Here is a 141845-nt window from a genome sequence, read left to right as displayed (position 1 = left end):
TGCCTAAAAACACTTAAACTAGACTTAAGAACAATAGTGTCTTATCCTTTAGAGTAATAAGATATAGATAACCCCTAGGAGACACTAAAGATAATAGGTAACGCGGAAGGCAGAGAAGGAACTCCATAATACGTATTTTCTAAAGAATATTTCCAAAAAAAGGGCTGGATATTTTATGGTTGCTTTTACAGAGGTATAAAGGGACTATGTCTTTTTAGGAGAAAGAGTGGGGTATAATTAATTAATAAAGCTACTGTTAAAGGATAGTTCCCCTTATCTAAGGGTGGATTCGTATAAATCCAGATATCCTTTTTATGAAAGATGGAGCCCCTTCTTATACAGCAGCTGCTATAATAAATAAACTAATTAAATGGGGTATAATTACTATCATTTGGCCACCTTACTTACCGGATTTAAATCTAATTAAAACGGTATAAAACTAGATAAAGGACTATATTAAGAACAAGTATGGAGACGTTTAATACTCTTATAATAAACTTTAAGTTTATATAAAAGAGGCATGGGATCAAATTACAGAAGAGCAACTCAACTCCTTAATAGATAGTATAAGGGAGTGTTACCAGGCTGTAATTGATGCGCAGGGTGGGTTTATAAAGTTCTGAAATGTATTATAATACAAGCCACCTTACACCCCTGACTGCCCGTGCGCACCAGCCCACCCACAAAAGTTTTGCCTGCAACCGTAGTAGATAACTGCCCCCCCCGTAATGGCCGCCAAAACGCGAATACAATGCTGTCCCTGCAGTTGCCGATGAAATTTGGTAATATCGTACAATGATGTGCACGACCAGCTTCCCCCTTTAGTGAGCGCTGCGAAATTTTGAATTCGGTACGCGCATCCAGTCTCGCTTGTAATTAAAGCGAACGGTTATGGCTACGCGCAAGGACCTTTTTGGTTGCCCTGGAGAATCGCCTTGGTTGCCCTGGAGGTTCGCTTTAGTTGGCCAGGAGAACCAAATTAAAGACGTACGCTTCCTCTTCTCCCTCTTCTCCCCCGTAACTACGCCTCCCTTATGGCCGCCAAAACGCGAATACAACACTGTCTTTGCAGAGAAGTCGATGAAATTTGGCAATATCATACGGGTAGAAACCTCACGATATTTAATGGAGATCACGATACTGCGAAGGTTCTTGCAGCCAAGCATACGGCTTCGCTACAATTACTATGTACAGCTGGTGGCGAATTTAAAATTTCGCCGCGCTCGCTAAAGGGGGTACACATTCAACTTCAATGGTAGTGAACGCCTATGCTTGGCTACAAGAACTTCAGCTGTTCGCGATCGGTCTCGCGATCTTTGTCAAATATCGTGAGGCCACCCGTACGATATTGCCAAACTTCATCGGCCACTGTAGAGAGACAGTAGAGAGAGAGCGTTATCCCTTGACACGGCAATTTTGGTCCTTAGGTTATCGATAAGAGCCAATCGGAAAAGCTGGGTTAATGCAAATATCCAATTGAATCCAGTTACGAATATAAGCGACCTTGGCAAAGGACCCTACCGTGTCAAGGGATATTCGCGTTTTGGCGCAGGCGTGGGCAAAAGAGGGAGAAAGAGGAAGCGTACTTTAGGCAAGTTCTAAACTGCTTCGATTCGATTCCCCTGGCCAACTAGAATAATTCTCCAGGGCAACCAAAATAGCCCGTGCTTATAGCCATTGGCGTTCGCTACAATTACTATGTGCAGTTGGTAACGATTGAGCGAGCCCGCGTGCCGTAGTGAAGTAATTCTTTGCTAGAGGGGGGGTGGAAGCTATTCATGCACGTAGCTATAATATCTTAGATAATAATCGTCTAGTACACTGTTCGGAAATTTGTTAGTTCCGCGCGTTAAGACCGATCGTGCCAAGTAAAAGGGGTTAAGCTTATAAGATTTAGCGAAACCGGATATTAAATAAACTTTTTTTTAATAAGGCAAGGTAATGGGTTAACGTGTTCCACCACTCATCCGGCCACCCCAGTCATCCGGCTACCCCACCAGCACCAAGGCGTGTCCTCGTACCAAAACAATAATGTCATCAATTCAGAACTCTAAATCACCCCAGAAAGGGGTGAGACTACTTATTGGCGTGTAGTGGAATGGCTATACGAAGACGCGTCTTGGTGCTGGTAGGGTGGCCGGGTGGCCGGATGAATGGTGGAACACGTTAGTAATTCGCTCGTAGATTACGTTAGGGTACCTCCCTACTTCATGCACGGTCCCACTCAATGCACGGTTTTCCTCACCAAAATTTGCTCAAATATACCCTTTTACACCACCTATAACTTAATAACCCTTTAATAGAATTTTATAAAAATGTACATATAACTTATTAAATACTAAAACTATAATTTTATATAAAAATATTATAATATATTAATATATATATATACTTAAAATTAGGTTAAAAAGGTAGATTTTTAATAAAACTTAAAATTATTAAAATTATTATTAATCTAGCTATTATATAGCTATATTTTGTATATATTTATATTTATTATATAAATAAGTGTTTTTAATATTTATATAGTTTATTAATTATATATTAAATAAAATTATATTAAAATTTAGTGTAATTAAAATATTTATATTTATATTATAAATAATGTTTTTATATAATAAATAAATGCTATAAAATACTTTATTATAAGTAAAATTAAGTACAAAAATTATAATCAAGCTTATTATTATATTTAATATAATAATTGGTTTTTTTTAGTATATATAAAAAGTAAGCTTCTTTATTTTATATTATAACCAATATTATTTTTTATTTTTTATTTGATAAATACTTTTATTAGTTATGTGATAAGCTATATTAAAAATTCTATATTAATAGCTATTATGGTAATTAAGTTAGAAGCATTTGAAAATAATTTTTTAAAATAATTTTTAGTGCTATATATAAGCTAATTATATATATAAGCTAGTTACCTATATATTAAAAAAACTTACTTATATAATAAGTATAAATATAAATATAATATAGCTATATAATGGCTTTATTAATAATATTATTAATAATTCTAATTTTTATTAAGAAAGTACTTTTTTAACCTAATTTTAAGTATATATATATTATAATATATTATAATATTTTTATATAAAATTATAGTTTTAGTATTTAATAAGCTATATTTAAATTTTTATAAAATTCTATTAAAAGGTTATTAAGTTATAAGTAGTATAAAAAGGTGTATTTGAGCCAATTTTGGTAAGGAAAAACCGTGCATTGAGTGGGACCGTGCACGTAGTGGTGAGGTACCCTAGATTTGCGGAGGTTGTATAAGCAACCTTAGCTGCAGGCACGTCCGGTAGTTAGCGTCTTCCTAGCGCAGCCACTCGCTCAGAGGAGCAGCAAAAAGGGCCTATTTCCCCGTCTGGACAGCAAGCTTCTAAAGACCTCAATATTAAAATCAAATAAAGCTTTAAATTGTACGGTGACTCACCTATATATAAAAGGCTTGCGGTATTATTCCTTTGCTCTAATTGTCCTTACTACTTAGTAAGTCCTTTATTAGCATTAATTACTACCTAAATTTGTTTAGATATAGATAAAATTTAACGATTTAGATTCTTAGGTATAATACGGTCCTATTCCTTATAAATTACTTTAACTATTGCTTTCCTAGTTATTAGTTATAAGCGACGCTTTATAATGTGTTCTTTAATAAGATTTAAAAGGCTATAGTTAAATTAAGATTTTAGGCTATTAACTAATCTATAAGTATAATACCGTCCTTAGTAAATTGGGCTCTATTAGTTCAAGCTTTATATATTAGAGCGTTATTTATTATAATAATAGAGGGAGTGGCATATGCTCGTTATTAAGGAAATAGGCGTAGTATTTTTAATTATAAAATTTATAAAATTCCTTTAACTAGGAATAGATATATTTTAGGAAGCTATTAGTGCTAATATTACCCTATTAATTCATATCTTAAATAATCAAATCTCTCTCTTTAATACTAGTAAAATAGACCTAAATTATTATATAAAGGATCTTAGCGAATCGCGGTTAAATATAGGGTAGATAGAAGTGTTCGCTAGGCCTTTTAGTAATAAATTACTTGCTAGTGGCTGCTATGGCATATTGAGGCTTTATCCGTCTATATAACTCTAAACTAATCCTTTATAGTCTAGTATTGATAAGCTATAGTATTAAAAGCCTATCTAAGTAGTTGGCTAATTATGGAGTTTAATATAGTAATTTTATATATAAGCTAAGCTTTAGATAAATAGATATATGGGCTTAAGCATTTAATTTAAGGAAGTTAATAAGGTAGCGAGAGTTATATATAAGTATATTTTAATAGTTACTATAATATAAAGTCTTTAGCTCGTTAGTAATACTATATACTGTAGTATAAGACTTTTAAAAATAGTAGCAATTTAAGTAAACGGTATAGAGAGGTAGTAGTAGAAAGTTTTAATCGTGTATTAAATCTTATAAGTAATAGAGGCTTAAAGAATATTAGAAGACGTATTATTTCGTAGTTAAACTAGAGCCATATTACGAGAACTATACTAATCCAGATAATTACGATCGATTCGTGTACGGCTTTAAAAAAAAAAACCTCGTATCTCGGGCAGCATCGGCGAGGATGAGGTTATTCGGCAAGCTCCATTTGATATTCGCAGCCAAGACGGAGTATATATATATATGAGGTTAGCGGTGACTTAATCTAAAAACACAAACCACCGGACGTGCCTATATGCTGTAGGTAAGCCCCATACGCAGGAGTGGTGGCAGGGGTCAGATCCAGCACGGTCTATTCAAGACTTTAGGTAAGGGGAAACGGTTGTGGATGTGCCGAGATATCCACTGGGTTCGCAGGTTAAAAGGTCCCACGAGCCCACTTAGCAAGCCCCAAGCGACCTATCATTACTTCTGTGTCATCTGTCAGTTATTTGAGTGCATAGCTCCACTTATGTCCATGAGCCAAGACATGTTCTCTTCACTCCAGTCACTTCTCTGGACAGTCTCCATCTACGTGAAGACCATATGGTCAACATTCTTTGCAAAAATTGTATGGCCGGTCGTCACGGATGCGAAACCCGTAGGCACTGAGCAACGTAACGAGCCCAACTTTTCTTCACCGGAAGATGTTCTTGCTCAAATAAAAGCGATCCGCGACGACCATGAGACCGCTAGACTATTGCAACATTTGATTGAGACGGACGGCGCAGGCAATTGGCCCCCTCAAGCATCTCACGGCGACGCATGGCCTACAGCACTTCGTCCGTATCACAATATCTATCTCGAACTTGCGCCATCGTTTCCTGCTAAAGAAGTATCACTTGATAACGAGATCAACTCCAAGCGATGTCTCGAATATCGAACACACATGCGAAAACTTTTGCACGACCGTATCGACCTGTCAGCTGTGAAGGCTATTCTATTGGCTGTAGAAGCTGGAGACGAATCAGCATTCCCAGCAGATGCTTACAACGGTTTTTTTGCGTGCATCGCTCTCTCTCGGCATGCTTTCAGGTAAGATCCCCTATTGTCGTTCAGTTCGCACTCCACTCACCAAGCACCTTCAGATGGGGCACCATACCTATTGTTAAGTTCGCGCAGAAGGAAAAGTTCATTGATCTTCCTCTCGAGCTCGAACTACCCTGGCCCTTCCTCCACCGACGTTTTGGGATAACCTCCCAAGGAGGTAATCTCACTTCGAACATCATCTGCAATTTCGACAAAGAAGAGCAGATTGTATACGAGATCAATTGCGGCATGCCTGAGATCATTAAATCAGCAGAATATCACTTCGCGCATATGTTTCCCGCTATGGAAAAACTAGTATGTCCCTGAACCTCGCCTTGGGTTGTGCGCCGCTTACAGATTCAAAAGGCACTGCCGATATATTACAATATGATCCAGTCCATCATTTGTTTTGGGCGAGGTCAGAGAGACGCATGCCTTGACTTCCTCAAGACTATCAGCGCACATATTCGATACCCTTTGAAGGTTTACTATGACAGTCTAGTCGAATCTAAGATACCCCGCAGCGTATGGATGTCCTACGTGCAAGGCTTCCAGGCTTGGGGCGCTGGCGAGATCATAGATGGCGTCTATGTAGAGTTCGATGCCGTTTCTGGAAACCAACTCCCCTTCTTTCACATTGTTGATGCTTTCCTGGGACTGGACCCATACCTTAACGAGGAAAACAGGTTCCGGTACATTCCCTTGTCTCAGAGGGAGTTGAGTGCTTCCCTAAGGAAGCATAGTTTCCGAGACAAAGCAAAGCTGGCGGGCGATTTTGAGATCGAGACGGAGATGGAGAAGATCCTCAAACAGATACGGGTATTTCTGCTTCACTGCCCTACACGTATTGATACTGACGATATATTTTTCAGGTTTTTAGAGTGACTCACCGTAAGCGGGCACGTCCGTACTTAAGCGTCCCTGCTCCAGAGAGAATGATCATGACTGCAGGAAAATCTGCACTAGAGAGCATTACAATCCCAAACATCAAGGCTGCCATCGAGTTCTTAGATATCGGGCTGGTGAAAAGACTGAAGGAGACGGTCTGATTGATATAGCAAAACGTTTTCCCACAACTGTTGGATTGGCTTGCTCTTTGAACTCACTCACCTCTTCCACTTCAATTGTTATTGAGCGCTCAATGTATGCATGAGTAAAACGATGAAATTTTGCGTGCCAAGGGCCATTTGATGGAACGTCCACGTCAATAGCTTATTCAACCCTTTGTAATGTCGAGCAGTGTTGCAAATTGTCGGACGGACAAGTCACTCATAAGAACTCTGTCGATTGAAGCTGGCTCTAGAAGCTCTCTATATACATGAGGTCGGGGCAAAGGACTGACGACGACGCTGACGACGATTCTAGAGCTATTACTCAATCGCCACCAGGTCGGTATTGCCACTCAGTCGGTGGTAGGTAATGAATAGGTAATAAAAAATAGATGGTAAGACATACGATGGCAAGAAACAGGGTGTGAGTCATAAGGTGGTACTTGACAGTGACCTCAACGTTTAACACACCCCCCTAGCTGCTTAGTCTTGACTAAGCAGCTAAATAGAAAATAGAAAAAGTCATAATACCAATTTAGTGTTAAGTTAAAGAAATCCCCTATAGAGTTACCTTATTAAAATATTATCCAAATTAAATTAAATTAGATCCTTAATATGTAAGAGTACATATATTAGATCCCGCCGCGCTTGCGAACAAGTTCGCAAGCACTCCGTGTCTTTTTGGCCGAATGGCGACGTTGGGGCGGGAAACGTTACATAATATTAACGAGATTTAATTATTAAACAAACGCCTCGTGCTTCTAACGTGGTAGGGCCTTTATTAAGCCGTCTGCAATTATAGTAGCGGTAGGTATCTAATTAATTCTAATTTAACTATTACGTACTTCTTGGCGTAGCTAGTGGTAGTATATATTAACGTGTTAAAGCTTTATAGATAGCTCTTGTCCGTCCTTTATAAGCAGTTAAATCGTCTATAGATTGTTATAGTAGATCGCTTATTCCTTATCTAAGGACAATTTAATTTCCTTAAAGAAGCGACTCTACTAAATTAACTTAGTTCCTGCATGGGACAGAGCTGCCTCTGTGCTTAACTTTATTACAAGTATCTACTTAGTAGAGCGCTAATTAATCGGTCCTCCAAGTAGGGTGAACAAATATCCTTCCGTACTGCGTCTACTTATTAAATCGTCTCTAAACGCCACGTTGCTTAACCCTATAAAGGCTTAACTTCCTATATTTTGTCCTAAGTATTTAATCGCAAGAGTCCTTATCTAATAGAGGTACGCAATTACTTAACGAGCTATAGCGTTATATAGAGGTAAGGGTTTTTATAGGAACTTTAATGGCTTACTTAAAGCTCTAGTTATATCGGGCCTTATAATATAGGTAACGTATAGTAAAGATTTAACTATCCTTTAGTATATATAGGTGTCCTATTTTAAAACTTCTTTTAAATTAGGTAGGAGCTTATTAGTACCTATAGGTATACTAACTAAGTGTATATTAGTTAGGTAAAATTAATTAGCAATCTTCTTAATATAGGAGTCTTAATAGAGCTATAGCTTTCTTTAACTTTTATCTCTTATAATTTAAATCCCTAGGAACTAGAATAGGTCACCTAGATCTTTTATCTTATACTTCTTTATTAGTGCTTCCTTAAAGCTTTAGAGCTTTAATTAATTTTCTTTAATAAAGGCAATACAGATATCGTCCACGTAGAAGAAAACGATTAGTAATTTATTATAGTAGAGGTATAGCTCCCTACTAATGGGTCTTAGCCCTAATTTAATGAGTTTATTACTAAAGTTGTTATACTAAAGATGTAGCGATTGTTAAAGCCTATAGAGAGCTCTGCGTAGCAGTAAATATTTGCCCTTAATAGTAAATCCATCTAGATACTTAATATAGACTATCTTGTCAATTAGGCTATTTGTGAACGCGTTAATAGCGTCACTTTGCTAAACATCTAAATTAAATGCTGCGATAATTGCTGCGAGAGCTCTAAAGACTCTAGCTGCCAGGGTTGCTATATAAGTGTCCTTATAGATTAACTCTTATAGGTTACCTCTAATACAAAGTCGGGCTTTAAATTTTATTAGGTATCCGTCTATGTCCGTTTTATAGGTAAATACCCAGGTAATAGGTACCGTTTTAATTAATAGTGTCTTATCTACGACTTTAAACGTTCCACGATTATCTAGATTAGTATACTCCTTTATAGTAGCTGCCAGGAACTCTACCTTATATTAGTAAGTTAGCAGCTTCTTCTAATTCTTAGGTAGAGGTAGAAGCTCGTTATAATATATTTTCCTTTAATATTTAAGCCCTGTGTAAAAGGCTACTTAAAGCGGTTAAAAGGTATCCACTTCTTTAAGGTGAGTTAAATAAGCTCTATATCGCTTTGCTAGCTTCTTTAATCTTCTTCCTTCTATAATATTATCCTTAGAGACCTTAATTAAGTCCTTTTTCCTTAACTCCTCTAGGTTAATTTTAATATACTTAAAACTGGGGCGTTAACGGGTTAATGGAGCGGAGGATCTGGAGGTGCTTAAGGCGCTTAAGGATTCTACATTAATAGGAATTAATTAAGGCTCTAGCGTTAATTCTAGTGTAGGAAGGCTAAGTGGAGGATCGGTCTTAGAGGTGTCTACTATAATTACGTTATCGCCTTAAGTATCTAGCTTCTTACAGTCCTAATTTCCACGAAAATCCATATATCGATTTCTATTGTTTTTAACTTGAATTTTATCTAGAATCTTATTATTTTTACTTATATCTTCTACTAAGTCTTCCTAGAGCGTCCTATTGGGGTTAATTACGTTAATTATATTTGGTATTTAATCGGCCTTCTCCTAAAGCAAATTTGCTAAATCTAGCTAGCTATTGTTATAGATAAGTCGCTTATTAAACGTAACGTCTCTTATATAAATTACCTTCCCTTCGCTTAGTATATATATTTGAAAGATATTTATTAAATTATACCCTACTAAATACCCAATATAGGCTCTAGGAGTAAGCTTTTAGGTACGAGGAATGTTATACTTAAGTAGGTAGGCTCTATAGCTATAGGCATATAAGTAAGCTATATTTAGCTTAGTTAGTAAAAGACCTATTACTAACTAAAGCTTTTTAAAGGGCGTTTTCCAGTTAAGCCGTCGGCTTAGTATCCTATTTATTATATACGCTATTACTTTAAAGACTTTGGGCTAGAGTTCTTCTAGTAGTTATACTTTAATTCGCATATATTAAAACTTTATAATAATTAACCCTCCTAAAACATTTTGTAGGACCGTTCTATTCTAGTATATTTAAAGCTAAGTACTCTACTATAATATCTTAGTCGGTAACCTAGTTATTAAATTTACCTCTAAGGGATGTCTTGTTATTAATATAGATAATAATAACTTTAAAGCCGTAGTGACGCTCAACTATATTACAATATTTAATAATTACTTAAGTGGTTAATAACCCCTACGCGAACGTTTCAACCTTATTTATTTATGTTAAATTATTAAGAAAATATATTGTGTATTTATATTCATTATAGGCTTTAATTTCCTAAATTAAATCCATGTATATATAATAGAAAGGCCTTATCGCCTTATTTATAGGTGCCCTTCTTAATATTACCTTATAAGCCTTACTAACTATATAGGTTTCGCATTTAATTATTATAGGGCCTTATATAACTGCCCTAGTCACTTCCTTAAGTAGTTACTTAATTGTAGCACTTCCTATATATCTAAGTTAACTATACTAAAGCCGTCCATCTACCTTTTAATTTAGTAAAGGTTCCGTTAATTTGGCCATAAAGGACGCGTCCTCCGTTATTAGCTTTAATTTATTATATTTAAGGGTTATTTAACTATAGTAATATCCGCAATATGCGAACTTCTCACCACTGCGATGGTAAAGGTAGTTGCCCTTATTATGCCAAAAGACACCTTTTTTATTAAGTCTTTAATTATAGACCAAATTTATATAAAATCCTAGTACGTACACAGCCTTATTTAGATAAATCTTCTACTTTCCTAATAGGGTAATAATTATAACTTTAGCTGTTCTAAAGCCTTTAATAGTTTTTATACTGGATCCTATATATAACTAATTACTAGCCGGTTAAATATTACCTATAAACCTTACTTAGTTATTAATAATATATAGGGTTATTATAGGGTTAAGAATTACACTATTATAGAGAGCGTAATTAGATATAATATAAGCTCCAGCTTAATTAACTGCAAAGCTTCTATATAGTTTACTAGGTGAGCTCTTCTGCTCTACATTATTTAGCTTCTTATTAGATAAGGCTTTATTCCTTAACTAATTAATTATAGCCTTAAATTTGGGTAAAGCCTTAGTAAGCTTTTACTCTACTAACTATATTTTTAGGTTATTTAGTTTCTAACCCAATGGTTAAATTAACTTAATAAGGTAGAAGCATTTCCTCTACGGGTGTAGCAATCCGTATAAGTACGGCTTTGTCCATTCCTTTTCTAACCTTCTTAAAGATTTAGCTTCCGGTTTAGTTTCTAATTTAGGCTTATTAATTAGCTCTCTTTTAAAGCTTACTATATAGGAGCTCTACTAGCTCCTTACCTTCTAAACTAAGTCTAATTAACAATAATTTTAATAGACCTCGATAATAACTTAAAGGGTAGATGGTTTTTCTTTCTTCCTCTTAATGTTACGGCACTGGCAGAACTTGGCAGAACTTCGCACCGGCAAGTTGCCACAGATTGCCGCATATTGCGGTCACGTAACGCGAAGATCTTATAAAACATTAAACGGCGCTACTCTTCTTCTCCTTTCCTTTCCCTAGCTTTAGATTCTTGTTTATAGACAATCCAATCATACAGGCTTGCGCGTCCCCTTTGCCGTGCCTATACTTTGATTAACTAAGTCGCTAATATTATCTAAAGCTTACTCTACTCTTTCTTCCTAAGAAGGAACTTAAATATATCTACAAGACTATAAATAGGACAAGAACATAGAATAGGACCCTAAGAATATTATTAAGACCATAAGGATAGGACCTAAAAGAAAAGAATAGAACCCTAAGGAAAGGACCTATAAGATACACATAGACCAAAACCCCTAAAGAAATTACCTAGAATTACCTAATACCCCTACTACTATGCCACGAAACATAGTAGCAGGTAAAGCAGCTGCAGGACCCTTAAATACTTTAGACGAAGAAATAATTAACGTTTTAACCCCCTAGGCGGAGCTTACGGCTACTAATACCGAAATTAAACAACTGCGAGAGCTGCTTAAAGCTAGAGATACCCCTATATCTAATAATAAGTCATTATTAGACAACTAAAGACTTGCTATAGTCCTTTAAGCCCTATCTTAGCGCCTTAGTAAATCTACCAAGGCCTATACAGCACCGAAGTGGTCGGTAAAGGTTATAGACCCCCCACTACTTACAGACAGAACCGACCCTATATTTAACAATTAGAAGCTTTAATTACGGGATAAGCTTAAAGTTAATATAGACTATTTCCCTAACGCCCAAGCCAGAATGGCCTATATCTTTAGCCGTACTAGCGGAGACACCTAGACGCATTTATGCCCGTAATACACTAAAGACTTAACAGACCCCTTTATCTCTAAAGAAGAAATAATTAAATACTTGTCTTCTATTTATAAAGACCCTTTTAAAGTATAGAACGCCTGCCTTAACTATAAAAGCCTAAATATAAAAATAACGGAGACCTTTTCAGCCTTCTAAACCCGCTTTCTATACCTGGCCGGACAGGCCTAGATCCCCTAAGAAGAACTATTACCAGACCTCTTTAATAAGCTTACCCTAGACCTATAACGGGCTGTATTACCAGCTTATACTACGGTATAGACGTTAAAGGAACTTACGGACTATTGCCTAGCTATTAACTAAGGCCTCTGTTAAATTAAGGCACGCGCTAATTAGCTAAAAACTAGAAACCTTACAACCTAGGCCGCAAGTACTATAAGTACGGCCTATAGTACCCTAGTATAATCGGCAACTCCTATAGTTAACCCAGTAGCTAGCCGCGCAGCTACCCCTACTACGGGCCCGGTATACACCTGGCCTATATATAGCGACCCCTATATATAAGCCCTTAGCAATTAAGGAGCTTGCTTCTTATACGGTTAAATAGGCTACCCTATAAGGAACTGCCTAATAAAGGCAAAGATAAACGAGGTCTTATTAATTTAGGAGGATAGTACGGAGCCGGAAAAAGAGGAATCTTAGAGGAAGACTCCTCTCTAGGGTTAAAAGGGATTAATATATTACATATTAATCTAGGTCAGCTAGTTAGTAGAAGAAGCTACACTATCCCTTATACTTTATTTCGCAATAGATATTAAGTTTTAACCTCTACTTTAGCTAACTTAGGAGTAAATGCCTTTACCTTAATTAATATAAACTGCGCTATAAAACTGGCTGACTTTTTAAATATACCCCTTAAAGAACTGCCTAAACCGATCTTTATTTACGGTTATAATAGACAAATAAGGCCACCTATTATAACTATTTTACGGATCTACCTCCGCGTTAACAAACAAAGGTAATATAATATCCCCTTCCTTATTACGGACCTTAGAAGCTATAATATAATCTTAGGGAGAAAATAGCTAGCCTATTTAGGCTTATAGCTTAACATACGGAATAAGCAGCTTATCTAGCCCGAAACTATACCCCCAACACCTTCCTTTATAAAAGAAATTAGTATTATAATAGAAAACCTTATACGGCCATAAACAAACACCGTTTACTAGGCCGATGCGACGCGTAGGGACTAGGCTTTTAAAAAGGATATACAGCTTAATCCACAACGGATCCGTATACTACGCCGCCCCCAGACTGCCTATATTATACCACCCGCACCAAAGACTTAGGAAGTCAGTAGTGGCCTAGCTAAGTCCCTAATAGAGAACTTAGGCCCTACGCAGCCACAAAGGAAGGCTAGGGACATTAGACGATATACCAAATTAATAGACTAAAAGGATAACTTACGGAAAATGGAATGTGAGCTAAGGAAGACTATAAACCCTATACTATAAAATACGGCCTAATAAATATCCATAAAGAAACCCACGGACCTCCTACTAGTTAATATTTACTATATTAGCGCTATAGGATTCTACCGGAACCTAGTTTAGCCTAATACCATTACCTTTACAACTAGCTTATATAAAATTAATTAAATAATTAAAGAGAAAGAAGCCCTAGCCTAAGAGAAAGGCGAGCTTATAGATAAGGAGCTAGTAGAATAGAAACTGCCCCATTAATACTAGAAATTTAAAGACACCTTCTCTAAAGTAGCATCTAATATACTCCCGCCTTACCGACCGTACAACTATAAGATTAAAATTAAGCCGGATAAGGTGGTTACCCTTAGCTATAGCCCCCTCCGACAGTAATCTACTGCCAAATTATAGGCCATAAAGTAGTATCTTATTAATAACCTAGATAAGGGCTTTATTAAGCCTAGTTAAGCCCCTTTTAACTTACTTATTCTCTTTACCAAAAAGCTAAATAGAGGACTTTATTTCTGTATCGACTACCATAAGCTTAATAATTTAACCCTTAAAGACCGCTACCTACTGCCTTTACTTAATAAGACTTTAGCCTAAATAAGTAGAGCTAAGATCTTTACGAAGCTTAATATCCGCTAGGCTTTTTACCAAATTAGNATANACCCTAAATTANAANACCTTANTANNTTTTAGACCNNTTACGGAANNTATAAATATAAAGTACTGCCTTTTAGACTAACTAACGGACTAGCCACATACCAACGATATATAAATGATGTACTATTTAACTACCTTAATGACTTCTATATAGCATACCTAGATAATATTATAATCTACTCTAAAAATAAACTGGAATATAAAGAGTATATCTATAAAGTCCTATAACGGCTTTAGGAAGCTAGCCTCTAAGCCAATATTAAGAAGTTAGAATTTAGTGTTAAGTGTATAAAGTACCTAGAGTTTATTATTAGTATAAATAGGATTAAGACAGACCTAGAAAAGACAACTATAATTAACTAATAGGTACCCCCAAGGACTGTAAAGGGGGTATAGTTATTCTTAGGGTTCTATAACTTCTACTAACGCTTTATTAAGAACTATAGCAGGATTACCTAGCCACTAAGCCTACTTACCCATAAGGACTGGCCCTTTTACTTTAATACCGTATATAGGCAGGCCTTTAACAAGCTTAAGAAACAACTGGTCTCTGCTCCCTTACTCGCCCACTTTAACCTAGAACGGCCCTTAATGCTAGAAACCAATGCCTTAGATAGTGTTATAGCTGGCGTTTACTCCCAAAAGTAGACAGACGGAGAATAGCATCCTATTACTTACTATTTAAAGACTATACTAGATGCTGAGCTAAACTACCCAATTTACGATAAAGAAATGCTGGCTATTATCTCTAGCTTTTAGCACTGGCGAGCCCAACTAGAAGGCACCCCTAAGTCTATTTAGGTAGTTTCCGATTATAAGGCCTTAGAATATTTTATAATAATAAAGGCCCTTATAGCCCAATAGGCGCGGTAGGCGGACACCCTATCTTAGTTCAACTTCCTAATTATATATAGGCTAAGCGCTACTAACCGTGCGGACGCTCTTATAAGGCGTAAATAGGATATAAATAACTAGATAGCTGTAAAGATCTTATTATAGACCTAAGCGCTACTATAACTAGAGCACCTTAACTCCTAGATATAGGTAGAACTAAATACAGACTCTTTAGATGCTAAGATATGCCCTATTAACTCTATGGAACTAGACCTTATTAATAAACTACTATAGGCAAACTGTACGGCCCCTTCTCTATAGGAGTACCGCTAAAAGGCAAAGAACGTTTCTAGCCTATAGTCCCTTAAAAGTAGACTGCTTAAGCACTGCGAATAGCTAGTAGTAGTAGAGGAACAGAACTTACGGACTTGGCTTATTGCTAAAGCATATACCTAAGTCTCTACGGCCCACCCTAGAAAAAATAAAACCTATAGGATTATTGGCGACCGCTATTACTGGCCTAAAATAATTATAGATATTGACTACTATATACAGAACTACAATAACTGCTATAGGTCTATAATTCTATAAGACAAGACCCTAGGACTATTAAAACCCCTCCTAATACCCGACCGCCCCTAGCAATATATCTCTATAGACTTTTATAAGCTACCTCTAGACCGTGACGGATATAATATAGTTATAATCCTAGTTAACCGCTTCGGCAAGCGCCCGTTTTTAATTCCCTATTATAAGAATATTAATACTAAAGAGGCGGCCTAACTGTATATTTACTATATCTACTAAATTTACGGACTACCAGATACTATTATATCTAACCGCAGGCCGTAGTTTATATTAGCCTTTTAGAATAAGTTTACCCAGATCCTAGGCATTAAGCTAAAGCTTTTTATGGTATATTACCCCTAAATAGACGGTTAAATAGAGATTGTAAATTAATACTTAGACTAGAGACTCCGGCCTTTTATTAACTACTTCTAGGATAACTAGGCCAAACTATTACCCTTAATAGACTACGCCCAAACGACCCTACCCCACAACTCTACTAGATTTGCCCCTATTTAACTAAAAATAGGTTACCTCCCCTACACAAGCTTTAACTGGGAAAGACTAAAAGGGCCCTAAACTGTACGCGAAAATCTATTTTATAAGGAAGCCCAGCAGTACACTAAGCGCTTAAAAGAAGCCTAAAAAGTAGCCCATATAAACCTAAAAAAGGCCCAGAAATTAATGGAACAGTAGGCGAATAAGCATAGGCGCGAGCCTAACTTTACTATAGGCGATATAGTCTAGGTTATAATAAAGAACTAGAAGACAGAACGGCCTAGCCGTAAGCTAGACTATAAGATGGCAGGACTGTATAAGATTCTTAATAAAGTAGGTAACTTGTATAAGGTTAAGCTTCTAGACTTAATTAAAGTTTACCCTATTTTCTTACCGGATAAGCTACGGAAAGCTATAAATAACCTACTACCCAGACAAAAGAATAAACCTCCCCTGCTAATTTAAGTTAATAGCGATAATAAATGGGAAATTAAAGAAATACTAGCCTATAAACTTATAAAGGGAACGTTAAAGTATTAATAATAATAATAATAATAATAATTCATTGCTTAACGTCCGATTCGGATCCCTATTGGGCCCACGCGGACTACTCCTTATGTACATGTGGGGAGAAAACTCTATCGTTAAAGTATTATATTAGTTAGAAAGGATATAACCCAGACCCCACTTAGTACCCTATATAGAACTTTATAGGTAGTCCCTATAAGCTTTAGAAATTCTATAGCTATTACCCTAATAAACCCAGACTGCTAAAGTACCTAGACGAGTAGATAGAATACTAGCATAATAAAGATAATAAGCTACTAGAAGAACATAAGGACAAAAACACCCTAGAAATTTCTTAGTCACGTAAGGTCTTAAGATATCTAGGAACTTCGACCAGCGGTTAAAGTTATCTAATTGGTTAGATTCTCTTGCTAAGACTTTTAGCAATAAAGCCTAAGGGCAGGCTTTTTTAGAGGGGGGGGTAATGTTACGGCACTAGCAGAACTTGGCAGAACTTCACACCGGCAAGTTGCCATAGATTGCCGTATATTGTGGTTATATAACGCGAAGATCTTATAAAACATCGAACGGCGCTGCTCTTCTTCTCCTTTCCTTTCCCTAGCTTTAGATTCTTGTTTATAGACAATCCAATCGTATAGGCTTGCGCGTCCCCTTTGCCGTGCCTATGCCTCAATTAACTGAGTTGCTAACACTTAAGGTTCTGTAATTTGTTTTTCTAGTATTCTAACTATCCTAATAAGGTAGATTTAATAGTATATATAAAGTCCTTAACTAGTTAATCGCTATCTACCTTAGGTAGTTTAACCTTCTTATAATTATTATATACCTTCTCCTACTTACAAAGCCACTTCTTAATATTCTAACTCTTTAGAGCTTTCTTTATTTTTAAATATTAGGTAGCCAGATTAACCTTCTAAGCATTATTAGTTAGGGTAATAGCCTGCTTAAGTAATATAAGGATATTATAGACGGTATTTCCTTTAAAGGTATAGTTAATATAGTTATAGGAAATAGTGCTAATAATATAGGTGCGTAGAGACTTAAGGGCTGCTTCCTCTTTTTTATACCGCTTATAAGCACAATTGTACTGTTTTTATAAAGCTTAAAGCTCTTCCTTCTTACCTTTATTAAGGGCTAAGAATATAGTCTTCTAAGGATTAATAACTAATAGTAATGGCTCTAACGGTGCTCTGTGTCTAGGTAGATTACTTTTCTTAATATCTAGATTAATATACTCCCATACACTCTTACCGTCGGCTCTATACTTAATAACACCAATCCATTAGTCCCAATCGTTTAGGCCTACTAGGATTACAGTATGTGTCATAATAAGGGTTTTAGATTGTTAAAAGAACATTTTAAGGCCTCTACTATTTAGTTAATAATAGGGTAATCAGGGTTTCAAATTAAAGATAATGCAGTAGATGGCCCGGGCTTATAACTATCGGACGGACAAGTCACTCATAAGAACTCTGTCAATTAAAGCTGGCTCTAGAAGCTCTTTATATACATAAGGTCGGGGCAAAGGACTAACGATAAAGCTGACGACGATTCTGGAGCTATTACTCAATCGCCACCAGGTCGGTATTGCCACTCAGTCGGTGATAGGTAATGAATAGGTAATAGAAAATAGATGGTAAGACATACGATGGCAAGAAACAGGGTGTGAGTCATAAGGTGGTACTTGACAGTGACCTTAACGTTCGACACAAATCAATCAACATAATGGCAATATTGCGCAATAAATGTTTATCAACGTCAACGCAGTCAAAAGCAAGTGCGTCAATATATTGATGCATTGATGTGCGTTGCCGTGGTTGTGTATACAAGTTTCATTTAGTGTTGCACTCCGAGTGGCTGACCTTGGGATGCCAGGTAAGATCCTTGATATACGGCCTCTGATTAGCCAGATCACCTTGCTTCGGCCAACTTCCCCTCCATGCCAAATTGCACTAAGAGCATTATAGGCTAGAGGAGTAAAATGATAGTTATATATTTTAAGAGTTATCAGAGGTGCATCGGTGCTGCTTATGATTAGAAGGTTAAGATAAAGAAGGGGGCGCAGCATGCCATGGCGCAAAGAGTCGGGGGTGCAGCAAGGGTGGAGCGAGAGGAAAATTAGAATTAAAGGGAGAGAAAGGTAAGGGAGATGCGATGGCCCCGCTAAACTTAACCAGGTGGCGCATGTTGTACGCCTTGACAAAGATTAATACCCTAAATTAGATACAATCAGGGTTTTCTGCGCTATTTTTAAGCTTAAATTAAGGTATTAGTGAGTTATGCAGTCTTTTAATGGGGCCGGCAAAGTGTCGACTAAAATCGTATTTGCTTACCACCTGTTGCCTACCACCCTATTGCTTACTACCCCATTGCTTACCACCCTGTTTTTTCCTGCACCCACCTCATGTATACATAGTCTCTTTTTCTTCATAGATCAATCGACACGAGTTCCTGACCTGGTATTTCCGGTCAACACAAAGCTCGATACAGTATTTCTGAAAGTGAATATCAATTATGGGCTGTATATTAAACCCGTAGGCTAAATGTTAACCATGATGGACCGATATACGTTCTTGATGGTCATTCACTGATTAGAGTTGCCGAAGTCCTGTGCTGTATGCCCGAAGCTCTGTGTCGTGATGGTACTTGAATACTGTCGACCTGAATCGAATTCCCTTACCACCATCGTACTACTGTCTGAAGACCTAGATCGTCTATACGAACTATGTCTTAGTTGTCTCTCAACTTATGACTAAATGTCTCATCGAATGTCTTATTACCTATTTCTATTACCTATTTTGACTCAGTTGTCTAGACCTACCTGATGTATATAAAGAGCTTCTAGAGCCCTCTTTAAGAGAGGGAGTTCTCATTCCTGATCGTCCGTTCAACAAATACTGTGTGAAATAAGTACATGGGTTTGTAGAAAACACTGCAATTCCAGACAGTAAACTTTAAAGTGCCCTGGCAATAATATGAGATTCCAGATATAACTGACGAATATTCTAGCCGTCTCCCAGAAACAAGTGCCATCCTTATTGTGGGTTCGTTAATTTGTGGTCTTGTTCTTGACTTGGTGTCCACAGGAGCGTCTCTTTCAATCTGACTCTAAATGTTTTTAAACTTATTCATGTTTGGTATATTATTGCTTACAGAATAGCCAGCTATTGGGTGTTGGTAGGGGGGGTGTACTTGGGCAGTCTCTTTGAGCTCGGCGACGTGTCACGTGACAGCGCGCGGGCCATCGTGTAGATATCTTCTCGGGGCCTTCGAGCCCCTGAGATTCTTCCTTATAGAGTATCATATGTATCATTTTCCATCAGCCTGCTCAGCGTCTAACATTGGGTATATTCTAAGAAACATTGTTTTGGTAATGGGAATATTAATACGTTCAAGTGGCTTGCGTAGTATTCTGTTGCCAAGATGAAGTTATTCAGCGAATTCAGATACCTACTCTGCTCAATGCAAAAAACATATCCAGATTTCGGGTGAATTGATTGGAATAAGTTCTAGGATTAAGAGGAAACCAACTAGCTTCATGTTTCATTTCAGAAAGCCGCAAGAACCTCATAACCAAAGACGCGCAGCTCAGCCTAATTGTATGGTTGATCGCAGGGCTGCGGGTCACGAACCTCGTATTCCCCAAGAGATCCATATCTCCATGATTGATCAAAGAAAGCAGACCAGACATCTATTAATCCGGAGGGTTCGAACCATCGAAATGATCGAAGCCGAAAGGGTTGGACTGCAAGCTCTTTGCAGGACTGCCTTCGCCACTAAGTATTCTCGGGATATCGGGAGTGCTACAGGCAACATGAGGCCGCGGCGGTTACCCTCCAAGAGCTCGTTGAAAGTCCTGACGCAGCACTCTTGCCAACAGGTAATGTTGCGGAAATTAGGCGTATTGCAAGAATAGAATGGGACTTCACCTCGAGCGCAAAGAAGCTTTACTTCCATATCTAGAAGATGGCAGCGTGGAAGCTGATCTTATCACGGCGCCTACGCAGATCGGCGCTGAGCAAGACTTGCAGGAGAGATCGCAGTCATTAAGCTTTGTTAGAAATTATGCTTCAATTTTACCAGCGCAGTAGCTGATTATGCGAAAGGTACAGCAGCTGCTCTCGAGACAAGTCATTAATTAGCCACTCATTCATCCGCCGCTGTGCTCGGAGGCAGCCAAAATAATCTCTCGTACACAGGAACTCTAGATCCGGGTCTCCCTCCAGTCACTTACCGCCTCCATAGGACTCGGGAAGCGACAACATCAGGGGCCACCGGTACATTTACACAGCACGTGAAGTTACGGGTAGGTATGCGATGTACATGCCCGAAGCATTGGAAACGAGTAACGGACAGATAACCTCTACGGTCTCTTTCCGTATTTCAGAATACCCTGTTCCATGCATCCAAATACAGCTTTTTGAAGTGGAAAAGCAGGGTGGATTCACTGCTTACAAAAGCCGCCGTATTCATATTCGGGGGCTTTTTAATCATCCAATGATGGAATATCCGGANCATGCTGGCCGGCAGCCACGGCCTCCGCGCAGATTTACCTACGGTGCGTATAGGTTCGTGTAGAAGGAAGGCAACCTCAAGGACGCCGTGGTGCCTGAGACGTTTAGTTTGGGGTGATAAGCCAAAAATTAGGAAAGTGTTGAGTGCGCATACCATACGCTTTGCTGGTGGTATGGACTAGGTCCTGCTAGCAAGCCAGATGACAAGTCAGATTTGCTTATTTACAGCAATCGAATGATCGAGCGTTTGCTGAACCAGAATGTACTTGTTGGAGGATGTTTTGCGGAGAGCAATAAATATATGTCCAATTCTTGTCATACTCCATCCCCACGTCTGACCTCTTACTGTAGTAATCAATCTTCACCCACAGCAACCCACGCGCTCAAGGGATCTGCCCAGATCTCCCAATGGCCAATTCTTCCCTTGTCATCGAAGGCACTGAATCTATAGATGAACTCCTCGTGCCATTCCTTGCCGGTCTTTACGCTCTTGAATGCCGCCTGGCCAACTACGCTGACCACGCCTTTGCCTTTCTTCTTCGTTTTGTATTCCATCCATTCGACTTCCGCCTCGGTATCAACAACAAAACCATCAATGGATGGGAATGTATCTTTGCCCATATTCATCTCTAGAGTCTTGGACAGCTTTGTGAAATACTCTTCGCAGCCTCGGTAGCCGATGAAGGTCTTGCCAAGGAATGGCAACCGCGATGTCGCCCATGATGGGCCATGCTCGGTAATACGGGGATAGAAGGGAACGAAGTATTCGGAGATGAGGGCGGAGGGTGCAGGTGGCCTGAGGAGCGACTCGCAGAAAGAATAAGCGGTTTTGCGGAGGAGAGCTTCCTTCTCCGTCGGTGGGGGTCGACTTGCAGCGGAGGATATGGGTTTTGCAGAGGGCATAGACATTTCGAAGCTAGTATTCTGGCGTATGGTAACGAGTGTATTGAGTGTATGAGCGGTGCTAATTCACTTAGTATTTTGGAGTATTAGGGAGACCTTGCAGAGGAGAACGAGGCATTCTTATATAGTCCGTAGTCCGAACCTGAGGGGCCACAAAGCAACGGCCCAAGTTCAACTCTCGGTTCAGTTTTAATTACATAACCCCACCTTAATATCAACCTCCGGTTCTCCGTGGACGGACTTTCACACGTCCCATAAACTCCCTGTCATCCATCGAATTCTCGAGAACTTTATCAATAGCCTACGTGCTATTGCAAGCCGACTCTGGAAATCTATGAAATTGCTAAGGTACACTATTAGACTACCTTCGGATTGGATAGCAACACGAACCAACTGAACATACTCCGAGACTCATATCTAAAAGCATAAGGCTATTAGTTATATGGTGAGATATCTGCCTATCATCTTTCAGCTCGCTATTTTTGGCCCAAGGCTTATTGCCCGTTTATTCCACTTGTTAACATTCTGTTGTCTCCGTTTGTCCACGATACTGCGTCAAGGTCATTCGCTCGTATCCGTGTAAAGTGAGATACAGAACCTCCGTTGGGAAAAATCGAGTGAACTCAAAAACTTTCCTCTTGAGGAGTTTTTTCTGAACCAAGATACAATTCAAAACTACGTTTCCGGTTCTAATCGGGCGATTATAGATAGTTGATTGTGATCGAGGTACTTTAGTTGACGCTTAGTTTGCCATGGCCTTATCTGAATTCTCCGAGCGGACTTCCTATTACCTGCTATCGACTTTCTAGATGGATTATACAGCATTGAAAATTTTAAACTTTTTTCGTATTACTACTATAGCTTCGTTGGAGTATTCTGGGTAACTGTTACTCATTCTTTCTCCTGTTTGCCCTTTCGATCCCTTAAACACCCTGAATCTTCATTTTGAATCATGTGCCTGAAAATATTAGACTTCCCTTTCCTGTACAATTTTGAAATAATTCCCAGCCGGGACCCTTACAAGTCCAGTTCTTTAAGCACCCACTTAACCTCATCAACAATAACCTCCGGTTTCCTAATCGGAACATCATGACTATACTCTAGCGCAACTCTATACCTACTCTTCCCCGACAACCGCAATTGCGCAGCTCTTAGCTCATTATCGAAAAGCTCCCAGGTCTCAATGAACTGCCTAACCACCGCTCTCTCCTCCTCGGACCCGTTCCCAGCTTTCACACCCGCCTCATACATGATCCCACAGTCCTTCGCCATATCGCACCGGATAACGCTCAGCGGCTGCTGTCGTAGCCGGCGCGGTCGTAGAAGTAGACGCGGGCGAAAGCGCCTAGTAAGACTTTCAGCCGTATGTATACAACGGTGGGGGCCGCCGCCACCGGCGAAATGGATGATGACGGGAGAGCCGGAAGTTCGAGGCGGCCTGGAAGTGGAGAGGTAGAGCGAGAGTGTTCCGATGGAGACGAGCGAGGATCGAGTGGTTGTTTCCCATGGGTTTGAGGAGTGGATGGTCATGATGCTGCTTTTACCGTAGCTGGGATGTTCGAATTTGAGTTTGTAACAGGGTATTGCTCTGTATTCAAGCCGCCTCTTCTCGAGCTTAATCAGTTTGATCTCGGTTACGTAGTAAATGAAATCGGAGAAGCAAAATGCAAAATACTTATTTTGTATCCCGACGGATACCTTTTTTGCATTACATCAAGTGCCAAAAATACAAAGAGTAATCCAGTGAGTAAATATTGAATATCCGGTGCCAAGTTCATTCCTGGTCTATTTTCTCTTTCGCAATATGGTTCTCCGAACAGGGATCAAATTCTAAAGATGGTCTCGACCTGGAACTTGCGGACAGACGAATCCGTCTTGGCAACGGTAGCAGTGTGAGGATTGTTGCCGATCACTTAATTGGAGAGGCAAGTTTAGAAATTTAGGGCTAACGAAGCACAAAGTTTGGAAACTCTCCTCTGGCAGTCTAGATGGCCAATTAAATCGCATCGCTTTGGACGCGAGCTCGATGACGCAATTCCCTCTACCAGGGTCACAAAACTGCAGCATGCGTTCACCCCCAAACCCGGAAGGCGGAGCTGACTGAAAGCAATTTTACAGGGGCAAAAACGCTATCTAAAAAGGCGATGTCAAACCAACCAGGTATACAACTACTCCATGCTTCCTTCTGCCAGTACGCGAGTAGCATATACGTATTCACCTGCATCTCACCTAGGCGAATGATTTCGAATGCCGCTTCCCTGCCCCAATTGGCTGAATTACATCTATGGCAGGATCCTGACCATGCACATCCCGGGCAGAGCCGTATGCAATAGCATAGCCCCCAAGCCATCAATTCTAGCTTCATAATAAAAGCGTCACTTATCAATTGACACCTAGGTTTGAACGCATGATTGCTTGATTGATAGATAGAAATTAAACACTAAATACAAACCCATTTCGACTCTGTGCAAAAAATAAGCGTAAACACGTACATAGCGACTTATTGACAGAGGACAGCTATGTTACAAGGCACGGGCTACACAGGCTCTCGCTCGACAAATGATCGTACAAATAGTTTCACTGCAACTCTCCACCACCACCCTCTCCTTTCATCATCCCAGACCATCTTCTCTTATTCTCTAGACGAAAGCATCTAGAATATGCTAACGCAGCCCCAGCTCTGCTCGACGCCATAGGCGCCCGCGGCCTTCCACAGATCGTCCTGGTAGCTGAAGATGACGCTCTGCTTGCCGCACTTCTCGAGGATGCTGGTGATGGCCTCCTTCTGCTCCGACTTGCCGGGGACGGCAGCGCCGTTCGCGTTACCCGCACTCGGCCAGCCAGACTCCAAGTTGTAGCAGCCCTTCTTGGCGACCTCAGGGCAGACCTTGGCGAGGAGCTCGAGCTGGCCGAGGACGAAGTCACCGGCACCGGACGGAGAGACACCAGAGTTGAAGTAGGACTGGATGTTGGCACCCATGACGTCAAGTGCATAGCACATTTGTGAACCATACTCCTGGAGAGTAGACAGAGGCTCGGTGGTGGTGACGGGGATATCCTTGGAGCAGCCGGCGGCCTGGAAGGCCTCACGGGAGCTGGAGATGAAAGCGGCGAGATCGGACGCGCTGCAGTAGCCGTTGAAGACAGCCTCGTTACCGATGACGATCATGGAGACGAGCTCCCACTTGCCCCACGAGATGATGGCCTCGACCTGCGGCTTAGCACCGGAGATGCCGGTTTGGTCAATGAACACGCCGATGATCATGTATATGCCATGGGCCTCGCACGCAGTGCCAATGTTCTGGAGACCAGAGCAGTCGGTGCTGTAGACGCGGACGGTGGTGAAGCCCTTCTCGGAGATGGACTTGATGTCAGACATGACTTCGCCAGCGGACTTGCAGCTGCCAGTGCTGGTGTAGGGAGTGTAGGTCATGGCCCACTGGTTACCCTTGGTAATGATCTTGCCGGTTCCACCATAGGAAGAAGCCGAAGGAGTAGCTACAACGGAGGAGTAGACTGGGGAAGCGGAGTACGCTGGGGCAGAGTAGACTGGCTTAGCTGAGTATGCTGGGGCAGAGTAGACTGGTTTAGCGGAGTACGCTGGGGCAGAGTAAACTGGTTTAGCGGAGTAGGGAGCCGGGGTGGGGGTAGCTGAGATAGGGGCGACGTAAGATGAGGGAGCCTTGGAAGTCTCGTATGGGCAGACGAAGACTTCGGATGTCTTGACGATGGTCACAGTGGTCTCAGAGTGAGTATATGTGCCTGGAGCATAGGTCGTTGGGATCGGGTAGACGCAAGTTTCGGTCTCAGAGACGGAGGTGGTGGTCGCGCCGATGGTGTACTCGCCAGCCTCAGGGCAGACATAGGTGGTGGTCAAAATGACGCTGGTTGTGACACTACCACTGGTGGAGACGGTGGCGTATGGGCAGGTTACAGTTGTGGATGTAACAACCGATGTTGTGACACCACCATATGTGTGAGTTCCTGGGGTAAGGACCGTGGTTGTGGCCGCACAAACGGTTGTCGATTCAGTGACAGTGATTGTCTTCGCGGGGAATGTGTACGTTCCTGGCGTTGGGCAAGTTGTCACTTCAGGAGTGGGCACAGCGCAGGTGGAGGTGCTGGTGGGCAGTGGGGATAGCGTCACATAGTATGTGGAGTTAGCGACGGCTGGTGGTGGAGCGGGGACGACTGCAAATCGCCATTAGTTTTATTGCTCCGAACATCTCAATTGAGTGACAGTTCCACAATTGGTTTTCGTATAAACTAGCGCGCAGTATTAATGAAGGTTAGGAACTTACGGGTAGCCTCGCCGCACCAGGTGCTAGTGTATGTCGAGCACACCTCCTCGTACACCACACCGGTTCCCATAAGACCCCTACGGTTATGGAAACCGGCATGGGAAGCGGCCACAGAGCCAAGTAGAGCAGCCGAAGCTGCAATGAGAGTTGCCTTCATATTGACGATCAATGCGAGAATGCGGATGTTTTCGGAGAAGTAGAAGGGTAGTATAAGATGGAAAGAGAGCGCCCGCTGAACGAATGAAGCGGTAAGAGATGTAATTCAAACGAGTGACTGGGCAAAAAGCCGGCAAGGTGAGGCAGCAAAACGGTCGGTATGCCTTGCAGAAGAAAGACGACGTGAAGAGAGGAAGAGGTGAGGTTTTGGCAGAGACCGAACTGCTGCTTACCTTTGCCCGAACCGTTAGCATCAGGGGTTGAGATTAACATGGCTATGCTAGCCGATTGGGTGGCCGCTACGGAGCATAACGGCTAGAATTATGATTAATATGGCGATGATGCACCAGACGGAAGCCGGCTGGTACAAAGTGGAAATGAAAGAGTTGGGAAAGACGGCCACGAACACCAGAAGCAGACCACCGAAATGCCCGCGCGTTTCTCTTCTCGGTTAGAGCGTAATTTCCCCTAGCGACCGCTAACCACGCACTTCTCGGCATCATGAAAGGACAAGCACGGCCCCGAGTCACAAGGCCCACGAGAAGACAGCGTCGGCAATTCCAGAGACCCTTCAACTGCTGAAATGCTCTCCAAGAGCCCAGGTGACAATATCCGTTGTTGTGAGGAGTATGGTCCATCAGCAGCAATTTCCGCTGCCCAGTCCATGTGCTTAGCTGAGCTTAGCAGACCTGGTATTGGATGATAAGACGTGCCCTTTTACCGAGGACGATGTCCACCTCAGAAAGGGAGGTGCCAATTCCTCGTGGGGTCAGCCCGTTCTTGTGAATGTTCGGATGTTGTAGACACAGTCCCTGGGCGGTGAGCTCAAGCCAGCGTTTTTTTTTTTATGGCGCACGCACATATGTGGGGACGACAATGCTGGAAATAGTCCGCACCTAGGCTAGACTCCGCCTACTCCTTGACTTCCCAATAACAACAATCTTGGCACCGACCAGAGCTTTTGTAGTCGCCCAAGTGCTCAAAATGTGCATCTCATTCAACAGAATAATAGGAACTATGTGCTACATAACCTCCATCTAGTACGTAATGGCCAAGTCTTCGCCTAAAGAAGCGTTAACTCGTTCACTATAGACTAGCCGATGAATCTCCTGAGTTTCTGCCTACCACTTTCCTGTGATGCCAAGCATAATACAATTTTATTCTCTAGTTTGCACGAGTGCGGGAACCACCTAACTCCTATCTCAAGCACAGACCATATATGTGAACGGCGACAAAAAATATACGATACCCCCTGGACACCACACAGAAAACGCTATCATTGTATCACTTGGGAGTTATAGCTGCAAGTTTCTTCGCAGAGCCTTATATATGGCGGGAGAGCGCAAGAACTTCAAGTTAGAGAAGTCATACTGTCCAATTCACAGCGCTTCCTCAGTAGCCCGCTCCATAGTAGGTAAGGACATATCCAGTCCGTGAACTTTCCCCTAGAAACTTTTGCAATCATCAGATATCACAGTTCTTTTGAACATTTCAACATTGCCCTTATAGCCAATCGATTGTTCAATTGTCCCATAGTAGCTACTTCTCTGCAGATCACCACCTAGCCACGGCGAACGCTGTCATTGTGCTCAACTAGACGTTGCCGAAGATTCCGAGTTCCTTCATAGCTTCAATCCACAACCCACCATACCAATTAATAAACCATCCAAATTTCAAGCACTTTCACCTATTCGACCTCCTTCGAATCTTAGGACATGGTTTCAAGCTGGCCCATCTAAAGAGTTTAACTTACAAGAAATTCATAAGGTTTGACGGTTTGCGTCACCAGACAGAGCGCGAAGTATCCCTTTCGTCTCATTCGCTCATATAACGCTCTTATTCTTAATGACGGCCAAGTCTATCCAGAATACATTTAGGAGGCTTGCTCTCATGAACTTCCGTTTTTGTTTGCGTCCTTCGAGACGTGGGAAAGTCAATTACTTGTTCTGGTAGCTCTTCTTCCCTTAGAATATGAGCAAACTGGAACTCGTCAACTACCTTCCACCACAGCAGGTCCTTCCCCCAATTGCATACACAAGAGCCAGTAAACCGTTAGGAAGAAGTCTCTTTCCCCAGTGTCGATCAGAGTCAGATGCGTTCGTCTAGATCTGCTAATTTAGAGCGGGTGGTTCAGCAAGCGGTTGTCGGATCTTATCGGATTTTGTAATGAATACTTGACGGTTTCGGCATGGGAGCTCAAAGAAAATCCCGGGGCGCATGACATGTGCCTAAACAATAGGGAGCAGTGCGAGTCAGAACTTGTTCAAGTTTCAATATCGCTGAGGCTAACTTCGATTCCCAATCTGCCCGTTGGGCTCGCTGCGCGAGCTGATTTTTTGTCTCCTGGACAAGCAGAGTTGGAAAAAGTGTGCCGGAAACGTAATGCCTTAGAGGGACTATCATGGCCGAAACCCAATGAGAGTGCCGTTTAGATGCAGACATCGCTGCAAAGGAGGATATTGCTTTTTTGATTGGGTTCGTATCGATATGTCGCATGGTTTCTTAGTTGTAGACACTTAACAACACGATTTAGAAGGCCCAAACGAGTGGCAGAAAAGTCCGCTCGTTCACCCTCTATTCCACAGAATATTAGTCCACACCCCTTACCAGTAAGTTATCAAGGCTAACCCGTAAGCAGTTCTCTTTTAAGGCATTGTACTACTTACGATATATACTTCATTTTTTTAGCTTCAATCTATGCCAACCACTCAGGCTCTCTCCGCATGCATGCCTTATCAAACATGCAGGATATAGAGGAAACGCCGCTACCGCCGCGCGCTTAAGACCTTGCCCTACACAACCCAAATATCAATGCAATCAAACTCAACATTTCCATCTTTATGAACTTTAGGGGGGGCAGTGTTGCTAGTGGGTGCTACGGCATATAGAGAGGACGCTTGTACACTTTATGGGTGGGATTATTTGGTAAAACAATTGAAGTGTGTAACAGTAGTCTAGAGGAACCAATAACGAATAGAATAGATCCGATGAAGCTTCACTCCACATTTTACACTGGCGCTGGAAAATAACTCCGGACCTCAACAGGACTTAGCCCTTTTCTAAGCCACTGCATAACTGAGTCTTCAAAGCTATATTCTAAGGCGTTCTTGAGTAAACCCATACCCCAAGGTCCATCAGTGTAACTAAAAACATTGTCACTATAACGCTTCCACTCTATCTCCAACACTTTCAGGGCTTTCAACTTTCCAAGGCCAGTCAAAACTGGCACCAATATATGCCGTGATCCGGTAAAACGACCCAAAGTTTGCGTAGCCCCCAAATTTTCTATCCCGAACATTGCGCAGAGTTCGACGAGATTGAAGCCAATACGCAAAAACTCAAGCTCTATACACCTAGTTAAGAGCGCAGAGACAATGTTGAACCCTCTGTCTGTATATTCTTCCGCTTCTTCAGAAGGACCAGATCTAACTATCGCTGAGCAATGGGTAGGCATTTCAAGGTGTCGCAGATGTGCGCGTCCAAATGGACCAATAGCGGCGAGGAAAGCTCGTGCGACATAGCGAACGGATTTATTCATATCGAATACGTAGAATTTGTTTTGAGTAAAGAAAAACCTTCGAGTCTCTTGGCGTAATTGGTGGTTGGCAGCGATGGAGGTGAGGTTAGAAAGCGAATTGCTAGAATGGCTACCGTATGCTAGTAGTCGGCTACTGGACCCGAACTTTACTTTGAAGCATTCCTCGTCGCACAGGAGATGGTGGTAGATGAGATTGCGAAGCTCTCCCGGAAGCTTAAAAAATGGGGAAACCTCAGGTACGTTTGTTTGTATGGATTCCGTACTGGAGGTCGACATTCCAGCCATTATGATTCGTGAAAAGGGCGACGTATTCAATTGTTTAGTGACTTACGCCGAGCTTGAGGGGCAAATGTGCTAATAGCAGCACTTGAGAAAAGAAAAGAAAAGAAAATATAAATGGTTCGCTTGCCCTGAATCTAACAGCCAGTCCCGAGCGACCAATGTCCAAGAGTCAGGAGAAGAGTGATACAAGAGCATTTCAGTATCGTATCTTTAATTTTATAGATCGCACAATAGTAAAAGCAAGTTTCCTAAATGACGTATGACTAGATTGGCTAGTGATTAAATTTTTTTTAGCAAGTGTATATGACAAATCTTCACCTGACTTCGAATTTGAAAGGAAAGTTTTAATGACAATAAGCTTTCGCTACTGTTGATGAACACAATAGGTCAACCACAATAGTACACAAACTCTCAAATCTCCTGCCACCTCCCCTCTCTTCATCCGCTTTCTAATAAAAGCGCCCACCTGCCCGGCCAGATCAAGGTGGATTTTGTATCAACCCCTAATACGTTTGGAGAGTATCAGTCAGGAGAGATACCCCACATTTTCAGCCCAAATTGTTCGCGATTGTGGTCGTTTATACTTCAGAGGCCATGGAAGGGATGAAGTTTTGTGATATATTAGTGCAGGAATAAGAAAAATTACCTGTTTCTCTTATCGTAAGTAATCGCAACCATTCGAGTGCGACATTATCCCTCCCTCTTGATCGGATTGTGCTCAGCGACCGTTCCCCATATGTCTCGTGAGTTGTTCCCTCCTGGTTAGGTGCTGAAATCCTCCGGTCACCAAGTATCTAAGAAAACATTGACATAGACTTCCACCAAGTAGATTATACACAGATACGCCTTCTTTCCATCCCGAGCCCAACTCACTGGTTAATATTCCCAGCCCCCCTTCCCAATAGCAACAAACAATAGGGTGACCAAAACAGTAATGACGCTCCATACAATACCCCACGCCCACGCCTTCAATGCCGCGTCCACAACATCCTGATTCGATGCAAAAACCAACACGTACGACTCGACCCCTCTAGTAACAGCGCAACTGTTGCACTAGCATCCCCGGTCCTGTCTCTGGTCTCAGTGATTAACTCCCTTCTAGCCGCAAAACAATGCCGTGAAGCATTCTGCAAGGCGTCTCGGGTCGTAGAGTGCGATGTCTGCGAACCAATCCAGACCCATGCGAGACAAATTGGCATCATCCATGTCCAGAGACTGTTAACCATGACACCGATCGTACCGATATTATTATCATCATCAGAGGTATCGAGGAAGATGATAATAGCCAAGAGCTGCACGACGAGGGCCCCAAGAATTTAAAATCTCAAGGAATATGTCCTATTACTATGTAAGATTGCCCTTACGGAGCGCGGAAGATTTAATGACTACCATTCCCGCTTCGTTTTATCCATTTCTTCGATAAAATGCCGCCACCATTTCTTTTTCGTAGGGTCAATAATAAGTTGCACCAACTCCTTTTCTGGTCCCAGCACGAGCCGAAGTGGTACGCCCTGGCTGGCAACCAAAAACTAACTTGCATCGTTTAATACTCCAACCATTTGCCCGCCTAGCTCTTTATTCCACTTCTTCAAATTGCGAAACTCGTCATTAATCCAGCGTGTATTAAGCACTGTAATAGCAAGGCTGGGCGTAATCAGCATCGGACAGCCGATCGCAAGGAAGAACGCCATAAGGTCTTTGTTTCGAATGGCAATTAAAATGCTAGGACGAGCCAAGGTACCAGCCACGGACTGGTCGAGGTGGCAAATAATATGAAGTCAAAACGGGCCGACCCGGTGCCGCAGTTTTGACAGCACCATTTATATGTTATCCCCTTAGCCTCTGAGATATTAGAGGTAAGTGTACCGTTCATTGTGGTTAGAGAGGAGGATGGGGCGGAATCGGATAGAGCTGCTTGTGCTGCAAGCTCAGTACAATCTCCAGTTAAATTCCGAGCTGGCTACGATAGAGGCGAATAAAAATAGAGTTAGCAATCTAGACATGATGTTGATGTATCTCTTCTCTTCAGTGTCAAAGCTTCTGAGGATCTGGTGCACACTTTGACTTCGGAAGATACTTTGAACTGATTGAATTGCAAGAAGATTGTGAGCTATGTGACTGGTTCTTATACTGACCAGTTGCATGACTTAGAATTGCTATATGCACACGCATTTATTGACAATTTGCCTCGCAGGTCGCCTTGTTTAAGATACCGAGGCATGAATGTTTAGCCATACTCGTTGGGGTACAGTTTACGAATCAAGACGTTCTCGAGCATGCCATAAGATAAAATAGTATGAATTTCCTTTTCAGCTGAACGCCATGTGGGGGCGTCGGCATTAGCTGGATGCCCGTGCACTCCGTTCCTGGATTGAATTGAATGCTTCGGAAGTAGATAGTTAATTAGGGGGAGCTGATCAAAAGCTCGTTAAAGGGGAGGCGAAATAGGGACTTGATGTTCAAGATACTTGAAAAAAATAGGACATTACTGATAGCAAATGCTCGGCATGTTTAGTGGAAAGGATTTTTGTTAGAATATAAGACAAATAAAGCTTTTCCGGGGTAAACCAATGAACGATTAGGCTACAGACTCTTAAACTTGAGGAATACGTGGAAACATACTACGGTGTGAATATCCGATTATGCCGCATTGATACTTATGGGTATCTGTTGTGATGATAGATCATTGCGAACAAGCAATGAAACTAATGGAATGAAGCAAGGCGCTGCGCTGGAGGAAGGCTGAAGGCTGAAGGCTGAGGGCTGGAGCGGCTTGCTTGAAGTGGCGTTTTATCATGCAAGACTTGCGATGACGCACATAACTCTAACCTACCCGATAGGACACTTTTCAAGAACACTTGATATATTTGACATGGATTTGAGGGATTTCATTGAAGTGCTTGAATGCTTCCAGATGACATGCATATGAAGCACACCTTATTCCGGCGAAATGGACCGCTTCGCGACGTTGCCCAGCGATTTGTTACGATGACGAAATCTTGTCAACTTGGTCGTCTAAGCAAGCACCAGCGCCAGGGTCTCTGCCAAGCTGACAACCGGTGCCGATCACCAAAGCCCCGCCATGTCACCGGAGCGTCGCCAGGTGCGCATCATCCTCTGGTCGAAAATGTCGACCGTCTCCATGAAACCTTCGCGAGAGCGAATCGCTGAAATAGCCGCCAAGCAGGATGCGAAAGCGGCGGCGCGTAAGGTGGCGCAGCCAGAGCGCAAGAGCCACGAGGAAGAACAAGCGGCGCAAATGATCCAGCGCAACTACAGAGGCTATCGCGAACGTAGGCAGCTTGCCGGAATGGGTTTGGATTCTTCGACAAGATGGGTAGAGGTGTGTACTTATTTAATTCTTTGCGAATTTTTAATCTATTATTTATGTGCTTCCAGAGCTAACCCGATCATCCGTGCAGGCTATTAAAGAAGGTCAGCTTATCATCCTTCCGCCGTGGTAACATGAGCAGAATACTAAATCTGTTAAAGCACGATGGAGAAATGCCACAAAACCTATCGCACGATCCGAGCGTTCTCGAAGTGCAAGGGAGTCAGGTCCTGGGGTACGAGCACGGAGAGATTCTGACGTTGCCAGACAAACCTGGAAGCGTGTTGGTGAGATCGCGAGGAGGGCAGGTGGAGATGATCCGAGCGAGCCGTCGGAGGATGAGGATGATATGACTCAAGAGGAGAGGGAAGAATACCACCGGAAGAGGGCGGAGAATAAGCGGGAACGGGAAAGAACAGCCAAGATGATGGACCTGCAATACTTTCTGGAGATGGTAGATCAGAAGCATCGGTACGGTTCGAATCTTCGAGCGTATCATGAGGAGTGGAAAAAGGCAGATACAAACGAGAACTTCTTCTACTGGCTTGATAAGGGAGAGGGCAAGCATGTGGAGTTGCCTACAGTTTCTCGAGAGCGCCTCGAGAAGGAGCAGGTCCGATATCTATCAAGGGAAGAGCGGATGAAATACTTGGTCAAGATTGATGGAGATGGTCGGTTATGTTGGGCATGGGATGGGACGAGAATTAGCACAACTACGGATTATAAGGACAGCATAAACGGGATTGTTCCAGTGAATGATACGTCTCCAGCATATCGATCGGAGGATGGCACACTATATCGGAGTAGCATGTCCTCGATTTCGTCAAACTCGTCTGCGGACTCGGCGGCTGAGGAACACAGCCGTGAGGAAGGAGAACACTATGTCAATCATGATTTGGATAATGCGAAAGGCGTTAAGAAGATCCACCATGTCTCTGCGGCTACCGTTTTAAATCATCTTTTAAGGAGCTCTGTCAAACCAAACTCGTGGATATTTGTAAGAATGATACTCTCTCCGGAACTCTTATGCATTTCAAACCAATGAATCTAACTGAGAAGCTAGGTCGCAGATACCTCTTTCCGGCTATATGTTGGCATTAAACAATCCGGCACCTTTCAGCACAGCTCATTTCTCCACGGTGCCCGAATATCCGCTGCAGGTCTCATTAAAATCAAGGACGGTCAACTTCGCCGACTATCACCTTTAAGTGGTCACTATCGGCCTCCCACTAAGAATTTTCGTGCTTTTGTACATTCTTTGCGGGACGCAGGTGTGGACATGTCACGGGTATCGATATCACGTTCGTACGCGGTGCTAGTTGGACTGGAAGCTTACACAAAGACTCGAAAGAAAATCAAACATGGTCTCCATCATGCTAGCAAAAACAAGGACAAGGTCCTACACCCGGAGGAAGCAAAGAAAAGGGAAGAAGCTATGAAAGACAAAAGCAAGAGTGCCGAGAAAGAGCGACATATTCTAGCCGACGAAGCTAAAAAGGAAAAGGAATCTAAAAAGCAAAGCAATTTTAGGGAAAGGTTTAGGCGAAAATTACGGATTGGATCTATGTCTTCGAAGGACGGGTTAAGCAAGCAGGGACCAGAACCGGTAGTGAGCATGAATGGAGAGGATGTCGAGGGTCCATTCCCCGGCAAGGCGAACGGTGGAGTCGGTGACGGATCATGACTTGCTTATGAAGGAGTTTGGAGCGTTATGGATTTGGTCTATGATATCCAATTCGTCTGGTACTCTCCAAGGGAGAATAACTGTTATTAGAGCTTGGGACTTCACAGATAGTCCATGGTAGTGATTGCGGCATAAATAACTTTCAAGAAGTAATTATGTATCGAGCATTTACATCTGTTATGTCGCTACGAATAATGCATACACGTATCACTCTAAATTAAGGGGTTTGCGGAGATGGTTGAGCTAATGTCACAATCAGGAGCTTGTCTGGTCCGGTGTTTCGTGGGTCTATCATAGTGACACGGAAGCATAAAGCCTCCGAGAAAACTGGAAGACTTGCAGCATTGTGAGTGAAGCAGGCCCTGTCCCGCCTCCCCGAAGGGCTCTCTAGCTCGTGCATCCGCACGATCCGCCGTCTCAGGGCCTGCAAGTGCACGCGTTGGTGAAGTCGTGATGCTCAGGGCAGCAATCATAGATCGGGAGCTAGAATGGCTTGGCAAACAGGCTGCATTCAAGCGCGGCACGCCAGCGGACGTTGGGTTTTTCCGCGACTGCCAGGGATCATCCGGCGTCCCTCAGCCACAGCGCGTCATCGAGCATCGACTTCAGGACGACTTCCGACTTTTGCTTGGTGCATGTCACCATACGAGGGATCGAAGAGCAAGGTTTCACACCGACGATCATGACATAGCTTGCTGAGACACAACCCCACTCGAACTCCATTGCTGCCAGGCCACCCCTCTCTCCCGTCTGCGAATTCCCAGAACGCGCGAGAGGAGTTCCGTCGTGTGCAGATCGAGCTCAGAGCTCTACTCTGGCCAACCCAGATGCTCCATCATGCACCTCTTAAGCACATGTTTCTTGATTCAGGAGTATGCGCCACAGTGTCTTACTGGCATTGGCTAAGTTAGACTGAGCACTCGAGTAGACTTCCTCCATGCGGCGTGTTCGTCCAGAAACTCCGATCATCAGGATCACATCGATCTTCCACGGGTCTCCATCAGGCCATAGCTTCCCCATCGACGATTGGACTAAGCGGTCTTCCCTCTACCCCAGCCCAGCCACACCTGCTGCGAGACCCGCTATACGCCCATGTTGCACCAAGCAGCACGAAAACGAAGCTCAAGCCGCTCGAGGCTGGTGCTGTGACGTAATAGGCCTTCACAGCACTGCTGGAAGCCGCCCAGTATTAGGGTGAGAGGCGGCATCCGTGTTGCAGTGATGAACCTTCAGCAGCCGCAAAACAAGTTTCCCTTGCACCAACTAACCAAGGGCCCCAGGCATTTGAGGCGCGAGCTCTGCAAAAAGCTCCCCTGCCAAAATTGAGTAACTCCCGAATACCTACGTCATCGCGAACCTCCAGGCCATCTTTCCCTCTTCCCTCCCATTTATTATTGCTTCCCTGCGCCCATCCATTTCTTTCTCTCTACATATACGTCTTCTGCGACGTCAATTATATGACATCCAATTCCTCTTCCTACGCCTATTACTCTTTCCCCCCAACTCCAAACAGATCATCCCCCGTTGCCTCTAGATCACATCACTCTTCTCCAAGAACACAACGCACATCTAAAAGCATGGCTCCATCGCCAGCAGCCGGTAAGGGCAGTGAGGCCCCCCGAACACCCACAAAACTAGGTCGCAAGCCCCAATCAAGTGCCACATCAAAGCTCAGTCAAGCGACCAAATCTCCCCCAGTAGAAAAAGAAGAAGCTGAAAACCCCGAATTACCTCCCCGGCCAACTGAAAGTGATGTAACCGAGAGGGCCGAAGACGTGCCGAGTACAGCAGAAGATGCCAAGGAGTCAGCAACCGAAGAAGCTGGAGATGTCACGGGCAAGGTCTCCCAGGCTGGAGGCGATCTAGAAGAAGCTGAACCAAAGCCAATTGACAAGCCCGAAGACACCATTGGCGGCGTACAGGAAGCCGCTGAGGGTGCTGAAAGGGAAGCTGAAGACACAGGTGACGATGCCACCGAGAAGGCAGGCGATACCGCAGACGACGTAGAAGACACCGCAGACGATGTCACAGATATAACAGGCGAAGCTGCCGAGCGTGCACAGAGGACTGGAGGCGGTCTGCTGAGCGGCGCCCAAGGACTCGCTAGACGAGCGTCAAATTTGGCTGGAAAGGCCACCCAAGACCCAGCCGGAGCTGCGAAAGACACAGCCGACAATGTCACAGACACTGCCGGTGAAGCTGCTGAAGGTGCCGGAGACGTTGTCAATGGCGTCAAGGACACCGCTGAAGACGTGACTGGCCAAGAGCTTCCCGATGTTCCGGATCTTTCCATTCTCAAGGGCCTCGAAGTTAATGAGGATGGTATAATCAACGATAACGATGGCAAACCCGTCGGCAGGCTAGTGGAGGGTGATGCCGAAGACCTTGTAGGCTATATCGTTGGTGACGACGGCGAAATCCTCGACGAAGATGGCGACCTTGTTGGCCGATGCGAGATCCTTCCCGACAAAGCAAGAGAGCTTATAGAGCAAGCAAAGGGTGCTGCCGAGGGCGGCCCCAAGATGCCTGGAATCGAAATCCTGAAAGGTCTCACCGTCGACAAGACCGGCCAGATCCTCAACCAGGACGGCGATTTCGTCGGCCAGCTTGTTGAAGGCAACCCGGCTGAGCTCCAGGGTCTCGAGTTCAACGAAAACGGCGAGATCCTTGACGACGAAGGAAATGTCATCGGCAGAGCTAGGCTTCACCCAGACGCAGCTGACCTTGCCGACCAAGACGAGATTCCAGATGCCGAAGTTCCTGAGGGCGTCGATGGCGTTGCTGACGAAGCTGTCGGAGCTACTGATGGCGTCAAGGAAGGCGCAGAAGGTGCCGTTAACGGAGTTAAAGACGAGGCTGAAGGTATCGAGGCTGAAGGTATCGAGGCCGAGCTTCCTGGTGTCGAAGCCCTCGAAGGCAAGGAGATCAATGAGGCCGGCGAGGTCCTCAACGAGGATGGCGAGGTCATCGGTCAGCTCGCCGAAGGTAACATTGACGATGTCAAGGGCCTAACTGTCAACGATAAGGGCGAGGTGGTCGACGCTGACGGCAACGTGCTCGGAAAGGTTGAACTCGCTGATGGCGCTGCGGAGAAGTTGAAGGAGGCTGCCGCTGGTGCTCTGGATGTCCGCATCCTCGAAGACCTGAAGGTCAACAGGAAGGGCAAGGTCCTCGATGAGGAGGGCGAGGAGATCGGCGAGCTCAAGGAAGGTGACGTCAAGGTGTGTGCTGGAAAGACAATCAACGAGAAGGGTGAAGTTGTTGACAGGGAGGGCAATGTCCTCGGAAAAGTTGAAGTCGTATCTGGCGAAGCCGCCCTGGAGGCCATGAAGGCTCTCAGGGAGAAGCTTAGCGAGGTTGAGGAGGCTGCTCCAGAACCAGCCATCCCTGACATCGACATCCTTGAAGGACTCAAGGTCAACAAGAAGGGTCAAATCCTAAACGAAGACGGAGAACCAATCGGCGAGCTCGTTGAAGGTAACGTCGCTGCCTGCGCAGGCAAGAGGGTCAATGACAAGGGTGAAGTACTTGACAAGGATGGTAAGGTTATTGGAAAAGCCAAGGTCCTTCCTCAAGAACCCGCGGAGGCTGCTGAGGGTGCTGTTGAAGGAGAACAGGACGCCGCCGAAGGGGCACAAGATGCTGCTGAAGAGGCTCAAGAAGTCGTGGAGGAAGCCGGACCCGAACTACCACCTCTCTCTATTCTTGAAGGACTTACCGTCAACAAGGCTGGCAAGGTCGTTGACAGCAAGGGCAACATTGTTGGCGAGCTTGTTGAGGGCGATCCCAAGAAATTGTCCAAGATGGGTGTCGCCTGTGATGCTGAAGGCCAATTCTGGGACAACAAAGGCCATGTCATCGGCCGTGCCCAGACGGTAGTTGTTGAAGAACCAGACGAGGAACCACCATTTGCTGGTCTTGAAGGCCTGATTGTCGTCAAGGGCGGCATGGTTGAGGATGAGAACGGCAACACGGTAGGCCAAGTCGTCGAAGGCGACCCGAAGAAACTTGTTGGCCGAGCTGTTGATGAAGATGGTGATATTATTGACAGGAAAGGATCAGTCGTCGGTCATGCCGAACGCTGGGAGGAGCCTGAGGCCGAAGCCGAGCCCGAAGTTGAGCCTGAAGATTTGTCCATCCTTGCTGGAAGAGTTGTCAACAAGCAGGGTAACGTTATCGGCGACGATGGTGTACCCATTGGCCGCTTGGTCGAGGGTAATCTTAAGGAACTGGCTGGCAAGAAGTGCGACAAGAACGGTCAAATCTGGAACGACTGGGGCGACGTTATTGGCCGCTGCGAGCTTATTCCTATGAACGAACGCGAGGCTAAACCGGAAGGACCATTTGCCGGTCTCCAAGACCTCCGTGTCGTTGCTGACGGCAAGGTTGCTGACGAAGATGGCAACATCGTTGGCCAAATTGTCGATGGAAATCCCAAGCGCCTCGTTGGCCTTGCTGTTGATGAGGATGGCGATATTATTGACAAGCATGGAAACGTTAAGGGCCATGCTGAGCCTCTCGAAGAAGAGGAGGAAGCGCCCCCNGATTTGTCCATCCTCGATGGCTTGACTTTGAACAAACAAGGATTCCTCGTGGATAGCAATGGCATCCCTGTTGGAAAACTTGTTGAAGGCAACCTGGTGACACCGGAAAGGTTGTTGGCCGATGCGAACTCATTCCTGATAACGAACGTGTCTCCAAAGCCGAAGGGCCTTTCGCAGGCCTGAAGGTCTCAAGGTCGTTAAAGATGGAATGGTTGAAGATGCGGATGGCAACGTTGTCGGTGTAATTATCGAGGGTAACCCCAAGAAACTGATCGGCCACTCCGTCGACGAAGACGGTGACATTATCGACAAGCATGGTAATGTTAAAGGCCACGCTGAGCCTTGGGAGGAAGAGGAGGAAGCGCCCCCAGATTTGTCCATCCTCGATGGCTTGACTTTGAACAAACAAGGATTCCTCGTGGATAGCAATGGCATCCCTGTTGGAAAACTTGTTGAAGGCAACCTCAAGGAGCTTGCCGGCCGAAAGAGCGATGGTGAGGGTCTGATCCACGGTGACACCGGAAAGGTGTTGGCCGATGCGAACTCATTCCTGATAACGAACGTGTCTCCAAAGCCGAAGGGCCTTTCGCAGGCCTTGAAGGTCTCAAGGTCGTTAAAGATGGAATGGTTGAAGATGCGGATGGCAACGTTGTCGGTNTAATTATCGAGGGTAACCCCAAGAAACTGATCGGCCACTCCGTCGACGAAGACGGTGACATTATCGACAAGCATGGTAATGTTAAGGGCCACGCTGAGCCTTGGGAGGAAGAGGAAGCACCAGAAGCCGACCTCTCAGCTTTGGCTGGCTGCACCGTCAACAAGGCCGGTAACGTTGTCGATTCGTCTGGCACGATCCTTGGTCGTGTCGCCGAAGGCGACCCCTCCACTATGATCGGAAAGAAGGTCGACGGCGAGGGTCGGATTTGGGACAATGCTGGCAACGTCATTGGCCGCGCAGAGCTCGTCCAGGGTGCACCCTCTGGTCCAGAGGGACCTTTCGCTGGCTTCGAAAACAACACTGTCGCTAAAGATGGAACCGTCCAGACCCCAGATGGCACCATCATTGGACGTGTTATCGAAGGCGATATCAATAGGCTCGTTGGCCACAAGGTCGACGAGGATGGTGATATTACCGACAAGAATGGTAACACTATTGGCAAAGCCGAACGTTGGGAGCCAGAAGAGAAGGAGAGACGTGTCAACCCTATGGCCGGCCTGCACGTCAATAAAGAAGGTGAAGTCCGTGACCAGAACGGCGATCTCATCGGTAGACTCACGGCTGGTGACCTTGGCCACTGTGCTGGCCTCGAAATCGACGACAACGGTTATGTCGTCGATAATGATGGCAACAAGGTCGGCGAAGCTACTCTTCTAGAGAACATCGTTCCCGAGGAAGAACCCGAAGAGGAACCCAAAGAGGAGACAGAGGAAGAGAAGAAGAGGAAAGAGGATGCTGAGCTAGCCGACAAGATGGCAAACATTTGCCAGCAGACACTTGAGCGGATACAGCCAGTGTGCAAGCAGATCACTGAGGTAAGTTTTGAATTACAACTGATTCTAAGTTTACCAAAAGATATTAACAATATTTACAGTATATCGAGAAAGCCGACCGTACTCCTCGCGACGAGCTGGACGAGGAAGAGCTTGTCAACAACGTCAAGCCCCTCATTGAAGAAGGTGGCCGCATCCTCCAAGAATGCAACGGCGCCCTCCGCGGCCTTGACCCCGACGGCCGCATCGCTGCACAGGCCAAGGGCCGTGCCAGCACTCGGGAGGCCACACCCGAGGAGTACCGTCTCGCAGATTGCCTGAAGGAGCTGACCACCACGGTCGTCACGACCATCGACAACGCGAAGAAGCGCATCTCAGATATGCCGCACGCGAAGAAGAAGCTGAACCCACTCTGGGCCCTGCTCACCGAACCACTCTTCCAGATCATCGCGGCGGTTGGCTTGCTGCTCGCCGGTGTGCTGAATCTTGTCGGCAGACTACTCAACGGCCTTGGACTGGGCGGCCTTGTCACCGGCCTGCTTGGCGGTCTGGGCATCGACAAGCTGCTCAGTGGCTTGGGACTTGGTAGCATTACCGAATCGCTTGGTATGGGCGACAAGAAGAAGAAGAAGGGCGGTAACCCTGTTGCTGGCCTGCCGTTGATCGGTGGTCTTTTGGGTGGCAAGTAAGCTTGCTTTATGGCCACTGGGACTCACGAGAGGTGAAGCTTGAAGGAGAGATACGAGGACGAGGGCGGCGCGTGGGGATGCATGAGATGCCACGCGCCATGAGAGATATGATGACGAATTGAAGTTGGAGGACTCCTTCCCATAGGAGGCACATTGTGACACTAATTGCAAAAAAAGTAGCGCTGTTTCTTGTTCGGTTTGGTGTCCTTCATCTCTTGTATTCCTGTTTGTCTATTTGGTATGATACGATATGACTAGGCTTGCTAGTGTTATTTCATTTTGTGAGTGTTTTGTTAGGGTTGGCTTTTTGTCCCGTTGGGTATTTGGTAGGGTATTTGGATTGATTGTATAATAGCCACGGTAGTAGTGGTATGACTCTCTTCCTGCTTCATTCTTCCCCGACATAACAATACTAAAAAATCATTTTGCGTCTAGTTGTACCTGCGTTTGAGGAAAATTACTAGTAATAATCCTTGTGATTGCTTAGGTGTCCGGAAAACGCGAAAAGACTTGGAAACATACATGACGCTGAGCTTCACCAGTAAGCCGCACTCAAATACTGTACCAGAAGTAGCGAGAGATGATCGTTTCGAAGGAAATCTGCAGACGTCTTTTCCCTTGGTAGTATATTTGTCGGTCCAGGTCGGATTTTGCCGATTACCCTGTTCCTGTTCCAGTTGCATACTACCCTATGAATTACACTGTTTTTGTTGCCTGTACCCCCTCATCCCTTCCGCTTTCGTCCTACTATTATCGATAAGAGCTGGCCAATAGAATCAATAGGATCAAAGCTCCGTGTTCGCGCACGGTCCACATTTCGTAGGACGTCACCAGCGGAAGGGATACCCCGCCCTCGTATATATATAGTTTCTTTTCTTCATAGTTTGAATAGACAGAGTCTTCCTCACCTTCTCCTGTTTTAGAACTTCATGTCAAGCTAGCAAATTGTGAACCTCACACTTGGTTACCATTTATCAGATTGGAGACATGATTCTGAAGAGGTGAATGAGGGGTAAGGTTTTCCAGTCCCGAAAAAGGATAATGGAAAGAGAGGCACTATGTCGACCTGTTTTCGTTACCTATTACCGACTTAGTGGCAATGTAACGACGGAGTGGCAATGAAGAGACTATATATACATGGTGCCAAGAGGCTTCCTGACGATCGCAATGTAGAAGACGATTGCAATCTACATTTGACTGACACTAATTGGTAATGAAGGGAGTTGGGGAAAATGTTTTGGCTCTACATCTTGTACGGGTTCCAGTGTCCCCCTCTGTGCGCGCGCAACACACACAACAATTCGGTAATTCTTGCTTCATCCCTTTCTATCCGAGGCTTTGAAGCTCCCTCTTCCACAAGCGTTGTTGTAAGCTTTGCAGTGTGTGGGAATTGAACGAGCGACTTAATTGTAAATCTATGGAAATCAAGTGGTATAAATACATAAAAGTAGACCGAGTCGGTGAGCGAGTCAAGGGCTAGGCAACTGAAACAAGGTGGTACGCTAGTGAGACAAATGACGTTTTGACATGGTACCGGTAGTCGGTTACAGTTGTGATATCCCCGTCGTGATATATCTTGTCTCGGCCGTAGAGGGTCTAGTAGGCGGTGAGGAGAAGCCAAGGCTCCCTTTTGGCCCGACTACGAGTGCACGCGCTTTCCGCGGGGAAGTGCTCCCGCGGTAGGTAGGGTGGGGCGTGCCGTTTCTGCGAATGGTGAGTGACGCGCTGGGGCGTTTTAAACTCGACTCTACTCCGCTTTTCTCTCCTCTTCTCTTCTTCTCTACTCCAGTTTACCGATTTGCTTGTTCTCAATCGTGCAAAGTCCAGTTTCTCTTAAGGTTTCTACACACTTGAAGAGCAATGACGAAAGAATCTTCTTCCAGCAGCTCCGGCTCCGGCTCTGGCGCGGGGAGCGGCTCGAGCGGTTCGTCAGGCTACACTATCACGAGCACCGGGACGAATAGTCAGGTACGTGGGTCCCTGCATATTAGCCTCACAAGTTGCTCTTCAGGGCAGGGTTGTGTTGAAATATACTAACACAGGCGGGTAGGGCAACCACTACTGCAGCCGCGACTACGGCTCTGGAGCGCAGAATAGCAACTCGTACCACTATTCTAATAGGTGAGTAGCGCTTGGCTGGGCTTTCGTTACTACTGGAAGTTTAGTGCAAGGCTGATGGGACAATAGTAACGGGAGTTACTACTACTCGAACCCGAATGGGAGCACATATTACAATGACGGGAATGGGGGTTCGAGATATAATTCAGGCAGATAGGATCTGTCGGTACGAGATGCTGACATAACTAGCTAGGCGTGCTATTTGCGGTTTGGTGTCGGACTGCTTAAGCATCGACTAGAAGTTAACTGTGGTGGTGTAGTTCGCCCCCCCGGATACAATATCTAGATTGGGCATAGATTCAGAAAGCACAGGCCTTCGATAGTTACAAAGATTGGCCCGCAGCTCCAGAGTCTTCAACAACTCTGACAGACGGACAGACAGACAGCTTCTTCTTCAATACATCTTCTTTCCTTATTGACCGCTTTTCCACTGATTGATTCTGACCGAAAGTACCGTATCTTTCTATTAGCAGAGCCCGTACCCTTCCACACTTTTTAATTATTTCAAATATATTATTATTAAATATATATATAACATTTTAGTTTACTACTTGAAGCAAGTTTTAGGGACATCATTAGATCATGGCAACCTGTCGACCTGAATCAGGGAAAATTCCATAGAGCCGTCAATCCCTTCCTAGCAGCTCATATTACGGCATTCAAAATATACCTCTTCGTCCGTAAATATGATCCGGCGTCGAGAAAACAATGCTTCTTAATAGGTCCAAGCCCGCATCATCCATACCGATGCTCTAATCAACTGCCGTGGTCTTCGTTATCTTAAGGTATGCAGTATCTGTCGACCCAGATAAATCGAAGCCCAAGCACTATCGTGACTTTGATAGCGTCTTCAATAACAGCAGGTAGAGGCCCATAATCAAATGAATGGAGTCTGGCGGCCTTTGTCGCACTGTCTGGAGTCTATGATGTCGATGAATCCACAAGACCGGGAGCGATGCTTAAGGCAAATTTTTATCCACGATTCGAGCAAATCAATCGAGTTAGGATCTATAAATCGTGGACGAATCCTTTGGCTGCTTTCTTTCTGCTCCGATGGCAAGGACACGAACACAAAACGGTATCGGTAGTCATGATAGGTCAGGTTTGATAAGTGTAAACAAGGCCTAGATAAAATATCCGCTTAGCCCCAAAGTGGAGGGACGTCCGGGCCCAAGTCTGGGCACGCTAAGATCAGATCAGTCATCCAGATTGAAAGTATCTTCGCATATTTCCTATGTTCTAGTCGTGGTGTAGCAGCAGCTAATTAAAAGCCTACTTTCTACTTGGAAAAAGCGGCATATTAGACATGAGTCAATGTTTGCGAAAATCTCGAGTTTTTGAAGACGCCTAGCCGCCGCCTGTTCGATGTTCTCGATAGCTTCATCTTTTATATCCGTCTCGGATAATATGTCTCTTGGCGGCACCTCAATCTCCACTTCTCTTTCAATTATTGGCAACATCTCGCGGTACAAAACACACAAATCGCGCTCGGCAAGCAAATATTCTGGACTGTCTGAATTTATTTGCTGATAATATTGCTTGGTATCTGGGGAGCCTTCGAAATTAATAGGATCTGCCTAATTATATTCTGCGTTCCTGCCTGGTCTTTCGATGCTCTGATCTTCATTTTCATTAGGTGGTCGATATCCCTTCGCACGTTGGTTTGCGTCCTACGGTATCGATAAGGGCCTGGCCAATAAGAGGCGCCCGTTGGGCGCCCGTGTGTACGATGTTCCTAGGCTTGGCGCCAAGTGTAGGACTCCAACGTGCGAAGGGATATCGTCTTGAAGTTGCCTAAAAGAATATTGAGACGGATCAGAGGGGGGAGACCGTAAAGGTGGCGAAGATGAAGATGATATGTTAAATCGGATTTCTGACAATTCATCCATACTAGAAAAAACCATTTCAATTGGGCTGTGGTGGTGGGAAGAGTGACAGCGGCTAGTACTAGGTAAGCGATAAGCAATTTCCCTTCACGTGACTTTCATATTTTGAACATAGCGTTGAATTGGCAAACGTAAGGTTCTTAAGTGGAACTTCCGAAATTATTTGCTTAATCAGTCCTATTCATTTCCATGGTCTTGAGCACGGGCAATATATACTCAAATCGAAGTGCTCAGTGGAATAAACCTATTCGTAAGCCTGTACTTCCCTAAAAGCTCCATAAAACGCCGTCCGATGATAATAAGAGTGCGATGCAAGCATGCACACACGCAGCAACTGAACGACCTCATACCTAGATACCCTCCTTTCGTCCCAGCTCACCAAGCCCCCTACTACCTCAACCTTCTACTTCCCCCACTACCGCTTCCATTCGCGCTCTCGTCCTCATCACTTACGCTTCCCTCGCCTCTCAGCCCCCTCTTCTCATCATACGCTCCATCCCCCCCCTTAGGCTTCTCGTCTCTATACTCCTCATCGTCGCTGAACAGCTCTTCATCGCTCTCTCCCGCAAACGCATCATAAAGCTCGCCCGCCCGCCTCTTCCCCTTCCTCGCACCGGCCGCCGCGCCATTAAGTCCCTGCCGCGCCTCGTCATCATCCACATCATCCAGCATCTCAAACTCGTAGTCGTCGCGCGACGCATTCCGCAGCCGCTTGCGCCGGGCCAGGAACAGGTATATCGCGAGGCTGCCGCAGAAGATCAGGATTAGCGCCAAGCTGCCGTAGATCCATATCTGGGTGCGCTTGGACACGCCAAAGGTCGGGAAGGGGGAGGGGAGGAAGGACTCTGGGGTCCCTGTTGCAGAAGCGGACGCTTCGGGGGTTGCTGTGACGGGGGGCTCGAAGGGCATTGTGGCGGAGGGGAGGGCGGTGTCAGTGGGTTTCTGGTTTACCGGACGGTCAATGTGGTCGGTGGGGTTGCCGGTTACGGTGCCGGTGGGGCTGGGAACGCTGACGGTGGTGGTGTGGGCGGGGGCTGTTGTGATTACGTCGTGGTCATCGTCGTCGTGCTCCGAGGGTATGGGGCGCAAGCCTTGGATAGCAGGATCGATGCACTCGCCCCATAGGCGAAGTTTCCAGTCCGTGAAGGTGCCCTGATGTTCATTTACTTTGGTGTCTTTGACAATGACGGTCCATTTGCCAACCCCGCTTTCGCCCCAATGCGCCACGGTCATAAAGGTCCAGTCGACGTACCCAACACGCGCCCCGTCGTCTCGACGCGCGGTTGAGAGATAGCTGACTATGCCGCTAGGACTGCGTAGCTCAACGCTCAGGTCACCGCGGCGGGTATGCTGCACGTTCATAGTTACCGTAATATGCTCGAGTATTTCCAAGTTGGCGTCTTTGAGATCCTGCTCAGTCACATCGAACGTGCTTGCTAAGCCAGTGTCACCTTGAGGGATCTCTTGCTTAACGTGCATCCACGGAGAGTAGAACCAGGCTTGCGGTTTTACCAAATCCCATGTCTTTGCCGCTTCCACCATAGCGTAGGCGTCGAGCTTGCCGTAACCAAATTGGTGACTGTAGCTCTTGCCAATTTTTGTCGTTTGCCAACCGCTGGGTTGATTAAAGGGCACTGCAGTCATGACGGTGAGCCACTGGATGTCTCGCCATGTAACTTCAGGACGAACCTCCAGAACGAGGGCGTAAATGCCCGCGGCGAGCGGACCAGCCGCGGAGGTACCTCCATGAGAAGAGGTGCAGGTATTCGTTCCAACATCGGTCGTGTGAATAGAATCAGAGCTTCCACTGCTGTATGTTACGACTAGCTGCGCTGAGCATTGTTCCGAATAGTAAGGATGTAGATCCTTCCGGTCTATAGCTCCGACAGTGACGCTATAGATGCTGTTGGTGTATCCGTCGAAATTGCAGTTGTCGTCACTAGCGGCACCATTTCCTGCAGCAAAAACGTAGATCGAACCTTTCCCCCCGCGACCTTGCTGAACTGCTGTGATCATAGCCTTCTCAATCAGTATTCCTGGGCCTTGCATTGTCTTGCCATCATCCGGAGGTCCCCAGGAACAGGAATAAATATCGTTCTGCTGAAGCTCGTAGTTAATAGCAAGAGCTTCGTCAACATCCGAAATATCTCCAGAGAGAATCCTAACGCCAGAAATCCTAGAATTGTAGGCAACACCAACGCCGCATGCATTATTTCTTCCAGCTGCCACTTCTCCGGCACATCTCGTGCCATGCCTGTCGTCTGCTAGTCGTGGTTTTGGGGCATCAACGTGGTCATTAAAGTCGTAGGATCCTTGCGCAAAGTAATTATCCCTCAAATCATCACTGTCCATGTCCAAGCCGTCGTCAACTATGCATACAGTCGCATTTTTCCCAGTAATTCCTTGCAACCAAATGTCTGTGACATTAAGATCGTTTCCCTGCATCTTTGTGTTGAACAAATGCCATTGGTCGTTAAAAATAGGGTCCTTAATGTCAAGAGAACTCGCGATTTCGCGTTGTTGGGCTATCGCATCGCTTATAGGAGGGTCAGCCCTTTGGATAAGCGGCTCTATTGCACTTCTTTTCCACATTCGAGGTTTTAGCTTCTGCTTTTGGTTGAAGCGTACCGCATCGAGGGGGTGCGCTTCCAAGCCAACTTCTCTTTTTCGTCTTCGTCTCTTGAGGTCCTGTACGGCATCTTGAACCACGTCATTCTCTTGTTTGAGAGCCTTGAACAGATAATGATCTGCTATTTCGCCAATCCTTCCCTCGTATGTAACGCCCAGGTGCGCAGCTAGGTCCGACGGCGATGTCGAAGGAGATAGATGTAAGGCATAGTAGTCGTGAGTGTCGTAGTTCCGAGGCGGCAGGGAGTTCGCGGAAACTACACAGGTTGCCGCTAGCAATTTCCAGAATACTGACCCGCGCATAGCTAGAGGGATTTCACGAGGAAATCGAAGGAGTGAAGACGTTGGCCGAACCCATGTACTCGAATTCCGGGAAAGCAGATGGAGCGGAATGGAGTATGAATAATTTGGGTTGCGGAGAGCTGAGATATCAAGCTTCGTATTGATGGGTATATGAATGCGGGTGTACAGAGAATCGGAGAGTTGTAGGACTGTTCAAAGCTGAGATGCTGAGAAGGATTTGGGAAAGCGTAATCAGGGACACACGGTGTTCGGACGGCTCTAGCGCTTGGATGAGGCTTAATGCAGCGGGTTCTTGGCAACCGTATAATGAAAGACAGACATGCGCAGAAAAAAAAGCCGGGTATTAGTGGTTTTGAGGACGTATGGCGTCCGGTGTATGGCGGAGAAGTGAAACGATTGATGTCTTGGTGTTGAATGCCATTCTGTCCTTCGCCAGCCGAGCTAAGCCCCTTTGACAGGCGGTGTGGAGTGATACGGCGCAATGCCAGCCTCTCGCATTTACAGCTCATCAACATTCAGCCAGTCCGCCTGCCTTTTTTTCTCTTCTTCTTCCCCTGTACATACCTATTGCTTCATTGCTTCCTTGCTTTATTTCGTTTCGGAGTCGCTGCTTGTTCCTCTCTTTGCCAATTCCTCCTACGTCGTCGTATACAGCGGCGCGTACACTTTCCAAGTCTGCTAATGCTTTTTGTGTAATCGGGCTCTCATGCGCCATGGTCTATCGTTGATAGGTAGCCATTTCTATTATCTTATTTGTGCTCTTGACCAGTCCTTAATATGATTCTTGGTGTAGCGCAAGGCCCCATTGTCCGTGAACAGCTACGCAACATTACCAATTGCCTAACCACTCCAATTTACCTCCACCACCCCGATCCAGCCTCACACAACTTTCCACGTGTGAAATAACTGCAAATTTCCGTACAGCATGGATGATCATAGGAATAGCGCTTCCTACTCATCCCGCAAACCAGTACCATCCACCCAGACAATCCCCGATAATTACCAGCAAAAGCGGTCCTCCCACAGAAGGCCTTCAGAGCCAGCGCAGCCTACGAATCCTCCTCAGGATGAGTCTCCAGTAATACCAAGTTATCCTCCTAGTAATTCCTCCCGGCAATATGCCCCTGCGCCTCCTACAAATGGAATAGCCAAGTCTTCGTCGCACCGAAGGCGAGACAGCCAACACTATTCCACACCTACTGCTATTACTCAACCCCCTCCTATAGCTCCAGAGGCGCCTCGAGCTCCTCCACCTAGCTCCTACAAAGACCCTTATGCAGCTATGGGGAGTACATCTCGGCCCCAAGGCCCAGCCAGAGCTCACTCAACAAGGTCTCGTAATCAATCAAACGTCCCGGTTCCCTCTAATAGACCTCAGCCAAGCATACAGGTCACCCCCAGCCGACCGCAAGAAGTGCAAATTACTCCCAAATCTCCTATATCACCAATATCTCCCACATCCGGGGATACCTCGAGACGGAGCTCAGGAGCACGGAGGCCATCTGTTCCGGACCGGTCTCCACTGCAGAAACTCGAAGGCAAATTAGATGATATAAGTAAGGAAGAGAGGCGCGCAAGAATTCAGGAGGCCGAGCTGGCCCTGCAAGAAAAATTTGATGCGGAGAGAGCAGCGGCACAACGAGCACGTGGGATTGCAGGTAGCCAACAACGTAATATGTCGGGACCAGAACGAATGGGTGCGGCTCCTGCACGGACAGCTAATAACAGACGTCATGTATCAATGCCAACTCAAGCGGCCCATCAACAGCATGAGGAAGACCCAGTCGTAGATCTATCTCCGCCTTGGGACCCCTCGCAACCCGCAAGCACTGCACTAGCTCGAGAACAACGTTACAACTCCGGCGTTGTAACATCTAGTTCCCAGCGTCAGAAACATCGAGCATCTTACTTCGATGGTCCAGAAGACATAACTACACCTAGTAAAGGGAAAGATCCGGTCGGTGTATCCCGAGGTGGAAGTTTTCGGGATAGATTCGGCCCTCCAAACGCTAACCCTGACAACGCAACGCAGAGGCAACACCGACGTGGACACAGTGTTGCTGAAACTCCTGGTACGACTGCAACTGGATTAGGGCTTTCGGGGTTAAATGAAGCATCCCATGGTCATAGACATGCTTCTGGAGACACTATTAGCCGATATGACAGTAAGCAACTTTCGAAGGATCTCCCGCCTACGCCTAAGGAGCCCACAAGTAGAGATAGTAGAGGTATCATTGCGGCCCAAAGGCAAGTGGAACAGGAGCGTATGGGGCAGTCGCAGGGAAAGAGGGCCGCAAATGCTTATCAACAGTCCGACCCCCTGCCAGCCGAAGCGGTTCGTAATCCACAGGGTATGCCGAATTATGAAGTACCTCCCCAAACTGCAGCAGGGCAAGGAGCGGGAGATCGGGTTGGACCTGGCAGGACAGAACCCGAGAGTACAGCACATCAACCTCATGGATCGCAGCATCATCATCTTCATCTTTCAAACCCAATTCATCGCAGTCACGATCATGAAAGGCGATATCAGGCGCCAGAAGTTCTTGATGAATGGAAAAAGGCGACCGCAGCAGTTCTGCTTGCCGAAGACCTTGACTTGGAGGCTCCAGAAAATAGTACGGACGTTCAGAAAAAAGCCTGGTGGGAGCAAAGCACCACACAGCGTAGGAGAAGATCCAGTGCATACCAAGAAGCGGCCCATGACGGGTTATACGAGGAGCCAGCAGCCCAAACTATGTTCAACCCTCCACTTTACCTCGAGTGTGGTCCCCTCCTCCGATTTACTGGCATTCGGAAAGATAACAATCAAGCTGGACGAGACCGCGATATTTGGCGTGGCAGTGTCATGATCGTAACGGTTGATGAACATTCGTCGTATAAATCTCCACCAACCCTGCGTTTATTCAAGCAACCCATGGACATGCTCCCTCCTCCCCCAGCTCAACTAGATGCAGAAAGCGGGCAACAGCTGGATCCCGAGTATGTCGATCCACTTGCAGGACAGGTCAAGGTTTCAAGATCCGGAAAGACTCTTTACGTCAGGCCAGTTGAAGAGTTAGAAGTCGAAACAGATCTTTCTAGGATTGAGGATGATACGGGCCTGTTTGAGGAAAGCCGAAGCGCGTCCTATATCAATGGAGCAGGAGCTGCTCAGCCTAAGCAGAAGCGAATCTTGAAAAAAGATGGAGAGAAGTTGGGAAAGGTGCGGGAAGTGCCTGGAATTAGGCTGCATGCAGAAAGGGGTGTCACGTTCTGGAGATTCAATCTTGGAGTCGAACTTGGCCCGCAGCAAGCTAGAATCGCTTACAGGATCAATCGCGGTCCAGCCATCGGCTTCTGGGTTCCTGCCCGAGGTGAAACAATGAACATGATGTTCTACAGCTGCAATGGCTTCAGTCTGAGCGTTGACCCTCACCAATTCTGTGGCCCAGATCCAATGTGGCGGGACGTTTTGAACAACCACCAGACACGTCCTTTTCATGTCATGATTGGCGGAGGTGACCAAATATACAATGATAGACTAACGCTAGATGTTAACCTCTTCCGAGAATGGACAAGCAGGAATGCAGTACACAAGCATTCGGCAGGGTTCTCGCATGAGATGCAGGAAGAGCTTGAGCAATTTTACTTCGAAAGATACGCCATGTGGTTCTCACAAGGCTTGTTTGGTATGGCAAGCTCACAAATTCCGATGATCAATGTTTGGGACGACCACGATATCATTGATGTACGTTGACAATCGCCTCCCCTTTAATTTTAATATCCCTAACAGTGTAATCAGGGCTTCGGGTCATATCCGCATCATTTTATGAGTACTCCAGTCTTCACTGGTCTTGGCGCAGTTGCTTTTAAATACTACATGCTTTTCCAGCATCAAAGCGTAATGGAGGAGAACGAACAGACTGAGCCCTCCTGGCTCCTAGGTGCTAGTCCCGGGCCCTACATAAACCAGCGCAGCCGGAGTTTGTTCATGTTCCTAGGAAGAAAAGTGGCATTCTTAGGTCTAGATTGCCGCACTGAAAGACAGGTAGGTAACTATTCATGCTCCATATCGGAATACAGCTAATACATCAATAGAGAGATGAGATCCTTAGCGAACAAACTTATGACCTCATTCTGGATCGGTGCGGAGAGGAGATCATCAAAGGCGAAACAAAGCATTTGATTGTACTACTAGGTGTAGTATGTAGTCAGAAATCGCTTCGAGTGAATAATACTGACCGTATGCTAGCCTATTGCATACCCACGACTCAACTTCCTGGAAGCGATTCTAACTTCCCGAATCATGGATCCTATCAAAGCACTCGGCCGAACCGGTATGCTAGGCGGCTTCGTCAACAAGTTCGATGGCGGTGTGGAGATTCTCGATGATCTTGACGACCATTGGACGGCCAAGCACCACAAAGCCGAGCGCAATTGGTTCATAGAAGCGCTGCAGCATCTAGCAGCTGAAAAGTCAGTCCGTATCACCATCCTCGGTGGTGACGTTCACTTAGCTGCTGTCGGTCAATTCTACTCCAGTAAGAAACTCGGCATCCCCAAGGATCTTGACAACAGATATATGCTCAACATCACCTCGTCGGCCATCGTAAATACGCCGCCGCCGGACATGATGGCGGATATCCTGAACAAACGCAACAAAGTGCACCACTTGAACGCCAACACGGACGAAGATATGATCCCGATATTCACCCACGATGTCGACGGAAAAGCTCGAAATAACAAGCACCTTCTCCCCCGCCGCAACTGGTGCTCTCTCCGCGAGTACCACCCGGGCGCCACACCTCCCACAAGCCGCTCGTTATCTCCCTCGAATAGAGATGGCCTGAAGCTCACCCGCACGCTCTCAGACTACGCACCAGGCAAGCTCGTTCGCCGCATCTCCCGCTCCGGAGGCCCACCCCCAGCCTACTACAACAACCCGCACAACGCCTCTGCAGAAGAAAACGGCACAGGCCGCCGCCGCAACTCGCTCTCCCGGTGGCCCCGTGCCTCCACCGACAGCAACCGCCCGGGAAGCCGGCGCAGCTCGCTCTCCCGCTGGTCTAAAGCCGCCTCCGCCGACGCCATCCAACCACCCGGCTCGTCCTCTTCCGCCGCCTACGCCAACCCGCGCGCCAGCACCTCCGCCGACCCCTCTAACCCCCCGCGCCCCAACCCCTTCCACCGGCGCCCGACGGGCCTCTCGGAAAAAGCCGCCGCCCGCGCCACGGCAGCGGGCCACATCGACCTCGAGAACGGCCTCGACGTCGTGCTGAACGTCGAGGTCAGTCAGAAAGACCCCGCGGGCATTACGACGCCGTACCGGCTCCTGATCCCCGCGCTCGACTACCGCGCCCCCGCCGCGGCCCCGCCCGCGCACCGCCGCAAGAGCCGCGTCGGCGCGCTGCTCGGCCGCTTCGGCGTCAGCAGCGGCACCAGCGCGGGCGCGAGCAAGAGCAGCAGGGGCTCCGCGGCGTACGGGGACAGTCGCAGCGGCAGCGAGTCGGAGGGTGACGAGGACGACAATGGCACCGAGCATGAGTATGCGCCGCCGGGCGCGGGGCTGGGCCCGCCGGGGATGGCGTACGGCGGGAGTGCGAACGCGGCGATTACGCCGGTGCAGCCGGCGCAGGCGCAGCAGCAGCAGCCGCCACCGCAGCACCGCATCATGGGCGGGATTCTGGGGAAGGAGCGTGAGGAGCGGTTCGAGCGGGACGTGCATGTTAACGCGCATATGATGTCCGGTGCGAATGGGCGGGGCAGCGGGGGCGTGGCGCCGGCAGCCGCGGGCCCGGCGCAGCAGGGCAGGCCCGGGTATGCGGGTGCGGGAAGGTATGGGGATGAGGATTATGAGGATGAGGATGAGGATGAGGATGAGGAGACGGAGGGGTCGATCACGCCAACAGGGCCGGCGCCGAAGAAGAAGTGGATGATTTGGAAGTGAGAGGCGGAGGGTTGGGTTGGGTAATGGCAAGGGACAGGACGGGAAAAGGGGGACTTGGATGGTAAGAGGTCTGGAACGGCCTAATGACTGGGTTTTGGAGGTAAATACTTTTTGTTGCCGTATTATATCTTTGTATTCGCATGTTGGAATGGCCAGGGGAAAAAATATGGAGGTCCGCCTTTTTTGGTAGCGTTTGGGATGGCACGCGGGAAGCACGCCTGATTTTTTTTGGAGGTTTCATGATGACTCTTTCTGGATTTTCTCATTTTTATTGATACCTATGTGGTTTCGCATGATGCGTACGTCCTTTTCTATGCTTTCAATTTCTTGATTCAGCGTCTTGGTCCAACTCCATCATACGTAACATCATATGTATCATTTACAGCAAGTACTTTTCTACTTTTTATAAGGAAAAAGTCTTTGGATCATTTCCTGCCCCGACACCCAAAAGATAAGGGACATGCGGGTGCAAAAACTCCTCACATGACGAATCGCACAGGCGATTCGAAAACCAGTTGCGCCAATAATGATGCGTACGAAATTGGTATCATGATGATCATTTGGAATAAAATGCGGTAAAAGCACGAATTGTCGTAAAAGAACTTTTAATAAGAGTATGCAAAATGACAACATTCATTTTGCATGGTTGATAATCTGCTCGTAAATGTTTCCGGGTATTTTGGCGGCAAAAGATGTTGCCACTTGGATGACCTTGGCAGCCTGCAGGGGAGGGAAGGAGCGAAGGATGAGGTTGGGACTACATGTAAGGCGAACGTCAGCCGCGGAATATGTCTTTCTACAGAATATCTATTCCTTACAGCAGTAAGCTATACGCAGGATCTCGGACTTACCTCGGACTGTCAATAATCTTGTCCCTTATCAGGATCAATTGCGCCACAATGCATAAAATGTTCAAATGGGGGCCATATGCGAATAGGAAATCCCACAATTGCAGGACTTCTGGCAGAGGCGGTGTGCATGCGCACATGGTGAGGACAGATGCGAAGGCGTAGATCTCAGCGTGCATGCCTTTGCTCATCAGGTGTGCGAATAGCTTAGGATCTACAATCTCGAGCACGGTGTCGACAAGCTTGAGACCTTTGTGCACACCGTCCATTGAGCCTCGCACGTACCCCGGGCACTCCCGTGTAATTAGCCTTTCGAAAGCGACGAAAGCTTCGACCTCGCTACGCGCGGCGTATAGGAAGGGCGCGGCCAGAACGTTCATGCCCTGCACATAGCCCACTTGCTCGGCTTCCGAGGTTGAGGCATCAGTCCTCGCGCCAGCTGTGAACGAGCGTCGAGATCGATAAGCCGATTCGGGAGTATCGCCGAAGTCAGAGAGTGTAGGTGGAGACTGCCAGCCGTTGACGCGTGCCTCGTGCGCGTCATTCAATTTCCACGCAACGGCATTCAGGACGCGAGTTAGGCTGTTTTCGGTGACGCGGCGGCGGAAGAGTGGGTCTGTGGCCAGTGTGCGAAAAGTGTCGTTGCGGATTTTGGAGTAGGCAGGCGATGCGCCTTGGCGGACGAGGTCGAGATAGATGTCGGTGCGGATGGGAGGGGCGTTGAGTAGGATGAGCCAGATGTATATGCGCATTTCAGACTGCGGATAGCTGTCAGCAAAGCCATTGACAAAAACGACAGCTGCTCTACCACTTGGAATGGCAGTTGTTGGGGGTGAGTGGTGGGAGTGTGGAGTGTAGTTTACCATTCCATCGTTGTTCGCTGGCATGCCCTTAGTGAGGATAGTAAAGCGCAATTCATTCAAACCTCCTTCAAGGTCCCCAGAAGGAGGACCCTTGAGCAGGAGCAGGTCGAGATTCGCCATGGTGAGCGAATACGTCAATGTCGCGTTGTAGCGTGAGGATGGATTAGAGTTTATCGACGTCTTTTCGCGAAGCAAATCTGGGGACTGCATCGCTCGGCATCGTGGAGTCCTTGGCACAGAACACGTTCGTCTACTCCGTATCAGAAGGCCGCTCAACCCCATCAGCCTTCTGGCTCTCCAACTTTCATCATCAATCATCTCGGAGAGCTGGATGAGCAGCAATGCCACCGTCACAAAAGTGGACACCTTTCAAAAGGAAAGATATTGCAAAAGCTTTCTTTGATCTCGATCTCTCTGATGCAGGACCCTCAGACGCAAGCAAGAGGGCACCCAAGCCGACTGATCGCAATCGTCTAGCTACTACTCAGCCTCCTGCTACCAACAATGCCAAAGGAAACAACAAAGCCACCTTCTTAACCTTGCCCGTCGAAATTCGACTTCAAATCTACGACCTCCTTCTCGTGAGCCGATTCGACAGGATGCAAAACCCGTCATGGGCAGTCGGAAACACAGATCAAAAGCTCGTTGTGCTCTACATGATTCAAGCTCCTCAATATCGAACAATGGAACCAGGCATACTGCGAACGTGCAAGCAGATCTACCACGAAGCAAATCCAATACTCTACTCGCAGAACGTATTCAAGATCAGTGAGCCAGAAGAGATGTTTCGATTTATTGTGCAGGTAGGTCTTGTGAACTTTAAGTTGGTGAAGACACTACATATCTGGGTGCCATGGATGGCTAAACTCGCTCCGTGGCTACAACTTCTCTATATTTTGGCTGAGGAAGCAAGCGGGCTGCGATCTATTGAGCTTGGATGGGGTGCGTATTGTGACTTTCACTGGCACCTGGAGCGAGGGGCTAAGGAGAGGGGCTTGGGTGATAGCCTGGACTTTGTGCGTGCGCTTGGAAAGATCCAAGGGCTGGAGAAACTAGTTATTGAAGGGTACTATGCAAAGAATTGGCCAGTATATTTGGAGGGGATAATAGGTGTGCGGGTGCTAGCTATATGTGGCCACTATCGTGAGGAGCGTGAGTTGGGGGAGAGGGAGCTGAACGATGAGGAATTGGAGGATGAGAAGTTTATACGTGAAAAGGAGTTGCAGAAATTCGAGAAGTATCAGCAGGGAACAGAAGATTTGATTCCATAAAGCATGTAACATCCTAGGGCGGAGCTATTGCATGCAGCCGACGAGTATCTGCAGTATTTTATTACTCATTGCTGCAAAGCGCTGGCCAGACTCAGGACCAAAGATGTCGCTCACTCAAGCAGTCCAATTATTCAACGGTTGTGGCACTTTAGTAATCCCTAATGCCTCCTCCGCCATTGTTAGGACTAAATAACTGGCCTTCCGGGTTTTCCAAAGTGCCGCCTTGAGAACCATCACCGAGGTTGGGAGAATCAGGACAGGATTCTTCTGTTGGAGGGGACGAAGGTATTGAAGGAGATGACACGCTTTTAGTGACTACAGCACCCAGGCGCGTTCGGTGGTTAACGTGTTTTACTAACTTTCCCTTAAACAGCAAAAATACCAAAACTTCTACAAAAAGGCCGTGCAGACGTGGCTGCGCTAACCACCGGAGTTCACAGGAAGGAATGGCACTGGCATAGTGTAATGCCTTGCTCCCACAAGGCAGAGTAAAACATTGGCAGCCTAGTGTGGCGTTGCAACTCCAACAGCTCGTGAAGCGCTGCCCAAACCATTATTTCTGCCTTATAAAATCGCCTGGGAGCAAGGCTCGGCGTAAATTGGCAGTCAGGCACCAGGGCTATCCCTTAACTCGCCAACGTCCACAAAGCACCAGGATCAGAACATCGCAGAGGGGGGTGAGATATTCGAGTTATCCACGTGAATATTCGCGAATATCGACCGGGGATGCTACAAGCTCATGCTCCGGAGTTAGTGGTCCGTGCGGCAACACCAGAATCAAGGCTACGCGTGTACTTATATCCAAGGACTCGATATGGCGAGTATATGCGAGATACCGCTCTGCACAGAGGACGAGCGCTGGCTACCTCATATCGAACAACTTACCTCCAAGCATTTAGCTTATAATTATATCAAAATACTAAGAAATAAAAAGCTTTGTATTCCTGAGTACGGGCATCGAATTCAGCTAGTTTAATTGGCTGATTCTTATCGATAACCAAGGGTCCCAATTACCGTGCTAAGGGATAGGCACGTTCCAGCCTGGGAGGAGCTCTCCAGCGGACAGAACCAAGCATATGAAGTAGTGAACAGGTATTTGGTGCTGTTAAAAAGTCTGTCCGGTCGGCTCGCGCACGTGCACATCCCGTCAGAACGCCTACATTATCTATTTTTATATGCAAATCGCCGCCAAATACGATATATACAGTATCAAGTGATTTGAAGATGAGGAAGCCCGTGTGGAGGCCTCAGGTTGATTTTTGATGTAGACTTCTGCCTCAACGCCACCTACGTAACATTCGAATGTTAGGATCCAGTGGCTGCAGAACATTCGAATAAGCTCTACTACCTCTGTGAGTAGAGAAGTCAATATAGTCGTACTATGGCTATATTACAAGCCTTAAGGATCACAAAATAAACACATTGAAAGCTCTGCTTGTGTAAATTACTATGGAACGGTAAATTCGGAATTTACCGAGCCCCCACTTTTCAACGGCGCCAAATAAGCACGCGCCTTGTTTTCCAATCACCCGCATCTTCTGCCGATCAGAGCCGCCAAGGCTGGCCGAGCAGGGCGAGGATCAGATAAAAGCTCTGGAAAGTCTTATCTCTGTTGGTTGGCTTAAACCCACGTGCGACCCACCAAACGGTTTCCTTCGAAAAGTTGGACAGGCAGCCTGAATCCGGGGTCCCTGCATGACTTCGTCCCCAGGCCATGTATACTCTCTGCACAACTCCATCTATGAAAAGCCCGTCTCCAGCCATATCGGAGGATCCAGGGCTGAAAATGGTCGGGTCCGTTGCCAAAAAATGGACTTGCACCCCACAATACGTCATGCAGCACGCGTCCTCCCCCCAACTCAACTCCCACAAGTTACCTAAGTGTTAGACAACGAGATAGGCGTGAGAAGTTCTGAGTGCAGAGAAGATATGCTTTTGGAGCTTGGCTGTTTCCCAAATGAGATGTATGTAGATTGTGACGGTCGGCAAAAGCACGCGCTAACGTCACGTCCGCAACCGAAGCAATGGTGCTGGTACCGGAAACACCATCTTGCTGGACGAGCACGCCATTTCCCTTATGACAACAAAGCGCAATTGGTCCAGCCCGACCCGTGTCTTTCTCAAAACTACATAGTCAAACAAGCCATCTATCCTCTTATCCCTGATCCCTGTCGCCTCATCCATGATCTCTGTCGCCCCATCCATGATCCCTGTCGCCCCATCCATGATCCCTGTCGCCCCATCCATGATCCCTGTCGCCTCAGCCGAGCTGGCTTGCTCAACCTTCCATGCTTGTTACCCCAAGCTCCAAGGCCCAATTATGTGCTACACGATCTTCATTCTAGAGCACCAGCTGCTTCTCCGGAGCCAGTCTTATGTCACCTCGCAAACTCTTCTTTCTAGAATATTCTGCCACCTCCATTCTAGCCTTCACAACTGCGCATTTCTAGTCGTCCTTGTTTTGTCTCTCGTCTCCGTGCCAGCACCCTTTGCATTCCGGGCAGTGGCTGGCTTACGCTGTCACGCAATATCCTTGCCTCCTAGCACCTTCACCACCAACTCCATTTTCCCCCCTAGCCGCTGTGCATCCACCCTGCAGCTCAGCTCCAATACCTGTCCCCGCCCGTCTTCCATCTTTTTCCTGTGGCTTTATATCGATATCTCGTAATTCAGGATCACCGGACTCTAGGCTGCGCCCAAGCCTCTCTAATCGAACTGTTAGTCCACAAAATATCAAAAAAAAAAAACAAACTTGTTGCACGAGGGTGATGGCTCTGCTTGCATCCCTGCCTGTATAAATCCCGGGTCTTCGGGGCTCCTTTTGAGCCCGTGGCCAGTCGAGGGAGCACGCGAACACCCGTGCCCAACCCTTGGATTCGGAATTTTAATTGATAAGCCCGCCCCTGTTTCTTCTCCATCTTTCAAGATCTTGCGGCTCGATGGCTTCCACGAGAGCTAAGATCGGTCATGGCCTGGCCAAAGTCCTCGGTATCAAGTTGCATTACCGCAACGAGACCGGTTCCGACAGAGTCACACGGGGAGAGTCTGTCTTCTCTGTCTCCAGTGCTGACACTTACGTCGAGGACGAGCCAACCGCTGCTGAGTGGATATCGGAAATCACTCCTTCTCTAAAAGACATTGAGAATTACTTCCGCCGCCTGTTCCCCTTTCTGCAATGGATCACGCGATACAATTCTACCTGGTTCCTTGGAGACATGATCGCAGGTGAGTTTGAAGTGCTTTGCTATATCTGTCGACTCTATCTCTAATTGGTCATTAGGCATTACGGTCGGCGCCGTCGTCGTGCCGCAGAGTATGGCGTATGCAAAACTTGCGAATCTCCCCGTTGAGTTTGGGCTGTACTCTTCATTTATGGGTGTCTTGATCTACTGGTTTTTCGCAACCTCGAAAGACATCACAATTGGCGCAAGTAGCTTATCCTAAGCCGTTTGCTCGGTTATTAATAGTCTTCTAGCCTGTTGCTGTTCTGTCCACTGTCACTGGAAATGTTGTCACCAAAGCTTCGAAAAAGCTCCATGGCGTGCCGCCTGATATCATTGCCTCCTCCCTGGCAATTATCGCTGGCTCCATTGTGTGTTTCCTTGGTCTTGCACGGCTAGGCTGGCTCGTCGAGTTCATCTCGCTCGCTTCTATTTGCGCATTCATGACGGGTTCGGCCCTCAACATTGCAGTCGGCCAGGTGCCGACCATGATGGGAATCACCGGGTTTTCTACTCGAGATTCGACCTACAAAGTTGTCATTAACATACTGAAGCACCTTGGGAGGTCGACCACAGACGCCGCTATCGGGCTGACCGCTCTAACAATGCTTTACCTTATTCGATTTGCATGTAATACCATGGCCAAGAGATATCCAAGCCAAAGGAAGATGTATTTCTTCCTCTCAACTCTCAGAACTGCGTTTGTCATTCTGTTGTATGTCTTAATCAGTTGGTTGGTCAACAGGGACCACAAAAAGAAGCCAAAGTTCAACATATTAGGACATGTCCCTCGGGGTAAATACTATAGCCAGCTCTTTATGGAGCGTTACTAATGCGGTGATAGGTTTCCAAGACGCTCGCGTCCCTCACATTACTATCGACATTATCAAGGCATTTTCGTCCGATTTGCCCTCTGTTGTTATTGTTCTCCTGATCGAGCACATCTCTATCTCGAAATCTTTCGGCAGGATTAACAACTATACGATCGATCCTTCTCAGGAACTTGTCGCAATTGGCGTTACCAACCTCCTTGGGCCATTCCTTGGGGCTTACCCTGCGACTGGGTCGTTCTCGCGAACTGCCATCAAATCGAAAGCAGGCGTACGAACACCCTTTGCTGGTGTGATTACTGCAATCGTGGTCCTGTTAGCCATCTATGCCTTACCTGCAGTGTTCTTCTACATTCCAAACGCGGCCCTATCTGGAGTAATCATTCACGCTGTGGGTGACTTAATCACTCCGCCAAATACTGTTTACCAGTTCTGGAGGGTCTCGCCGCTGGAAGTCCCTATATTCTTTGCTGGTGTCATCGTCACTGTCTTTAGCAGCATCGAAAATGGCATTTACACAACTATTTGTATCTCAGCTGCTCTATTCCTTTTCAGGGCTTTCAAGGCACGTGGTCGATTTGTGGGAAGGGTCAAGGTCCACTCAGTCATCGGTGATCACTTATTGGATAGGGACGACGCCAAAGAAGGTGGGACTATTAAAACTCAAACTCCTCTACTAGAGTCTCCAGAAAATTCGGCAAGAAATATTTTCTTACCCATCGACCACAACGATGGGTCAAACCCACAGATCAAAGTTGAGGCACCCTATCCAGGCATTTTTATCTATCGCTTTTCCGAGGGATTTAATTATCCCAACTGCAACCACTACCTTGACAACTTGGTCGCCCATATTTTCGAAAACACTCGTCGCACAAACCCGGCTACTTATGGGAAATTGGGAGTATGTAAACTCATTCATAGCATGATAGTCGGTTGCTGACTTAACGTTTCTAGGATCGTCCTTGGAATAACCCTGGGCCGCGACGTGGTAAAGAGGTCGATCCAATGGACCATCGTCCCACCTTGAAAGCTATTATTCTGGACTTTTCCTCAGTCAACAACGTCGATATCACTTCGGTCCAGAATCTGATTGACGTCCGCAACCAGCTCGACCGATACGTCGCACCTGACACTGTCGATTGGCATTTCGCCTGCATCAATAACCGATGGACGAAGCGCGCTCTTGCTGCAGGCGGATTCGGGTACTATACCCCAGAGGCCGACCTTGACTCCGGGCTACATAGATGGAAACCCATCTTCAGCGTCGCCGAGATTGGAGGAAGCAGCAGTGCGGCGGCGGCAGCCGAGGCACAGGGAAACAGACGGGCACAACGAGCTGCAAGAGGGCTTGGAGGAACAGCCTCCGATGATATCGAAGAGAGGATCGCTGATACTGACGATAAGGACTCGCTTAGCAACAGCAAGGCTTATAGTCCCGGGCAACAGAAGCATCTGAAGATCGCGGTTGTGCAGGGACTCAATCGACCTTTGTTTCACATCGATATCACTGCTGCACTGGAGAGTGCACTTGCGAATGTTCAGATAAAATCACATTAGGATAGGGAGGAAGTTAGCCTGGGCTTTGTTGTTTTTGTTGATACACCCTATTTAAGTCGGAGCAAATTAATTTCATAATTCTTCGTTTAGTTGATCATCGAGCCCCTCTCTAAATTGATCCTGGCCTGTGACTCTTGTACGATGTCTATTTCTGTAGCACTCAACCATTAGCTTAGGTTATTCTATGTACATGTCCTTAAAGGGTACTATGAATAGTTGTTGGACAACAATCGCGGAAGCAGCGATCTAAAATACCGCACAAGCTCAGCTCCGGTTCTCAAGAGAATGCAGAATCCTGCACCGCAATTGTAATTCTAACAACATGCCTAATTCCCTAGCACCGACCTTCCGAGCGTTCCACCACGTGCCCAGTGACGGCAATAATCAATTATGTATGGGCCACCTCAAAATTTCAATGACGAAAACAATTGCAATAATCTTCTGCTCCGTATTTCTTAGTTACAGCAATCGTATAACTCCTAGATATACATAACCGGGCGTATAATCGCCTAAAACTGCACGGAAATGGCTATAACGTGATCCACAAGCCAGTGGCCCACACAAGCAAGTGGCCCACCCCACCAAACACGCGACGCGTTATTCAACAACCACCTGGCAGCACCACAACAGCAAGAGGCCCTCTCTCGAGAGGGTCGACCTAGGTGTTTAAGCCTACAAGCTGGGCCAAATTACATCCTTGCGAGGTGTTAAGAGGGCGTATAACGTGTCCAGAAGGGGGCAGTAGAGGGGGCAGCAGAGACAGCGGCTGAGCGACCGCAACGGTGCGCAAGTGTAGCATGTGCAAATTAATAAAACATATAGCACGGCAGGCAACTAGCTAGTAGATAGCTACACCAAATACAGTTATTTGTGGTTGACTAATTGCCCTGTTTTGCGATCGCGTGTTTGGTGGGTGGGCCACTTGCTTGTGTGGGCCACTGGCTTGTGGATCACGTTAATCGGATTGATTATAGTTATTGCCATCACGGCACGTGCCCGCCGAGGCCAAGGCTGCTGACATAATTCACGCGCTCGCTAACCAACTCTGCCCTAGCGCCAGGAACACAGCTCCGGGGTTTTGACGGAGCATCAGATAGCATAGCTGGCCTTTCGCTCAGCTCATCCGGCCGCCGCAACCACGCAACACCTCTCACCAATTTTTTCCCTCTCTCTCTTGCTTCCCCTTTTCTGTATGATAATACGAGCCCGCTTGCACAGCGCGTGCAGAACCATTCCTTTCCTTCCCAGCTTCTGGACCGCGTGAATTGGCCTCCAGAAAACCCAACGTTCCAAACCCAGCCTTGAAATTCCCTTGAAGGAGATAATCCACCCACGAGGCTCTCGCATACACGCCTGCAGCTGTAGTACCCCCCCTCCTCCTCTCCGAGCCGTACCTTTTTTTTTCCTTCTCTTTTCCTGGCCTCGAAGCCTCCTGCCCTTGGGTTACAGGAGAGCAGCAGCTTTTTTTTTTCTCGTCGCGATGCCGGCCAAATCGCGGTTTACTCGGCTGGACGCCTTCACGAAGACGGTCGAGGACGCGCGCGTGCGCACGACGTCGGGTGGGATCGTCACGATTACGAGTTTGCTGGTGATTTTCTGGCTCGTATGGGGCGAATGGGCGGAGTATCGGCAGGTGGTGGTTAGACCGGAGCTGGTGGTTGATAAGGGCCGAGGTGGGTTTTTTTTTCTACTCGAAGTTTTAAGGGGTGGAGTAGAGTGATGGAAAGGGCTGGGTGGATGCAGTGGGTGGGGATTGGGGGGGAGGGTGTGGGCGGTTTGAGGTTTTTGGGTAAACTCCTGAATGCGTTTGCTAACATTGGTTGCAGGAGAGAAGATGGAAATCCATATGAATATCACGTTCCCACTGATGCCGTGCGAACTGCTGACGTTGGATGTAATGGATGTGTCTGGAGAAATACAAACCGGGGTTATGCACGGGGTTAGTAAAGTACGGCTGGCGCCAGTGAATGAGGGAAGCCATGTTATTGAGACGAAAGCATTGGAATTGTAAGAGTCAAATTTTCCTTAAGGTTTTGTCCCAGCACTCAATTCCTCATGGGTTAGTTACGGCGGGGATCTTGCTCTATCGGGACCTAGCTAACCACGCACACATCTAGACACTCCGACGACGCTGTCCACCTTGACCCTGAATATTGTGGTGAATGCTATGGCGCACCGGCTCCTACAAATGGCCGTAAACCTAACTGCTGTAATACTTGCGATGAGGTCCGCGACGCCTACGCCAGCATATCATGGTCGTTTGGACGTGGCGAAGGCGTCGAACAATGTGAGCGCGAACACTATGCTGAGCACCTCGACGAACAGCGTAGGGAAGGCTGCCGCATTGAAGGCGGGATTCGCGTGAACAAAGTCATTGGTAATTTCCACTTTGCCCCGGGAAAGAGTTTCTCGAATGGTAACATGCACGTGCATGATCTCGAAAACTACTTTAAGGATGAAGCCGAGCATTCGTTCACGCATACCATCCACTCGCTCCGCTTCGGCCCTCAGCTCCCGGACAGCGTTATTGAGCGCATGGCGACCCGTGGCGCAGCATCAGGCGCTGGTGCGTGGACGAACCACCACATTAACCCACTCGACGGAACTGAGCAAAAGACGGATACGAAGGCATTTAATTTTATGTACTTCGTCAAAGTCGTGTCCACAACCTACTTGCCACTTGGGTGGGAGAAGCAGGCCCCGGTATCGTCCAAACGCGACGACGTCTTCAACGCGGGCTTTGATGCCGGCTACAAAGGCAGCATTGAAACGCACCAGTATAGTGTCACAAGCCACAAGCGCAGCCTGCTAGGCGGGCCGGATGACCAGGGAGGGCACAAGGAGAGGATACACGCTAGGGGAGGCATTCCCGGTGTGTTTTTCTCATACGTAAGTTTTTCCAAGCTAATGCCAAGCCTTTTCCCCCTTCCTCTCGCAACGGCACGCCCAACTTCCAGCCGCAACAATTGGTGCCATCCCGGTACCACATAACGTGCTTTTACTAACTCCGATGCAGGATATTTCGCCAATGAAGGTCATCAACCGCGAAGCGCGCAGCAAGTCGTTCTCCGGCTTCCTCGTCGGCGTCTGCGCCGTCGTCGGTGGCACCCTCACTGTCGCCGCCGCCATCGACCGTGCGCTGTACGAGGGCGCGCAGCGCGTAAAGAAGCTTCATCAGGGTTAAGCCCTACGGGCCTTGAGTTGACGCGCTGCCTGAGCAGCTTTGAGATCGGGCTTTTTTTGGGCAGCAGGGGAAAATGGCGCGGAGCTTGGGCGTTTTTTTATTCGTTTTCTTCAGGCCATTGTTTTAGGTTTCTGGGATTTGGAACTGTGCGTGTATATTGTGCCCTTTTTTTTCCCGTGGAGAAATTGGATGGAAAGGGCTGATCAAGGTGGCTGCTTGTCAGGTGGTCAGTTACTCTGTAGAAAGGAGCAGGGATTGGTAAGGGTGCTAGGATTGGGGGGGCGGCGATGGCTTGAAAAGGGGAGTGGAGGGGGCAATGGCGACATATATGAGCTTCGTGGTGCGAGGGCGATCTATATTGGCGGTATACAAAAAAACAAATCTAGCTTGCGCTGCATACTTGTTTTGGGAGAATATTTTCTGTTGAGGCGTGAGGTGGTACTACATCGTTGAACTTTTCTCTTCAATTGTGCGGATTTTTGTGAAAGAGGCTTGACACAGCTACCGGGACCGGGTTCTTCTCGTCTAATACTCCTGTTTTATGATCGGCGAGGGAGGAAGTGCAGAATGCGCGCATAGGGTGCTCAAAGTAAGTAAACCTGGCGTGTTTTTTCAGTCATAACTGACGATGTATGATACCACAAGCTACTCCCAACGGCCTGAACACGTTCCTCAATGCACGATTAGGACCCTTGAGCGCGATTAAATCAAGATACCACAATTCCTCACACCTTCTACCCCTGCACTCGGATCCTCTTACAATTCTTTACATCAGTCTTACCACACCACCACTGTGAAGGTGAAGTGGGATCTGAAATACCGGCAACGGAACACAAGTACTCGCTCGTTGCCTCGGTAACATTTTTATTCCGCGGTAGAGAGCGCTTGGTCATTAGTGGAAGCGGTCCCGTTTACAATCCAAACGACAGCACCGGCCTAATCATGAAGAGCGATGGGAGTTCAACATACGCCCTGTCTTTCATGTCGAAAATCTGGGAATCATAGTCAGATGCTCACTTTTGATTTTCTGTTAGCTGTCCAGTAGCTACGCCGTGCGTCCCATCTAGCGCAGACTGTTACTTAATTAACTAGTGGACTCCATGAAGGGCGACACCAACCTACTCCGATATACGAACTTGCCGTACTCGCCGCGTCGACAAGAAAAATGCTAGGACTGCAATGCAAAATGTGTTACTTATGCCTCCACGTATTCCAACACCAGAAGGATCAATGATGATCTGAATCTTGGGAACCAGAAAATCGGTCAACCAACTTCGCTAGACAGCATTGAGTTAAACAGTTAGAGAGTTAAAACACCACCACCACCAGTACTACTGCCTTTTGATCTCTACCGCCTCCTGCTATTTAGTACACCACCTGCGAACGGATCCCCCAAAGACGCCGTGAATCGAGAAATCAGAGAACCGGTAATCAAAACGCTCTTATATTCGGGATGAACGGTCCATGGAACTCGGAATTTCCGCAGGCTGTGGATGTGGTCCTCGAGAACTCAGTGAGTGACAACCTTCTTTAACACGCTTTTGATTGCATGAGTGTAGGTGTGCTGACTACCCACATAGGTTATCTCAATCCTTAGTCATGCCTATAACACAACGGCCTCACGCGCGATAAATCACCTCAAGTAAGCCCAAAATTTTATACTCGGAAAAAACACACGGCGAGCTCTCAAAGAGCTTTGAGTTAAAGCACGTAGGAAAAATCTGCATGTGCGGGACACCATGGAGCTTAGTGTCAGCCAGATTTTATGAAAAGTCTAGAACACTTCAGTCCAGAATGGAAAATTTAGAAACTAGTATTACTAGTTTGCCCGCACACACTGCCATATATGATAGGTGGGACTGCGCTGAGCTGAAGCAAATGGTAGCCACTCTCCGTTGGTAGTGTAAAGGTAAGCATCGTACCTTCTTATTTATCTTGACCTGCTGCCCTGGGGAAAGCGAGGCGAGTCTCTACAGCTATGAAAGACATGCCTCGCGCCTGGTGGAAGGCTAGTCATACACATGTGCCTTAGGATGCCGGACAAGTGAAGCTAATCACCAATTACTCTAGATGGGGACGGCCATCCCTATGAGCCAGTAGAGAGTATTATAAAAAATTCGCAACAGCCAATAACGATCGCCAGTACCTTGGGTAATTGTATTAAGTATTGACATATATTTAATCCCCTTGGTAGCCACCTAAAAGGCCGACATCTTGTCCCTGCTTCTTTCGTTGTTGGGCATTTCCCCACCTTGGTACTGGTTGTGCAGCCACAAGCAAAATTATCGCTTGGGTTGTTTCCACAAACTGTGCGAATTGGTGGGTGATGTGAAGTTGTACAATGGGGTAATGGCTAAACTCGAATGTTCATCGGAAAATCTGCATTTCCTTCCACAACATATCTGTTAAGGACGTTTCGAAACTTTAATATTCGGTTCACTACGCCTGGACGTCCGAATTCTGAATATCAAGGTCTGGCCGCTGATCAGCTCAGCTGGGCATTCCGTTTCTGGTTGACCTTAGTTGATGGAGCCTCAAGCTTCCGCCCTTTGCAGAAGTCCTTGAGAGGGGTCGAGAGATAGAGATCGGCAAGGGAGAAATGGCCGTAGATGTCTCTTGATCTCCTTAACATACTTCCGTTTGACCGCTTCGACTGTTTCGACTCTGGACGACCAAAAATACAATCGATTCCTGGAAATGATGACCGCCTAGCTTCCACCAAGATCAAAGCAACACATGATAGCCTAATCAGAGCGTTCATCTATATGGGCTAGGTTGGATTGGACAAGAATGTCTGCAATAGATGCCTATCTCTATCAACACGAGCAGGATACCTGGCGGCTGACGCGACTAAGCATTGGATCTGGAACGAGAGTGGACAAATGTTAAAGACGAAGTTTTATCGTGCGCCTATATACACCAAAGTCTCATTCGGCTTCCAGAATCTATGGAAACTGAGAACATGGAAGAGATTCCTATGTCGAATATCCGTCTACTGCTAGGAAAGGTTTGAAGGCCTTCCGTTTTATAGGAGGTAACATTTTACCACGTTGATATAACCACATCGTTTCTGGAATGGCGAGAATTCAAAGGATGAGGCGATTGATGCCGAGTCCTATACACGCCACTCAGCACAAAAGCTAAGTCGGGTATAGCAAAGTATATTTTACTAGGTCAAATAGCAAGAATACCTCATCATGCAGAGAGTCAAAGAAGCCTTTTAAGGACGAGAAAATATACATAGGCCTAGCGACGATGCCGCACACTCGCTGCGGGAGAACATCGCGTCTTTGCGGCAGCTGCGCCGGGCTTGCGAAACAGCTCCTAAGTTCAAAAAGACTTCCTTGTTTGGAAATCGCGGGGAAATTCTGGACGAGGCCATATGCGCGCCAGTGAATCTCCGCTCCAATCCCAAGCTAAAACCTCGTCTCATTAACAACGCCAATTGCACGGGGTTTTACGTTTCCGGCTGCTTTAACCAAAATCTCATTAAAACCGGGATCTCTTCCGGAAACAGGGGTCACCGATACGAAGAATCGGATACTTCAAAATCAAACTCTCTTCAAAGCCAAGGTTATTTCTTCAAGCCAGCCCATCACTTTCAACGCGGCCGCTCTTCGTAATGACAGATCCAGTCACCCCCAAAAACAAGTCCATTCCGCGCGAGGTTCCGCCAACGCCATCTGTTGGGGAAGCAGTAGTCTCGGATTGGAAACGGGTAGAATTCTTCATATCTTACCTGGGGATGAGGGGATGCTAGAGCCACGAAGAGGTATGTGAAGAATATTTATAGAGGCCTCGAAGCGCTCGGCGGTGTTAGCGATGGGACAGTAAAGAGACACCATGAATGGACACAGTGAAGATTCGGGTCTAATACCCAAACCAAGAAGACAGTAAAGCGTCTATGCACACGCCATCCAGCGACTCCGCATCTCTGAATTTCAACCAGAAGAAGCACTCAAAGGATAAAGTCTATATGCATTCATCCCATCGTCTAATCATCGCATAATACCATGATCCGCGACTGGACACCTTATCATCTAGAAACGAAAAAAGCGCAGCAGCAGACAGCCGGACCGTTACACGCACGCCAATTCCAGAGGGGCACGGGGTATCCAAAAGACCACAGAACCTCCGAAACCAAGCCGCGTGGAAAAAACGCTAGACCGCCCTGTCCCATTCCCCGTCTTAACCCATCCCATCTTATCCAAATCCACCGGGGATTCAAGCAAAAGAACGCTAAAAGGAGGAAAGAAACGCTGGTGCTGGTGCTGGGAAACGCAGATATATTCACCCGAATTTTTTGCTCTTGAGACATTTACACCATTCGCTACCACGATATCCACACCGGTATTTTTTTGCCGATACGTCGGGCGGCAGTTTTTGGTTGGCGAAATCCCGCTCCGCTCTAAAGAAAAAAAAAATTCACCAACCGTGACGGAAATGCGGAAGGGAACAGCGAAAACGGAGTTAAAAAAGGCCGGAAGCGAAGGAAAAAAAGCGAAGCCTACGCAGCCGACTGCGGCGTATCGGACGACATAGCCTCGCTGCCAAACTGCTCAAACGGCTCGTTCGCAAACCCCTGAAACGCCGAGCCAGACGAATACCTCGCGAGCTCAGTCCCCATCCCCGTCATCTCAACATCGCGCCGATGATGGTGATGCGACGACGACCGCTGATGCGGGTGCTGGTGCTGCACAGCGCCATTGCCGTCACTACCCGCGCGGGCTACAGACGCGGGCGGCACGGGAGGCACACCGACGTTGCTGAGCTGGCTCTGGGCGAGGCTGGGCTTCTCGGCTAGGTTGTTCAGCATGGTGCGCGAGGTGTCGAGCATCTGGACGGCGTAGTCGAGGAACTCGGCGCGCTTGGACGACACCGACAGCGTCCAGCGGTACTCGCGCAGCCGCGTCTTGTAGAACTCGGCCTCCTCGTGCGCGGGCGCCGTCGCCCAGAGCAGGCTGCCGAAGGTGCCGATCAGCGTGAAGTTGATCTTGGATGCGAAGTACCAGAAGGCTTGGAGGTGCTCGGGCTTCAGTCGGTTGACGAAGTCCATGGCGGAGATGAGGCGTGTCTTGGCGGCGCTGCGGCAGATGTACAGCATGTAGGGGTCTGAGGTGGCGGGGTCGAGGGACTGCACGATACGTCGGTGGAGGGTGATTTCGGTTGCGAAGTAGGCGAGATGGAGGTGGCCTGGGAGGAAGGGTAAGTATGCACACGTGCACATGCTAACAGGTTCATTGGTCTTACCAGTCGGGGAGAGTCTGTTGCCGCTCGAGCTGTCCATGCGGGTTGAGGCGGGCAGCTTGGCGAACCAGTCCTTCAGCTTAATCTGCACAGGTTTAGCCCGCTCGAGGATGAGTCGAGTCGAGCTTTTTCCAGCGCTCGCAAAGTCCTGGATTGCTACTTGGGTATAGAACGTGTCCATGACCTCGGCCATGATGGCGGTTAGTGCAATCATCTGGGCAAAGAGGACCTGACCCCTCTCATTATCTGTCTTTTCATCTTCGCTTTCTTCTGGCTTGTTATCATAGCCATCTCCGTCTTCATTGAAGTCTTCATCAGTAATTTGTTTGACGGCCCAATTGGCGCCAAAAATATGGGATGGTCGGCCATGAATCAGCGAACTCCACTTATCCTGCATGTACAATGCCCATGCAATACGCTTTCTCAAGCCGCGCTCCCACAGCGGTATTGACCAAGTGGAGCAATCAAGATGTAGGCCCAGTTCTTGGCCAATAGCGACCAGCTGGGTCGTCAAACTCCACGAATCCGCTTCAGGACGCTGCAGCAACAACAATCCTGCTTGGATTGTCGATAGCTTAGGACGCTCCATGGCGGTCGCGAGAGATTTCGACGCAATGGCTTCGAGTCTACTAGCATCTGGCTTAGGGTAGGATGTCAATTTTGGATCAAATGACCACCAATTCAGGGCCAATATATACATCCCCGCCACAAGGAGTGGCGAGAAGGTACGGTCTCCGTGGCGATGTCGTTCAATAAATAGGTGCTTCTGGATAATCGGAAAACTCGGGTGTACAGTGCGAAAGTAAGTGTCAATCAAGGCAGGGCCATGAGGGTGAACAATCTGCTCAATAGCGGCAAGGGAGTCGGCTTCGTCCTCATAGTCTTGGGTGTTCTCGTCAGGCAACATGATGAAACATNCATGGTCATTGACTCTTCGAAGTGTGCCAAGATCGAACGTGCTTTCGTTGCGAGTATCAAACTGCGACAGCCCGATGAGGAGTGAATCAAAGGGAGTCGTAAGACCAATGTATCTGCTATGCTGACGTCTTTGTAACCCCAACGTCTCTCCAAGGACAGTTGTATCTCTTTTAGCGGCTTGCTGGGGTGTCGGGCTTGGCGCTGTGGCAGTTATCGTGGGTGTAGGAAGCGCTAACGGAGGAGGCTCTGCTTCGACTGATCTGCTTATGTCTAGTCAGCCACTGCTTGTTTGGGCTACCGCGATATCGGCTAAAGTGTTGGAATGCTTCTAGGTGACCTCAGCCCCCTCCATAGAGATGGTTCCATGTCCACACGTGGTGGTCAGGTGCCCAAGGTTTGGAACAGAAAGTCCTACTCGGTATAGCTTGTGGATTGGAGGCGTCCAACAGCCCTGAAGCATTCCAACGCTCTGGCAACCTACCCTGCAGCAGCAAGAATTGAATCGAGTAGCCACCACCACCACCAACGCTAAAAACTCACCTCTTCTTTTGACTATTGTCGTCCTTCCTCCCGTCACCGGTAATCTTCCTCTTCCTAGGCTGGGGACTCTGCACGAACGTACACTCCTGCTTGTGGAACTCACACAAGACACACAGCACCGCGCCTTCGTGTATGACACAGCGACTCTTACGCCTCCTACAAGCGTCACAGGGCCTCTCTCTTCTAGTACGAATGTTGGCAACAGGACCAACAGAGGAGACGGGCTTGACTTGAACCAAGTTTTCCTTCCCGGACAAGGAACGCTTTGTTCGGGGACGGGCGGCAGCGATGGGGACAGGAGTGGGACGTGNCATGGCAGGCTGTATAGCCACGACGGTCGTCATATCGATGATCCTCGGTGGGTATGGTTCGTAGGAGATAAGAGCAGTAGTCTTGGTGGGCTAGAGCCGTGACGGGGGTGGGCAGGGAGTCAGTCGTGGAGTCTGCGGGTAAGCCGCAGTTAGTGCCCGCACAAGAGGATGGAGATGTTGCAGGACGCACCAGTCACACGACTGTATTGTACGTGATAGCAGCCAGATCGGGACGACGACCGAGCTTATCGCGTGGGAGCTTGCGAGGGAAGGGTACAGGAATAGAATAAAATATAATTTTGGCTAAAAAGTAAAGAGGAGGTAGACAATGGGGTAATGGAGTCGTCGAGGTCGGGTATTAGGGACCGAGATTGCCAGTGATGGCCTGGAGGAGAATGAGGTGGTGAATAGTTCGCTCCGTCATTGAATGCGCGGGTTCCGGGAGCAGTTGAAGCAGCTTGGGACAAGGCTTCGAGCAACAGAGTCTGGCATGGCGGAGCTGTATGGCGTAGCTTTGGATGCAGAAGTTGAGCAGCGAAGCGTCTCCGGTGGTCTTTTTAGGACCCTGGCGGACGACATGGTGATGCACAGGTGCTGGAAACCCTTACGTGATGGGAAAGTCGAGCAGAGGCGTTTTGCGTTAGGGCGCGAGTGTCGTCTCGGTCGGGAGTATTGCTGGAGATAAGCTCACCCGCCAGCGAATCAGACAGTATAGCAGTGTAAGCTGTCCCCCCACAAAAACTGACAGAATCCTCCCTTGTCAGCCCATGTCTGCTGCCGTAAAAATATCTGTCAGGGCAATTGTCAACCCCGATAACTAGTGATCGTCCCCGGATGAGGGGACTGACACCTCATACAATCAATCACGACCCGTCACGACCCGTCACGACCCATCACAGTCCATTTACAATCCATACAATCCGCCTTCTGCACACTCTGCACCATATGCCACCCTATGCCACCCATTTGCCACCTCATGCACCTTATGCACCTCATACCACTGCAGGTTGGGCGCTCCTCCAGTGAACACCCGAGTATTTGCAGCAGCTGCGGATCATGCGTGCTGATGATTTTGAGCGTTGTTGCGGCGCACCTGCTGTCGTGCATATTTTAATAAGGCGGGTTGCTCGGCTCTCTGCCTTGTCAGGAAGGCCATGCTGCGAAAAGCCGTTTAACTTCCAGACTTTCCACCCCGGAATTCAGGTGAAGTCGGACAGCTTTTTTTGCACGCAAGGACCCATCCATGTGCCCGACTTCCTACGTGTCCCTAAGCTAGACGCCCAGATTGTCGACGATCCCTCAAGATACAGGCATGCAAATAGCGGCGCCTGCGGTAGACTGTCCACTTCCATGTCATTCTGCCTCTCTGCCTTTCTGCCTTTCTGCCACCCGTATTTTTTTCCTGCGCAATTTTCGGCTAGACCGCCCTCATTGAGTTTAAACGTAGCATAGTCCAGGCATGATGCATCAATTAAGAAGTAGAACTACTATAAGCACAAGGAACAAAGCTTTCCAGCAATCGCCTGTTGGTGGGTATTTCCAACCCATTTCCAGCGTTCAACAATTCCTCCCGCTCTCTCAATTAGGTAATCTGGACCCTGGTCACTAGGCAAGGCGATTAGAGCGCGGGGCGTTCGGAAAACCGCGGCACATCGCCATTTGATGAAGCTGTAGACATTCGGAGTCGACTCCACAAAACAGAGACAAGAACAACACACTTCGACGGGCGACATCTCCTAACTCTCCAGTCGAGCTGATGCGCTTACGTCAAAATTGAGTGAGGGCCAAGGCAGCCGTTCTGAAACACCTTAGCGGACGCACCGGAGACTATGGAGCTCGCATGCTGACCGCCTGTTCCCTCAGGCGTAGCTCGAATGATCGAGTCAGGTATGCCCTATTATTAAATCCCTAGGCATCCTACAGAGTTTTCTCCAATGATTCCAAATTCCTACGTCAACGTCTTCGCTGAGTCTTCGAGGCATCAAGCAGGATCTTTAATAACTGTATGACCGACCTCTGATGACGAGTTGGGCACGTGTTTCCGAGTAAGTTTTAGACGGCTTCACTGACTCATATCAAGCACAGGACCCCTCGGTTTATGCGGTGGAGCCCATTCTCACCTGCTTCTCTTGGCCTTGATATTGCGAAATGGTATTAAGATTAGGAAGTGGTGAGATTATCTATTAAGTCTACAGGAATATGTTTGAGCACGCTTGCCGCGACTCGCTGCGACTCGACCCGCACATTCCACGCCTATCGTAAATCATCCAACCGCCCTTCTATCATGCTAAACTCCACCCACATGCCGATTCAACGCCCGCGCCGTAAATAGTTAATGTACATAAACAGCTTTGTCTCTGAGAACCTCCTGATCTGGGATTATTAGCTCTCCTAAATCTGAGTCTCGCTCTTCTCCTCATCCTTCGTCTTCTCCTTCTCCTTAAAGCCCTGCTCGGTCTCCAGCGCGCGGTCGAGCGGGAACGCCTGCGTGAACAAGCTGGCCGCCAACGCAACAGCGCTCAGCGCGCACATGACGATCCAGATATATCTCAGGGCGTCGGTGTAGCTGACCAGCAGCTGGTGCTTCATGTCGCCGGCCGGCATGGCCTTGATGATCTGCACGAGGCCGCTGGCGTCCTTGGAGTACTCGGCCGCCTTGTCGGCGAGCAGCGGGAACCCGAGCAGCTTCTTCTTCATCTGGTTCTGGAAGATGACGCCGCCGATGGCGACGCCGAGCGTTTGGCCGAACGCGCGCATGAACGAGAACATGCTCACGGCGTACGCTTGGTTTTCGTTGGTCGAGGACGCCTGCACTGCCATCGCCATGCTGGGGAATAGGATGCCGGTTCCGAGCCCCGCGACTAGGTTCATGAAGATCCATTGCACGGTGGTCGTCTCGACCTTGAGGTAGATCAGAATGCCCATGCCGAACGTTGTTAGGACCCAGCCGGCCCAGATTGCCCAGCGGTAGCGCCCGGTTATGGCAATGGTAGCTCCGACAATTATGGCTGCTGGTGCAACGGTAAATGTCTGAGGGAAAAGGGCAACCCCAGCGAGGATCGGTGAGAAACCTTTGACTGCTTCGTAGTAGAGCGGCATGTAATATAGCAAGCTCCAGAGGACGATGCCATGGATGACCGTATCGAAATAGGTGGCTGCTGCCGTGCGGCTCTTGAATACGTCCGTTCGGATGAGGGGCTCAGCAGCGAAGTACTCTTGGTGAATGACGAACCCGACTAAGCCAGCGCCGCACAGAATAAGGGGAACGAGAGTTCGCCAGCTCGACCATGGATACATCACGCCGCCCCAGGTTATTGGAACCAGGAAGCCGGTGGTCGAAGCGAGGAAGAGAACGGTGCCAATCCAGTCAACTCGGCGCAGTTTCTCCAAGAAGGAGCTCGTCTTGTAGTTGAGTTGAAGGAAGAGGGCGATCATAACAACGCCAATGCCAACGAATGGCATGTTGATCCAGAAGATCCACCGCCAAGAGACGTTTTGAGAGAATCCGCCACCTACGTTACAGTCAGTAAAAGCTGTTTGAGGAGCTGGAATGACGATGAATCACCTAAAAGTGGACCGGCTACTGTTCCTACTGCCCACATGGAGCTGATGAAGCTGAACCATTTGCCACGTTCTCTGAGAGGGACCTGAGAGGATTTTAGCCATCGCAAAGTTGAAGAGTCGGATCAAAATACCATATCGGTGACAACGATCTCCGTGAGACAAATGATCCCGCCTCCACCGATACCCTGGATGCTCCTGCCGACAAGTATAACGGTGAAGTCATGTGCGAGACCAGCAATAATGGCACCAGCAGTGAAAAAAGCTAAGCTAAGGAAAATTAAAGGCTTGCGACCGAATATGTGACTGAAAGAACCCAATACGGGCTGAAAAACGGTGGATGTCAAGAGAAATGATGTTCCCGACCAGAAAGCTTCAATGGCTGTTCCTTTAAGGACTTTCGCCATGATCTATAAATGAAGATTAAAGTTAGCTTGGCTTCACGTAACCGGCGCCATTGGAAAGAAGACACCCACTGGAAGTGCTACTGATATAGAAGTGGCGTCCAATGCTGCCATCAAGGTAATGACAGACAAAGAGCTGAAGGCCAGGTAAAAGCGCCATCCTGGATTGAAGGCGGCCGAGCTAGATTCCGTTGTAGATGCTGATTTCTCGGAAGGAGCACGAGATTGTTCTTTGAGAGTAGGATCTTGGTTGGGTGTAGGAAGAGTGAGTTTGGACTCTGAGTCGGGTTTAGAGTCCAGAATGGAAGGAGAGGGAGAAGGAGAGGGTGCCGTGGACATGATGAGGAAAAGGGGTTGGCGCCCCGGTGAGAAAAAGTTTAATAGATTGAATGAAATAGGTGGATGATTGGAAGATCCCGTCAGCAAGGGGTATGGGGAAAGGTATCGTAGAAAGAATAGTATTCACTGAGTTCGTCGCTGTTGCACTTCTTGTCTTGTTGCCATTTTCGGTGGCATGAAGCAGCGCACTAGATATATACATTTCCTCTCAATACCGGTAGAATAATCGTCGAATGGTCCAGTTTACAGTCGGTGGAACAATTAAGCGCACCAAAACCCGCCAGCATCGCAAATTGATCGGAACGGCTGGCTTGCGTACGCTAGGACGCTATGTACGTATTGTCGCAAGACGTAGGGCTGAGAGCTGGCCCTTCTGCGCTTAGATCGGCCCAAGAAGGGCAGTCGAAGCGACACAAGGCTCGCATGCACACGCTAACGGCGTAGGCGGAAGAACACAGGCACTAGCCCTCAGTTCTGGGTTAGTCATCGCAAAAGGGCTCCAATGACTGTTACACCGACTCGGCGGAATTTTCGCCCGCCTCCTCTGAATATTTACGGCCGAACACTGTTCCGATTACCTGATTACGTGCCATTGCATCAACTTTTCTCCCCAAAGCTCGTTTTGCGGTGCAGAGACTGTCCGATACAGATGCCCAAATCTCAAAATCATGCTGTTGTTGTACATCCTTGTACACATGATTGTTGCCTGCTTGCCCGACTATCGTAGAGAGAACCGAATTGAAGCGTTTTCCTACCATATCAAGAGCACGAAGACGATTAGCAAGGCAGTGGGGACTCCTATCAACCAGCTCAACTACCCAGTATAATGCCATTTAACGTCAATTGCAATTGTCTCGCAAGGAGGCTATCAACTGGGCTGCAGGTTTGGCAGAATTCCACCAGCAACTCACCAACACAGATTCAGAAGTCATCCGACGACCGACGGATGTTGCTTTCCGGTTCAGAACTAGAATATTTTGCGGCAAGAATTGTTCGTATTCGATTAAAACAAGGGGTTGAAGTGACATTCCAACACCAATACCGGACCGTTGTTGTCTTTGCCTACTTTTCAGGTTTTCAACTCCCAAACCAGTCTTTTCCAACCCTTTCTTCCATGCCAGAACGAAGATGACTTCATATCTGCATCGGTGCTTGTTTAACCTGCCACTTAAATAAGTCCAACTGTCATACTCTCCTCAATTTACAAAAGTTCTCAACAGTTTCTTGTCATTGCGTTATTGAAAACTGACTCTAGAAACCATAACAGTAATGGCGTATGCCACACGCAGAACCTCCATGCTTTCCTGCAATGGAGACTCGAGTGAGTTGGTAGGTTTTGCTGAAAACGGAGAGTCTGGCTTTGTTCAGCCTTTGTCCACACTGACTCACAGTTCCCCCTGTGAGTGTCGAAGACTACAAGCACGTGCATTACTGTATTTCTTTGTCTTGCGAACCATTCTAGAAAGCTTCGCAATGACAATTGCCGAGTTCGCGCTGAAGCTGCTCATCGTACAGCATCTGCGTTACTATGAGGCATGCATCAGAGTCGGCAGCTGCAACTACGACCTCCATTTAAACATTCTAACATCTCTTCGTCATCGCTTGAAGGGATGGAGAAACCAGTCAGGTCGTTCAAATCTTTCATGAGATCTGTACCAGCCAACCCCACTGAGAGCAAACCTTTGCCGCCAGTGCCAGCCAAAGAGATCTCATCTCGGCCGGCTTCACGAAAGTGCTCCTCAAGCATCTATAGTCGAGCCATCAACGCTTGGGAGGCACCGGCATCTTGGCGTTCTAGCAGCAACGAACCATCACCCCAGTCAAAAACAATTTATCTCCAGCCTACCGCTTTCAGTTCGGGGGATTCCCAATCACCAGATGTAAATCACTCGTTGCCTCCAGTTTCAGAGCCACGAACATATTCACCAATTCTGCCAGACCCGCCTCCGGATCCAACGGAGCCCAACACTGAGTTAGGTGCAACACTGCCATTAAAGCCTAGTTCGGTGAACTAAAGTAAGCCAACTACAGTGCCTGAAGGCGTTCACTCCGATCTAAGTGCATCTCGTGCTCCTCCACAATCTTCATTACCTCCACCGCTGGCCAATATTGCACCAAAATCCCCGGCGAAGCCACTTCCACCAAGCCCACCGCAAGTGTTGCCAGTGGCAAACTTGAAAAAAATAGACAGCGAGACTCAAGCCGTGCAAGTGCATCCCATAACATCTCCCCAGCCAGTTCCTCCAACCTCATCCATTCCCTCTAAACCACCACTACTGCGCAGCTTTCCCCCATATAAAGCAGCCGTTTCGCTGGGGCTCGAAAAAGCCAACTCTCCACCAATACCAAAGCGTAACGTAACGAAATCTCGTCAGACACCGCCTCGAACCCGTGACTATACACACTACATCCAGACTGAACGACGATTCATGCTAGGCCAGGCGCAAGGCGCGAAGAATAAGGAAAATGTTACAGACAATGATAGCTGGGAAGATGAGGATATGAACTATCACAGCCTACTAGTGGAGCAATATCGGGGGCTTGCGGTGCACGACCACCATGCAGATAAAAAAGGCCGAGCTCGTGAAGGAAGGCACAATGATTTTGTGCGGGATCCTGGGCTCATACCTCGCCAACTCTCTTGGCAAAAGGCCTCTTCCGGAGAACAGCGCAGTAACGAAAACGGCAACGGCGTGATTGAGAAAACCAACGAGCGCACAGCATCGCGCCGAGAATCCCTCTTCAAGATGCCACTACCCCTCTCGCTCACAAACAAAGTCCAGAAGCAAGAAAGCCCGAGCGGAGGCTTCCGAATTCCACTTCCGCATCGTCAAGAAACCATCTCCAGTGCTAGTGTGAAGAGTGGTAAGAGCGGCATCGGAGTCCGAAAACCCTCAAGGCGTCAACCCGCCAACCCGGACCACCGCTTCTCAGAATTTTACCCTCGCGCAAAACCGCTTACGTCGGTGAAGAAGCAAAATAAAAAGGGCAAGCAGAAAGCGGCCTACGTCCCACCGCTACCTCTAGTCTTACCCACCGCTCTGGCCTCCTCACCGCGCACCACCGAACCAGCGCCACATCCACACTTTGCGCTGCAGGAACCTCGAATCAGCCTCACGAGCATCCTCCAAGCCTCCTCAAGCCCACAGCACTCGTCCTCCTACCCAGCAAGCATGGAGCGCGGCGCCCGGACTCCCCTCCCCAGCCCCACGCACAGCCACAGCCACAGCCACAGCCATAAAACGTCCCTTCCCTCGCTCACCCCCAAAGCCCTCGCAAACGCACACAACGCCTACGACAAGCTGCGCGCCTCGCTCGGTTCCCTCTCCGTCCCTTCCCACGTCCACTCCACCACCCCGCCCTCCCCGCAGCGCCCCCTCTTCGTCCACGAACGCCCCACCAACCCCGCTCGCGCGGACCCAACACTACCTCCGCTCCCGCCGCAGCTGCAGCCGCAGCTCTCGTCGTGGCGTATAGCGCACCCAGACGCGGACGCGGACGCTGAGGAGCGCAAGCCCGGGTTCCTGGCGAAGGCGCTCGAGGCGCGCAGGAGGCGGAGCCGTGAGGTCAGGCTGCTGAAGCTGAAGCGGAGTATTCGAGTCCTAGGACCTACGGATCCTAGGGAGGTGGAGGGGTTCGAGGGGAGGAGACCTGGGTATTTGGGAGAACGGTGATAGGGAAAAGATGGGTAGAGATTGGATTTTGTTATTGAAGGTTTTGGGTTGTGATGGTGAAGTGGGGTGTTTAGTTGGGGTGAGGTTTGCTGCTAGGGTAATATGCCTGTGTAAAGGAGCAAGGGGGGTTCGAATTATGGTTGGAATATCTACTCAATTCTTATATCGTGAAATGAAATTCACCCAGCATCATTACTTCTAGAATGATCTTTAGTCTCGGAAAAAGGTATAGTTGGTGATCATTTGTGAATGAGCGTCCAGTCGGGTTGATACATCATCCGGTACAGCCCTACGAAGCACAGTTTCACGGAGAACGGAGCCCCGAATCACTGTAATTTTAGCGTACACGAGAGGTTAGCAGGCGTCAGCTAGGGCTAAAGCAGTTAAGCGTATAAGTCGAGCACCGAAATTTTATCGTGAATCGGAGATAGAACAATTCCTTACTCTCACGCAAGCACTCCGTATGAGTATGAAACCATTAACAGCACTGCGATTTTACTATAGACTTGCGGGGTACCCAGTGGGGAACAGCTCGCCCTACACGAATTAGCCGTGCGAGTTCTTTAGCTCACGATGCAAAGGTAGGCTAGAAACACGAAGCACTGCAATTTTAGCATGAACGAGAGGTTGAAAATTGCTGGCCGGGAGGGAAAGTGTAGGCGACGTTCACAGGAGCTTCCTGCGGTGGCGTGATGGCGTTCTAGTATATAGACCCACCGTCCTCACATTGCATCGCGATAAAGATTGTGTGAGAGGTCCACGAAGACGAGACGAACTCGCTGCAATTTTAGCGTACACGAGAGGTTGAGCGGGCGTCGATTAGGCCGCAGCCCAGAGACTAGCCAACCATAACCCTTGATTCTCGGCGAGCCCCACACAATCAACATCAACGCTAGTGAAAACGTTTTTGACCGGACCTCAGCCCTACATTCACATGAAAACTTCACTATGCAATCTTAGCACAGACGAGAAGTTAAGCAAACTAAGCGAGACCCGAACATCCAACTTTCGAAAGACCCCCCATTACCGCTACATGCCTTATAGGCATAGAGTACTAACACGTCCGGAACCTTTAGTATAACCCAAACCCACACGCATAATGCGAATGATATCTTACTTAACAGGTGCGTTAGTTTCAAAGAATATCATTTCCTGCCCTGTGGCCACCAAACCCCAGAAGTAAGAAACCGTTGGATGAAGACATAGGAAAAAATTGTGAAGCAACTATCCAATAAATAATAGATATAATTAACTAAAGTTAAATTCCGAAAGTCAAATTGCAGGATTTATGTTTGAACAGTACCGCACTCGGACTCCGAAAACTCATACATGTGTGGCAGGGTTGACAGGGACGATAGGATTATACCCAGGAACTTGGACTCAGAGTGGGTAGCAAGCAAGCAACCCAAGTTGATGGATCGTGCGGGTTTCGCGTAAAGGTTGATATGAGCACCTTACAAGCTACCACAGACCAATGACCATATTAGTGGCCTCTCAGATAAGATTTCACTATTGAATACCTCTTGCACGGCTTTATGTACAGCCTTCAGGCCAGTTTACTTGCTCATTGCCATCCCTACTCTTTAATGCATTTATCGCAGAACTCATGATCATTGCAGTTGTACATTACACAACCAACGAATAGCTCCGGGTTATATGGTCCCAACCCGCACTCGCACTGCATCGAAAGCTTGAATTAGCGTGGCTCTAACCTTAGGTTAAGCGCTGGAGATAGAGGGAGCTACTTACACAATAGATTAGAGGATCTCTGTATAACATATTTGGGGGGCTCAATCCAGTATAGTCGCTGCAGTATGGTCTAGCGTCATGATCCGGCAACAATGTCTGGAGCCTTTGAACCTGGTTCGGAAATTCAGGGCAGAGCAGTCCACTGACTATTCGCATGAGATCCACATCGCCAGCACAATCGGTGACAGCCGATAGATCTGGCTTCGCGGATTCTTCGATGATGAATTCTCCCATAGCTCTGACAGCATCAGCCACTGTGACTTCAGCATCACCTTCAAAACCAACATCAAAATATGCGTCCCAGAGGTCAGCGAGGAGCTGTTTAAATTGGTGTTGTTGAGTATGTTGGGCGGAGCTTATTTTGGTGGGTTCAAGACCAGTTTCAGGGTTGGGGTTCGCAGTGCCGCTGCTCGAGGTGTGACGAACGAGTTGAGACTGTGGATCTGTGGAATCATGAGATAAACCACTAACTCAATTGACTCCTAGTGGGATCCGTCACGCCGTCAAAACGCACCTTCACCAAATAAACCTCTGAGATCTCCAGTATCTCCTATTGAATCTTCTGCAACCGCACGAACAGTATAACCCAGGGCACGCGTAGACGCCACACCAGGCTCGCTCTCCAGTTCTAGATCTCTCTCATCCTCTCCTGTCATTGCCTGTTGCACAATCTTTCTGCGCTTTTTCCGTGGAAGCATGCCTTTACTATACCACTCATTGAATTTTCTCTTGTATTGATTTTCGCTGCTACCCATCAGTCATCCGAGTGATCAGTTATCTCAGAAAAGACAGGGGGGCCTACGTGGCACGAAAACCGTATGACTTTTCCATTACGGTCCGTAGCTCGCTAAGAGTCATTCCACGCCAGAGCATAACGAGGATATCATACTTTTCGTCCCATTGCTCGCCCGAGGAAACGAACGGGGTCTTATTGACGGATAATGCCATATGTAACTATTAGGGTTATGCAATAGTGGGTGATTTAGAGAAAAATATGCTTTCAGTGTGACCTCGATTCCAGGAACTGCAACCCGGACAATCGTTCCAGATTCGATCGTGTCAGGATCCGATGCACTCTTTGTAGGGTTGTCTGGCTGGGTCAGGAAATCAGGTCCACCAATGGAATGCATGGCCGCCGTAGTTTTGTGGTCGCCCTACTATTCAGCTGATTGGCGACCTTGAAAGTGTTGTGCATGAAGCCTTTCCTCCTACGTCCTCGCCTAAGGATACCTACAATAAATGAGGTGCCATATTGAAAAACTACCAGTATAACTCTATGTCCAGGGACACTGACGTCCATTTTCAGATGGTTTGCTCGCTGTTTTAAGCAGTGCTTGTCCCAGGCGCTATTACCCGTGGCGTTTTGATTTTCGTAAACTCAACCAACACCACCTAGCTAGCTAGGTGGCTGCCAGCACGGTGCACAGCCCAGCAAGGAACCCAGAAATAACCTCGAACTTTGAACCGTAATAGTTACACCACAACCATGACTTCTGATCCTCTTGAAGATGACGCTAAGGTCCAAAAGGCCTTTGCTGCCTATACAGCCCATGAGTTTCCTTCTGCTGCGCGCCATTTCCATGCCAAATACAACCGCGTCAAGAATCGCGTCAATGGACTCCCTACACAGCCTGGACTACCAGCTTACAACCTACTACTTACTCCACACAAGGAAAAGGCCCTTCTAATATAGCTATATCGCCGTAACGCGCTTAGAACGCGTGCAACAGTTTAGGAGCTTAAGTGGGAGTATAATTGCATACTTAGATCGCGTTACACCGGCCTAGAAGAACCACCACTCTATAGTAGCTATTGGACTAATAGATTTCTTAAGCGCCACCCTAAATTTAGCCTACGTACCAAGAATCCTAAGGAGCTGGAAAGATAGGCGGTGTTACGGACCTTATATCGACAGCAGTACGACTACTAAGAGAAGACATGAACGGACTAGTGGTGGAAGCGCGGGAGGCGCTGGAACCAGTCGCATCATGGGACGAGGGGTAGCCAAGTCACATGACGAGTCACGTGTCACGATTCGGAACGTGGGAACGTGGTTATCTCAGGTGCCTCAGCCGCTTCTCCGGGGAATTTGTGGCGTTGCATGGTCCCACTCTCTTGCCTAATTACCCTTATATACTTCGTTATAAAAGGTGCCAGCGTTATATATAAGTAAAGATATATAGCTTAGGAGATTAGCTTAAATAGGAAGTTATTATATAATACTTCTTTTCCTTTCTCTATTTAGGTTAATTTAAGAAATTTAAATATATATCTTGTCTATAGTTGGTCTGTTAGATATTATATAGCAACTATATTATCTATCTCCTATTAGCTACCCCTTACCTTACCCCTTACCTTACCCTTTATTTTATCCTTTATCTTTACCTTACCTTACTCTTACCTTACCTATTACCTATTACTCTTTGCCCCCTTAGACAAATTATAAAATCCTAGTTATTATATCTATTCTACTAAATACTAGAATAGGATTAGATAATAACAGACTAAAATAAAATAAAAAGTAGTAAATAATAATAAGATAAGCGCGCAATAACTAAAAAAGAGTCCTATTTATACTAAGCGCATAGTTCTAGAGATGTATTTTATATTTAAGGGTTACTTTATAAACGTTATATTTAATTATACCTTACTATAAAAGTTTAGAGAAATACCTACTTTAGAAATATTTTATAAGAGCAGCTAGAGTATAGAACTTATATATATATGCTTACTAATTAGTAGCTTTTAGTTCCTAAGGCAGATAAAGTTTTTATTTATCTTTCTCCTTATATAAGGATGCCTTTGCCCTCTTTAGCGCTTTAGCCGCTTCTAAAATCTTAATATCTTCTATAATCTTAACTTAGCTAATATACTCTACCTTCCTTAACGTTGCAGTAATCTATAACCGCATTAATGACATTATTGCGTCTACTTATCTTATCTTATCTTCTAATAACGTACTAAGAAGCGTTATAAATACCTTAATAAGGCGTTTATATTCGTCTAATTTATTATCGCATAATTCTAAGGTTGTTTTAACATCCTCGCTAAATATAACCTTAAAAAGTTGCCGCTTAATATTAATTATAGCTTATTCATTATCCTAATTCTTCTTAATATTTTTAAATAGCGCATTTCTTTAACGTTGCCTTTTATTTATAATTTCCCGGCTAAGCTTTTAGTATTTTATACTTAAGGAACGAATACGTAGGTTCTCGTTAACTAATAAGAATTATTCTTTTATTAGGTGCTATAGCCGCTATAGGTTAATTAATCGGCTTATTTAGTATACTGCTTTTATTAACTTTTCTTAAGGCTTTAAGCCTTAAATAATTACCTATATATCTACGCCAATACGCTAGAAAAGGTAGTGCTTTAGGAATGTTTAAGTATTAGCATACTACACTATTAGGTTTTAAAGGGCATTACTTACATTACCTAGGTAGTATAGGCGTTAAAAAGGTCTTAGTAGAACTAGCTCTATATAATAGAACTTACTATTTTTATTAAATACTTTGCCTGCGTTATAACGGAGACTATATAGGCGCGTAACTTGCTAAAATCCTATAATTACGCTAAGGTCCTTAACATACGGCAAAAGAGTTAAGTATAGTAAAGTCTGGTTAGGCGAGACCTTATAGCCCTAGAAAGTTTTAATTGATTGCTAAAATATAGGGATATTATCTAGGTCTAAATAGAGTAGTAACGGCAGCTTATTGCGCTTAGGCTTAATATATAGCTTACTACGCTGCTTTATGGACGTTAGATTAGGGGCTATAAAAGCTTTATTAATAAAAAGAACGCCTAGAAGAAAGATATAAAGGCTAAAAATAAATAAAGGGTTGAAGATAATCTTAGGAATTGGGAAAGTATTACTAGTTCTCTATAAGCATAAGGAGAGAAATAGGGTAAAAAGGGAATATACGCTTTTTTTATGCTAAGATATTCCTTAATAAATTTAAATATAAACTTAGGCACGATCTTATAACGCCTACCTTCTAGGTTATAAATAAGTATAATTATTATATGTTGGTAGCATAGGTTAAGAAGAGCTTTAGGTTAGCTTATAGTGTAAAGGCCTAGCTATAATAAGAAATAGACTTATATCTAATATTGCCTAACTATATATATCTTTCTTATTACTTAAGCTATATTTCTTTACTAGTTTCTAAAGTATCTAGAAAAGATATCTTAGATTTACCTTACTTTGCTAGGCTAAAGGGTTAACTAAAAACGTAATTACCTTATATATTTAGCGGGTTAATTTACTAGTAATTTTTCTACTAGTTGCTCTCTTATATATAAGGCGATAGTACTTCTAGTATATACTAAACGAGCTAGAAAGCATTATCCCGCACTATTTTCTATCTCTCTTCCCTTATTTCTAATTCAAAAGCTAGTTAAAAAAAGCTATAAAGTAGCTAAAGTAAGAGGACTTAGTACGTTTTCTTACAATCTTTCCTTATATAAGTATAGTATCTAGAAATTATAAGCTCTAGGTTAAGCCTAAGAAAAAGCCGTAGAATAGGTTATTACTTACTAATACCATTAATCTTTAATACGGTTAAGGAGATTCGTACTACTATTAGGATAGTCCTACGTTATAAAATTGGATTCCTTAAAGAGGCGCTTTATAAGTATTATTAGATCTAATAATGCTATTAGCGTTACAGTTAATGCCACTATTAGCGTCGCAGTTAGCGTTACTATCGGCATTACTATTAGCATTATTGCCAAAGATAGTCGGTTTTGTTCTATAGCTATTACCATCGCTATCTATATATATAAACTTATTATTAGTAACGTTAGATAATAAGCTATAATTTAATAATTAAGTACGCTGCATTTTAGGGAGCTAGAAGAGAACTTAGGGCAGTAACAGCAGGAAGGACCTAGAGGGTAATAATAGTGGGAAGGATCTAAAGAGTAATATAGGGTTAAGGAGATAAGAGGGTAGAGAATTAAAAAAACGGGGCTTAGATTAAACGGATTAGAGGTAGAAGCTATAGAGTATATATAGCTTTAGTGCTAGGCGCATAGAAGGATTATAGTCTGTTTATTAAAAAGTAAAGGGTATAGGGCGGAAAGTAAGAGGCTTAGGGTAGTAGGGAGTTTTAATAACGCGATCTTTAAAAACGGCAATAGAACCCCCTAAAACTGGCAGTTAAATCTCTATTTTTAATAGAGTAAAAGAATAGTTATAATAAGCTAGTTATAATATTTAGAGAATAAGGATCTAATAAGAGGTATTAGGAATAATAAAGGTTACTAAATTAGAAATAGAAATGTTATACCTTTAATAAACAACTTAGAGATATAGGGTATCTTTAAGGATTAAGATAAAAAGGAGGGAGATAGTATTATAGACCTTATATTAGTAGTAGCTACGCTACTAAAAAGAGATATAAATAGGTTAGTTAAGATAGTATAAAAGGCGCTAAAACTAATTAAGCTATAGAATAAGGGGTAGCTAAGTTATATATAAGATTATATTATAAGTTTAGTATATAGAAATATAAAGAATATACTAACGTACTAATATACTAATATACTTAGTATATTTCTTAGGCGCAGTATTATATATTTAAAGGACTATAGTCCTTACCTAAATAGTTCTTTTCTTTGTAGTAAATTTTAGAATATAATTAAAGTTAATTTATTAAGTAACCTACTCTACTAGTTATATTTATATTACTAACTTTCCTATTTACCTATGTACCTAGCCTATTAGTAAGTCTACATTAAGCCTAAAAGGCCACTATAGTAGTAATATACGCCTAATACTTACCTAATAAAGAAACAACCATTCCTAAATAAATCTATAGTATATTATGCCCTAAAACCAATATACGCATTATAGCTAGAAAGCCTATATAATATAGAAGGGTTGTAGTAGACTTAAAGGTAGGTCAATATATAGAAAAACGCGATACTATAATAAACCTAATAGGGGGTAACCTAACTATAATAACTAAAGGATAATAACCAGAAATAGCAGAAACTTATAAATATCCTAAAAGATATTAAGGAAGATTTAAGGAAGGGAGAGGATAAATACCTACGAGTAGGAGTAACGCGTATGGCCTAATAGGCAGGACAAATTACTTAGGAACTTTAGATAAAATATAATAGAAACTAAAATACTATAGAAATTAGGCTCAGGCGTATTAAAGAGGCTATAAAGTTATAGGGAATACTAATAACGTATATAATAAAGCCCTTATAGGCCAATATTACTACTAATACCTAACTAGCGCCCCTTTAGTGCTTACCTAGTATAGCACCTGTAAGGTCTATAGTTAGGGTTTAAATATTAAAGGTAGTAGGAGCAGAGCTAGAATAGATCTTTATATTAATTAGAGTATATATATGTTATAGGACACTCCTATAATACCTTATATACATCTACCTGTTTTTCCCACTTAGTAACTAAAGGCCGACTATAAGACGGCAATCTATAGCAATCTATATTCTTCCGCTAAGTTCCACTAAGTCCTACTAAGTTCTACTAGGACTACTTCTTAAATCCTATTTTGCTCTATATATATATTAACTAAGCAACTAAGCTAATAATATATACCCTTTTTTCCTATTTTCCTACATTTTTCCTTATATAATATCTTAACTACCTTATATAGTTTATATATATAGCTTAATAATATCTACCTTGCTATATATTATTACCGCCTATACTTACTCCGTAATACTACGTTATATTAACTACCTATACTACTATTAATATGCAGAATAAACCTAAAGCTCCTATAACGGCCACTAGCATTATATCCGCACTCTAAGAATAATTAGTAAGGATATAGAAGTCTTTTATAGACGCCCTTATATAAAACTAAGCTATTTTAAATTAATAATAAGCTAAATAAGAAGTACGACACTGGTAATTAATTAAGGACCTCTAAGAAGAAGTCCGTACTCTTAAGATGCCTATACTAGGACCTTAAGACTAAACGCTATCTTTAGAGATAAATACGCGGAACGTAAGCCCCGAACCTATAGTAGTCTCTTACCCTAAGCTAACTACTATACTATAATAATCTAAATAACTACTAGATCCCCTAGTATTTACTACCTTAAACAATCAGACGGCGACTTGGCCGCCGTTTTTAGCGGTTTATAACGCCGTTTTCTGAGGCCGATTTGCCCGAAAACCCCCCAAAACCTACGGCTGGTGGCCCAAGCGCCAAGGCTGTCCGGATTGCCTATATTGGCCTAGCCTAGGCGCAAATAATGCCAGCAACAGAGCAAGGCACCCTTGGCCTTTTTTAACGCCAAAGTACGCCCAGGTACGCCGTATACTTGCATACCTTTAGACTCTAGCAAACTGTCTTCACTTCTATTACTATTAGGCGCTAAAATAGGCCCCTTTAAATTTAGCTGGCTAGCATATTTAAGATGGCTTCGCCCTTGCTTATTAACTATAAGTAGCTACCTATCTTCTCTTCTCCCGTTAGACCTGCCTGTTCTACTTACCATCCACCTTACTTATCTTTAAGCATTTATTAACAGCAGCATTACACTAACCCTCCTTTCTTTAATATATTCGCCGACAATAACGTAATATACGACGATACCTATTAGACAAATACTCTTCGTCTAAGGAGAGTAAATACGTAGATTTAAAAACTAATAAAGCTAGTTCCAGTATAGACTTAACCGACATTAATACCTATAGTAACGATAACAATGATAATTAGGCATGGCTCCTTGCTAATAAAAACTACCCGCCTAAGTACTACCTTAAACAGCTTAATATGTTTAACGAAGCAGAATATATAAAGGAGGATTATAAACCTAGTAGTACCCGTCTACTTAACCGCATTAAAGAGTAGTAGTGCTAGTAAGCAGCCCATCTCTTTCTATTTCCCTACCGCGTTACACTACCCTAATAGCGCTAACGTGTGGCATAGGTTCTAGGCGTACTTAAAAAAAGACCCTTAAAAGGCCTATATAACCGTCTCTTTTCGCATTCTCTATAGCTTTTTTAACTAGCTACTTAATTAACGCTAAGGGAAAGGAGGAAAGAGGTGCCGCGGGACTAAGGTATTAAGCTCCCTTAGAATATACTAGAAAGTCTACCACCTTATATATAAAAGAGCGACTAGTGCGAAGCTTAATGGTTAGCTAAATAGGAACATATATAAGGTAAGCATATTCTAACTGCTTTTAGATATTATATACCCCAGGCTTTAGATATAACTAATTTTAGAAGTTAGGTGCTTAGAAAGCTGGCTAAGAAGTATAGCTTAAAGAAGATAGGGTTAAAGAAGCCCTATATATATATAAAGGACCTTATAAAAGTGCTACGGATAAACCTAATAATAACTAAAAAGAGGTACTCCTATAGACGCCATAGGATACTACTCCAGCTATATCTATAACTAGGTAGTTTTACTATAAATTGGCCCTAAGCCCTCCTTAATCTCTACTATCGGCATATTAGGGTTACACTACTCTAGAACCTAGAGGGTAGGCCCCACCGTATTTTATTAGAATTTATATTTAAATTTATAAAGGAGTACCTTAGTGTAAAAGATATATAGGTTCTTAAAGTTCCATCCTTTTCTTTTAGTTACTACCATTTATAACGTTATAAAATAAGTACTAATGCTTACCTGCTAACTAGAAATACCTTCCCTATTCCTAAAATTATCTACAACCTATCCCTTAACTTTAGCCCCCATATCTTCCTTCTTAATCTCCTTTTTACTAATTAGGCGTTTACAGTATATAACCTTATATCTCCTAAAGAGCTAAATAGGCTCTATATTAAGCCAGGTTATAATAAGCTACTATTACAGCTAAATCAGAAACTAGACAATATTCCCATATTCCGCCGGTTAGTAAGGACTCTAAATAGCTAAACCATTTCTTATACTCTTTTATACTTTACCCTTACACTCTAGGCTAAAGGGCTTAGAGAGATTACTAGCTTTGCTTAGGTCTCTTACCTATATTTGCTTAGATATAGTGCCGGAAAGGCATTTAATAAAAATAGTAAGCTCCGTTACAACCGGCCTTTCTATTAAAAGCATTAAAGAGAAATATAGGCAATGTTAGCGAGGCCATATAAAACCTAATAATGCAGTATACCGATATACGAACGTTCTTAAAGTACTACCTATTATAATATATTATAGCAGATATATAGGCGATTATCTAAGGCCTTTAGCCCTAAGATGTATTAATGCGGGCCGCTTATACTATAAGCCGTTTAATTAATCCTTAATAACCGCGGCGGCTTATAATAGAATAATCTTTATTAGTTAACAATTATCCTACTATCTATTCTCTGCTTAAGCAAAAAGAGTAACTTAAATACCGTCTTAAAGGCAAAGCTACGAAATATCTAAAGTATAAGGCGTTTAATAGCAAAATTAATAAGGAAAGGCAACGCTAGCAGTATATACTTCTTAAAGATATTAAGGAGACCTAGGAATAGGAGTAATTAGTATATAATATTAAACTGCAGCTTACTGGCGTTTAAGTTAATATAGAGGCTAGGGTAATAACGGATCTTTATAAGGGCATATTATTAGAACAAAAGGAATTAGTTAATGCGGTTATTAGCCTACTAGGTACTACATTTAAAGAGGAGGTTTATTAACGCGATAGGGCCATTTATGCGGTTATGCAGTACTATAAAGTTAAGGAAGGTAGAATATACCCTACCACTTTTAAACTTTATAAACAATCTAGCGGTTATATAACACTAGTTAAGACGATAAATAAGGCCAAGATTAACTCTTAAGTTAAAGCCTTAGAAGTAGCTAAAGTGTTAGTATATAGTAAGAAGAGGCCAAAGATATATTTCCTTTATTTAGGTAATAAAAACCTATTAATTAAACAGCGTATATATTTATTTTATACCCTAGGTAATTTTAGTAAATACTTTAAGCAAAAGCACCTTGCGAATATTAGGGAAGGGGAAAAGATCCAATACAACCTCTATTAGGTTATTTTAGCGCATAAGATACACCTACAATAATATACCGACGATGTACACGGTACGGTCTTATAGAGCGCTATAACTATTTAGAATATAGATTTACTCTATAAATAGTACAATTTTAGTTTTAACACTAAGGATTAATTACAGTAAGTAGTCTTAGAAAATTTCTTTTGTATTTTGTAAGATAGGCTATTTTATACAAACGCTAAGAAACTTTAATAGTAATAATAGAGGTTAAACGCGTTTATATTTCTTTAAGGGGATCTTAGGCTTTAAGTATTTTATTTTAGGGATAAAGCAAAGCCAATAAAAACTATCTTAAGAAATGTTAAGTATAGTGTATATACGTGGATAATAAGATTAGGTTAAGAACAGAACAGTAGTTAACATAGTACCAAAAATTTTCGGTATTAATAGGGCTAGTATTCCACCCTAAGTAAACGGCCCCTATAGCTATATTAAGAAAATATATACTAGTAGTAGCTACTAATATATAGCCTAGACTAGTTTAATAAATAACTATATATCAACCTATAGTGTAATAGAAAAATCAATTTACTAAGCTACTGTTTTATTTTGCCTAACTAATAAACCTTACTTTCTAGTTCTTTAAGGATACATTAGGAAATTTTTTTTAGCCCCGTTGTTGCAAGCGAAAATCGGGGTCTGTAAAACCTGCGTAAGTTGCAATTTTGGCAATTTGCGGGTAATTTATAGCAATTTGCTACAAACACATAACCCTAATTTTTAGCCGTAATAACGTGGCTAAAATTTTTTCCTAATGCATAGGAAGTGTAACCGTAGGGGTAAGCCGGTAGACCTCTCTTATTAAATATAAAATTGCCGTATATTAATAGGCACACTCCTAGTTCTTTAAGTGGCAAGTTAGCAGACTTCTATTATTAAGCATAAAATTACCGTATATTACCTAGTACATTGCCTAGTTCCTTAAGCAGCAAGTTAATACACTCTAGTTATTAGGTATAAAACTGCCGTATATCGCCTAGTATATCGCCTAGTTCCTTAAGCTATAAGCTAGTAAACTTCCATTACTAAGCGCGAAACTGCTGTATATTACCTAGCACATTGCCCGGTTCTTTAAGCGGTAAGCTAGTAGACTTCTATTACTAAGCACGAAGTTGCCGTATATTGCTAGGCATATTGCCTAATTCTTTAAATTGCAAGCTAGCAGGCGTCGCCTATTAGTAGAGTATTCCGATATATTAGCTTATATATTGCCTGGTTCCTATATTATAAGCTAGTAGACTTATTATATTAATAGAGCACCACAATATATTACCTGACGCATTACTTAGGTCCTTAAATAGTAAGCTAGCAGTTATCGCTTATTACTAGAGCACTATAATATATCCGGTCGCTTATTACCCAGTTCCTTAAATAGCAAGATAGTAAACTTCTCTTATTAATACAAGAATTGCGGCATATTGCCGATATATTGCCCTATTCTATAAAAAACAACCTAATATACCTTCCATTAACTGTAAAAAAGCGGTATATTACTAAGAAACATTGCTTACTCTATTAAAAAAAAACCTCAGCATATGCCTTCTATTAGTTATAAGACTGCGGCATATTGCCTACTATATTGCCTAATTCTTAAAACAATAGCTTAGTATACTTCTTCCACTAAATAAAACTTTGCGGCAAATTGCCTAGTATATTGCTTAATTCTGCGCTAAAATATTAAAAATACCTCGCTAGAGCACTTCTACTAGCTACTCCTTTAAACTCCCTAGCTTATTTATATCTACGTCTAGTATCTTATCCGTAGCGGTCTTTTTAAACTTATACTTATTTAGAATTCTAACCTTAATATAGGAAGCCGTGTTATATAAAATATATGCTATTATAAGAGGGTTTTCTTAGCTAATTTGGTAGATGTGGTATATAAACTATTCCTATTTACTAAAGAACGGATTAAGCTCTATAAGCATAATAAAGTGTGCCTTATTAAGGGTAATACCCTCTATAATAGCCTTTAGAGATAATAAAAGAATCTATAGTCCGCTTAGCTCCTTCTACAAGTTATAAATAATATAGTTCTTTTGCTTTGGTAATTTTCCTCTAGGGAGATATATAACAGCGTTCTCGCTATATTTAGCAACTAAGGCCTAAAATAAGTGTTAACTTAGAGTTCCGGTTAAGTAAGCTGCTATTAAAAGGTAAAAAGATAGAGTGTTTTGTTACTTACTGCTATATATACCGCCCTAATAGTTAGGAAATCAGTGCCAATAATAACCTTACTATAATACCCCCCGATGTTTTTTAATTATATAACTTCTTTATAAATAGCTAAAAGCGCCTTAAACTTTGCATTACTGTAAAGAATTTCCTTTTTATTCTTATCCAAGATGCTTTTAATAGGAGATTTAATTAATTTTACGTGAAATTTCACTTATATATTAATTTTGTTGTCGTTTAGCAGATCCTTATTATATCTATCCTTCTATAAAAGTAACCCGGGCGTTATTACTGCAATATAGCACGTAAAGTAAGTGCTTAAGGAGGTATCGGCCATTCGTACTAGTTAGTTCCCCTTAAAAGAACTATCTTTTTTCTATTTAACCATTTTCTGCTAAAATGCCTCTTCTATTTCTAACGCTATTATACTTTCTATACCCTATAGCAATTTAATTTCTATAGTTCCATACTTACAGTTTAGGTGGTGAATTTAGAGCTCGCCTAAAATAACTTTTAATTTTTTTCCGTTAAAGCCGATGGTATTTAAGGTATAGCGAATTTTAAAGTTTATAAGTATTTCTCCGCCGACCTAAACTAATTTTTTATATGCTGTAGACTATAAGACCCCTTTAGGGTTGCTCTTTCCTTGTTTTAAAAAATAACTTTATAGCTTTACCATTTTTTCAACTTTAACGGACGTGCATTTTTTAAGAATGCTATTATCTTAGGCGCTTGCCCAATCTGGATCTAAAAGGCCACTTATAATAAACCAATATATATTTATAACACTATTCTCTATTAGAGTCCCTAATATAGCCTAGATAAAGAATCTAAGGCGTTTTGGTATAGTACTTTTATAAAAATAAAGAAATTGGTTAACTATAGTCTCTTTATTCTTCTTATTATAAAACTTATTTTATAAAACCCTACTAAAAAACGTGGTCTTAACTAACTGCTAACCTTTATCCTCTTACTTACTATTAGATAAGAAGCAGTAGACTCTTCTAATAATTATAAAGTTGTCAATAACACGCTGTTTTAGGCATTTAGATGTTGTAATTATAATAAATCTTATTGCTAAGGCAGCCGGGGTACTAACTAAAGGATTGCCCTTTTTAAGTAGTAGGATACTATCGGAGAACTATAGGTAAGGGGTCTTTACTTTATCTATAAGAGCCTAATAAGTATTTAAAGCATTATAGGCGGTTTAGTTTTCTAACGTTCCTATTTCTAGCCACTCGTCTAAAGTCGGCTGCTTTATGCCTAGAGAAATATCCGCTGTTAAATAGTATATTACAACTCTCAGCGGTGCCTGCGCTTGCGTTATGAGTAGTAAGTCTTTAAATAATAAGATGTAATTATCTCTTTAAGTAGTAATAATATGTGGAACTATAATAACTAGGCTAGTACTATACTATTTACGCATTATAGATATAGCGTTATAATTTACGTATAAGTATAGTAGAGGCACTCTATCCTGGCTGGGACACTTAATGTTATTAGCCTAATAGCCCTTTAATAGATATTAAGTAGCATTTCTAGCCGCTTAATTAGTAGCTACTTTATCTAGGTTTATAGCATAGTGGTAGTTAAGGACAATAGTTAAGTATACGGTTACTATTTTACCGGTCCCTATACCGTTTATAAAAACCCTACTATTTAGCTCTATGCGTTCCTGGTAAAATATCTTAGATATACTATATAGCTGGTATAGGAACGCTCTAAACTCTGGATTTAGACCCTATTTATGGGGAACGGGGACCATATTATTTCCTAGGAGGGCCCCTTTAGAAACCCCCTATAGCTTAGCTAAGCATTTATATATTTACTACTTTATTCTCTTAACCTTACCGCCTACTTTTGCCGTAGCGGCTTCTTAAAATCTAAAAAAAGCTAATATTAGTCTAATTCAAGATGTACTCTATATGCTTATATACCTATACCTTTACTTAATACAATTAGCAGCCTCTGCCTCCCTATTAGCTTCGTTTATTATATCTTTAAGGGCCTCTTCTTTTAGGTTGTTATCTTCTATAGAAACCTGTATAGTGTTACTAGCTAAATCGTCTATAGTTATAACCTATAGTTAAGCTGGTTTAGGATCTAGAGCGGTTACGCTTTAGAGAGCATTATAATTGTTTTTATTCTCCTCTATACTGTCGGGACCCCCTATAGGCTAGATAGCTAGACCGCCGCGGCCGTCCTTAGTAGCTTGCCGTAATTTGCCTTTAAATGATCTAGTAGGTTACTCCCTTTTATAACTATATTTCTTTTAACCTAATAAACTTGGAATGCTACTATACGCTAATGAGGTTGATGAAGCATTGCTCTTACTTTTAGTGTCTTTATTAATAAACTTATTATCTAAATACTCTAAGTGCTTGCGGGTCTGCTTAGACGCAGTCTTCCGCCGTTTCTTATATATAGGCTTACCGCGCAAAGACTAGCGAATTAGGGTATTAGTGATGCTGGGAGGGTTTATGCTCTATTTGCGCAGTATTTAGTACGGTATTTTTATAATTAAATGCTCGGCTGTAATTATTAGTATATAGATAGCCAGATATTGTTAAAAGAACTTATAATCGGTACTCTTAAGTATAAATTCTACTTTACTTCTGTAGTATAGCATGCATTACTAGAATGCGGCTTATAATGCCCCTTGTTGGGCAATATAAGCCTCCTTATAGGATTTAATATTAACCTATATAATTTAATCCTTGTCCGAGTTGAACCCTACTAATACTATAACCTCTTAAAATAGTAAAAAACTAATTTCTTTAATTATTAGAGTTTCTGTATTGGCTTTTATAATATTATAGATCGTGCAAAGCTCTATAGTGTTTTGGGTGGTTAAGTTTATTCTTTAAAATTAGAAGGTTATATTTTTAAGTAAAAGCGGCTTACCTAATAATGTAGGGCTTAGTAATTCCGAGATTTGCTTAGGAGTAAATATAGGCGCTAGCGTTATTATAGGTTTGAATTTAGTTTAAGTTTAACTTCTAGGTTTTAACTTATTTTGCCGTTTTATAGCATTAGTTCTTTAAGATATTATTAAAGTAATAATAGTATCTTTGGACTAGCTCTCTGAAATACCTTCCCTTTTAGGTAAGTTGCTAAGAACCTTTTAGATAAAGTTGTCGCGTAGTACTTTATCTTTAGCAGTATAAAACGCGACTTTATTAAGCCTAGCCTCTACTATACTATCTAAGATTGTCTTCTTAATTTCCTTAAGGCGATGAGCATTAATTTCCCATCTATTTATAATATCTAAGTCCTTTATAGTAATGCGTGAAGATGCTAAAATAGGATAAAGAAGAAGTAGAGCGTTGCTATATAAGAGCGGAAGAATCTAGTTAGTATTTAGTAAAGGTGTAAGTCTAAAGTAGGTGGGTAAGATAAACTAATTATAAGAATTAATTAACTAGGCAGATTGCCGCAGTTTTAGGGTATAAGTTATAGCTTAAAGTAGTAATTAGCGGTTAAACTAATTAATTAACTAATTAATGTCGCGTAGAGGTGCCGTGCGAGAGTTAGTTAAGGTAGTAGAGGTAAAAAGTTAGGCGAAGTGGATATTAAAGTTAAGTGCTCCCGTAGTAATGCTAGTAGGTAAATTGCCGTTATCTAATGCTTATTAATGGTAAGGTAAATTAAGAAGTTCTAGTAAATACGCAGAATGCTAAGTCTAGTGGCATTTTATAGTAGATTGCCTTAGGTAGTATAAGTCTTATATAGTTATAATCTTTAGGATTTAAGAACTAAACTAACTTATTAGTTTATTAAACCTTATAAATCCTACTAGACTACTAATATAAAAAGGTAATAACTTAGCTAAGTATAGAATTTACGTATTATTTTGAATTATTTTTTAATAGGAGACTAGGTAAAGCTAATTAAGCCTTTACTATAGCCTCCTTTAAGCCCTTCTATACCGCCCTTAATCGATCCTCTATATTAAACAGCCGCTAGTTAAACTGTTTAACTACTTATAGCACTTAATACACCTTATTTGGCGTATATAGTATGTCCTCCCTTATAACCTTAAGCTGGTCCTTTACTAAAAGCTCTTAAAATATTACCTTTCTTTAATTTATATTATGCGCTTTGGTTAGTTACAAATATAGTTTTATAACCTTAGAGATAATCCTACTTTGTTACTTAGGCGTCCCGGATTAGATTAATAATAGATATATTTTAAGCCTTTTTAGCTTTTTAAAGTTCCTTAATTTCTGTCTTTAAACTCTCTATTTTGGCAATTAGTGGGTAACGTAGTTTATAAAGCATTTTATCCCTTCTTTATGCAACTAATTATTTAACTTGCAATAAAGAGGTCCCTCTTTATAGTTTTCTAGTTTCTATAACAGCCATCTTCACGGCACTGTTTTTATTTAACTTAGTTCTCTCTAGACTATATATAGCGACATTTTTAGCGGCCGGTAGGATAGAATAGGTTAGCGGAGGCTTCTTAATAGGTAGCTAAGCCGTCTTCGTGGCTTTAGCTACTTTACTATTCTTCTTCTACTTAATTAGAAACCCTCTAATCTCCTTCTAGTAACTATCCGCCGCTTTCTTCTTTTGCGGCTTTAGAGCTGGCTTAGTAGTCCTATCTTTGTTCTTTAGTAACGCCTTTTTAATATAGGGACGCTTAGTGTACTTAGCTAGGGTGGTTATATACCTAGGGTTTTTATTCATCTATAATAACCGATTAGTATAAGATATCTATAACTCCTTATTAGCATATATACTATTACGACATTTACTTTAAAAATAGGTTAAGGGCTAGTATATAGTTAAGTTAAGGGGAAATTAGTTCTAATATAGAGAGTAGGTAATAGATAGATGGATAGTGTTTAGTAATAAGATTTAAGAGGGAAGCTTATTCTTATTAATATTAAGAATGCGTATAAAGCGGATAGGTAGTAGTAATTTAGGGGAAGACTTTAATAAAGGATTATCCTATATAATTGGCAGCTGGTTAATAGAGGAAGGGTAGAAACCTATAGTTATAATATTATATATTATAACATTTTACCTAACTTCCTTAAATATATATATAGGTGGTGGCCTTCTGTAGCATTTTATCGGCATCGTAAGTTAACGCGTTTTAGTGAGGCTTACTAATAAAATCACGTTAGCTAGGGTGCCTGCAGTATGCTAACCTAGGTAGGAGCGCCCAAAGCGCCTAATATAAAAAGTCTCTTTTACTAAATAAGGGGATATAGAGCTTAAAGCTCCTTACTATTTAGTTATAAATTACCTCTATATTATAACTATTTAATCTATACGCCTTTTAGTGTTACCCGTTTTATAGTTAGTGGCGGCTACTACTATAGCTTATTTAAATCTATAATTAAGTTAATTGTTTAATAAGGCTCTAGAATAAGGCTCTAGATTTAACTTCGTATATTAATGCGTAATTAACGTTAGTAAGTAATTTAAAAGAGCCCCTCTCTACTACTAGGCCTCTATTGCGACTTTTTACTTTAGTATAGTAATAGAGCCTCCTCCTTAACTAACGTTTTTTTTGCAATCGGCGTTTTCTACGTCTTTATTTACCTTTTGTACGAACCCCCCAGAAACAAGCTTATTGCGATTAAAAAGGTTAAGATAATAATATTATATAAGGTATACAAACGCGACTATAGTATTGCGATTGGGGTATATATTTGGAATGAGCTATATACTAGTATAAAGAGAACAGTAGTAGAATAAGCGGGTGTTTTAGATTCTATAGCTAATGCGCCCCTTAATAGACACTGAGTTAGTAGTAGAGCTCCAGGAGTTACTAATTAGCCTTATATTAAGCATAGAGTTACTAATAATCTATTCTTTCTTAGCCGTATTTTAAATTAGGTATAGATCTAAAGCTTTAAAAGCTATATTAACTTTATATTCACTCCACTCTATTAATTAAATAGTTAAATTGGCCCTAGAAAGCCTAATACAGGCCTATAAAGGGCTAGAAGAAGAAAAAAAGAAGAAGAAAAAGAACAAGTCAAACAGCTAGAGGACTATACACGGAGTATTCTAGCAGGAGAAAATCCCTTTATAAAGGAAAAGAAAAGGCAAAAGATATCCCTACAAGGATTAGTTGAAGAAGTAAGAGCTCTCCGTAAGGAGGTAGCTCCTACTAAGGAAACCTACGCAGAGAGACTAAAGAAGAACCTCCCTTCCTCGTCCCCCTGCCTCCTTACAACACCATCTCCTACCCTTCTACTTCTTACTAGAAGTAAGAAAAAGCAGCTACAAGAAAGGAAGCTAGTCCTTATTACAGACCAAAAGGACCAACCTCTAGATACCTTCTCTATACGAACAAAAGTTAATCAACTATTTGCATCAAAACTGCAAGTAGAAAAACCTGTTTAGCATCCATAGCTAGAACTAAAGGAAAACAAAATTTTCTTTCTTACAACTACGGAAGAGTATAAATGCGGATTTCCTAGTTAAATACAAGGAAATCTGGCATAATTGCTTTACTTTTCAAAGAGAACAAAAACTAGAACCATGGGTTCAAATTATAGCCCATGGGGTTCCTACCCTACCTTTTCCTAGGAGAAGGAGGCTCTAAGCTTCTAAAAGAAGAGAATTGAGACCTTTAATCCTATAAGGATACAAGGACTACCTAGATGGATCTCATCTAGTGTAAAAAGACACGATCCACAGACCAGATTCGGCTCTATAGTTTTTACTATAGAAGAAAACGACAAGAAAAAAGACAAGAAATCCCTAAGCAAAAAGAGATATTAATTGCAGGTACAGCTACTAAGGTAGTAAAATACCTCGAAGTCTCTCCTTACTACGCAGTGTACGAGCTGCCAAAAATTTGGGCCATATAGGAGACAGGTGCTCTACTAGGGCCTGTAGATACTGTGCGGCTGCACATTTATCTAAAGACCATTCCTTTCTAACCTGTATAATAACAGGCAAGCCTTGCCAGCATACTACCCCTCTTTGCATTAATTGTAAAGAAAAACACTTTGCTAATAGTAAAGACTGCGAGACTCTTAAAGCTGCTAAACTAGTAAGGCGAAGAAGATTCTATGGAAGATTAAAACAGATAGGATTCTAGAAGGAGGCAACTCCTACTAGGCTCTTAAAATGATATTAGAGAGCAAAAAGGACAGAAATAAATTGCAAAAGGACAGGGACAGGGGTTAGGATTTCTTATAGTTTTTCTTACCATTTTCTCATTCCCTAGTAGTTGTAGTATCTTAGTATTTTACTAGGAAACTATAAACTCCTAATTTAGGGGTTTATAAACTACTAGGACATAGCTACTAGTACATATTAAGCTGCCTAGAAAGGATTTATGTATATAGAACTATAGCGCCATAGCCTAGAGGCTGCATGCGCAGTATTGTACGTAGTATAATACAATGGACCTAAAAAAAAAAAAAAAAAAAAAAATAGTTAAATTTAAAGTTTATATTAATTATAACTCTAGCTAGGAGCTTTAATTTAATAAGATTACTGCTTTAAAGAGCAAACTAGCAGACTTTAATTACTAAGCGCGAAATTGCTGTATATTGCCTAGTATATATTTAGTTTCTTAAGCAGTAAGCTAGCAGACTTCTATTACTAAGTAAGAAATTGCTATATATTGCCTGGTATATTACCTAGTTCCTTAAGCGGTAAGCTAGTAGACTTCTATTACTAAGCGCGAAATTGCTATATATTACCTGGTATACTACCTAGTTCCTTAAGCGGTAAGCTAGTAAACTTCCATTACTAAGCACGAAGTTGCCGTATATTACTAGGCATATTGCCCAATTCTTTAAATTGCAAGCTAGTAGGTGTCGCCTATTAGTAGAGTATTCCGATATATTAGCTCGTATATTGCCTAGCTCCTATGTTATAAGCTAGCAGACTTGCTATATTAATAGAGCACCATAATATATAGCCTAGCGTATTACTTGGGTCCTTAAATAGTAAACTAGTAGGCGCTGTTTATTAATAGAGCACTATAATATATCTAATCGTGTGTTACCTGGTTCCTATATTGTAAGCTAGTAGGCTCCTCTTATAAGTAGAGTATTCTAAATATTAGCTTGTATATTGCCCGGTTCCCGCGTTACAAGTTAGCGGCTTCTTTTATTAATAGAGCACTGCGATATATTACCCGCGCATTGCCCGGTTCCTTAAATAGCAAGATAGTATACTTCTCTTATTAATAAAAGAATTGCGGCATATTGCCGATATATTGCCTAGTTCTATAAAAAACAACTTATTATATGCCTTCCATTAGCCGTAAGACTGCTATATATTGCTAAGTATATTACTTAATTCTATAAAAAAAAAACAATCTAGTATTTGCCTTTTACTAACTATAAGACTACGGAATACTGCCTACTATATTGCCTAATTTTAAAAATAATAGCCTATTATACTTCTTCTACTAGAGAAGAATTTACGGTAAACTACCTAGTATATTACCCAATTCTGCGCTAAAAGGATTAAAAATACATCGCTACTATAATCTATAATATTTACATTAGCTACTTCTTTAAAATTTTAGGCTTATTTATGTCTACGTTCTTCTTAAACTTAAGCTTATTTAGAATTCCACTTTTAATACGGGAAGCTGTTAATAGTAACACCCTCCGCAATAGCCTTTAGAAATAATAAGAGAATTTATGGTCCGTTTGGCTGCTTTTATAAGTTATAGATTATATAGTCTTTTTACTTTAGTAGTGTTCCTCCAGGGAGGCATATAACGGTATTCTTACTATATTTAGCAACTAAGGCCTAAAATAAGTGTTAGCTTAGAGTTCTAGTTAAGTGTGCTGTTATTAAGAGGTAAAAAGATAGAGTGTTTTACTACTTACTGGTATATATACCGCCCTAATAAATAAAAAATTAGTACTAATAAAAAATTTGCTACAATAGCCTTTAATATATAGTGCTATTATAATTTCTTTATAGATAGCTAAAAGCGTCTTAAACTTCGCGTTATTATAAAAAATTTCCTCCTTATTCTAATCTAAGATACTTTTAATGGGATTTTTAACTGCGTTGGTGTAGTATTAAACTAGATATTTTTTTTTTGTTATCCGGAAGATCCTTGTTAAATTTATCCTTCTATAAAAGTAACCTAGGCATTATCGCTGCATTACAGCACGTAAAGTAGCTGCTTAAGGAGCTGCTGGCCATTTATACTAGTTTTTTTCCCAGTAGGAGAACTATCTTCTCTTATTCAACCATTTTCTGCTAGAATGCCTCTTCTATTTCTAACACTATTGCACCTTTTATGCTGTATAGGAATTTAAGTTCTTTAGTTTTATAATTACACTTTATATGTTAAATTTAGAGCTAGCCTAGGACAGCTTTCAGTTTTCGGTTATTAAAGTTAATAGTATCCTAGTTATAGCGAATAAGAAAATTCATAAGAATTAGGCTACTAACTTTAACTAATTCTTTATATGTCGTAGACTATAAGGCACTTTTAGGGTTGCTCCTTCCCTGCTTTAAAAATTGGGTCTATAGTTTAGCTATTTTATTAACTTTTACGGACGTATATTTTCTAAAAATACTAGGTTAGCTTAAGCGGTTACCCAATCTATATCTTTAAGGGCGCTTATAATAAACTAGTATATATCTATAACACCATTCTCTATTACTATACTGGAAATGGCCTAGGTAAAGAATCTTAGGTATAACGGTACTACTTTTTTTTAAGAATGAAGGAATTGGTTAATATAAGTTTCTTGATTTTTTTTATTATAAAACTTATCCTATAAGATTCTGCTAAAGAGCGTAGTTATAACGGTCTATATACTTCTATAGAGGGCCGTTAAAGAACTATAAGTAGGGCGTTTTCTTTTTACCTATAAGAGTCCGACTATTATTTATTGTATTGTAATCTAACTAGTCCCCTAAAGTCCCTATTTAAAGCCATTCCTAAGGGTTTAGTTGCGCCATTCCTTTAGATATACCTTCTGTCTCGTGGTATATTATAAACTATAGTAGCGTTTGCTCTTTTATTATAAGCGTAGAGTCCTTAAATAATAAGATATAATTGTCTCTCTAGCTAGTAATTATACTTAGAATTATAATAACTAGATTTATACTATGCTGTCTTCGCATTATAGATATAGCGTTTTGATTTATATATAAGTATAGAAAAGGTATCTTGTTTTAGCTAGGATACTTAGTGTCTTTAGCCTAGTTGTCCTTCTATAGATGCTAATTCGTATTTTTAGCCGCTTAATTAGCAGCCACTTTGTCTAGGTTTATAGCATAGTGGTAACTAAGGATAATAGTTAAGTACGCGGTTACGATTTTTCTAGTTCCTATACTATTAGTAAAAACCCTACTATTTAGTTACGTGCGCTCTTAGTAGAATATCTTAGATGCGCTATGCAGCTGGTATAGAAATAATTTAAACTTCGGATTTAAACCCTATTTACTAGAAATAGGGACCGGGTTCTTTGCTAAGACGGCCTTTTTAGGAACTTTATATAGCTTAGCTAAACGTTCGTATATCTACTGCTCTATTCGTTAAACCTTACCTTTTACTTTAGCTGTGGCGGCCTTTTAAAATCTAAAAAGAGCTAATATTAGTCTAATTTAAGATATACTCTATATAACTATATACTTATACCTTTGCGTAATAGGCATTATAGCCTATGTCTCCTTAGCTTAGGTTATATTATCCTTAGGTATATTTTTACCTAAGGTATCTTAAATCGCATTAGTTTCTATAATTTTACTAAAAAAAGCTTTTATGGGTATAGTGTTAAATTATTATATAGAGTCTAAGCTAATTAGGGATATAAAGTAGTTTTGCTTTAGGGAGTATTGCGATTATCTTTGCCGTGCTTTATATTGTTGGGATTGTCTATAGGCTAGATAACTAGATTATTACGGCTATTCCTAGCAGCTTGCCGTAGTTTGCCGTAGTTTACCCGTAGATGCCTCTAGTAGGTTACTCCCTTTTATAATTACGTTTCTTTAGACTTAATAAACTTAGAATGCCGCTGCGTGTTAATAAAATAGATAAAGTATTACTCTTATTCTTGCTATCTTTATTAATAAACTTAATATCTAAGTGCTTGCGGATCGGCTTAGGTGTGATCTTTTACCATTTCTTAAGTGCGGCCTTAGCGCGCGAATACTATGGGTTAGAGTATTAGCAATTCTAGGAGGGTTTATACCCTACTTATTTAGTAATTAGTACGGTGCTTTTATAATTAAATGCTTAGCTGTAATTATTAGTATATAGATAGCTAGATATTGTTAAAGGGACTTATAATCCGTACTCTTAAGTAGAAATTCTACTCTGCTCCTATTATATAGCATACACTACTAAAATAAGGCTTATAATGGCCCTTGCTAGGTAATATAAACCTCCTTATTAGTGACTATATTAAGCTAGGTAATTTTATTCTTATCTAAGATAAAACCTACTAATACTATAATCTCTTAAAATAGCGAGAAACTAATTTCTTTAATTATTAGAGTTTCTATATTGCCTTTTAAAATTTATAGACTATATAAAGCTCTACAGTGCTTTAGGTAATTAGGCTTATTCTTTAAAACTAAAAGGTTATATTTTTAAGTAAAAATGGCTTATTTAGTGATGTAAAACCGTGTAATTTAAAGATTAGCTTAGAAGCAAATGTATATACTAGTGTTATTATAGGTTTAAATTAGGTTTAACTTCCGACTTTATATTATTTTACCATTTAGTGGCATTAGTTCTCTAGGATAATATAAAAGGAATAATAGCCTATTTAGACTAGCTGTTTAAAGCATATTCCTTCTTAGTTAAGTTACTAAGAATCTTCTAAATAAACTAATTGCACGGTACTTTATCTTTAGTAGTATAAAACGTGGATTTTTTAAGCCTAGCCTTTTATATGTTATCTAAGATTATATCTCTTAATTTCCTTAAGGCGATGAGTATTAATATCCTATCCCTTTATAATATCTAAGTCCTTTATTATAATGTGTAAAGATACTAAAACGGAATAAAGAAGGAGTAAAGTGTTACTATATAAAAGTAGAAGAATCTAATTAGTAATTGGTAAAGGTATAAGTCTAAAATAGGTAGGTAAGATAAACCGATTATAAGAGTTAATCTGCTAGGTAGATTGCCGTAGTTTTAGAAAGTAAGTTATAGCTTAAAGTAGTAATTGGTGGTTAAACTAATTAATTAACTAATTAATATCGCGTAGAGGCGCCGTGCGAGAGTTAGTTAAGGTAGTAGAGGTAAAGAGTAAAGTAAAGTAGATAAGTTTAAGGTAAATACTCTCGCTAATAGAATGTAATGCGCGTAAGTTAAAGGGCAATTTGCTATAGCAGATTGCCGCTAAATACGCTTCCTCTAGTTATAGAAAATATTCTTTATAAAACTAGTATAATAGGCAGAGCTAAAAGTATATTAGAATATATAACCTAAGAATAAGGGTTAATGCGCCTAGGACGTTTTACCTATCTAGGATTAATATTTTGGCTTAATTAAGACCACTTTAATATACCCTTTTAAGTAGGGCTCCTAGTAAATAATTAAGACTCTAAATAGTATTAGATTTAAAGCTATAAGGACTAATACTATATATTGTGTATATTCGCAACTATAAAAATAATTATATCCTTAAAGGCTTTAAGCGTTTGTTATATTATATACTTTAAAAGTCCCATATTCCGAACTAGTATAATTATTAGTGTATCTACCTATAACTTCTCTATCTTTAGGTTAACTCTAGCGTCCTAGGCAATATTAAGAAATTTAGGGAAATTTAGAAGACTTATCTACCCTTTTGCTAAGTTAGTTTAAAGTAAACTAGCACCTAAGTCTATGTAAATTGTAGACTATGGTATATTCTCTAAATCTCGGTATATATAGATTACAAGACCCTAAACGTCATATTTGTTAATATATTTAGGTAAAAGAGATTAATATACGTTCTAAGGCTCTGCATAAGGGTACCCTATAGTAGAATTTGTAGCTCTATACCGAGGTCCTAATTTAGCATTAGCCTGGCTAGCTTTCTTACGTATATTTAACTGCATATAAGTAAGGAGATATTAGGCTACTTCCTTAGTCCACCTAACTAGAGCATTACTAGACTCTAGGATTTAATTAACGATTTTGGCTATAATCTTACTTTAAATAGCGTAATTAATTTAGTCTTGGAAGCGTATAGATATTACATTACTTTTATTTATAATGTCCTTAACTACCCCTTTAATCTCGTATAAACAAGCTCTGCTAATACTAAACCTGGATATAATCTGCTTATCCTTCCTAGGAGTTTTACTGGTAGACTTATACTATGCCTCCTCTATAGTATACACACCATTTAATTATATTGTTACTATGCTAGGTATATATAGTGTTGGCGAGGGACGCGGGATTAAAGGTTTATAAATGTTTAGCGGTTATAAATTAATTGTGATAGGTACTGTAGGATATAATACTACTTTATATATTATTAGCGCTTAGGATAATATACTACTTAGTATATTTAACTTATAATTTAAAAGGAGCAAGCTGTTATAGTTAGTTATTAGAATAGCTAGTAGATCGCCGCAGATTACGGCTATTAGATTAGTTATATAATATACTACTCTTTTTAGGTATAAACCTACTTGTCTAATCTTAATAATAATATAAGGAGCCGCATTTGTTGCTATTATAATGGGCTTAATAAATCGCCAGTGCCCTAAATATAAGCGCACGATTTCTATTATGGGTGGATTAGCGCGATATAAGCTGTACTATAAAGCTACGGGTATAGACTATCTTAACTAACAGGATAATATCCATTCTATAATTTAGGCTTAAGTAGATATATATAAAGATAACGAATTTACTATAGAATAATGGGTATACGACCTTATAGCAACTAACACCGCTATTAATAATACTTTACTAACTATTATAGGAAATACCAGCTTAATATTGGTAGAGGAGCTAAGTAATATAGCACCAGTAGAATAACTAACTAGTACTAAAACGCATAGTTACACAGTAATAAGCCTCTCTACTTTAAATATTTATTATACCTAAACTTATTATAAAGTGACTGGCCGCTATGTAGGAATCCTACTTAGCTACCTAAAGGGGAACTTTAATTAGTAGTCTGCTATGGATTGCAACTACCTGCTAAGGCCTAGCCAGCTAGTAGATGGAATAAATAAAGGCAATAATATATTCTACCCTTTTATAAGCTCTGTAGAATGGGCGCAAGTTGCCTAGTAGGTATATAATAGCACGTTAGTAAAAGAAATAGACGCGTGGCTATAAGACCCCCGTATTAAAAATATAAGGGATGGATATATATTATACTAAAATATAAAAGAAGTTAAGATAAAACTATATTCTATTTCTAAAGGTGTAAGTAATAAGAGCTAGCGAATTATAGAACTTAATATATACGGCAAAAACCTAAAAATATACCACTATAATATACTTAGCGTGGTAGCCTTCCTAATCGGTTATTTCCCATTTAAAGATAATATGGTTTATTCTCCTATTTGTTAGTTTAACGTAAAAGGTAATAGAGTGTATAATAAGGCATATACGGCTAACCGTTAGTAGGAGATCTAAGATTAATTACCTAATAGTATAACGGCTATTATAGTAATACCTAGTAGCGACTAAACTAAGCTAACTATACTATCTAGAAATAAAAAGGCGTATCTGGTTTATATTACGATATTTAATATCCTATTAAAGACTTAACGTGCAGCTAGTAGGCTAGTAATGCTTCTTCTAGGTTATATACCTACGGACTTACTAAGTAACCGGATAAATAAGCTGGATGTATACTATTAAGTAATAAGTATTATATTTAAACGTAAGTATTTACCTTAGCGGTGTATAGGTATTTAAGTTAATATAAAAACTAGCCCTTAAATACGCTGCTAGGCGCGGTATACTAATGCGATACGCGGATGGGTTTATCTAGCAATGCTACCCTATACTTACTAGGTTTATGGCAGATTATAAGGAGTAAGTTATATTAATAGGAGTAAAATTAGGGTAATACTATATAATATATTATATACCGCCTTATAAACAAGGTAACCTACTAAGCACTATATCCGGTAAATGGCCGCGATAGACGTATAAATTAACCATTAAGCAACTTAAACGATAGTAAAACTTGTAGCTAAATCGCAGCAACCCTAAGTATATTAGGCCAATTTAAAATTTTGCCTAGTCTTATTATATAGCGGATATACACGCTATAATGGCCCCTAATTTACTATATTAGCTATATAAAGGCGTTACAGAGTATTTAATAAGCTAGCTTTGGGCACTACTACTTAATATTAAGAAAGGGAAAGGGAAGGTTTTAATAACTAATTAAAGTAGTGCAAAAACCCTATTATCTGTTAAGGATAGGGTAGAACGTCTTCTAACTATATAATTCGCCAAGGTTAAACCCTTTTAGGGTATAATTAGATGGGATAACTTTGTAGAGTTAAGCTAATGGACTGGAAAGATGTACAAGTTATAGCACCGTTGCTATATAGGCATAAGGGGGCAATACTGTTTATTTATGCTATAGTTAACTTTGTATTATTAGCCGAATATAAATTATATAATAAAGATACGATTAAATATCTTAAAGCTGCATTATATTGAATGGGTGAGATTAAGGAGGCGTTCTTACTGTATTAACCTAACGATAAAAACCTACCTAATTTTAATATACCTAAACTTTATACAATTTCCCACTATTTGGAGATAATTTATGTATTTAGTGTCTTAATAGGAACTATAATAGAGTATAGCAAAAGGGTATATATTCCTTAGAAGAATTTCTATTAAAGATTAAATAAGCGTAAAGGGTATAAAGAGCAAATAATTTATCTTAATACGAAATTAACAAACACTATAGTAATATAAGAGATAGAGCTATGGGAAAATATAAGGCTAATACTAGCAGCTAATACTATAGAAAATTTATACATTGTATTATTATTAGGTATAGTTAACCTAATAGACGAGCCGTATAGATGGGATTACTGCTAGTTAACTAACTAAATATTTTTAATATGCGGAATAAACCTAAATTTATGGCGTAGAGCCTGCGAAATTTAGACTAGGCTAGGTATTAATAAATTTATTATAAAACTAGCTTTATTTATACGGGAATATTATAAGCAAGTTAATAGTATATAAGTAACGGATTTAGATATTAAGCGCCTTAAAAGGGATGCAGCCTAGGCACAAGATTTACCTGTTAGTATTTATTACTCTATAATATACTATATTCGACGCGGTAAAGATTTTTATAATCTTAATTAACTACATAAAGCACGGGTACGCTATAATCTAGTTTAGATACGGACTACTGCCTTATAAAGGGACTAAGTTCTTCTATAAGAATATAAGAACGTAATAGATGGAATAAAGGGAACGTGGGCTGCCCGTTTAGAATTACTGGTATTAGTATAGGACTTAAATTATATAGGTAAGAATGGTAGATACTAAGTATACTATAGAGCACTTCTTAAGCTATTCCGTCTATGTAATGGAGGTAAGGTAAATCCTTTTAATAGGATAATTAAAGTGGAATAATTTCCTATAAATATAGCGTAAAATAGACGAAACCTAGACGGCCACCGAATATACGATATTTCCTATATTAAGAGACCCATATAACTAATACCAACTTTACTAGATAAAAGAAGAACGTTTTAGATAAACTTATAAATAGATTAGGACATATACAATTAATTCTATAATAATAATTTTCTTTAGATTAATAGTATACGCGTAGATAAGTTTGTAAAGAAATAAAAATCTAAAACTAAGCTTCTAATTAAATTATAGGAGGCCTTAGAATGAAAACGAAAACGGCTAATATAATAAGGAATCTGGTATATTTAATCCCTAAAAATCTAGGCAAATTGGCTATAAAATAAGGCAAGATAAAAAGAAGTTAAGAAAGCCATTAGTTAACTTAAAGGTAAAGGCGGCGTGTCTAATATATGGGTAAATTAAGTAGTAGAGGGGCTCGTTAAAGTAAGAGGCTGGCTAGCTATATATATTTTTGCGGATTTTATATTGGCAGAGTAGTATAATAACCCCCCCTTTTCTGCCTTTCTCTTCTAATTTGCTGTACGGTTTTCTTTAATAGGCTTTATTTTTGTAATAATCTCTACCTTTATAGTCTAAGCTTCTTCTAACTGTTTGCAATTAAGTATATTAACTCTATTAATACTTAGGGCTAAATTAATAGCTAATCTTTATAATCGCCGCTTCTTAATATATAAAATAGCCTTATATTGCTCCTCTATAAAGGCTCTCCTTAAGTTTTAAATATAAAACGACTTTATTAGCTTATCGCCTAAGCTAATACACTTTAAGGGAGATTTTAGGTAGAAAAAGGCGGAAATAGCGTAATTAAACTAACTCTGCGTCTTGGGTGTATTTATAGGCTAACTAGGTATAAAGGGGAGCTCTAAAGTACGTCTTAATAAGGGAGGAGAATAAGGATAACCGTTAAGCACTTACTAATTAGGTAGTGTTAACCTACTAAACCGCTAGAAAAGGTTAGCCATATCTATATAAATTGGTTAAATTCTTATATTTTTATAGGCGGTTATAACGCTCTTACCCATAAAGATTAGCTCTAGTGCTTACTTATTAGTAGGAATTCTTAATATTACGCAGCTAACGGTAAGATAATGCGGCAATCTACTATAATTTGCCCTAAGTAGGCTGGTGACAGGTCTAAGCTCCCTAGTAGAATATTAAAAATCTCCCCCTTTACTTCTCTATTTTATTAACTGCATATATACTAGTAAATATATAATTTAAAAGTGTTATACTTTATCTTTATATCTTTATTAACTTCTTTAACTTCTTCTACATTAGTTATACCGAAGGTTTACTAACCTCTACCATTTTAAAAGAATATAACTATAGCATTTAAAAAGAATAAGGTATAGACTACCCTCTATATAACTACTTAAAATACTAATATATACTTACTACTAAGGTAAAGGTAAAAAAAATAGCACTACTAGTGCGAGAAGAATCTAGAAACGTATACGTGAACGGTAATTAGGCTAAAGTACTATAAATAGTATATATACGGCAGTATGCAGCTAAATTTAGTAGACGGCTATATATGGTGATAGAGTATCTAAGAATAGTATCCTAAAACGTTAGTTAGATATAAATAGCAATTCTAAAGAAGATGGAGGCTTAATGCCTTAGGGAAGAGCGCATCGTTAATAACTCTAACAGAGTTTAGATAAAGAATCTCTAGATCTTTATATATATAATTTAACTATGGTATCTATTATATAGACTCTATTCCTTTACACCTACTTATGCTTTAATAGCGGTTATAAGTCCTAAATTGCTTTAATGCTACCGTCCCTTTACTAAAGAGCTTATCTCTAGTGCCGAAGATAACTCTATAACCGAGTCGTTTTACACGGCGCCTATATACAGTAATAAACCGTAAAAGTCTCAATACGGTATATATATAGTTGGAAAATAGTAAGGAATAAAACGTAGCAGTAAACCTAAATTAAAACTTATAGATAAACTAATATTAAAAGCTACTATGCGCTTCTTTTTAATATTTATAATGTTGGGTAAGGCTCCTAAAGGTCTTTTTCTTACGCCATAGCCAGAAGGGAACGTAAAGACTCTAGAAAAGACGATGGACTTAGTATAGGATAAAGTAGTAGAGTATAATAGGGTTTCTAAAGGCGACGGTTCTAGCGAGGCTATATAAAAACCGTCGCCATTAATATATCGCATAGTAAGCTACCTCTTATTACTTTTATATATACTAACATAAAATAGATATTTAATAGCATTAGCTAGTTTTAGTTTTACCTATTAAGACGTATACGAGATTACGTAAAGGCTGAGTACTTATTTAGAAAGCTCTCTAAGTAGAAAACAATTACTAAAGTGGAAGAGCTACTCCATATAGATAACTTTTAATACTCTAAGATAGTACGCATAGCTATACTACCTTAGTACCCTCCTAACTATTTATAGGGTGAGTAATCCTGCTTTATAGCACCGGTTATTATAGCTAGTCTCTCTAAGTTATTCTTTAAAGGAAGGTGGCAATTTAGGTTTAGTATAGATACATAGCACTTTCTGCGCCTAATTAGCCCCGGGGCTGTTATACTAATTTATATAATAATCTGCCACGTTATTAATAAATAGAAAAGTGGTAGTTTTACCTAATAAAAGTTTAAAGTAGGTGCTAATCTTAATAGTAATTTATTCTTTCTTTACCCTCGTTTTAACTATTTAGGCTACGCCGTAACTAACTCTAATATTAGCTATATAGGAACGGACAAAGGCTATATGGGCGGATTAGTTAATAGAGCGCTAGAACTAGATTTTAGGGCTTCTGTAATAGGGCGTTTTAAAAAGACATTAAGTAACTATATATAGTAATAACCCTACTATATAAGCAATTCCAAATCTATTTAAATATAGTCTTAATAATCATTCTAACCTAGATTCCGACTATAATATAGGATTTAATAAGTAGCGCTTTAATATACTTCTACTGGTATACGACTACTTATAATAATAGTTCTGGACTAATACTTATATCTAGGTACTTAATGCGTCCCTTTTCTTAAACCTAAACACCTTCTGCCCTTCCGGCACTATTATTTAGCCTAATATACCCTATAATATGTCGCCTAATTAGACTAACCATAGTACTAATTACTAAGGTAGTAGGCCTAATAATATTAGTAACCCTAACAGCGGCATAGATAGCGGGATTAATATAAATAAGTATTGTGACGGATATAATGGAGTTAATATAGGTAATGATGGTAATGCGGATAATAGAACGGATATAGCTTTAGGTGGAAATATGGATAATTAGAATGGTGTAAGAAAGGGGGGTAATAAATATAATGGAGTGGACATAGGCAACAATGCCAGCGTAAATAGTGGAGAAGATATAGATAAGGATAGTGGCGCCGGCAATAATTTCGGAAATAATACCTATAAGCTTGTCTTTAAAGGTATAAAATTACGGAATCGGAAATATACCATTAATATACTATATTGCTGGAATTATAAACAGTTAATGGCTGCAGTTAAGCTATTTAAAAAGACGCTTAGGGCTGAACCTAATGTAAGTCTTTAGTATACTATTGGAAAAGGGGTTAAGTCTATACTATTTAATAATAAGGATCTAGATATCTTTAGAACGAGGGTAAAAAAGGGGCTAGGTAAGGTAAATGCTTTATAGTCTATAATAGGTTTAGAGGAGTAGCTATTTTATATAGTAGTTATAATATAAATATATTTTTAAAGGTATATTATAGCAATCTATAGCAATCTATAGCAATCTATAGCAGTATATTATAATTTATACAGTTCGTATAGTTCGTATAGTTCGTACAGTTCGTACAATTTATACGGTTTGTATAGTTTATATAGTTTATATAGTTTATACAGTTTACGCGCTATTTATTTATAGGGTAGCAAAAAGCTAGTATTAGTTTGGTAGTTAAGCGTTTTGCTATAATTTGCTATTAGATACTACAAACTTGTTATAAAACGCGCGGTTTGCTATTAGATGCTGCAAACTTATTATAAAATACGCGGTTTGCTATTAGGTGCTGCAAACTTGTTATAAAACGCACGGTTTGCATAATTCGCTAACGACTATATCCATCTGCCGCAAACCGCAACAACGTGGCCAAAAAAAAATCCTGATGTAGCGGACTAAGTGTCTTTAATAAGCTCTTTATATTCCTTAAGGCATTCTTTAGTAAACCTAATATTGCCTACAAAGCTATACTAGTATTAGCTCTAGTCTATATAAGTACGCCTTTAACATATAGCGTAATATCTATTATCTTTATTATAATAGTAGATATATATATTTTCAAAGTACGTATAAAGCTAAAGATATCCTGGCCTATATACTTAAATATAGCCTAGTTATAAGCACCTAATTAAGCCGCCTAACTAATCTGTTTATTAAGCTCTTTATAACACTTACTATAACTTTATAGAGGGAGCTCTAGTGCTGTAAATTTAGTATTTATTATAGTTAATATCTAGATAAGCTTTTCTAATGCCGTGTTAAGGGCTTTAAGTAGTTCTATAAGTTTAGGTATAGGGCCTTAACTTAAAAGGCCTCTAGCTATAAGGTACAGCAATTGACTTAACTAAAGAGTAGATGTTACTAGGTCTGCTAGATTAGAAGTATTTTTTATTAAACCTATTATTTTATTGCTTATTATATATTAAGATAGGGTATAACTTGCTAGATTTACCGCGTTAAGCTATATATATAAAGTACGCTCTTATCTTTAGTTATTATATTATTTAGGCTAGACTGCTATAAGAATAAGTTATACTAGATATAGATGGCAAGTATAGGAGCCATAAGAATAGCTAGCGGGGTTAAGTAGGGTTATAGTATAGATCTATACCTATTAAGAGCGAATAGGAATGTATATATATAGTATAAACAACATTCTATAGGCTAGATAATTAAAATTAAGAGCCCCTTTTATAGCCTATCCTAAGTTAACCTAATTAGAAAGCCTGCCGGGCGCTACTATATTATGGTTTAAGGCTGGCATATACTAAGGGTTTTACTGCTCTTCGTTATAGAAGGTTTTAAAGGTCATAAATTATACTAACTTAAAACCTAAATTGGTACTCTTTATTAACGTAATACCTTAATAATAGTAAGGCGTAAGCCTAGGTATATAATTGCTATTACCTAAGCAATCTAGTTAGCTATTCCCTTAATTTTAGTTACAAAGTGCCTTTTATTATTCTTTAAAGATATTAAAGAACGTTAGTATTGCAAAGCAACACTATTCTTTTAACTTAGATAAATCGCTAGATAAACTAGCATAGTCTAAACAGGCGTGTTTAAATAAGAGGATCCTTACGTAAAACTATTATATAGTAGAGCATTATATAACTAAGCGCCCTTTACAGCTAGGCGTTCCCCTTTATTAATAGTTCTCTTAATCCACTTATAGGTTTCTCGCCCTCCCTACTAGCGGGGGTAAGCTTAAAGTATTTTACGCTTTAATTATATACTATAAATACCGCTAATTATATTGCCTATCCTAATAAGCCTTTATAGATATTTAGCTTAGCTTAGCGTTTAAATATACCGCCTTAGCGCATCTAGTTAAGAACATATATCTATATTCTACTACTCTAACTATTGTTCCTTACTTCCTCCGTAACGATTTCCTTTAGGTACTATTAATTAATTAAGGAATTCTATAAAAAGAGTAAGCTAGGTAGTTAGGCGTAGCGCCCTCTAAATATACAACTAGGGTCTTAACGGATTTTATAGCTATAGCTTTAGTCTTATAAGCTAGGAAGTTATAGGAGCTAGGAGGTTATAGGAGCTAGGAGGTTATAGGAGCTAGGAGGTTATAGGAGCTAGGAGGTTATAGGAGCTAGGAGGTTATAGGAGCTAGGGGCTTATAGGGGCTAGGGGATCCTATAAGGTAGGTAATTATATAAGTAAGGTAGTTTAACCTAGCGCCCTTTAATTAATGCCTAGTATAACGGCGCCTTATAGTAGGAACTACGGTAAACTCGTTAATGGGCTAGGTATATAGGTATTGCAAGTAAGTCAACAACGTAATAATAACTAGTGGAGTGGTTGCCTAACAGATTAACTCTAATTGTATTCTAAGAATTACTATAAGAAAGGAACTATCTAGGTAGGGACTAATGGTCCTTAAATACACAACCGTACTCCTAAGAAAGTCGTTACTCTATCTACTCTATCTGCTCTATTTATTCTATTACAGATCTTATAGATTATATAGATTACACAGATCACATTACGTAACTCTACTTACTATTCCTCGTTATATAGTTCCATAGGTTCTATCCTAAACCGTGCTTATATTAACTAACTAGCTTCTTCTAACTCCTCTCTAAGTAGTTATAATATTGTACTTAAAGCGTTCGTAACACTATCTCCCTCCTTTTTATCTTTATCCTTAAAGATACCTAATATCTCTAAGTTGTTTACTAAAGGTGTAATATCCGTCTAATTAATTTGGTTAATATCGTTACTTATAATACCTAAAGCACTTTTTTCTTCTTTAACTCTTCATTGTACGCGTACAGTCTCCTCCATACTGTCACTTGGTGAAGTAATACTATCTTTATATTCTTATTGCGCGAAAGAGGGGTTAGTTTATATTACGTTGGCAAGTCCTTTATTTTAACAGCCCTCTTCCTATATAGAGTATACTAAAGCAAACGTTTAATTGTCTTACGATATTTGCTTAATTTCTAACGCTAAGTATACGCGTCCTATAAATCTTAATAGCCTCTAAGTCCCCTAAGTAATTTATTATAGGGTCTTATATTTAATCTACTGCTACGAAGCTTAATAGTAAGCTATTCTTGGCGCTGCTTACGGTCTAACGTGCCTTAGAAGAGTCCGCATATGTTCTTAAAGCTTAGCGTCTGGCTTATACTCGTCTTTAGCGTTTAGAATATGTCTATAAGAAGGTTCGTTTAAAGGAGTAGAAACTTATTTAATAAAGTTTATAGGAACTTAGTAATAAAAGAACGGATTCTTTTCTAATAGAGAAGGGAACAATTTCGAGTAGTTTGGCAGTTGCTCTTCCTAGGTCCCCCTTAGGTAACTTATTCTTTAGCGATTCCTCTTTATTAATGTTACCTAACCTTTTCTCTTCCGATACTCCTGTACCTTTCCTATAGCGTTCTTTAGGTTCTCTAGTAGCTCCTAAGTAGTCTCGTTGTAGCATATCTACTTTACTTTATACTATATTTTATTATCTATATCCTTATAACTAACGATCTTTAAAACTTACTATTTATCTTCTTCTTATCCTCTATACGTGTCTGCTTTATAGACTAGTAGCTTAACATTTCTATATACTAGCTCTAGCATTGCGATATACTATATAGGGTAGATCTTTATCCTAGCTGGTAGGTTTAACTTAAATATAACTAGTAAAATTTTCTATATAATTTTAAAAGGTCCTAGTCTAACATAGTCTAACTTCTTGCTTAATTATTAACTCTTAAAATTTTTATATAATAGCTATACTTTATCTCCCTCCTTAAGATCTGGTCCCTTAGATCTCTTAGCATTATAGTACTTTTTTATCCTTTACTATACCACTTTAGCTATTTCCGTAAGGTTTATATAAAGATTTATTAAGCTCTTTATTCTTTACTTAGCTATACTACTTATCTTCTTTACTTAATATAGCGATAATAAGGTCCTTAGCTTATATCCGTAATTCGCCTTAAATAGTAACATACCCATTCCTTCTTATAGTGTTATATTATATATAAACTATATAACTAGTAATAGTAATACCTAATTATTCTGTGTATAATTAATATAATGCCTTAGATACTATTCTAGTATCTAATTTAATCTTTTTATTTAACTGTCTGTCTATAGATGATATACAGTAAAAGTTGCTACTTAAACTCCTTACTCTACTAAGAATACTTCCTAGAATGCTGCTATAAATCTTAGATCTCTATCTAATATAATTTTACTTAGTGCTCTATATCTTATAAATACTTCTTTAATATAGATTCTAGCAATATCTTCTGCTAATATTTCTTCTAAACATACTATAAAGTATCCCCACTTTATAAGCTTGTCTATTATTACTAAGATCATATTATAATCTTATCCGGTAATAGGGTTTCTTAACTTTAATAACTTAATAATAAAATCCTATAATATAACCTCCCATAGTCTCTCTAGTATTTTAATAGGTTATAGCTCTCCATATAGCTTATGCCTTATTAGTTTATTCCTTTAGCAATCTAGATATTCTTTTATAACTTACCTCGCTAGTCCCTAAATTCTATTAATAATATACTCCTCTTAAAGTCTTAACACTAAGCCTATAGCTCCGTTATATCCTTAAGTTAGTCCTTTATAAAATAACTTAACAAACTCCTTTATAATAGATCTTAGTATATATATTACTTCTTAATTTTCGTACTGCTCTAAGTCTAGATCCTCCATCTATATATCTTAAATTTTTTATATCTAATTACTCTCTAGTAAATTATAGATCTGTTCTTCTTATATTGCTATAATTTTTAGATAATTATATCTAATTAATCCGTCTGTGTCTTTTCGCAATAAAGCCCCTAATGGCTTTTTATTATTCTATAGTTTAGTCTTTCTACTTAAAGCATCTGCTTATACATTTTCTGTACCCTTAGTATACTAAATCTTAAAATAGTATTCTGTAAGCATCTCCGCCTATTTAACCTATCTATAATTAAGTTCTTTCGTTATTAGGAACCCTATTAGGTTTTTATAATCTATCTTAACTATAAATAGTTTTTCTATACCTTATAAGAATAATCTCTATTTCTTTAGTACTATAATTATACCTAATAACTCCTTATTATAGATGTTATAGTTTAGTTCTAATAGTGTTATCTTTTAACTATAGTATGCCACTAGGTGCCATCCATCTTTATATTTCTATAAAAAGCACGCTCCTAATATATAGTCTAATATATCCGTTTTAACTACTATCTCTAACTATAGTTAATAGATTTTAAGAACTAGCTCCTAGGTAAACAACTATTTAATTTTCTTAAACAGTTCCTTTTATTCCTCTCCCTATGCCTATAGTTCTTCTTTCTTTATTAATCTTATAAATAGCTTAATATTCTTTAACTATTAAGCTATAAACCTTCTATAGTAGTTACAGAACCCTAGAAATAACCTTAACTATATTACATTTTCTAGTTCTTACCAATTCACTATAGCCTTAATCTTCTTTAGATCTATACTAAGTTGGCCTAGTTTAATAATAAATTTAACAAAATCCGTCTTTCTAGTAAAAAACTTATATTTCTTAATTGCTACTAGCATCTATTCTTCCTATAGTCTCTTTAAGACCTATTTAACATATTCTCCATATTCTTCCTTACTTATTAAGTAGATAATAATATTATTAAGGTATGCTATAATAAATTCATCTAAGTACTCTCTTAATATATTATTAATACGCTTCTAAAACATTACTAGTGCGTTTATAAGCCCAAATTGTATAACTAGTGGTTTATATAGTTCTTCCTTTAACCTAAAGGCTGCCTTTTATTTATCGCCTTCCTTAATTTTAATCTAATAGTACGCCTACCTTAGATCTATCTTTATAAAGATTTGCGTATTACTAATCCTATCTTAGATTTTACTAATTAAGGGTAAAGGATACCTATCCTTCCTAGTAATACTGTTTAACTGTCTATAGTTAATACATAGCCTAAGTTTTCTATTCTTCTTTAGTACGAATAGTACTGGATATCCTACTAATAACTGCAATAGTCTAATATATCCTTTTTAAAGATTTTCCTAGACAAACTTCTTAAGTGCCTATAACTCTTTTTCTGTTAACTTATAAGTTGGGTAGAACCTTAAACTTATTCCTAGTTCTAGTTCTATCTTATAGTCCTATACTATATACTCTAACAGCTTTTTACTTTCTAGTAACTATAGCTTTTTACTATATTTATAGTATCTCTTTAGTATATAACTTAATCCTTAATTAGTCTCTTTATATATCGCTCCAACTTAGTATTATACTAACTTAGTTTATTATTATATCTTATATTATTATATATCTCTAATATTAACCTAACCTATAACCCAATTAATCTTTAGATTATATTCCTGTAACTAAGGCATTTCTAATACTACCTTATTATTCCCTAATAGTAATATATTAAAAGACATCTTAACTTATCTCCCTTTAATAGTTATCTAAATTGGTCCTGTTTTAAGATTAATAATACCTCCTTTATAGGCTATTAGATCTCCTAAAATTATTACTAATAGATAAGGGTGCTCTTTTTACCTATATAGTAGCCCCATCCTTTTAACTGCTATTAGTAAGATATAGTTTTATGTCGCTCTACTATCTACTAATACTTTAAACTGTTAATCTTGCCAATTAACTCTTAGGTTTAGGTATTATTTTTAAATTCCTTTAAGGGTCTAAGGCTCTACTACTAGCTCCCTCTAGTCCTATAGGCCTCTACTTTTCCTAATTATTAGCTACTTAATCCTATTATACTTAGCTTATTCTTTAGCTAATATCTAGTTCGCTTTTTATCTTTAATATGCTATAAATAGGTATTTTCTGGATATTCCCACCATTATTATCTATCTAAGTATTCTTCCGTAAGGAATCTTTCTAATTAAAGTATTAAACTCCCTTCCTTTTAAACTTCTGCTAAATGCCAGCTGTATATATACTTGGCATTTCTATACTATTATTTATCTATTATCTAATACATCCTTCTAGGGTATTTCCGGTTTTTTTTCCTTTGGATTCTTATATATTTTGTATATATTATCTACGTATATAATCTATAATAGCGTATAGTATGCTAGGTGCTTTAGGTTAACTCTTAGCTCGTCTTTATCCTTAAGTTTAAACCTCTATCGCACTAATATAAACGTTATAACTTTATTCGCAGGTACTAAGACGTATCTCTCGCTTCTCTAGTCCTCTAATTATTCCTTTAGATCCTTTAATATTATAATTAAGGCTCCCTTAATATAATTTATCACTTTTTCCGTAATTAGGTGGTCTTGGATAACTTTTTTATCTAACTATATATAGAAATCTTTCCACTTATTATTATGTCCAAAGACCGCGTGCGTATATACGCACGCATTAACCACTAAGACCCCTAACTATTTAATTATATAAAAAAGATCACTTATATACTTTTTATAACGAAAGGAGCTCTTGCTGCACCCGGCCCAAAAAGACCAAAACCAACCAAAAGAACCCTGAAAAACACCTAGAGAATCCCCCTAAGATGCATGCATTGTAGGAGAGGCACACGTCAAACGACGGTAGCTCGCACTTGCGCGCAACCGCTAGAACTACGCCTAGCAATGGCCCTCTATAATAAAGACGGGCGAATACTACACCATAAAGCGGAAATACCTCTATTAAGAAGGTATCTGATAAAATATAAAGCCTATTAGACGCGTCTAGTATTTAAAATTATGGGGGAGTAACCGTTAGCTATAACAAACTAATGTAGCTAGTAGAATGGCTCCGCTAGTCTAGTAAACCTTAGGTGCCCCTCTAGTAAACCCTTAATTAAATCCTCTAATGGCTAAGTAAAATTAAAAATAAGTATAACCCCCCCTTACCGGCGAACCGCACCTGGGCCGCTATAGCTATGCTTTTATAGCACAGGGAACCTACCTCCCTTAAGTTAATAACCGGGTATATAATTATAATATAACTAAATATAGAATAAGCAGAGGGGCTTAGGGGATAATTAGAAACAGAAGTCCTTATAGAGATATATAAAGAGGTCTATAACGCTGTTATAGTCTAACACCTTAAGAGCGGAGATATTAGAGTTACCCTAAAGGACTAATAGGTAAAGAAACGAGCCGTAAGGGTAAGGGATAGGCTAGGAGAATATATTAGTATAAAAGTACTCTATAAGGATTACCTAGTTAAAGTTCTAGCGGTTTCTATAAGCCTTAGGGTAGAAAAGGGACGCTAGACGGATAATATAGCAATTATATAGGAGATAGTAAGATAAACGGAACGCCTTATACTAGGACTTAAAATCACCTAAATCTAATGGCTTTAATAGGAAAATGTAAACTAAGTATATAATAAAAACAATGAGAGGATATAAGGGTCGCTAAAGGCTCGCTAGGGAGACGCCGGACGAATGCATAGCTCCCTTATTGTTAGTATATATATACTAGGAATGCAAAAACTCCTTATCTAAAAAGGAATAATTATAAATGGCCTTATATATAATATAAGGCTCTATAACTATAGACTACGCCTAGAATAATACTATCGCTATATATAATAGGGACACACCTAATCTATATACGCAGTATAGGTGTACTGCGGCTACTATATAGGCCCCTATAATACGAGATATTGCTTAAATTAAGACTAAATAAAATACGTGAACTGCTACTAAAGCATATATAAGGCATAGGAGAGAGAAGACTGTATTAAATACAGGAGATAGAAGGCAAGGGCTTAACAGCTGCGGGAATAACTGTACGCTAGGTTATATGAATAGAAATAACAGGCAATAAGCTAGGGGGACGTAGGCGCCTTCTTAGTGTTTCCTACCTTTAATATTAGAGGGCTAGGCTAGCTATCCTAAGCCTTAACGGGCTAAAAGCGACGCCGTGTAATATTACTAGACTGATTAGGGATATAAGGGTCATAGGGGATATAAGGGAGAGGACGCCCCGTAGGAAGACCCCTATAGATAGCGACAACAGGCTTAAAACCAGGATAATTAAGAATTAGACTTAATACGGCAAATATAACATTTATAGCCAACCTATAAAGGGTATATAGCCAACTAGTAAGAATAGAGGAAGAACCGGTAATAATAATAGATTTAGATATAGAAGCGCTAACAGGAATATAAGATACGGAAATAAAAAGCTCTATATAAAATAAGTAGTAACTAGGGTATAGATATAAGAGATAGAAGCTCTAAATATCCTAGAGAAAGTGGAAATAGAAGAAGTAAGGAATAAAGAAGAGTTAAAGGACCCTTACCGGGGGTCCGCTACCTATCCATTATATAGTATAACTGCGGCAATACAAACCACCGCCTTATAAGGCCCCTACTAGACAGTCTAGACCTAGAGAAATATTATATTCTTACTATATAAGAACCGTATTACAATACCTTTATATAATTAATATACTGCCCCTGAGGATTCTAGCTCCTATATAAACTAAAAGCAGCTATATGCGTGTGCTTTATAATTAGCAAGGCTATTAGCCTGTTTTTATAGTTATAGCAGGCAGTTAACCTAGATATTATAGTTATAACAATCTAAACATATAGGGGACCGGTATAAATTATTAATGTATATAACCCTAGGGTTAAAGGGGTCCTATAAATAGAGAATATTATATTGGTAATAAGCTTACTAGAAACCGAAGGTATAAAGTTTATTCTACTAGGAGACATAAACCTCTACCACCCGCGGTAGGGGGGTATCTATATTGCTGTAGATTAACAGTTAAAGTGCCTACTAAGAGCTATAGATATCTGGGGCCTTAAGCTAGCTACCCCCCTAGGAGCAATTATATGGCAATAAGGCACCGCTAGAAGTATAATTAACCTTATATTTATAGATAAAGGCCTATACCAGAGACTTAAAAGGTACAACCCCAAAGAAAAATGGGCACTTACCCTAGACTATATCCCTATTTAGATATAGCTAGACCTAGATACTAAAGCGTAACTAAATAGAAAAAGATACGTAATAAGGAAGCTTAAGATAGATAGTTTCCTTAATGCAGTTAAACAATAACTCTAAAACCTAGAAGAAATTCACCTAATACTAAACGAGCGAGGCTTATTAGCTACCCCTAAGGAAATTAACTAAAGACTAGAAAGGATCTAGGTAGCAATTAAAAATAGGCTAGAAGAGCACTACCCGATCTTAAAACCGGGCCCCTACACGCGATATATATGGTCTATATAATGCGCAGTTCTAGTTACTAGCTAATGACGAGTAAGAAGGAAATATATAAGTAGCTATAACCCTAAAGATAAGAGATAATATAAAGATATAAGAAACCAGTTAAAGAATATCCTAAAAAAAGAAGTAAGGAATAACTGGAAATGGTTTATAAATAAGCATACTTCTAACCTGAGCCTTCCCTATAATAAGGGCCTTTGGGCTATAGTAAAATAGGTAAAGAAAAAGGTAGGGCGCCTAGCAGAAGACCTATACTTACTACCCCTATGAAGAGTAGGAGAATTATAGGCCATAAACGACAACAATAAGAAGGCAAAGATCCTTATAGAAAGGTTCTTCCCTTAACCGGCTCTAGTAGACCTTAGTAATATTACGGGCGAAACACTGGTAACTCGCCTACGGGTTAACAGCGATATAATAATAGAGGAAATGGCTAGAACTATTAGCCGCCTTTTAAATAATATAGTACTAGGACTAGATGGGATTCTAAATAAGGCCCTAAAAACCTGTAGGCTACTTATAGCACCTTAGCTTGTAAATATAGCTAGAGTATGCTTTACTATAGGCTACTACCCACAACTTAGAAGATCTATAACGACGGTTGTCCTATAAAAAGAAGGTAAAGTAGATTACTTAATCCCAGGAAGCTACCGCCCTATTGCCTTAAAAAACACCCTTAGTAAGATTTTAGAAAGGGTAATAGCGGAATATATAGCAGACACAGTAGAGGAATACGCCCTACTACTATAAAGCTAAATAGGGGCAAGAAAGAACCGCTTAACACTATCAGCACTTATGCTACTCGCTGCCACTATTAAATCTGCATGGGTGATGCGAAAGGACTTTATAGTATTAATGCTTAGCCTAAATATTAGTAGTGCCTATAATAATGTACCCTATAAGCGTCTCCTGTATATCCTTAGGGTAAAGGGCTTCTTAGAATAGATTATATAATTTATTTAAAGGTTTATAGGCTAGAAAGAAACATTACTAGTCTTTAGCGGATACCAGAGCCCCCCTATTATAGTTGCAACAGGAATACTATAAGGATTACCCCTCTCGCCTATACTCTTCCTTTTCTTTATAAGCAACCTACTTAACTTCTTTAAGGAAGGGGCGACCTAGGGGATAGGCTTTATTAACGACATAAACCTAATTATATACAGGCCAACAGCCGTAGAAAATTGCAGAATATTAGAGAAAGCCTATAATACTTATATAGAATAGGCAAAACGTTATAGAGTTTAATTCTTACTAGAGAAATACTAGCTAATCCATTTTATAAGAAAACGTAACTAATCTGTAGATCTCTAGTATATAATTCACATCTAAGGCTTTAGGGGTTAACTAGTTTAGGGCCTAAGGGTATTAGGAGTATAGGTAGATAGTAAGCTCCAGTAGAGCGTATATGTGGCGTAAGCAGCCCATAAAGGCCAAGTATAGTTTATTACTTTATTTAGGATTGTTAATTCTATATGGGGTCCATACTTCTAGAGGTTACGCCTACTATATACAGCAGTTATCCGGCCAACTATAATATATAGATCTAGTATTTGGGCCATTGGAGAAACTAAAAAGGGCCCCCCTAAATTACTCCTTAAACCACTTTAAAAGGTCCAGATAGCCTACCTTTAGAGTATTACAGGCGGGTATAAGCAAACGGCTACAGCACTACTTAAGAAGGAATTTAATATTCCCCCCCTACAGTTATATATTAAAGCCGCTATAATATAAAGGACGTAAAATAAACGCAACTCTAATATTATAAAGTATATTAAGATATACCTAAGTAAACTATAGAGGGACCTTAGGGTGCCCCGTAGGAGAATAAACCAACAACCCTAAAGTAGGGAAGAAATATTAGAGAAATAGGTAAAGAAAGTAGAAGAAAAATAGTGCCGCTTTAGGGCCTAGGCCTATATAGAGGAGGAAGGGAGACGCGTAAGAGGTTAGTAAAGATAGTAAGATAGAGAAAGGAGCCAAAGTAGAACATATAAGAACGCTAGGAAACTATCTACCGCAATATAATACTAGTTGGACCAACGCTAGAGAGGCGAATAGGAGTTAAAGGTATAGAGGCTAACTTAGGCAAGACAAACCTAAGCTATAGCATGGTTAATGTTATAGGGGGTAAATACCTAAGGGCTCTAAGAAGGCCTAATAAAGGCAGAAAATATAATAGCAACACTCTTAAGAACAGGAATAATAGGACTAAAAGATTGGCTTTACTGGGTGGGTGTCCTAGTAGATAGCCCGAGATGTAAATATGGCTGGCTAAGACAGACACCAAAACACGTAATACTGCTATGCCCCCTACGCACTAATTAAGAAATAATACTCTTAGTAGCTAGTATAGAGAACTATAATACACTACTCTTAATATAAAAAGGCCTTAAGGCGGTTACCTAGTGGCTTATTAGTTAAAATATGCTAAATTAGTTCCGGGTTATAAGGGAAATAGTAATAGAAGGCAAGGGGGCGAGCAGTAGGTGCCCCCTAGTAACTCTACAGTAGTAGAGTAATAGTTTATAATACTAGCGCGTCTGTAGGCTTATTACGGCAGCAGTGGTTCCTAAGAAGGTTAAATAGTAAGGTAGTAGAGCACTATAGGCGACTTATAGGCGCTAAGTAGGCGAGTTCCAAAAGGCGGGGAGATGGATTACGGGGTTTTCTCATTTTTCTTAAATAGAGTTTTCTCCCTATATGTAAATAAGGAGTAGTCCGCGTGGGCCCAATAGGGATCCAAATCGGACGTTAAGCAATGAATTATTATTATTATTATTATTATGTCGTTACCTATACCACTTTTAGTATAGCTGCTAGAGTATATACGGTCTGTCTATAAGGAAGTATCTTCTTATTACTATGTTATAATAGCCTTTTATATATTATTCTTTAAACCTAGTAGGAATTTCTAGATTCTCTTTATTTTTTAGTTTGGTAAGCCACTTAGCTTTTAGTATGCCTATTTTAAGTCTATTAGTAATTCTTTATATAGGTGCTCTATCCTTTATATAACCTAGTATGCTAGATCTTATATCTAGTTTCTTTTCTTACTATATAAGGATTCTTGCTTTAAACTTGTCCATAGTTTCTCTCTTTTTACGTCTTATAAGTGGATCCTTAAAGTCTTCTTGTTTCTTAATCTTGGTATTAAACTCTTAATCTTTAGTCTAAATATCTTATTTAACTAGTAAGTCCTCTAGGTTTATATATCTATCTCCTAATCTAACTACTATTTATATTATAGATTCTCTAATCTATAACAAAGCTACTTACTTCTTATTTATAGGCGTTCTTATTTATACTCTAAACTCTTAACCCCTTAGATTTTTTAATCCTAAGCTTACTTCTTTTTTAAGCTGCGCTCTAGCCTTAGTCCAACTAAGCTTTACTAGTGTTCTTATCTCGTCTTAAGAGTCTTAAATCTCACTTATCTTATCTTAAGAATCTTATACCGTTAGGAACACTTATCCTAAGCTTATTTATATATTCTTAAACTAAGCTACTACCCTGCTCCATTAATTTGCATCTATTATAGGTTTTTAAGCATACCTTATCTCTTTTTAAGAATCTTAGTTATCTCTTATCTCGTCTTAAGAATCTTAAGCCTTTAGCCTTTTGCCTTTATTAAGTGGTAAGCTAGCACTAGTAGTCGTCTACTTACTTAATCGTCTCTAAATATTACTCCTTCCGTCTTATAAAGCGATAGATGCTGTATCTAACGGTATTATAATACCCATTACTAAACCTTACTCTATAGCGGTCTTAGTCTCTACTTCTATTACGTTATTAAGGTTTAGATACCCCTAGTTAGTTCCTTTACTATCCTTATTACTGTTAATTAATAAGTACTTTAACTCCATTATTATTATTGCTAATTATTATCTATATATTACTATAATATCTTAATTTAGCTTATAGAGTTAATCTTATTCTTTATTTAACTCTTTAGTTCCTTTAAGTCCTCTTAACTCTGGCTCTTATAGCTAATAGCTTATACTATACTTAGCGTCTTTATAAATTTGGTATACGTTATTATAACAAAACGCAAAACTTCTAATTAAACACTCTTTTATTTCTCGTAGTATACTATCATCCCTCTATACGTATATATCACATGCTATTAATCTAGTTCCCTTTACTACGTAATAACTCTAACTACTTCTATAGTCTCTGGCGAAATAACCCTATTTTCCGTAATTTATATAAGCTCCTTCTTTAAACCATTGCTTTTGCTATAGAGTCCGCTTAAACGTCTTCCGCTATTAAAATCCTTAGTTTAACCTATACTCCTTAGTCCTATAATTACTTAATCCTTAACTTCTAGGTTTCTATAGTTACTTTCCCTATTTTTTATAGGTTTCCCTAGTACTACTTAGGTCTATTAGCTTTACGCTATACTATAATTTCTAATTTAGCTTAGGTTGTTACGTACTTTATATCTTATATAACTATAGAACTTTATCTTAGCCTCTTTTAGCCTGTTCCCTTTAGAAGATCCTATTATTAATCTTAATTACTTAATCTATTAATTCTCTTAGGGTATCCGCATCTTCTATTAGAATAATTACGTCCTAGACTTTAGCCTTAAGTCCCTATTTATACTATGCTATAAGCGCCTTATTATTTTATTTAACCTATATAGCAAGTGTTTAAAACTATATTATGTACTTAATTACTAAAGTTTACTATATTAGGTTCTAAAGCTTCCTTTTTACTATAGTTATTGCTTCTAGGTCCCTAAATATCTATATTAATTATTCCGCGAATTCTACCCAGCTAAAAAATATAAATTATACCTCTTAATTAGTAGTAGTTATTCCGTTAGTCTATATTTCTATTAAATAGGGTTTAAACTATTTAAGTGCCTAACCTATTAGGAATAGTCCTGTATAGGCTATCTAATCTATTATTATAGCTAACTTAGCCCCTTTTTACATATATTTACGTTAGGAATTCTTTAAGCTTTAATCTCTCTCCTAAGAATTGTTTAATTAAAGGTAACTTAACCTTTGCTGCTCTAATCCCATTAAGTCTTTCTTTAAGTATTTAGTTATTCTTATTTAACCTATTAACGATTTCCTATAACTGCCCAACCGTAACTAGTTATAAGTCAGTATCTTATATACTTATATCTCCACTTAACCTTAAAGTAGTTACTGCCGTTAATGGCGTCATAGTGGCTGCTTTTAGTAGCATGTTATTTAACTTATTAAAACTATAACTGTAGTAGTAATTATATAACGGTGCCTTATAGTAGGAACTACGGTAGACTTATTAATAGGCTAGGTATATAGGTATTGTAAGTAAGTTAACAACGTAATAATAACTAGTAGAGTAGTTGCCTAACAGATTAACTCTAATTATATTTTAAGAATTACTATAAGGAAGGAACTATCTAGGTAGGGACTAATAGTCCTTAAATACACAACCGTACTTCTAAGAAAGTTATTGCTCTATCTGCTCTATCTACTCTATTTACTCTATTATAGATCTTATAGATTACACAGATTACACAGATCACATTACGTGACTTTACTTACCATTCCTCGTTATATGGTTCTATGGGTTCTATCCTAGACCGTACTTATATTAACTAACTAGCTTCTTCTAACTTCTTTCCAAGTAGTTATAATATTGTACTTAAAGCGTTTATAACACCTAGCGTGTAAATAGGGTATTAATAGGTTTAATAACGTCGGCTTTAATCGTGTAAGCTAGATGCTTATAGGAGCTAGGCGATTCTATAAGCTAGGTAATTGTGCAAGCTAGGTAATTGTGCGAGCTGGGCGATTATGTAAACTAGGTAATTATGCGAGCTAAGCAATTGTGTAAACTGGGAGATTGTGCAAGCTAAATGCTCGCGGGAGCTGGGCGATCCTATGAGCTAGGTAATTATGCGAGCTAGGTGACCGTGTGAGCTAAATGCTCGTGGGAGCTGGGTGATCCTACAAGCTAGGTAATCGTGCGAGCTAGGTGACCGTGCGAGCTAAATACTTGTAAGAGCTGGGCGATCCTACAAGCTAGGTAATCGTGCGAGCTAGGTAATCGTGCGAGTTAGGTAATCGTGTGAGTATAGTGCTTGTGGGAGTTGGGCAATCCTGTAAGCTAGGTAATAGTGCGAGCTAGGCGATCGTGCGAACTGGGTAATTGTGCGAGTTGGGTGATCGTGCGAACTAGGTAATCGTGCGAGCTAGGCGATTGTGCGAGTAGAGTGATTGTGTAAGTAGGGTAATTGTGTGAGTAGAGTGATCTGACCTAGCGCCCTCTATTAACGCCTAGCATGTAAATAGGAAGCAAATGTTAGGAAAATATAAGAACTACAAAAAAAAGAAATATATAAGTCCTAGATTTAGAAATATTAAAGAAGTTCCTATATAAAGACCCCTATAAACTTTGCAACGACTTAAAGTCCCCTTACGTAACCTAACTACCCCTTCCCACTATACCGGAATAGATAAATAACCGCTATATACTATAAGCAGAGAAATAATTTAAATAAAAAGAAAACACTATAAAAAAATATGTTTATATCCTTAAGATATAAATCTATAAGTACCGTAGTCTTAAATACAACTAATAGTTACTAAGGTAGTATACGTCCTAGGTCTATAAGAAAATCAAAAAATTCTAAGTCGTCGGCATATACTTACTTACTTACTTATTACTTTTAAGGTAGTAAATAAATTTATCTAAGTAAAAGTATAGATTATCGCGAATACTTTATAGTTCGCTATAAGTTAAGCGGGTAGAGACTCTAGTAGGAATAGTAAAATATTGTTTTGTTTCGCGATAGGCTAAACAAAAGGAGGCTAAAGTTTTAACCCTTTTACTAGCTTTTATTAGAAATCTTCTTTATATTTATATCCCGTACTTATAAATTTAAGACTATAAAGCTAAGGCCACCGTATCTAACTGTCGCCTATATAGCCTCGTCACTTAACATTTCTTTATTACTATCTGCCCCTATTTCTTAATCTTTAGTGCTAAAACTATTTTCTTCGTTATATAATGTCTCTAGTACGTCCTATTCTTAATCCTTATTACTAAAGTTACTTCCCTAACTAGCTAACGCCTTTACGTTGCCGTTGTTATCTTTAAAGTCGGTTTCTCTATTTATAAACGCCTACTTACTAGCTAATAATTTAGGGACGCTGCGCTTATAGGTCCTTAGGGTTACAGAATACTACTTAAGGAGAAATTATAGTTAATATTGTTAGGATATAGAATAAGCCTATAGACCTTTAAGTACCGGCTACTTAGCGACTTAAGTAAAAGATCTCCCCTAATATAAGGCAGATTAATAGGAGTTAATTACCGCCTATATAAGGCGGAGCGCTTATAAAGGGCTTAGCCAGAATACTAATTAAACTACCTATAGGTATTAATAGCTCCTTTACTATAGATGGGGGGTTAATATATAAGATTAACTGGCTAGGATAAGTCTACTACTTAGGCAATATTTTGCCCTGGGAAGGATAGGCGCCGGAAGTAGATTATATAATACTATTCCTACTAAGAGAGGCGTTATTAGGGGCTATTATTAACTTCCGGTTCTAGTTTATAACTTTATATAAACGCTTCTAAACCCTGCTAAGGTATGCGGCGTCTGTTAGGAATTATTAGCCATTTAAATTTAATAACAGCTTAGCTAATAACTACTTCTAATAATACCTTACTTGTGGATTACTCTAGGCGCCTATAGTCTTAGGCGTAGACGATATATAAGCTAAGAGTAATTATAGCTACTAAGTATTGTACTATAGACACTATATAGGGTAGAAAAGGGCGGCTAGTATACTTTGCCTTTTCCTTTTGCCTTCTGTCCTAACTCCGCCTAGAAGAGAAATAAAATATAAACGTCGTACTTCTAGTTTTTATATACTATTAAATCGACTTACCTTTAAACCTAACCTCTTAATTATATACTTCTTATAATCTTTATAGGAATACTAGACATTATATATATTACCTTAACTAAGCTTAAATATGTTGCTAATATAACCTATAGGTCCTTAACCAGTACTTATAGAAATATTACTATATGCTACTACCCTAAGGGTAATATACCTAATTATTAACCTACTAGAAACCTTAAATTATCCTAAAATTGTATTAACGATAAAAATACAGCATCTAGTAGCAGAGAGGAGAAATAATTGTAGTTTTTTAACCCTATATAGAAATAGATGCCTTATATACCTGCTTAAATACCTAATAAAGTCAATCCTTATAAAAACAACGATAATATAAAGGGCGATATATAAAAGGACACGGTTTAGGGAAGTGTATAAAAAATATACTTTAATTACTTTAAAGACTTAGAAGGCTATAACGAAGCTAAAATAGGCTTACCTAAGCTAATAAAGAACCATAGCGAGGCTAAGATAGACTTGCCTTAACCGGTAGATATAGTTGCGGTTTCTAAATACGTTTTGCTAGTAACTTAAGGTATATTTATAAGACCCCTATATTTATTTAGCAATACTAATAAGTAAGTAGAGAATAGCTTAGCTAATCTTATAACGTTTCTTAGAGTTGCATCTCCCTTATTTAAAGTATTAACGATTTCCAATACTATAATTTCGCGTAAATAACTAAAGTATCTCGTCTTGTGGTTGCCTTCTTATTACATAAGGAAGGACTTAAGACGTCTTTAAAGCCCTAGTTATAAATCATTTATATCTACGTTTAGCCCTATCGTAGTAATATACTAGTATCCTACCTAGGTTTTAGCTGTGGATATACCACTAAAGAGACTTGCATTATACTATACTAAGAACCCCCGTCTCTTTTACCGTTATGCTAAGATATATAAACTACTTAAAGATGTTATAATAGAGATAGCTAAGAGGAGCGAATTATATAAGCAAGGAGATTAATTAGGAAAGGCATTAGAGGATTTATTAGAAGAGATATTAAGGAGAAGAGTATATAAGAGAAAGGTGGATCCTACCGTAGATAGAGATCCTAAGAGGTCTAAGGTATAAGAGATTTCTTATAAGAAAAGATATTTATAATTACATTTTTATCTTTTAGCATTTATTAAAAATTAAGGCGTTAATTAGGATTTCTTTAGCTCGGTATTTTGTTTCTATCTAGTTACTTCTATATTAAGAATATCTCGTTATTGTTTACGTATAAAGGAACAAGTTTTTACATATTAGATTAAAGTTAGAGAGACTCGCTTATAGTACGGAGGTGCGTTTTAAAAGTCTTTACTGCTAAGAAATTGGCTCACCGCCTTTTAAATCTAGATGTCCTCCCATTTTAGGGGGCGAGTTAACTCTAAATTTTATATTAATAGGGTAGGAATGTTAAGAATAAATATAGGATCTACCCCTTAATATTGGCCTAAGTTTTAACTAAAAATAAGATCTTATTTTAAGAACTAGATCCAATTCTAAAGACCATATTTTAATTTTAAAGACTATATCCTAATTCTGGGTTCCGGTTTAAATTACAATCCCAAAAACTAGATCCGGTAAATAGCCTTATAAGCGTAGCCATAAGTCTAAGCCCCCTTACGTAACCTAACTACCCTACCCTACTACACTGGAATAGACGAATAGCCGCTATATATAATGCGTAGAGTTCTTCCTTAACGCAAGGCAGATTAATAGGAGTTGTTATACCGCCTGTATAAGGCGGAGCGCTTATAAAGGGCTTAGCTAAAATGCTAATTAACCTACTCTACAATGCACTAATAGCTCCTTTACTATAGATAGGGAGTAAATATATAAGGTTAACTGGCTAAGATAAGTCTACTACTTAAGCAGTGTCCGGCTCCGTAAAGGGTAGGCGTTAGGAGTGGATTATATAATGCTATTCCTGCTAGGTAAGGCGTTATTAGGGGGTCATTGTTGGCTTCTAGTTCTAGTTTACAACTTTATACAAACGCCTCCAAACCCTGCACTATTGGGGCTGTCTGAAAGCTAAGTTGCCTGTTTACCTCTTGACCTTAGGCCAGGCTCGTCAGCTATTGATTTGTTAAGGCGACAGGAAGTTACGTTAAGGCGCGTAATGGGGCTTAAGTAAAGCCACGTAACTAGATAGGCATTGCTGTGCAAAGCAACGCTTAACTAGCTGCCTCTATATCGCCGTCTTAGAATAATTGGAAGAAAGGGATTAATATTAGCCCTTGCTATTTAATATAACCCTCCTATAGAGGCATAGCAAAATAGGGTGTAAATAGGGAAGGATTATGCTCCTGTTATAGCTATATTATAGTACATTTATAATACTATACTAGTATCCCTAAGTTAGTAAATTGGCTCGGCTTTTAAGGTATAGTCGAAGCGGAGCATACTATTAGCTCTCCTATTAGCTAAGTAGTAGAGAGAAGCAGGATATAAAAGGCCTCTATATCCTTTAACTAGACCTATATTAAATATAGTATTCTTTAAAGAAATCCCTCCTTACTTTCTTATAAAGATACTCCGTAACCTTACCGGTACTAGCTACTCTAAAATACTTCTAGTCTTAGCCCTAAGAGTTTAAATAAGCCTTAGTTTTAAGTCCTTAAGTTAAGTAAATAGTCCTTATAGTGGGAGTAATGCCTTTTAACGTCTCCTTAATATTAGTGATAAAGACGCTATATACCTAAGAGCGGCGTAGCGCAGTATTATAAGCGCGTAAGCGGCTAGCCTAGCCGCCCTATTGCAATAATTGTGGTATTATTAACTAGCTAGTTATCTTAGCCGTGGTTATAGTCTTTATAGCTATATACTGCTAGGGCGAGTGGTAGTAACTTATACCTTACTTAGCCGCTTCTTATCCCCCTCCTCTTTATCGCCTACGTTAAGAGTCTATCGCCGCTTCCGGCCCTTCTGCCGTGCTATATTGGGTATAGCATCTTCTATAGTAGCGGAGACTTCTTAGGTAAAGCTAACGTACTTCTTAGTAGGGCGCTCTTTCTTCTCCTTATCTTCCCTAAATATCCTCCGCCGCTTCCTTCTATATAGTATAGCTAGAGGGCTTTTAGCGGATAGCGGTGGTGTTAGGAGCTAGTTTATTTAGCGTGGCCTCCGCGGCCTCTAGGGCCGGTCTAGTGCTGCTACTAGTTTCCCCGGACTAACTCTAGCGTTAATATCATTACCGCCTTTATCTTTATTATCGTTATTATCGCTGCTATTATTAGAGGTGGCCCCCTTAAGCTCTTCCTACGCCTTTAATTTGGCCTTACGCTTCTCTTTAACCTCTGGTGGCGTATACCCTATAGGCTATTTATCGGCGGCGCTATAATATATAACACTTCTATATATCTATTTGGTGATAACCGCATTAAGGTACTGTTTAAGTGCGGTAGCGAATTAGTTATTATAGGCTTTTTAGGATACTGATGTACCCACATGAGAAACGAGGTAGGTACCTTAAGTAGCAATAATATTAAGGCAGTCCTGCAAGTTCGCGCTACTATTAGTTTAATAGGCCGTAATGCGAAACTAAATTAAAAGGATATCGGCTTACGATAAGTAGATCTTAGCTAGCTATAGTAGTAGGTGGGCTGTCTGGCCGCGATGTTATAGCTAGCGATAGCTGTATATAGGGACGTCACGAGTTAAGCTGTTTTAGGTGGAGGTTAGAAAGGTAGGGAGGTAAGCCTTTAAATAAGGTTGGAAATCCATAAGTTAGTACAGGCGCGGTAAGGAGGCGTTATTACGTAATCTAATATATAGGGCATAATAAGGGGGTAGCACGAACCCTAGGCCTTACTATAGTTAGAAGCGACAGAATATAGGGCAGCGGCATTATTATTAAGAGAAACGGGAATTTAATTGCTATAGGTACTGGATATAGTATATACACTAGTGCTACTAGTCTCTCTCTTATATAACTATAACATGCTAGCTAAAATAACGCTTACTTATACTTCCCTATCTTTAAGGCCATACTTTAACCGTTATCTCTTTACCTATAGAGATTTAAGTAGTAGCGGGCCCCAAGCTAGGTACTAGAGAACTTCGTTAATATTAGGGCGCTATATATAGTTGTTCGCTACCTACTAGTATCTTACTATCTTAATAAAGAGACCGCTAACTATAAGTTTAGATTAGCCTGTCTGCTACTAGAAGCTATTAAAGCTTTGCGATATAGAATACTTATAATATATATAGCCTCTAGCCAGCGACGCGCACGCACTCTTATAATCCCTAGCTATTTTATTAATAGCATTTTAATAACTCTTCTGGAAGGAAGGGCGTAGCTTCTTATTATTCTTGCCGTCGCGCTATAGGTTAATAAAGAACGTCTACAGGTAGTAGTTATACGTTAGCTTAAATAAAATGATGCCTATAGACTAGATATTAATAGAGTGGTTATAGTCCTCTAGCTTAAGCTTAGGAGCGAGATAGCTAATTATACTAACTATGCCTAGCTTAGGCCGTAATAACCTACCTACCTAGATATATTTAGATATACTAACGTCTAGTAAGATAGAACGGAGCGGCTTGCCAATAAGGCTAATATTAGTTAGCTTTAGGTTACGGTATAGCCAGCGTCTATTATATATAACTTTAATACCTAGTAGTGCGGTATAGAATGCAGTTACCGCCTCTATTATTATGCCCTTACACCCTCTATTAAGCTTATACGTTAGCTACGTTTTCTTAAACTATAATTTTAAGAATATAAGAGGCTTACCCCTTACTTTAAGTCCCTATTAAGTCGCTAAAGGTCTAGGGCGTTATCGGCTTTAGGATAATAGTAATATTATTAAAGGTTGTCTTAGAGGAGAACTCCTTACTATTAGAGTAGATTACCTCTACTATACGCAGAATTTGCTTACTATTGTCTAACTTCTGTACGAGATTAGTTACTTCCTAAAGTATTTTAATCTCTTTATCCATACTATAACAATTTTAGGAAGTCCGCTCTACTACTTTAATGGCGGCTATATTAGCTAACTAATCTAAGGTAAAGAATACTTTTCTATAACCGCCCGCACCTAAAGTATCTCCTAGTATTTACCTACCCATCGTTCTCTTATTAGGGAGTAAGGTTGGTATCTTAATATTAATATTAGCAGCCGCTAGCCTGCCGAGAGCGCGAGCTATATAGTGTCTGCGCGCTTTCTTAAAGTTATCTTTAGCAGCGAATTCCGTCTACTAGAAGTGGTATTTAAGCTTATTAAGCAGTATCTTTATATTATACTAGTTTAAGTAATACGGCCGCTACGTGGCTACGTCGCTATTAACTATTAGCTACGCTAAGGGAGACCTAGAGTAGCCTATAATATAAAGGCCCTTACTTTTAGAAAAGAAGTTAAACCGCATATAGGGGTTCTGGAGGTTAATATTATATAACTTTATAAAAGACCTGGTGTAGAAGAGTAGGTTAATAGGTATGTTTTCTAAGGGGCTTTTTCCTACCGCTTATCCCCTCTTTAGTACGGCTGGCGGAGACTATAGCCCTAGTAGATAATAGCCGACCTAAACTATACTAAGCTTTTAAAGCTACTCCTTAGTGTTAGTATCTGGCTCCGTAAGGGTTTCGCTCGCTTTGCTATTAGTATTATACTTAGTGCGTTCTATCTTATGTTAAAGGCGAACTATCTTATTATTATATATCTGCTTAGGCTCAATAAGCATATAGTAAAGGGCGGCTTAAGCGCTATTTACTTAGTTATTCTAGCGCTAAGATATAAGGGCATTATAGACGTCGCTAAATGCTAGCCTGGCGAGGGCATTTGCAGGTATAAGGGACGTAAAGGCGTGGTCTAATATTTAATAATAGATAGGGTGCTTATAGTAGACTCTAATAAGGGATATAAGCTTTAGAATGCCATAGGGAATATATACCTTTTTAAATATAACTGCTAATTATAGAACCCCTTCCTAGCGGTTCCGTAACGTAGAGATAGCTAAACTGCAACTACTTAATCTTATTTCCTTTAGTAGGTATAAGATATAGAACGTCTATGCACAGCATCTTCGGCGTATTATAGTTGTCTTACCTTTTACTAAAGTAAGGTAAGCTAATGCTAGGGATATACCCTACCCTAGGTACTATAAAAGGTAGGGTTTAAGCTTAATAATTTAGGATCTACCTAGCAGAGAAGGATCTTTAAATCCTTAGGGCCTTCGCTAGCTAGCTTCTTAGCCTATTATTATAGCCGGAATATATAAGGCTAAAGTCAGACGTCACTAATTTGTTAATAATGTAGGTCCCTACCTTACTTTACTTTTACTCCACTTTACTTTACTTTATATACTCGCACTTTACTTTACTTCTCCTGTCCCCTATAGTACAGCATATACCCCCCTACGCTACTACTTTCCTTCTCCTGCACTCTACTCTACTTTACTCTACTTTACTTTACCTAACCAACCTAATTATACCTTTAGTATTGCGCCTGTCCAGCATATATATCGCCCTACTTAGTAGAGTAAAAGTTTACTATAGGCAGCTATAGAAGTAGTTACATTTCTATTAGGACTTCTTAAAAAGTGCCTGTTTTACTAGTAAACCGTATCTAAAACTTTTAATCTTTGCGGGTTATAGTCGCTTTAGGGTTTACCTTTATATATAAAATACTACTAACTAACTAAGCCACTTTAGGGCTATAGACCTACAGCGGCGGCTATTAAGACTCTTAATAAGATTTGCTTCTATGTCCTAGCATAAACAAAAAGACACTAGTTGCGAATAACGTTGCGTAGAATAATACGGCGCTTTAGCAGCTAATTTAAGACAAGATAAGTCTTATCTTAAACCCCTCCCCCTTACAAGAGCACTAATAATTAGTACGCTAGTTCCCGTCCACCGACCCTATAATGCTTAGAGGCTAGGAGGTTAGGACAGGTCGGTTTTCCTCTCTTTAAAAGGGCCTGCTGTAGGGGCGGAAGCTCTGCGGCGTAGTGGTTAGGGTGTATAGCGAAAACGGCGCGGTATGGGTGGGCGGCGAGATATATAGCAACGTTAAAACGGAAAACGTGGAGACGGGGCGGCATCTTAAGGACGAGTATTTCCTCCTTATTATAGACGCTGGCAACTAGTATATAATACTAGGTAGGCCGACGTATCATCTTATATTAATGTAATAAAACACGCTACTAGCTTTGTTCCGCTGGCTAAATATAAATAGCCTCCCTCTATATATTATGCTCTATAACCGCCTTTATAATGCCTAGGCTAAACTTTATCCTTATACCCTATTCTACCGGTCTAAACTTAATAGAGGGTAGAAAGCACTTATTAAATAGGCAGTTAATCTACACTAGTGCGTCTGTGTATTTATCCTTTAAAAAATCTAGCAGGTTATATAGGGGCATTATTAAAAACACCCCTCCCTATGGCATTGCCCTATAGGGTAGATTATTATAGCGTTCCGTCTTTTAGTCTAGGCTCTCTAGCTGGTCTAGCAGTATAGGGAGCCAAGCGGCGTAGTGCTTAATCGCCTAAGCCAGGCCCTCTAGCTTAGCCACAGTGCGCCACTAATTAGAGATAGCATTAGCGTAGGTTCTAGCATAGTTTGCTAAGCGCATCTAGGGTAGTACTAATAGCGTATAGGAAGAAGACTTTAAGGGAAATAGATAAGAGCTTAACGAGAATTATCCTAGCTTTTTTGCAGTAATTATTACCAATAATCGTGTCCGGGTCCTCCCTAACGACGGCTACTACCTTTAATAGCCTGTTTTCCTTAAGATCTTCTAAAGGGGAGAATCCGCTTAAAACCCTCTAAATTCCGTTATTAAGCACGGCGATAAGGCTAGTATAGTTTATAAGCGCAGGGGTAGGAGCCATAGAGCTATATATAGAAA

General features: G+C 41.6%; 19 protein-coding genes across 19 annotated transcripts; 9 read left to right on the top strand and 10 right to left on the bottom strand.

The window, feature by feature from the left end:
* Nucleotides 1-4948: 4948 nt before the first annotated feature.
* Nucleotides 4949-6777, top strand: K441DRAFT_612850 (uncharacterized protein; the record flags this gene model as incomplete). Its single annotated transcript, XM_067645630.1, has 4 exons — nucleotides 4949-5493; nucleotides 5547-5802; nucleotides 5854-6306; nucleotides 6360-6777. The coding sequence occupies 4 exons, from the start codon at nucleotides 4949-4951 to the stop codon at nucleotides 6534-6536; spliced, it is 1431 nt and encodes a 476-aa protein (XP_067503052.1). The 3' UTR covers nucleotides 6537-6777.
* A 14701-nt stretch (nucleotides 6778-21478) lies between these two features.
* K441DRAFT_565441 (uncharacterized protein) lies at nucleotides 21479-22027 on the bottom strand (the record flags this gene model as incomplete). The annotated part of the gene is made up of 1 exon (XM_067643704.1): nucleotides 21479-22027. The coding sequence occupies one exon, from the start codon at nucleotides 22025-22027 to the stop codon at nucleotides 21479-21481; it is 549 nt and encodes a 182-aa protein (XP_067503051.1).
* Nucleotides 22028-22911: 884 nt separating this feature from the next.
* K441DRAFT_661470 (uncharacterized protein) lies at nucleotides 22912-23332 on the bottom strand. The gene has a single exon (XM_067648878.1). It carries the CDS (start codon nucleotides 23297-23299, stop codon nucleotides 23045-23047), a length of 255 nt encoding a protein of 84 aa, XP_067503050.1. The 5' UTR covers nucleotides 23300-23332; the 3' UTR covers nucleotides 22912-23044.
* Nucleotides 23333-24680: 1348 nt separating this feature from the next.
* K441DRAFT_678165 (glycoside hydrolase family 17 protein) lies at nucleotides 24681-26485 on the bottom strand (the record flags this gene model as incomplete). The annotated part of the gene is made up of 2 exons (XM_067651136.1): nucleotides 24681-26218; nucleotides 26329-26485. 2 exons carry the CDS (start codon nucleotides 26483-26485, stop codon nucleotides 24681-24683), a joined length of 1695 nt encoding a protein of 564 aa, XP_067503049.1.
* Nucleotides 26486-29344: 2859 nt separating this feature from the next.
* On the bottom strand, nucleotides 29345-30449 carry K441DRAFT_661468 (uncharacterized protein). The gene has a single exon (XM_067648877.1). The coding sequence runs from the start codon at nucleotides 30305-30307 to the stop codon at nucleotides 29492-29494; it is 816 nt and encodes a 271-aa protein (XP_067503048.1). The 5' UTR covers nucleotides 30308-30449; the 3' UTR covers nucleotides 29345-29491.
* A 2768-nt stretch (nucleotides 30450-33217) lies between these two features.
* On the top strand, nucleotides 33218-33876 carry K441DRAFT_139834 (uncharacterized protein). The gene is made up of 2 exons (XM_067640119.1): nucleotides 33218-33647; nucleotides 33727-33876. Exons 1-2 carry the CDS (start codon nucleotides 33387-33389, stop codon nucleotides 33766-33768), a joined length of 303 nt encoding a protein of 100 aa, XP_067503047.1. The 5' UTR covers nucleotides 33218-33386; the 3' UTR covers nucleotides 33769-33876.
* A 3020-nt stretch (nucleotides 33877-36896) lies between these two features.
* On the top strand, nucleotides 36897-42043 carry K441DRAFT_687743 (uncharacterized protein; the record flags this gene model as incomplete). Its single annotated transcript, XM_067652120.1, has 6 exons — nucleotides 36897-38075; nucleotides 38136-39868; nucleotides 40177-40180; nucleotides 40219-40357; nucleotides 40390-41375; nucleotides 41456-42043. The coding sequence occupies 6 exons, from the start codon at nucleotides 36897-36899 to the stop codon at nucleotides 42041-42043; spliced, it is 4629 nt and encodes a 1542-aa protein (XP_067503046.1).
* Nucleotides 42044-43762: 1719 nt separating this feature from the next.
* Nucleotides 43763-44644, top strand: K441DRAFT_661463 (uncharacterized protein). Its single transcript, XM_067648876.1, has 3 exons — nucleotides 43763-44011; nucleotides 44094-44164; nucleotides 44231-44644. The coding sequence occupies exons 1-3, from the start codon at nucleotides 43904-43906 to the stop codon at nucleotides 44316-44318; spliced, it is 267 nt and encodes an 88-aa protein (XP_067503045.1). The 5' UTR covers nucleotides 43763-43903; the 3' UTR covers nucleotides 44319-44644.
* A 1662-nt stretch (nucleotides 44645-46306) lies between these two features.
* On the bottom strand, nucleotides 46307-49354 carry K441DRAFT_661462 (KEX1 protease precursor). Its single transcript, XM_067648875.1, has one exon. It carries the CDS (start codon nucleotides 48976-48978, stop codon nucleotides 46438-46440), a length of 2541 nt encoding a protein of 846 aa, XP_067503044.1. The 5' UTR covers nucleotides 48979-49354; the 3' UTR covers nucleotides 46307-46437.
* A 152-nt stretch (nucleotides 49355-49506) lies between these two features.
* Nucleotides 49507-55384, top strand: K441DRAFT_697113 (uncharacterized protein). Its single transcript, XM_067652951.1, has 4 exons — nucleotides 49507-52705; nucleotides 52760-53005; nucleotides 53056-53160; nucleotides 53210-55384. Exons 1-4 carry the CDS (start codon nucleotides 49904-49906, stop codon nucleotides 54902-54904), a joined length of 4848 nt encoding a protein of 1615 aa, XP_067503043.1. The 5' UTR covers nucleotides 49507-49903; the 3' UTR covers nucleotides 54905-55384.
* Nucleotides 55385-55537: 153 nt separating this feature from the next.
* K441DRAFT_697112 (TBC-domain-containing protein) lies at nucleotides 55538-56771 on the bottom strand (the record flags this gene model as incomplete). The annotated part of the gene is made up of 3 exons (XM_067652950.1): nucleotides 56616-56771; nucleotides 55756-56510; nucleotides 55538-55700 (listed from the first exon to the last, which is right to left on the bottom strand). The coding sequence occupies exons 1-3, from the start codon at nucleotides 56733-56735 to the stop codon at nucleotides 55538-55540; spliced, it is 1038 nt and encodes a 345-aa protein (XP_067503042.1). The 5' UTR covers nucleotides 56736-56771.
* Nucleotides 56772-56858: 87 nt separating this feature from the next.
* On the top strand, nucleotides 56859-58084 carry K441DRAFT_661459 (uncharacterized protein). Its single transcript, XM_067648874.1, has one exon. It carries the CDS (start codon nucleotides 56957-56959, stop codon nucleotides 57884-57886), a length of 930 nt encoding a protein of 309 aa, XP_067503041.1. The 5' UTR covers nucleotides 56859-56956; the 3' UTR covers nucleotides 57887-58084.
* Nucleotides 58085-60825: 2741 nt separating this feature from the next.
* Nucleotides 60826-63494, top strand: K441DRAFT_565196 (sulfate permease-like protein; the record flags this gene model as incomplete). The annotated part of the gene is given in 6 exon segments (XM_067643688.1): nucleotides 60826-61111; nucleotides 61167-61316; nucleotides 61332-61333; nucleotides 61362-61902; nucleotides 61952-62838; nucleotides 62892-63494. 6 exon segments carry the CDS (start codon nucleotides 60826-60828, stop codon nucleotides 63492-63494), a joined length of 2469 nt encoding a protein of 822 aa, XP_067503040.1.
* A 1113-nt stretch (nucleotides 63495-64607) lies between these two features.
* K441DRAFT_661457 (endoplasmic reticulum-golgi intermediate compartment protein 3) lies at nucleotides 64608-66795 on the top strand. The gene is made up of 4 exons (XM_067648873.1): nucleotides 64608-65167; nucleotides 65321-65501; nucleotides 65612-66383; nucleotides 66511-66795. Exons 1-4 carry the CDS (start codon nucleotides 64975-64977, stop codon nucleotides 66676-66678), a joined length of 1314 nt encoding a protein of 437 aa, XP_067503039.1. The 5' UTR covers nucleotides 64608-64974; the 3' UTR covers nucleotides 66679-66795.
* Nucleotides 66796-71088: 4293 nt separating this feature from the next.
* Nucleotides 71089-73953, bottom strand: K441DRAFT_139623 (nitrogen regulatory protein OTam). Its single transcript, XM_067640118.1, has 4 exons — nucleotides 73885-73953; nucleotides 73384-73826; nucleotides 71929-73103; nucleotides 71089-71871 (listed from the first exon to the last, which is right to left on the bottom strand). Exons 2-4 carry the CDS (start codon nucleotides 73725-73727, stop codon nucleotides 71186-71188), a joined length of 2205 nt encoding a protein of 734 aa, XP_067503038.1. The 5' UTR covers nucleotides 73728-73826; nucleotides 73885-73953; the 3' UTR covers nucleotides 71089-71185.
* Nucleotides 73954-75814: 1861 nt separating this feature from the next.
* K441DRAFT_612824 (MFS general substrate transporter) lies at nucleotides 75815-78299 on the bottom strand. Its single transcript, XM_067645629.1, has 4 exons — nucleotides 77732-78299; nucleotides 77390-77665; nucleotides 77260-77341; nucleotides 75815-77206 (listed from the first exon to the last, which is right to left on the bottom strand). Exons 1-4 carry the CDS (start codon nucleotides 77996-77998, stop codon nucleotides 76086-76088), a joined length of 1746 nt encoding a protein of 581 aa, XP_067503037.1. The 5' UTR covers nucleotides 77999-78299; the 3' UTR covers nucleotides 75815-76085.
* A 1033-nt stretch (nucleotides 78300-79332) lies between these two features.
* K441DRAFT_139536 (uncharacterized protein) lies at nucleotides 79333-80220 on the top strand. Its single transcript, XM_067640117.1, has one exon. The coding sequence runs from the start codon at nucleotides 79534-79536 to the stop codon at nucleotides 80011-80013; it is 480 nt and encodes a 159-aa protein (XP_067503036.1). The 5' UTR covers nucleotides 79333-79533; the 3' UTR covers nucleotides 80014-80220.
* A 3078-nt stretch (nucleotides 80221-83298) lies between these two features.
* Nucleotides 83299-84551, bottom strand: K441DRAFT_697105 (uncharacterized protein; the record flags this gene model as incomplete). The annotated part of the gene is made up of 5 exons (XM_067652949.1): nucleotides 83299-83379; nucleotides 83422-83864; nucleotides 83936-84165; nucleotides 84224-84375; nucleotides 84432-84551. The coding sequence occupies 5 exons, from the start codon at nucleotides 84549-84551 to the stop codon at nucleotides 83299-83301; spliced, it is 1026 nt and encodes a 341-aa protein (XP_067503035.1).
* A 53933-nt stretch (nucleotides 84552-138484) lies between these two features.
* K441DRAFT_565562 (uncharacterized protein) lies at nucleotides 138485-138679 on the bottom strand (the record flags this gene model as incomplete). Its single annotated transcript, XM_067643709.1, has 1 exon — nucleotides 138485-138679. A coding segment is annotated over one exon (195 nt), but the record flags the coding sequence as incomplete, so codon positions are not given.
* Nucleotides 138680-141845: the final 3166 nt, after the last annotated feature.

The sequence above is a fragment of the Cenococcum geophilum genome, assembly GCF_001692895.1.
Source record: "Cenococcum geophilum 1.58 unplaced genomic scaffold K441scaffold_26, whole genome shotgun sequence".
NCBI lineage: Eukaryota > Fungi > Ascomycota > Dothideomycetes > Gloniales > Gloniaceae > Cenococcum > Cenococcum geophilum.
Note: the sequence above shows the minus strand (reverse complement) of the source record. Positions and strands in the feature narration are given on the sequence as shown.

Bases quoted from the DNA above. Each gene is read 5' to 3' on its own strand.
- K441DRAFT_697113 (XM_067652951.1), top strand. From the start codon at position 49,904: ATGGATGATCATAGGAATAGCGCTTCCTACTCATCCCGCAAACCAGTA. The intron at 52,706-52,759 runs GTACGTTGACAA...CAGTGTAATCAG, and splicing joins ACGACCACGATATCATTGAT to GGCTTCGGGTCATATCCGCA. The intron at 53,161-53,209 runs GTATGTAGTCAG...ACCGTATGCTAG, and splicing joins TGATTGTACTACTAGGTGTA to CCTATTGCATACCCACGACT.
- K441DRAFT_661470 (XM_067648878.1), bottom strand. From the start codon at position 23,299: ATGGCGAAGGACTGTGGGATCATGTATGAGGCGGGTGTGAAAGCTGGG.
- K441DRAFT_661468 (XM_067648877.1), bottom strand. From the start codon at position 30,307: ATGGCTGGAATGTCGACCTCCAGTACGGAATCCATACAAACAAACGTA.
- K441DRAFT_661459 (XM_067648874.1), top strand. From the start codon at position 56,957: ATGCCACCGTCACAAAAGTGGACACCTTTCAAAAGGAAAGATATTGCA.
- K441DRAFT_661462 (XM_067648875.1), bottom strand. From the start codon at position 48,978: ATGCGCGGGTCAGTATTCTGGAAATTGCTAGCGGCAACCTGTGTAGTT.
- K441DRAFT_612824 (XM_067645629.1), bottom strand. From the start codon at position 77,998: ATGTCCACGGCACCCTCTCCTTCTCCCTCTCCTTCCATTCTGGACTCT. The intron at 77,342-77,389 runs GTATTTTGATCC...AAATCCTCTCAG, and splicing joins AGATCGTTGTCACCGATATG to GTCCCTCTCAGAGAACGTGG. The intron at 77,207-77,259 runs GTGATTCATCGT...ACTGTAACGTAG, and splicing joins AGTAGCCGGTCCACTTTTAG to GTGGCGGATTCTCTCAAAAC.
- K441DRAFT_139536 (XM_067640117.1), top strand. From the start codon at position 79,534: ATGCATCAGAGTCGGCAGCTGCAACTACGACCTCCATTTAAACATTCT.
- K441DRAFT_139834 (XM_067640119.1), top strand. From the start codon at position 33,387: ATGTCACCGGAGCGTCGCCAGGTGCGCATCATCCTCTGGTCGAAAATG. The intron at 33,648-33,726 runs GTGTGTACTTAT...TCATCCGTGCAG, and splicing joins CTTCGACAAGATGGGTAGAG to GCTATTAAAGAAGGTCAGCT.
- K441DRAFT_661463 (XM_067648876.1), top strand. From the start codon at position 43,904: ATGACGAAAGAATCTTCTTCCAGCAGCTCCGGCTCCGGCTCTGGCGCG. The intron at 44,012-44,093 runs GTACGTGGGTCC...ACAGGCGGGTAG, and splicing joins GCACCGGGACGAATAGTCAG to GGCAACCACTACTGCAGCCG. The intron at 44,165-44,230 runs GTGAGTAGCGCT...ATGGGACAATAG, and splicing joins TCGTACCACTATTCTAATAG to TAACGGGAGTTACTACTACT.
- K441DRAFT_661457 (XM_067648873.1), top strand. From the start codon at position 64,975: ATGCCGGCCAAATCGCGGTTTACTCGGCTGGACGCCTTCACGAAGACG. The intron at 65,502-65,611 runs GTAAGAGTCAAA...GCACACATCTAG, and splicing joins GAGACGAAAGCATTGGAATT to ACACTCCGACGACGCTGTCC. The intron at 66,384-66,510 runs GTAAGTTTTTCC...ACTCCGATGCAG, and splicing joins CCGGTGTGTTTTTCTCATAC to GATATTTCGCCAATGAAGGT.